Source organism: Castanea sativa, chromosome 6, assembly GCF_040712315.1.
Source record: "Castanea sativa cultivar Marrone di Chiusa Pesio chromosome 6, ASM4071231v1".
NCBI classification, from domain to species: domain Eukaryota; kingdom Viridiplantae; phylum Streptophyta; class Magnoliopsida; order Fagales; family Fagaceae; genus Castanea; species Castanea sativa.
Window position 1 is genome coordinate 4,430,399 of NC_134018.1, and position 143,673 is coordinate 4,574,071.

The window sequence follows — 143,673 nt, forward strand, 5'->3', positions numbered from 1 at the left end:
CATCAATTCTGGTGTTGGATGTAAAAGATTAACAAAACAGAAAAGCATTCAAGCGATTTGAAGAATTTTAATTTGTCCACTACGGAATTTTGGATGCCTGTTTTGCAGTATGCTGCCAAAAGAACAATTTGAATAAAAGACGTATTATGAGATCATAGGAATGAGAAGGTCTTGTGGGATGCAGCTTGAATTTAAGCAAGTTGAAATCATAAACATGTAGTGGCTTTGTTGATGAAATTCTTTTGCATTTCAATAGAGGGATGCTTTTCCAAATTATTTGCCAGTGGCCAATTTCTAGGAGTTAGGCTGCACATACAAGCCTTCTCAGCTCATAAGTGAATGCATCACATTTCCTGCTTTTGATTTCTACCAAAAATGGAGCTGCAATCTCTTCATGGATGACTTCTACGTTAAGATTGGTTATTTATATTGGCAGGCTGAAAGTGGAACTAATGAACAAGAGAAGAAGCAAGAAGACTCACTGTTCCAACGGTCACAAGAGCAACGGTAACATTGATTAAAAGTTGCTTAAAACGACGACGTTTCATTAAAAGATAAACGGCATCGTTTTACTCAAGCGTGTCTTACTCACTTACTCAAGATCGCAGACGACATCGTTTTGACGCATCTTTTCTTCTCTAAACAATTCTGGAATTGCTCTGTTCTTCATGACTTTAAGCTCCAGATATTTTCCATATCAGATTGTAGATATTTTGTTGATCATGTACAGCTGTATTTTCTGTTAGAGTTTGTTAGATAGGAATCTTCTAGAGGTAGTTACGAGCTATGTATTGTATAAATAGTGAGTGAGGGTTATGTGTTCATTTCAGTGAGCTTGAACAAAATTCAGTTCAATCTTCAGGGAATTCTTCATCTCTGGTTTTCTCTGTTTCCACCATTGATAAACCTTCAAGCTCTTCTTTTTCTTTCAAAGGCAAGGCATATGAACAGCTTGCCTAAGTAAAAACAAATAGCACTCTTATATATCTAAACGGAAAACTGTAATTTTTTTAAAAAAATATATTCTTCAGTTCATGCTTAGAGATCTGAGCCCTGTTTCAAACTTGGCTAATTTTACTTTTAATATCAATTTTTGGGAGTGGAAGCAGAGTAGAGAATTGAAAGTGGACTATGAAATTTATGAATCTTAATGCCAGGATTTAGAAGTTCTTATTGGTTGTTCCAAGGGTGTCAAGTACTAAGAAGATTTGTGAATTTATGAAATGCTTTGCAATTTTGTTGAATGTGCGAAAATTTTTAGTAGCTAATTTGGTTTTATTGGTTGAAAGGTCAGAAGAGAGATAGAACAATGTTACAAAATTAATTATATAAAAAAAAATGTTATGAACTCATACACAGACTTGGGCAAGGAGTCTTGAATTTGTGCTTTTCAAGGATGGGACCTGGTCATTCTCGTTACCTGCAAGCACTAGAGTTGAGTAGAGAAGTACATGACTTTATAGATTGCTTCCTGCCTCCTTTGCCTGGCTTACATGAATGTGAATTTCTGTATCTAAATCATGTTTTCACATGCTGAGATAATAATGCATAAAGAATGCTGAGACTTGGCAGCACAAAACCACAATTGCATCTTGGAAACATACTTTTCCTTTTGACTGTGGTTAGCTTTTTCTTATGGTCTTCAGATTGCGAAACCTTTGAATTGCACTTCAAGGAGTGGGGTTGGTCCTGGACTAATGCATGCTGCTACAAAAGGTGCCTTATAAGTGGCAAAACCAGTGGGTGGATTAAAGATAGGTAAAGAAGCTGGTGAAGGGACAGCCTCAAATTTTCATCTGTTTCTACCTTCAGAAACTTATCTTTCTTGCAGATAATCTATTGTTGTCACCTGATGCTTCTCAGTTGCATGAATTGCTTTTCAGTAGTGCCCGTTTTTTTTTTTTTTTTTTGAGGTAGCATGGGTTGGAGGATGCTGCAGTTAGGAGCAGTAGTTCTGATAGAATTGCTGGTGTTGCTCTTCCTGGGGGTATTGGTACTCTAGATGAGGTGTTTGAAATATTAGCATTAATTCAACTAGAATTGATAGGGTCAGAGCTTCCTTTTCCCTTCCTTTTTTTTTTTTTTATTTTTTATAATCACCTGTTCTGTTACTCTAATGAACTATGACTCATTCTATTCAAAGCAATAAGACTTTCTTGACGATTGTGAGGAATGGGGTACTTTTCTTAAAGGAGAGATTGTATCACTATGGATGGTATGCTACATTAACTCAGAGGCTTTGGCTTTTTTAGCAGAATTTAATAGTCCACCTCTTAGTGACAAATGTAGAAGTGAAACAGAACTGCAAGTATTCGTGGGGCAACAGTTTCTTTATATTTTTGCAGTTGACGATTGATTGGCCGTTATGAGATTCCTTTTCAATCTATTTGATTTATGTGCAATAGATGTAATGTCATGAATAATTTTGCATGCCAAAAAGCATTCCCAGATTTGGAAATGGATGCTTTGATGTCTCTTTGGAGTGGTGAAAATTATTGCAAAATCCTGGTTCATGATCTGTTTAGATGTAATGGCATGAAGAATTTTGCAAGCCAAAAAGCATTCCAAGATTTGGAAAAATGGATGTTTTGATGTCTATATGGAGTGGGGAAAATTATTGTGAAATCCTGGATCATGATCTGTATAGATGTAATGGCACGAAGAATTTTGCAAGCCAAAAAGCATTCCGAAATTTGGAAATGGTTGCTTTGATGTCTCTTTGGAGTGGGAAAAATTATAGTGAAATTCTGGTTCATGATCTGTAGTTTTTCATATTTCACCTTGGAATCAGTTGACTGAATCTAATTACAAGTGAAGAAATTGTCTTTTACTGTTAATTTTGTGATCCAGTAAAAATGAGTTCTCACCTATAGCTTTCTTTAATTAGTGAGCAGCCAGAAATTACCATGATTTGGTACCTTATGCTGCTTTTTGATTGGTTATGTTTTGCAGGTACTTTGGAACCAGGATATGGTTGACATTTTATTTTATTTATTTTTAAATGAACCATGAACAATATGGTTATTGGACAAAATAGAATGCGGCAAAAAGAATAACTGGTATACTAATCTTTAAGAATTTTGGTCTGAGGCCTTGGCTTCAAAATTCAAAGCACCACAATGGTGCCTGTGTGAATCACAGGCGCTATTGTCGCTGCTGCTGCTGTTTTTTCTATCACCATGGTGGTGCTCTCTTACTTGTGCAAAGTTCCCTCAGTTACAATGTGCTTGTGCAGTAACACGAGCAGGATTAAGTACTTCTCTGTTTGTTAAATATTAACTATTTGATTTCATTCTTTTTGGGACAACAATACTCTCATCCAAAGGAAATGAGTTAACTGCAATTATACCAGCTTGAAGATCAATTGTGGGGTAATAAGTTAATGGATTTTGACCCAAATTCAAATGAATTAAGACTATTTCGTAAAGAGAAAAAGGTTCGCCAACTACTTTGAGTAATTATTTCATAAGCTTTTTAACTAGTCTAAACTCCATCCATGGCCATTAGTTTGAAAATCAAATAAATTCTGTTTGTGAATTTATGCAATAATGTGAATCTGTTTATCTATAACAGATGATTGGATGAACACAGGGGCGGCTGTACATGTATTTCAGGCCTGATTCAAATTGAACCCCCTGCGGCTGCCTTGAAAAGAAAAGAAAATTTATATGTATAAAATATTTTTTATACTAAATTAATTTTAAATATCTTTATAATATTAATATCAATGACAAATAGATAATAACAATGATATAAAAATAAAAATGTTCAATAAACTTAACAAAATAGAATAATCAAGCCTACATTGACAATAAATAATAACAATTGATAATAAACTATCAGCCAAAGGCCTTGTAGCTGAATTGACATCTTCTCATGTACAAAGTACTTACGGTAAAAAGTTTTCAGTTTCAGCAAAATAAACGGATCCCAAGCAAACCCTAAATATACTAAAACTACTTTAAAACTATTTTATCACCTTTCACCGTTAAAATTAAAATCATATTACACCAGTGGGGCTATATTTTAAAATAAAAATAATTAATTAATTGATATTCAACTACTAGTAATTAATTTTCCTGTTGCGAAGTTCTGGGAGTTAGGCTGCACATACAAGCCTTCTCAGCTCATAAGTGAATGCATAACATTACCTGCTTTTGATTTCTACCAAAACAAATGGCAAATGAACAGTTTGGATAAGTAGAAACAAATAGCATTCTTATATATCTAAAAGGAACAACTTAATTTTTTTTTTTTTAATTATTCTTCAGTTCATGCCTAGGTATCTAGGTCCTATTACTTTCTTGTCAAACTTATCCAATTGTACTTTTAATATCAATTTTTGGGAGTGGGGGTCGGAGCAGAGAATTGAAAGTGAACTATGAAATTTATGGATTTTAATGCCAGGATTTAGAATTCTTATTGTAGTTCCAAGAATATCACGCACTAAGAAAATTTGTGAATTTATGAAATGCTTTGCGATTTGGTTGAATGTGCAATAAGGTTTAGTAGGGAGTTTGGTTTTATTGTTTGACAGGAAAGAAAAGAGAGAGAACAATGTTATGAACTCTTACACTAACTTGGGCGTGGACTCGTGTACTTGCATTCTTCAGGGATGTGACTTGGTCATTGTCATTATCTGCAAGCAGTAGAGTTGAGAAGAGAGGCATGTGACTTTATGTATGGCTTCCTGCCTGCTTTGCCTTTCATACATGCATGTAAATTTCTGTATGTTTTCACATGCATAAAGAATGCTGAGACTTGGAAACACAACCACAAATTGCATTTTGGAAACATACTTTTCCCATTGACTGTGCTTAGCCTTTTCTTATGATCTTCCACTGTCCATGGAGCAGATTGTGGATCTTGTCAATTGCACTTCAAGAAGTGGGGTTGGTCCTGGGCTAATGGGTGGAACTACTAAAGGTGCTTTACAAGCATGAAAACCAGTGGGTGGATTTAAGATTGGAAAAGAAGCTGGTGAATGGACAGCCTCAAATTTTCATTCGTATCTACCTTTAGAAACTTACCTTACTTGCAGGTGATACTATCGTTGCTACCATATCACCAAATTTTGATACTTCTCACTTGCATGAATTGCTTTTAATAGTGCAGGTCTTTTATTTTTATTTTTGAGGACAGGAGGAATTGTTCTGATAGTACTGCTTGTTGTTGCTCTTCCTGGTTGTATTGGTACTCTAGATGGGGTGTTTGATTCAACTGGAACGGATAGGGTCAGAGCTTCATGTTCCCTTCATTTGGTGAACTATGACTCAATCTATTTAAAGCTATTAGGCTTTCTTGATGATTGTAAGGATTGTGGTACATTGTCCAAAGGAGAGGTTGCATCTATGGACAGTTTGCAGCAGTAACTCAAGAGGCTTTGGCTTATTTAGCAGAATTTAATTTTTCTCCGTCTTAGTGTCGAAGGCAGACATGAAATTGAACTGCAAATTATTCTTGGGGCAGTTTCTTCAAAATTTTTATAGTTGACAATGGATTGATTGTTTTGAGATTCGTTTTCAATCCATTTGATTCATAAGCAATGGATGTAATTTCATAAAGATTGTTGCACACTAAAAACCATTCTGAAATTTGGAAATGGATTCTTTGATATATCTTTGGAGTGCGAAAAAAAATTGTAAATTCCTGGTTCATGATCTGTACTTTGTCACAATTCAGCATGGAATCAGTCATAGTTCAAGTGGTGCTTTGCTAAGTTTGTTTTTTTGCTCTCTAAAATAATTCAAGTGGTGCTTTGCTTTGTGAATAATGGAATAATGCTAAATATGAATTAAGGCTCTCTAAATTAACAAATAGCTAGTGAAACCAGTGCCTTGTTGTATAGTAAAGAAGGTGATGCTAAGTTTGGAAATTCATGTTTAGTATAGGATGTTGTGTTTGTTGATAATTAGGGTTGATTTTATTTTGCTTGCATTTCAATTTGTGGCTCTATGCTGTCTTTGGTATCAGGGAACCCAGCTCGAGTTGTTGTTGTTACTGAGGGGAGTGCTTGCTACAGTTGCCCATGCCCCTATTGATGCAAATGCCTTGTGATTATCTCTGATAATACTACTATTGGGAATGTGTATTTGGAATGTGTTTTCAATGAGCAGAGTTCCGCGACCAATGACTTTCTCTTATTCCTGCAATGATCTTCAACGTTTACGTTATTGACTAGTGAGGGAAAATATGCACCATGGACAATTTGATAGCAGCAGGAAATACTTGGGTATACTTGATTCTTGAAATATATAAAGTTCCTTGAAATTTTGAAAATGATAATTATATCTTGCTTCCAGTTCAACATGCTTAAACCATTTCTTTAGCTTAACCTCTTGCACAAGAATATCCACACCGACTACACCATATGCAATTTAGTTGTTAGATAAGGCTTGAAGCAAGATAAAGCAAGAATTGTCTTCTTATCATCTCTAGGATTATTATTGTAGCCAGTATTTCACATCTGTTTTTGAGAGGTAGGATCCAATTATTGTAGGTGTCTAAAGACTCTGAACTGTGAAGAACTTTTAGATTTCAAAATATGTTGGCTTGGTGAGGAAAGTTGTAGGAGATCAATGACTGCCTGTCTAACTACTCAAATATGACATAGCCTCTTTTTTTCCCTTTAGCTTTCTTTGCCCCTCTTTTTTGAACTACAACCTACTTAATTTTTTTTCTCATTGCAAATTTGTCCAAGTCTCAAATACTTGAATCCCTTGGAGCTATTGTTGAAAGGGTAAGACCTGTCTCAATTACAAACACAGACCACTTTGTGAATATTGCACGGAGAAGGGCTCTGGAAGCGAATGAAGCAGCATCAAAGCATAGAGAAGCTGACCAAATGAATGGAAACCTTGTGGAACAAACCATTGATTACACAACTGGTGAAGAGAAACAAAGTTTGGCTCTACCACATAATTGTAAAGTTCGCTTCTTTGCTGATCATTTTGAAAATCTATCGAACTTCTGAGCACACAATGAGGGTACAGGGCCTGAGATTTGGCAGACGTGGTAGTTTAGATGCATTTGTCGCAGCTGCAGGCACAAGTCAGACAGTGGCTGATCTTTCCATGATTCTCCAAGTCATTTATTTTCCCTCCTTTAATTTAAACATTCATATTAAATTAGTCAATGAATCCCTTAGCATGTGTTCAATAGGAAAAGGATCCAAACAATAAGTGCTTCTTGATAGATCCTCCCGGTTTTGGTTTATTCAAAAAGGTTACAAGGAGGGGCGATGCACACTAGAGAGGACGAAGAATGAAGAATCCATTTGACACAATAACAGAAGAACTTGGAATAAATAGGTTATCACAGAATTTCATGACAGCAAAACTTGACGGGGCTTTCAAAGGCACAGATTTGGAAGCTGTTGAAATATCTTGGTAAGTGCATGCCTTTGTTTTCTAAAGTGATATATTTTGTTGATACTTGATAGGATGAGAAATGAAACCAATGGGAAAAAGATTAGGCCAATTCTACCAGTTTGCTATTTTGTTGATTCTACTGTACTGTGGATTTTTTCCCTTTTTTGTCCACCATTAATATTTCTAGATGACAAAACAAAACCAAAAAAAACAAAAAATCCATTCTTTCACCCCTTTTCCTTTGCTGGAACACAAATACTTTCTGTGTGTTTTAATGCTATGCTTCTTGAACTTCTATCAGGTTTCTTTTGAAGAATGATGAGTTCTTTCTTGGAAGTTCATTGGCCATGAATTGTGCCCAAGCCATCAAATGTTCAGTGACACAATCCATTGGCCTTGGTCACTCTATTGTAACCATGATTTGTGATAGTGAGATAAGTCATCTGAATATGTTTTACAGTGCTCAATATCTGTCTCAGCATGGATTGACTCCCAAGGCTACAAGATTAGAGCTTCTGGGACATCAGATGAGTTAGTGTGATCCAGAGCTTTGACCTAGATGTTTATTGTTACCTCCATCCAAAGTTTGGGTAGGCCTATGCGATTATATTTCTCTAACAAAGTTTTGTACATCTCTGTTAAGATAATGTCAATTTTTTGTTTCATTCTATTCAGGACACCAATATGTACAATACATATTGTATTCAAAGCAGTGTACAAGGATAATTGAAATCATTTTGTCAAGTGATGTTGAATGAATTAATGCCAATACCAGTTATTATGGTCTACGGCAATGTCAGGAGGAAATAAGTTTGCCAGAAAAATTTGAGTAGTGTGTTCATTTTACTATGAATATGACTCTTAGAGCATCACTATAGGAGGATATTAAAAATGAATACTACTTATCTTGCTTGGCTTTTCCTTCTAATCTCTAACCTTTGAGCCATTATAAACAAGAAAGCATTTTGAAATCAACTCAGTTCTGCCTTTTAATCTCGTAACTTCTGAGCCATTGTGAAATTGGAAGACTTGAAATCAACCTATTGGCATGCCTAAAACATTTGGATATGCAACAATGTGAATATGTTATAACCCCACACATGTTATAATTCAAAAATAAAACTCATTATTGTGGCCTAGTGTCCACACCAACAAAACTCTTTTTGTCTGTGTGTGCGTGTGTGTGTTCATGCTATTGTTTGTTACTATCCTTTGTGATAGTGGGATGAGACATCTATGTATGTATTACAATGCCAAATATCTGTCTCAGCGTAGATTGATACCCAAGGTAATTGGATTAGAGTTTCTGGGCATCAAATGAGTTAGTGTGACCTTGATTCTTAACTTGGCTGTTTCTCTCCACTTCTACCAATGTTCAAGCAGCCCTATGCAGCTATATTTCTCCAGCAAAGTTCCCTTAGAAGGTGCCTTCTAAATTTAAGAGGATAACAATGAACTAGAGCAGTAATACTAGATAAGGACTATGTACATCTCTGTTTGTAAGGATAATGACATTTTTGTTTCATACTATTCAGGATAACAGTATTTTTCTCATTCAAAGGGAAGGTGTTAACTACAATTATTTCAGTTAGACGATCAATTGTGAGGCAATAAGTTATTTAACGAATTTTCGACCCAAATTCACATGAATGATTAAAATTTAAGACTATTTTATCAAGAGAATAAGGTTTTCCAAACTAAATTGAAAACACAACTTCAGTATAAACTCATTTTTCATTGAAATTGTATTTTTGGAAACTTGATTTCATTGTAAAATTTGAATTTTCAATGCTTACATAAGAGGCTATTCTAGTTGGCAAGGTACTTTGATGAACCAAATGAGAAATAATCAACCGTGGAACAAGCCTCTCAATCTGCCCCAAATCTTTGGTAACATCTATCATTGTTAGCATTTTCTCTATATCTTCCTCAGTACATGTCAAGGCAAGCACCAATACAACTTGACGCAGACTTGGCAGATGGTGTTTTAGTTGAGATCCTAATGTGGATTGATATGATCGACTGAGGAGGGGGGTAGTGTTTGAATGCTTTGATGAGGTTGTTTCAGAAGCTGCATACAGTTGTGGTCATTTTGGGTTGTGAATTTCGGTACATGGATCAACTTTTGCTCTGCTACCATATTTGATGCAGTACAAGGTTTGTAAACTTGTCTAGGGATTTATAAAGAAAGAAAATAACAAACCTGGAGCTTCACCACTTAAGGCTGCTTGAAATCACCACCAAGTTAGAGAAAAATTTCAACCTAAATCTATTATCAAATTCACCGTACCACAATATTTTGCCTTTTTTTTGGAGTTTGAAGTAGGACCTCCAAAGCTAGAATCAAGAAGGAAAGAAACAAACCAGTCAATTACATATAATTCAGAAATAAAATCAGAATTCAAACCAAATCAAATTCAAATCAAATAAAACCTATTATCAATCCTCCATCATCAAGGGGCCTAGTGTTTGCACCAACACTTGCTTATTTGGCAAACTGTATTGGTCCTATTGTGACTATCCTTTGTGATTGTGGGATAAGGCTTCTGGATATGTTTTACAATGCCAAATATCTGTCTTAGCATAGATTGATACCCAAGGCAATTGGATTAGAGTTTTTGCACATTGTATGAGTTAGTGTGAGTGTGTGACCTAGAGCTTTTTCTTTGATGTATCTCTCCACTACTGTACAAAGTTCAAGCAGCCCTATGCAACTATATTTCTCCAGCAGATTTCCATCAGAAGGTGCCTTTTGAATTTAAGAGTATAACAATGAACTGGAGCAGTAAAAGTAGAGAAGGATTAAGCACATCTCTGTTTGTTAGGATAAAGACATTTTTGTTTCATACTTTTTAGGACAACATTATTTATCTCATTCAAAGGGAAGGTGTTAAGTGCAATTATACCAATTAGAAGATCAATTGTGGAGCAATAAGTTATTTAATGAATTTTCAACCCAAATTCACATGAATGATTCAAATTTAAGACTATTTTGCAAAAAGAAAAAGGTTTGCCAAACTAAATTGAGAATTCATATATATTCTGGAAAAAGAAAATTTACAAACCAACTAAACAATACAAAAGTCTTTTTTTCCCTCAACAAACAACTATACATAGCCAGTTACTGAGACCATGAACTACTTATTTTGCATTCCTTTTATTCAAACAAAAGAACAATTATCAAACTCATTTGCCAATAACGACCTATACTCCAATTCTTATAGCATCAATACATACCTAAAGGGTCTGCCATAATGATATCTTAGTGCAATTTCATCTCTTTAGAGTCTAAATGCTCCAAAAACAATAGCCTGAACTACTACTGCTATTGGTGAAACCCACAGAATTTTCATGACCCAACAAACTTTTAATTTACCTTCCCAATCACATGTTAAAACTGCAATACAAGCTCTGTCATCATTCAGTTGCATCACAATTAAACTTCAAGAGGCCTTTCAGAGACTTCTTTCACTTTTTGGATTTCATCACTAGAAACATTCCTTTTCAATGATGCAGAAGCATGCTCTTCAACACTCTCAAGAAGCTTTAAATTCTCCAAATTTCCCCCAAGCTCTTCACCCGTTTTTGTGAACCTGCGTGATTGAGAAATACCATTAGCTGATCTCATAGAGAATTCTCCTTTATTACTTAAGATGCATACCAGTTTATTAGGCCCGCTTCTTAGTAGCAATGGGGATTTCATAATGTCATTAAATGGCTCTCCATCAAATTAGCTTTTTTTAACCATTCTAAATTCCATCCATGGCCATTTGTTTGAAAATCAAGTAAATTTTGTTTGTTGTTGTGCCTAAAACATTTGGATATGCAATAATGTGAATCTGTTTATCTATAACAGATGATTGGATGAACACAAGTAAATAATGAATCATGGAACAAACCTCTCAATCCGCCTGAGTTGTTTGGTGACATCAACCATAGTTGGCCTTGTTTGTGGATCTTCCTCTGTACATGTCAAGGCAAGGTCCAGCACAGCTTGTAATTGATGCTCTAAACTAGCACCTCCTTCCCCATCTTCAGCCAAGATTGCAGGATCCACAATCTCGTTTATGCAACTACCTTGAGCACGGTTATGTATGTATGCTACTAAGCTAGAATCTTCATCAATTGTCAATCGGGTTATATTACGAGCATCCTCTCCAATTAAAAGTTCTAGAAGAAACCTACCAAAATTAAATACATCAGTTTTCTCAGTTGCCTTGCCTTTTGCTTTAAGCTCGGGGGTGATGAACCTGATTGGTTTCCCTAAGCCGCGATAAACTTCCACGTCAGCTTCACCTTTGGGAATTGATACAGAAAAAAAAAAGTTGGACAACTTGGGAACATCATGTTCATCTAATAAGATACTGCACATATCTATATACATGTGGATGACAGGTCTTGGGAAGGCAGTATGGAGATAAGAAAGAGCATAAGCAATCTGTCTTGCTATCTTTAACCTTCTCTCCCACACCATCGGCTGATGCTGTCGTTTAGTAACAGGGAAGACAAAAATTCGATCTGCAAGGAAACCATTGGCGGCAAATTCATATACTAAAATGGGACATGGAGTGTGGAGACAACACCCTATGGGCTTTAATACATTGCTGTGACCACTCATCTGTGCTGAAAACACTAAATCATTGATGGCTAAACTGGGCAAAGCATAATCAAAACGCTTAATGAGAACAATTCGTCCTTCAAGAGAACCCTTGTACCAATGGACCCAACGCCCTCTCAGAAGTTCAGAAGAATAGTTGTTGGTTGCTAGGAGGAGCTGTTGAGCGGAGAAGGTACGGATGGGAATAGGCTTGCAATTGCAAGAGGCAATCAACTGCTCAAGTAACAGGCTTCCATTCTCATAAAACGCTCTTTCCTCTCTTTCCTTTCTTTCCTCTCTTTGCTTTCTTGTTTTATTAAAGAAATGATATGACGTGAACCAATTCCCCCGCATAATAGCTTGAATGTGGAACGTCCTTGCTCTCTTTCTTTTGTGCTCTTCTAATACTACTAATCTGCTAGCGGCAGAGGCTCAGCTCAATGAGGCCATTTTTATTGTAAACCCGCTTTTAATAAAAAATTTTGAAAAAGTACATAAACAGTGCATGCACTCTCCTTACAGTGCGCGCACTGCAGTTTTATCCCAGCAGCGCAGCCGAAAAAAAAGAAATACTGAAACACGTTTTGCGTTTGGCAAACCCTAAGGCGGCTACAAAAGTATATAGAACCTTAATTTGACTAAAAAAAACATTAAAATCGTCTAAAACAAAGAAATAAATCACCTATACCTAAAATAACAAAAATTATATAAAAATACTAAAATTAAATAATTATAAATATTAAATATTAAACCGTGTCCTCCCTAAAAAATGGGACTCTGAGTGTCAAGACAACACCTAATGGGCTTTAATACATTACCATGAGCATGGACAGAGTTAGAATTGGGCATTTGGGGGCAATTACCCCCCTATTTTTTTTTTTTATAAAAAATATAAGTATATATATAGCTACTAATTTTAATAATTTTGTTCTATAAAATTACACTTTGTCCCCTTAATAATATCATTGATTCATTTAAAAGTAATGTTATAGTCACAAAAGTTTTTACAATATTTTTACAAACGGTTGAAGTAGTAAATTCTTATTATTTTGTATTTAGACCTACCACTTACATCACTTTTTTACTTACTAATAACCACTCACCACATCAATAATTTGTAAAAAAAATTTGTAACTGTAGCATTTTCCTCTTTCTAAAGGCCATAAATAAATTTATAGGTACAAGCCCAAAAAAATTAGCCCAATAACAAAAATTCTCAATAGTAAAGCTAAAAACAATTAAGTTCAATCAACTAATTTTACCCAAAACAAACAATCGAACCCTTTAAAAAATTTTAAATAAAATAATTTTTTCCTTACTTAGCAACAATGCACACATTAAAAGCAAAAAATAATAAATAAAAAATAAAAAATCTCTTAGTAGTTAGTAAGCAGCAAAGTTGGAGGCTAGAATTGTCACACATAGCTAACAGCAAAGCCACCTCCTTAACTCTAAGTCCTAACTCCGTTCCTAACCATGAGCACTCATTTGTGCAAAAATCACTAAGGCCTTGTTTGGATTTTGCCAAACTCAGTTAACAAAACTGAGTTTTGTTAACTCATAACCCAAAAACCATAGGCCCCACATCACTAAAGTCTGTTTGGCTGAATTTTCTAGATGTTAACTCAGTTAACAAAACTGGGTTTTTTGGCTTTTGAGTTAACAAACTTGGAAACACGAAAAGCTTGTTTTCAAGTTATGAGTTTATTAACTCAGTGGCAAAAGTGTAATTATGGTGCACTGGTGGCCCCCAATGGTAGTGTATTGTCACATCTACTTATTACCGTTGGCTCTTCTGCGTCAGTTCTTCTTCTTTATTTCTTTGCTTTTTTATTTTCAAGCCTCCTCCTTTGCTTCAGTTCTCTTTTTTTTTTTTTTTTTCCCTTTACTCTTCCATAAACTTCTTTCTTCCTCCTCTCACTTCTCTTCCTCTCAAAAATTTGCTACATCCAAAGCATTTGGCTAGCTAAAGAGAGCCCATCTAGCTGAGGAAGTTGCTTACTGAAGAAAGGCTTGATCAAAGGGAGGCTTAATCAGCAAACCCATAGCACGCCAACAACTGAAGCAAAGCTCCATTCTCTATGCCGATCAGCACCTTCTTTCCGCTGATCAACACCTTCAGCCCAAGATTTACACAGCTTCGTTCACCGATTTTTGTTTCCAATGAGACCCAAGCTCCGTCGATCAACCTTGTCAGTTCTATCAAAAGAAAACCAAGATCTGGCTCTCCTTTTCACTCACCCCACCAATAGTTGTTTCCTTCACGCTAAAATGCAACCCACGAAAACTCTTCATTCCCAAATCCAAGCACTCCTCATACTTCTAAACCCTGTTTCCCGAGCTTAGCCATCACACAATCTGCTTGATGTCTTTCTTTCTTTCTTTCTTCTCCAGTTCACGCAGCTTCTTCACTTTGCCTATGTTATTCCTCACTTCTCTCTTCATTAATTTTTTTTGCTTAAATTGATTTTGGCCATCAACAGTAAGATCAATCGCTCTCTCTCTCTCTTGGATTTCTCTCTCACCATCTGTTTGTCCCTCTCTCTCTCTCTCTCATGCCTCATTCTCTGTTTGCGACTTTGGGTAACCGATCTAGTGGTGGACGTGGTTGTGGTGTGGTTGTGGGTATGGATGTGGGACGTGAGCAAAATCTAATCAAAGCCATTGTGGGTTTGGGTATTGTGAATTTTCTATGGGTTTTGGTTTTGTGAATTTTTTTTTGGGTTTGAGTATTGTGAATTTTTTGGGTTTTTTTTTGTTCATTGTGATGAAGGTGTGCTTTAGTTTTGATTTGCTATGTAGGTGTGGTGTAAAGTTTTGGTGAAAAAAACTTTCTAGGTTAAGCTATGGAAAATGAACCTAGGAAAAGAACTGTTTATAAAGAATCAGTTTATGTTTATCAAGGAGAAGCAGAGGAGTTTGGGAGGGGAAAAAAGAGAAGTGGGGGAGAAAGAAAGAGAGACGTGAGTAAGGAAAAAAAAAAAAGAGGTTGGAACTTTATAAAAAATCTGACCCAATTTGACATATGGGCTCCACTTGTGGAGTGAAAAACTCACTAAGATATTCCACCCAAACAGGCCACCAAACAGAGTTATAAGAAATTAGGGTATTTTTGAGTGATGAGTGATGAGAGATGAGTGATGAGTGACGAAAATTAAGTGAGGAGTGATAAGTGATGAATGATGAAAAAAAATTAACCAAACAGGGCTAGAGCTTGTTTGGATCACACTTATTTTGAGTGATATCACTCAGTTTTCATCGCTGAGTTTCTAAAAGGCGTAGGTTCCACAAAAAATTGTGTGTTTGGCTTGGTTTTGAGTACTTGTTTCCATCACTCAAAACTCAAAAATTTGAGTTTGAGTGATGGAATTTGGAAACAACTTTTAAGTATTTTCAAAAATTGAGAATTGATTTTTAGTGGGTGGGGTCCACAGTTTTGGTAAAAAGTTAAGTTATTAGAATGAGATATGTGATTGAGTTTTTAAACCAAACAAGTGTTTTGCAGTTTTTGAGTGAATGTGAGGTTTGAGTTAAGAATTATTAGTTTTGGGTTTGAGTTATGAGTTTTGAAAACTGAGTTATGAAAACTGAACTATTTTTACACCAAATGAGCCCTAAAACTTCAAAAAATTGTTCTCAAGTTCCATAACTCTAACTCAATTTTTTGAGTTATGACTAATGAGTTGTGGAAATTGGGAAGAAACACTGAACCAAACAAATTTTCTTGAGGTGGGGTCTATGGATTTTGAAAAGTGAGTGATAAAATTTTTTTTCCTAAACCAAACAACCTCCTCTAATTTCCCAACTAAAAAACAAAAAAGACAATGAATATGGAAATCTGTACTAACATATATAAGATGAAATATTGTCTCATGTAAAATTTTCCATAAATGTTTTTGATAACTATCCAAGTATATATAAAAAAAAAAATGACAATGATTAAAATATATTACATAAAATCTAATAATTTGTTCTATGATGAACACAATTAATTTCTTCCCCATAAACATTTTTAGTAGTCTGATAAATAAAAAAGACTAAAATGAAAATTGTACCTTCTAAGTTTAACTAAAATTCATTTCAATTTTCTAACTTTACTTTCTTTCAATTGAGCCTTCTAAATTTCAAATTTATTCAATTCAAATCTTCTGTCCAATTCCATTAAAAAAATGCCATTAAAAATAATATTATTCACTTATTTTCACATGGAAAAAAATCTATAAGTTTTTAAAATATATATATATATATATAGATTTTTTATGTGAGAATTTTTTTTATTAGTTAATTGCATATTTAACAACAATTTTGAACAAAATTGGACAAAAGACCAGAATTGAAATGAATTCAATCAAACTTAGGGGGTACAATTTGCATTTTTACCTTAAAAAAATGACACAAAGACATCAATATATATATATATATATATATATATATATATATATATATATATATATATATATAAAGATGGCTTTTTGGTAGTTTAAGTTATAAATTTAAGAAACCTAGGTCTACATAGAATAGAATTTGGGTAGCACCAAAAGTTAGACCATTCATACAAGTGAACTACAATATCTTACCATAGAAATAATTGTCAATTTATTCTATAATTTTGAATTTTCCCTTTCTTCTCTAGTATAGTGGAAAATTGTTTCATTAGTGATAGAGTATGTATATATTACACATTTATTTAAATTTTACTTGTGGGTTGCGCACGCATTAAAAAATTTATCTATATATATTCAAAAGCTAAAGCGTAGTATTTATTTTTATTACACTATTGTTGAGCTATATCATCCACCAATTTTCAACATTCTTTCTTATTTTTAACTTTTTTTTCTTATTAATTTACCAACTTATTATTATACATTCTCTAACTTTTCTCATTCTTTTTACCTTTTCATTTCCTTACTACTATCTACCTTAATATCACTTTTCTTCAATCCATTATCTTCATTTATTTTTGACTTTTTTATTCCCCTTCTCTTAGTATAAACTTACAATTTTTTCTCACATTCTATACTTAGTATATGAGAGGTGCTACGTCCACAACATTTTTACAACATTTTTACAACAAATCATAGGTGGTTAGTTGTTATTGGTTCAAATTTGAACCTAACACTAAGATTACTTTTTTGCCCCAACAATAACAACCAGTAACATCCTGCCACTTAGGATTTGTTGTAAAAATGTTGTAAAAATATTGTGGACATATCATTTCTCAAAATAGTGTGTCAATACAACCTAGTTTTACGCACTTATTTAAGGAACCAAGAGGCGTACACTGTTGGGAGTTCTATCATTGACAAAATTGGAATTAACGTACGGATCAGTCAAACAAGCCGGTGGAGGCTAGTGGTCAATGCTCACGTCACTTCGTTAATCCTTTTTTACTCTCAGGCCCACTTGAAACTGGTTTAGCTGGTTTTATATATATAATATGAAATTCAAGTTATGGTATATAATTTCTTTTATTATTTATTTATTTTTTTAGATAGAAATTTTATTCTAGTTTAATTTAAGTATACATGTATCATAAAATTTTATCTTGAGGACTTGAATCTGATTATTGCTTCTTGCACAAAAACTTTTACTTATGGAATTATCATCACATGTGTTTTAGTTATAATAATTGTTCTCATCATCACGTTAATATATCAATTAATTTTTGGTACAAACGGAGCATAAATTCAAAACTTCTTATGCGGCAAGATACTATGCTATAGCCTCTATTTGTTGCAGCCTTTGAAGAATATAGCATTAATCCCATTGTATCATACAAATTCTTCCAGTATGATTGTATGAATGCGTGAATGGCGGCTTAAGGAAAGTGCGGCTTTTGCTTTTCACATTAGCCCTTGAAAGCCAATCCGTACCGTGTGTTGACTTTGGAGGGCCCACCGGTTTCTATAGTATTTGCTTTTATTTATTTATTTTATGGTCCTCTATTTTGGTCATGTTTTTAATTTGGTCCACAATTTTTTATAACTTCATTTTTGTTCTTATATTTTTAAACTTACTGATATTTTGATCCCAACATCATCTCACTTAAAAAAAAAATAAATAAATAAAGTAATTTCAAACTAGTAGTGCATTCCATTTATTACTTAGGCATTTTTTGTAAACAAGTCCATTTATTACTTAGACATTCTTTATAAATGAGATGATAATGGGGACCAAAAGGACAACAAGTTTAAAAATACAGAGATCAAAATAAAGTTATAAAAACTTAAAGACCAAATTATAAATATGACCAAAATATAGAAAGCAAAAAGTATTGTCGTCAAACTTTTGTTTTGTTTTATTTTTTTTTTTGCCTAAACATTTTTTGAAAATAATCCATCTTTTAGTTTTTTGTAACAAATTTAACATAAAAATTACCAAACACCGTATCTTTTGATAAATACTAAAAAAAAAAAAAAAGGTATTACGTCCATAACAAACTCTAAATATAATGGATTTATGCAAAATTTAAAAAAAAATGGAAAACAAATACATGTGAGGCACAAAATTTATGTGGATGATCTATGTTCACAAGTGGTATCAAGGAAAAAGTTTAACTAAAAAATTAGAATGACAACCCTCATGACACTTAGAAAAACCAAATCCCAAATGCACTCAAAGAACTCTCTCTCTCTCTCACAAAGGCAAAAGCTAAAATAATTCTTGTTTCACTAAAAAAAACTCTTAAATTTTTAATTTTATATAAGTAAATGCTTAAAATCATAATTTTTTTTGTATACAAGATAGAATTTCTACTTTAGCCTAATCTAAGTGTATGTGTGTGAAGCTCTCCTAAAGACTTGAATCCCGGCCCTTACCCTCCACACCCCACAAGCATTTATACTTGTAAAGTGACCACCGCATCAAGGGTGTACGGTGGTAAAATCATAATTTTTTTTAAAGAGATGATTACTTTTTGAAAGTTGGCCTTGAACACTATTAGTCTCTAAAGCTTAGATAATGAGCATCTTTTGTTCATGACATTTCAATATATCAAATAAGTGTTATCAATCCCTATAATTTAAAAATGTTGACTACTTTAATTTTATTAGCTAATAATTGTAAATTTAGTACTCAATTTATCACATAATATATAAATTTTTATTTTTATTTATTTTTAGATTGGTGATGCATCAATTTGTAGGTGGTGGATATTACTCTTTCCAATACCTGTGAAGGTATAGTAAGAGAGAGATAAAGGTATGGGTTTAAATTGCATAAAAGAACCAAACTCATAAGAGTTTGTAAATGATACTTTGTAATCTATTAAAACACTAAGTTTTTATATCATTAAATAAATATCACCTTATTGTTCTGTTATATACATAAATAAGAAGACTGATAGAATAAACAGAGGAGGATCAATGATGCTCATTTTTTTAAAATTATAGGGATTGATAGCACTTATATGATATATTGAAACGTCATGAACTAAAAATGCTCAGTATGTAAGCTTTAGAGACCAATAGTGTTCAAGGCCAACTTCCATAGAGTAATCATCTCTTTAATAAAATTATGATTTTAAGCATTTACTTATATAAAATTAGAAATTTTAAAAAATAAAAAAACAGATAGAGAGAAGATAAAACAGTGACTTTAGTAAAAATTCATTAATATACACTCCATTTTCAATAGGACAACGAACCAAATTGAGGTTAACCCACTTTGCAATTCCCCTTCATTTTTGTTCTTTTGAGAGTTTTATCTGAGCTAGTACATTCTTGTTGCTCTTTGATAGATTTAGTTTGTTGAAAAATAACGGTTTTGAATGACTGCTTTTGCGGACTGAAAACTAAGATATTGGTGAAAATGATAATATTTGACCATGTACAACTGAGTTCATAACTGTCGTGTATATCAATCATCAAGTTAATGTTTTTACATATGGAGGTGGATTACACTCTTATACATATGGATGCAAGACTAAATTAGTGAGGTGTATTATCACTTAAGAGTGTGCATTGGGTGTATTACCAGAGTATTAGTCATGCTAGGAACTGAGAATTTTCTAAAAGAAAAAGATAAAAACGAAAAAGAAAAACAGAGGACATGGTTATTGTACAGTATCAGTGAATCTGGTGAACCATGTTGAATCTTTCATGTACCAGCAGAAAATTTTCTTCTTCTCAAACAAGATAACAAAGAATTTGAAGCATAATTAGTAGTTGCTCCCTGAAGTGAAGGGGATGTCTATGTTAGTGACAAGCAGGTATTTTAGCATCAATTCTGGTGTTGGATTTAAAAGATTAACAAAACAGAAAAGTATTCAAGCGATTTGAAGAATTTTAATTTGTCCACTATGGGATTTTGGATGCCTGTTTTGCAGTATGCTGCCAAAAAAACCATTTGAATAAAAGACGTATTATGAGATCATAGGAATGAGATGGTCTTGTGGGATGCAGCTTGAATTTAAGCAAGTTGAAATCATAAACATGCAGTGGCTTTGTTGATGAAATTCTTTTGCATTTCAATAGAGGGATGCTTTTCCAAATTATTTGCCAGTGGCCAATTTCTAGGAGTTAGGCTGCACATACAAGCTTTCTCAGCTCATAAGTGAATGCATCACATTTCCTGCTTCCGATTTTTACCAAAAATGCAGCTGCAATCTCTTCATGGATGACTTTTACGTTAAGATTGGTTTTTTATATTGGCAGGCAAGTAAGGATTACAATTCTAACAAGGCAAATGAACAGCTTGCCTAAGTAAAAACAAATAGCACTCTTATGTATCTATAAGGGAATTATAATTTAAAAATAATAATAATAATCTTCAGTTCATGCTTAGATATCTGAGCCCTATTTCAAACTTGGCCAATTTTACTTTTAATATAAATTTTTGGGAGTGGGAGTGGAGTAGAGAATTGAAAGTGGCCTATGAAATTTACGGATCTTAATGCCAGGATTTAGAAGTTCTTATTGGTCGTTCCAAGAGTGTCATGCACTAAGAAAATTTGTGAATTTATGAAATGCTTTGCAGTTTTATTGAATGTGAGAAAAGGTTTGGTAGCTAATTTGGTTTTATTGGTTGAAAGGTGAGGAGAGATAGAACAATGTTACAAACTCAATTATAAAAAAAGAAAATGTTATGAACTCATACATAGACTTGGGCAAGGAGTCTTGAATTTGTGTTTTTCAAGGATGGGATCTGGTCATTCTCATTACCTGCAAGCACTAGAGTTGAGTAGAGAGGTACGTGAATTTATAAATTGCTTCCTGCCTGCTTTGCCTGGCATACATATATGTAAATTTCTGTATCTAAATTATGTTTTCACATGCTGAGACCAAATGAAAAATAAACAACCATGGAACAAGCCTCTCAATCTGCCCCAAATCTTTGGTAACATCTATCATTATTAGCATTTTCTCTATATCTTCCTCAGTACATGTCAAGGCAAGGACCAATACAAGTTGATGCAGACTAGGCAATGGTGTTTTAGTTGAGATCCTAATGTGGATTGGTATGATTGACCGAGGAGGGGGGGTAGTGTTTGAATGCTTCGATGAGGTTGGTTTCAAAAGCTGCATACAGTTGTGGTCATTTTGGGTTGTCAATTTCGGTACATGGATCAAATTTTTGCTCTGCTACCATATTTGATGCAGTACAAGGTTTGTAAACTTGTCTAGGGATTTATAAAGAAAGAACATAACAAACCTAGGGTTTCACCACTTAAGGCTGCTTGAAATCACCACCAAGTTAGAAAAAAATTTCAATTCAATATTATCTATTATCAAATTCACCATACCACAATATTTTGCCTCTTTTTTTGAAGCCTTTTGAAGTAGGACCTCCAAAGCTAGAATCAAGAAGGAAAGAAACAAAACAGTCAATTACATATAATTCAGCAATAAAATCAGAATTCAAACCAAATCAAATTCAAATAAAATAAAACCTATTATCAATCCTCCATCATCAAGGGGCCTAGTGTTTGCACCAACAACACTTGCTTTTTTGGCAAACTATATTGGTCATATCGTGACTATCCTTTGTGATTGTGGGATAAGGCATCTGGATATGTATTTCAATGCCAAATATCTGTCTTAGCATAGATTGATACCCAAGGCAATTAGATTAGAGTTTTTGCACATTAAATGAATTAGTGTGAGTGTGTGACCTAGAGTTCTTTCTTTGATGTATCTGTCCACTACTGTACAAAGTTCAAGCAGCCCTATGCAGCTATATTTCTCCAGCAAAGTTCCCTCAGAAGATGCCTTCTAAATTTAAGAGGATAACAATGAACCGGAGTAGTAACACTAGAGAAGGACTAAGTACATCTCTGTTTGTAAGGATAATGACATTTTTGTTTCAAACTTTTCAGGACAACAATATTTATCTCATTCAAAGGTAGGTGTTAATTGCAATTATACCAAATAGAAGATCAATTGTGGAGCAATAAGTTTTTTAACGAATTTTTGACCCTAATTCACATGAATAATTAAATTTTAAGACTATTTTGCAAAAAGAAAAAGGTTTGCCACAAACTAAATTGAGAAATCATATATATTTTGGAAAAAGAAAATTTACAAACCAACTAAACAATACAAAAGTCTTTTTTTCCCTCAACAAACCACTATACATAGCCAGTTACTAAGACCATGAACTACTTAGTTTGCATTCCTTTTATTCAAACAAAAGAACAATTATCAAACTCCTTTGCGAATAACAACCTATCCTCCAGTTCTTATAGCATCAATACATATCTTTAGGGTCTGCCATAATGATAACTTCCCAATGACAGGTTAAAACTGCCATACAAGCTCTGTCATCATTCAGTTGCATCACAATTAAACTTCAAGAGGCCATTCAGAGGCTTCGTTCACTGCTTGGATTTCATCACTAGAAGCATTCCTTTTCAATGATGCAGAAGCATGCTCTTCAAAACTCTCATGAAGCTTTAAATTCTGCAAATTTCCCAAAAGCACTTCACCCGCTTGTGCGAACCTGTGTGATTGAGAAATACGATTAGCTGATCTCATAGAGAATTCTCCTTTATTACTTAAGATGCATACCAGTTCATTAGGCCAGCTCTTAGTAGCAATGGGGATTTCATAATGGCATTAAATGGCTCTTCATCAAATAAGCTTCTTATTTATATTATTTTTTTTAAAGTTTATAACTATTCCAAATTCCGTCCATGGCCCTTTGTTTGAAAATCAAGTAAATTTTGTTTGTTGTTGTGCCTAAAACATTTGGATATGCAATAATGTGAATCTGTTTATCTATAACAGATGATTGGATGAACACAAGTAAATAATGAATCATGGAACAAACCTCTCAATCCGCCTGAGTTGTTTGGTGACATCAACCATAGTTGGCCTTCTTTGAGGATCTTCCTCTGTACATGTCAAGGCAAGGTCCAGCACAGCTTGTAATTGATGCTCTAAACTAGCACCTCCTTCCCCATCTTCAGCCAAGATTGCAGGATCCACAATCTCGTTTATGCAACTACCTTGAGCACGGTTATGTATGTATGCTACTAAGCTAGAATCTTCATCAGTTGTCAATCGGGTTATATTACGAGCATCCTCTCCAATTAAAAGTTCTAGAAGAAACCTACCAAAATTAAATACATCAGTTTTCTCAGTTGCCTTGCCTTTTGCTTTAAGCTCGGGGGTGATGAACCTAATTGATTTCCCTAAGCCTTGATAAACTTCCACGTCAGCTTCACCTTTGGGAATTGATACAGAAAAATAAAAGTCGGACAATTTGGGAACATCATCTTCATCTAATAAGATACTGCGCATATCTATATGCATGTGGATGACAGGTCTTGGGAAGGCAGTATGGAGATAAGAAAGAGCATGAGCAATCTGCCTTGCAATCTTTAACCTTCTCTCCCACCTCATCGGCTGATGTTGTCGTTTAGTAACACGGGAGACAAAAATTCGATCTGCAAGGAAACCATTGGCGGCAAATTCAAACACTAAAATGGGAATTGGAGTGTGGAGACAACAGCCTATGGGCTTTAATACATTGCTGTGACCACTCATTTGTGCAGAAATCACTAAATCATTGATGGCTAAATCGGGCAAAGCATAATCAAAACGCTTAATGAGAACAATTCGTCCTTCAAGAGAACCCTTGTACCAACGGACCCAAGGCCCTCTCAGAAGTTCAGAAGAATAGTTGTTGGTTGCTAGGAGGAGCTGTTGAGGGGAGAATGTACGGATGGGAATAGGCTTGCCATTGCAAGACACAATCAGCTTCTCAAGTAACAGGCTTCCATTCTCATAAAACGCAGCTCTCTCTCTTTCCCCTCTTCTTTTATTAAAGAAATGATCGGTCAAACAACTCCACCGCATAATAGCTTCAATGTGGAACGTCCTTGCCCTCTTTCTTTTGTTCTCTTCTAATAATACTACAAGTCTGCTAGCGACGGAGGCTCAGTTCAATGATGCCATTTTTATTGTAAATTCATTTCAGGAGGTTTCATCGAAAGTACAGTGGAAGTTTAAAAATATAAAAACTTGACGACCAAATTGTAAATTTGACCAAAATATAAAAAGCAAAAATTATTGCCGTCAAAGATTTTGTTTTTTGTTTTTTGCCTCAACTTTTTTTAAAATAATCCAACTTGTAACTTTTTATAACAAATTTAACATAAAAATGACCAAATATCACATCTTTTTATAAACTCTATAAAAATAAACTATTGAACTTAGGCAAAATAAAAATGGAAAACAAATACACGTGAAGCACAAATACATATGAAGTACAAAAATTATGTAGATTGACCTTAGATCTAGGTTCACAAGTGGTGTTAAGGAAAAAGTTTAACTAAAAAAATTACAATGACAACCCTCATGACACTTAGAAAAATCAAATCCCAAATCCACTCAAAGAACTCTCTCTCACACACACAAAAGCACAAGCTAAAATAATTCTTGTTTTCTCTAAACAAAATTTTGGACGTATACTCTATTAGAAATATAAACATATGGCAGAATTCTCAAAATATTAATCCAATAATATATAAAGTTATAGATTAGTGTAACATTTCTAAGAACAACTACATTAGTTGATGCAAAATTTTACAAAATAGAAAAAGTTGCTCATTTTGCACATTTAGAGGAAAAAAACACTCAAATCAGTAGAAGTAAAATTGTGCATTTATGCACAATTATTACAGTAACCATGCATTACTGTATCTGTGCATATTATTATTTTATATTTTTTTCTCTCACCTCTCTTCTTTCTCCATCTGACTTCTCTCTCTCCCTCTTCCTCTGAACCGAACAATTCCCAAAACCCAGAAAACACAAAAAAAAAAAAAAAAAAAAAAAACTCTCTTCTTTCAATTCCATCCCCCAATTCCCAAATCAAAACCCAGAAAACAATTTTCTCAAAAAAAAAAAAAAAAACCTCTCTTCTTTTTTGCCTAATTCATGTACGGAGTGCTCTCATTGAAAATCCCCAAATGCAAAGGAAAATTTTCAAGGAATTTGAGTGTTTAGTCTTCTTAATAATTTCAATCTTCTTATGAAGGAATATATATGAGAATAAATTGAGGAGGTGGTTGGGTATTGTTGAAAAGAAAGGAGAGGATTTTGAGGAGTCTTTTGGCTAAAAATTGCAAAAAACAGAGTTTATTGTTGTTATAGGTACTGTTCAAAGTTATTTGGTAGAATGAGGAGAAAGACTAAATTTCGGCGACGGTGTTGCTGAAATTGCAAGAAAAAGTAGAATGTGTCAGGGGAGAGAAAAAAATGAATTTTGGTAATGAGATTACTAAAATTCTTGTCCTGCTCGTACTACCAAGCCTTGCCCGTGAAGTGCACAAAATGCTGAAATAGAAACCAAAATGAGAGGAAAAAAAAAAGAATTGTGGCAACCAAGTTGCCGAAAATGGAGGGAAAAAAAAAGATGCTACGTCCACAACATTTTTCACAACAAATTACAGGTGGTTAGTTGTTATTGGTTTAAATTTGAACCTAACACTAAGATTACTTTTTTGCTCCAATAATAACAATCACTAACAACTAGCCACTTAGGATTTGTTTTGAAAATATTGTGGACGTATCATTTCTAAAAAAAAATCGTGGTGCCGAAATAGAAGGAAAAAAAAAAAAAAAGTGGCAAATTGTTTTGTGGCAATTGCATTGCTGGAATAGAGGGGAAAAAAAACAATTTGCCACTTTTTTTTTCCTTCTATTTCGGCACCATAATTTTTTTTAGAAATGATACGTCTACAACATTTTCAAAACAAATAAACTCCGTTTTTTGCAATTTTAGCCAAAAGACTCGAATTTTGAGGGATTTTTCATTTTTCCATCTCTCCCTGTGATGTGAAGCCGTTGGTTGCCAGAGGCGAAATCCTAAAGGAGTAAAGCTGATTTTTTTTCCACTGAAGAAATAAGACTCGAGAATATGGGCTTGTGCCTCTTTCGATTTACAGTTATCAAGCTTGACATTTAAAACAAACCCAACAACTCTTTTGTACCCTTTATTTGTTTTGAATGTATGACTAGTCCTTTCTTTGTTTGATCTGTGGGGATAAATGATGATGGTGCTTGATGATCTGGGTTTTGATTAGTGATTGATGATGGTGCACGGTCCGTAGTGGCTGTGCTTGATGATGGTGGATTGATCGTTGATGGTGGCTTGGGTTGTGTGTGAGAGGATTTCAAGAGAAGAGAGAAGTGCGAAGGGTGAAGGAAATAATTAAAAAAATTGTAAAATAATGAATATTTTATTAAATAAATGTGTAGAATAAACAAATTGACGTGGGTATTTTGTAAAAGTGCGTGTGTAAAATAGAAAAATAGGTTTTTTTTGCAAAATTTACAAAAAATTTTGCATCAACTGATGCAGTTACTCTAAGAGTTACAAACTTACATTATATGCACATTAATCCTAACTAGTGGGGTGTTCACCAAATCGCATAAACCGCACCAACCATAAAAATTACACCAAAACCGCCTGCAAAATGGCATAACCGCACCGCATTGCAAGTAATGGTGCAATGCGGTTTGCGGTTTTATAATAAGAAAACCGCACAAACCGCACCGCACTCTCTTTATATATTAATATATTTAGTTATTTTTAATATTAAATATATTATTAATAGTTTAATATCCCTAGTTTTCAAAAAAAAAAAAATTGATAACTCTAGCCAGTGTTGATTAGGAAAGCCAACCCAAAATAAAGAAAAACTAGCTCAATAGTTTAAAATTTGGACCAAAACAAAGGGAAAAATTAGTTTTGAGCTAAGTAGAAAAGCCCAAAATTTGAAAAATATACTAACTTCAAATCATTCAAACCGCATCTTATATACCGCACCGCATATGTGAATGCAAAAATGAGGTGCGGTGCGGTTATGGTTTTGACTAAATTTTAATCTGCACTGCATTGTACATGTGGCCCAAAAAATAAGATGCGGTACAATTATGATTTTAGCTAAACCACACCACAAAATGCGGTGCTAAAAATTGCCCAAAACCAAATTGCACCGCGAACACCCCTAATCCTAACTTATAGTCTCTCTCTCATATATATATATATATATATATATATATATATATATATATATATATATAACTTTTGTGAATATTTAATCATTTAATATTGTTTTTATTGGATTAATGTTGAAAATCTCTTTGCTGAATTACACGTTCTCATTGTTTTTTGTTTTTAATATGAACGCCAAACTTTGAGTTAATTGGCTATCATTTATTATAGATTCATAACCCTATCGTGTGAATAATTTTTTTTTTTTTGATAAACAATAATACTTATTAAAATAATATACACGAAAATAATAAATTGTGTGAATAATTTAAAAGTGCAAAAATGTCTCAAAATATAAGCATATTATATAATAAATAATTATCCATCTATTATTAACTTTATATTTTACAAACATGATGAATATAACAATTAATTAGATTAAAAATGTATTAAATTAAAAATTATTCAATGCTATTAACTTCAACTCAACTCTATGTATATTCACACGTATAATATTCCAAGGACAGTGTATGCTTTTGGTTAAAGGATTAGAGTTTTTATTTTTTTGATAATTTGATAGTTTTTTTTTATTTTTTTATACAAGATAGAATTTCTATTCTAATCGAATCCAAGTGTATATTTGTGAAACTTCCTCCTGAAAACTTGAACCCCGGCCCTTGCCCCTCACACCCCACAAGATAATTTGATAGTTAAGAGGCGAGAGGATTACATGCCAATAAATTAAGCTTTTACTCCAGATTTAATTCAAAGCATAGCTGGCTTCAGCTTTGCTAACTGACTACATTTGGACATTACCACACATGGGCCACCTAATGTTGTGCACCTCATTCAAGGTTTTCAAGCCATAATCCTGGGGTTTTAAAGAACAAGCAAAATTCCGCTTGAGGTTATTATCATCATTTTTTTTATAACTTTTTTCAAGATCCAACAGTGACCCAAACTCAAAGTGGAAGGAGCACAAAATCAAGAAGAAAAGAGAAGGGCCAAACACTAACTGCAGCAAATACAACCCAAACATCGGAAATGCTAATGAAAGAATCTTTCGCAGCAAAAGCAAATCTCAAAGGCCTGGTTGAAAATTTTTATTGTCAAAATACATAACCTTCTATAAATTCAGTCTCCAAAGATAACCCTGTGTGCCAAGTTTAAAAAGCTCTCAAATATTCCACTCACTGGGGATTCCGCTTCTCAAACTGAGACTCATGACAATGTGGGTCTAGCCAATCCCTGGTAGAGCCCTTTGCCATGTTGCCGGTGGCTTTGCCACCACCCACAAGTTCTCTGAGACTCTCTAACTTATTCTCCCGACCTGTCCCACTGGTCCTTTCATCTGCTTCCTTCAATTTTTGCTTGAACCGCTGCTTACGACCAGCAGAATTTGGCTCTTGATGCTTTGACTGTGAAGGAGGTGCTCCGTGTGGACCTAGGTAAATATTCTCTTCTTTTTTGGCCTGAAAAAAAAAAAAAAAAAAGAAAAGAAAAAAGAACACAGATTTTAAAATACAGACTTAAATGCATAATCTACAGACAATATTTTTTTTTCCTTTTCTTTTGTAATGAGTAGTGTAGGATTCTCGCAACTGACCTTTGGAGAAGGAGGTTTTGAGGCTTCTACTTCTGAAACATCAGTTTTACTCTGATCTATGTCTCCTATTTCCAAGCTTGGAATCACGAATCCATCAGTGTCTGATGCATATAAAGGCCATAGATTAATGTCAGCACAATAAGAGACACCTTAAAAATTTAGAGATGTTAAAGCTGATGACACCCACACAAACCCCTTTTTTTTTTTTTAAATTGATCAGTCACAAAAACAGTTCACTGAAAAGTGAAAGAACATACTCATCATGATCACAATTACCATCACGTCTACTCACTGTTACACTACCATATATGGTTAAACTACCAAATCAATCTGTGAATACAAACTACAAGATGAAAACACACTCTCTCTCCAATATGATAATTACCAATGATGTAACAAGTAATGACACTACTAAAGACATTGTTCCTTGAGACAGTGATAGATGTTACACCTTCCACTCTTGCAGACCACAAACGGTCCACCTAATTAGTTACATGTCAATTCATCAGGTATGGCCTGTGAGAAGGCTGCATATTACTCCCATCTAAACGAACAATACTTACGCCAAATAAAGGAACTTAATATTTACTATACTTCAATTGGTAAACAGGATAAATGAGATTTTAACAATTAAGAAATATCAAACTCAACTTCAAATTAGAGCAATTCAAAGATTACAAAGACTCCAAATTTATCAAGTTCCACATGAAAGGCATTATGTTCTATGCTGAATCCTCTACTCATAGCATTCTCTACTGAATAATTACTCATATTCCTACTATGTCTTCTAAAAGATGGAAACACAGAGACTGCATAGCCATATCAACATAAAAAAAAATGGGACACAACATATACATATATGGTAAATAATGTATAATTCAATAAATTGCTTAGGAAAAAGTGACAGCCAAAAAGCACAGGAATAGATGAAACAAATTGTCCTTGTGAAAAGATTAGCCCGTCAATGATTAATCACATAATAACCATCATGTGTGACCCCAAGACACGACAAACAAATTCAGAAATATACATTAGAGTTACGAACATTAGGTAGTTATAAACTTCAAAGGACCAAGCTCATACACATGGAGTTCCAATCATCCTAATGTAAGATGTATGTGCAAACAAAGCTTACAAATCACCAAGTCTAATTTATGGTCAATCTACTAAACCCACTAAATGAACTACAGGACATGAGTTAGTAAAAATATGTGGAAATGGCCCATTGAAACAATAATAAACTCTTCCGGGGACATAACAGTCTCCACTTTGACAGGAAACTCAAGCATAATTGCATTGCAAAAAACCATATATTAACAGATGATCTGACATTTATGTGTAATATAGTGCCAACTATAGCTCAGCGCATGCATGTAAGCAAGAAACATTGCTTTTATGATGTTTCCCTCACACTGACAACTTAATCCTCAGCTAACTATATTCACCCATGTTCATTAGAATGGAAACTCATTTAACAGTATTATATTTATTCCCATCAAATAAACATAATAACATCAGGAATGAAAGATATCAAATCAGTAGCCCACATATTCTCAATTTCTTTTTCGTGACAACAAATAAACAACTTTTTAGGCATATACTCATTCCCTTCATAAATTTTAGGTAATATATAACTTCTTATTTCAGGTCCCTATTTTTTTCCCAGGTTCCATGATTTAGCTATATCAATAGACAAGAAATTATTTTATTGGCTAAGTAAAAGACATTTTTGACACATTTGAGATGGTCTTCTTTCTAATACAACAATTTAATCTCTTCAACTCTAATGTCTAAAGAAAACCCCTTAAAGTATTTCAACTTATCTACAATTCTTGTCAGAACAAAACTTTTCTGCAATTTGAAATGTGCACACAGCTCCTGAGACAAAGTCAAATACAAAATATATATATTTTTTAAACTTCTAATTCCCACACATACCCAATTTAACACTGATGGGTTAAAAAGAAAAACTTTAACACAATGCAGTCTAAAACTGAGAAATCACACAATACAATATATGCCCAATTCCAAATATTCATGCAACACCAAACTCATAACTCCACCAATAAAAATCAATAAAACCCACAAATCCAAATCCAAATCCAAATCACAAGCCCTGCGCATCAACAACTATACACTAACACATCCAATTGAATGCCATCACCAAAAACGATGCACAGTGAAACTAACTGTTGCATGAAGTTTTGGTTGTGGCGTGTTAGTGTAATAATAAAAATTAAAAAAAAAAAAAGCATAGTGAAACCAACAATTTTCGAATGAAATACTACACTCATAACACAATAGCATAATTAAACAATTACGTCAAGACATGTAGACATAAATCCAGAAAACCCAAAATACAAAAACTTTCCTCTTCTTTCCCACATTTTCTCGGCAACCAAATAATGGGTTAGTGACAAAATCTATTAAAAAAAATTGAAAAAAAAAAAAAAGTGATACCCCACTCATCTTCTTCTTCAACTGGAGGAGTGGTTGGCACTGTAGACGGATCCATGAGACGCTGATGATCATGGATTTCAACGGTACCTCAGGGCGCTAAAGCCCAGAGAGAGAATCAAGATCACACGCCCAATAAGAAACCAAAAAAAAACCTCAGAGCGAGCTTCTGAGCCCTCCGATTCACTACACAACGCAAAGTTCAGAGCTTTATAGTGAAAAATCCCAAAGAATCAATCACTCCCAACCCCAAATTTGGAAGCTTTGTACTAATTCGATTTTAAACCCTAACCCTAGATTGCTCCTACTAGTCCCAATTTGGATTTTAATTTCTTGTCACCGAATATGCCCCTATAGTTTTGGTTTACGTTGTTGGAAGGGACTGAGGGTGATTTCGTCATTTCTGGGATTGCTGGAATATGGTTGACTTGTTGTTTTATGCTTGATTAGTGGTGGTGATTTGGGGTTGAGAGAATATGAAGCACCTGGCATTGATAGATCTGCACTACGGAGATTAACAGATGCTTTAAGTATATTAGCTTAAGAAATATTTTTAAAAGCTGTTTATGAAAAAAGAAAAAAAAAATGTGGTTTTTATATTTTCAATAAAAATAATATTAAAACTTTTCTAAAATAGTTTATTAATTATTAATATAACCCATAAAGTAAATCAGCAACTCAAGATGTTTAAATTTTTTTTTCCAAAATTGTTTAGGTAATTTATTGTGATTGATGTATAGTGAAAAAAAAATAGTAAATAAAATAATCTATGAAAATGATATTGCATCAATCAAAACTAACAAGTTGTGCAAAATATTGTGTCCATAACATTCTTTTTTTATATAATATAATATTTTTTTCTACATTAAAATTTTTTTTTCTTTATCATAATTTATATTTTGTTTTTTATTTTTTATAATTCGATAGTTTGAGAGAAAATTTGAATATTGGATATCTCTATTAGAAACATCCGAAGATGCCAACTAGTTAACTTATAAAGCTCTTAACAATTAAATTTTAGATTTAAGTAAGAGTAGACATGTTAAGTGTAGTTTATGGTCTATATGATATGGTTTAATTTTTTTTCTTTCTATTTTTTTTTTTAAATACTCATCAAAAAACAAGATTCATTAAATGATGAATTTCATAAATATTTTTATTTTAAATTTATAAAAAAAATGATTTTAACACTTAGATTAATTATTTTTAACAATGTAAGAGACTAAATTGACAAAAATTAATTCTTAAGAACTATTTTGACAATTGAAGTACAAGTCAATGTGCTAAATTGAATTTTAGCCAAATTTCTATAATTTTTTTATAAAGTTGATGATGTGCCTTTGTTGTGATTGTTGCATAATATAATTAATTTCAATTGTGGAATCGTGTAAAAGTGGTGAACCATTCAATACTTGTATCCTTAACAAGGTACTATAAAAATCTAGTAAAATTTTTTGACTCTTGACAATATTCTTTATCAAAATTCTAAATTTTACTATGAGTAGACATATTAAGCATGTTATATCGTCTACGTGATAAAGTCAAGGTTTTTCAAACAAAATGAATGGTCATTTGAATTAGATTTTTTTTTTTTCAATTTTTACTTATTTGTTTACGTACAACCTTTTAAATTCTCATTATTTTTAGTTACAACTATCACTTTCATCAGATCAACAAAAAACTAATCCCAATGCATGCTAAAATCAAATTTTAAAATAATATTTATGTTGATTTTATATTTCAATATTTAATTACCTTAGTTGAATAATCTATTTGGATACTTCATTTTCCCTTGATGCGTACACACTATTATTTACTAAATAAAAATTTATATTTGATCTTTTTAACTGTGGTATTGGGTACTCATTTACTTATCAAAAAAGAAAAAGAAAAAGAAAAAGAAAAAGAAAGAGTACTCATTATTATTGGACTCGATTTTCCTCAAAACAAAAAAAAAAAAAAGGACTTGACTACCCAACATTTGTTATTGGCAAAATAATTGGTAAACCAGAAACAAATGTGTTTTATTTACGACTAATTGTTGAGATAGAAGGCTTTTAACAATCTAAACCTGCCTCAAATCTATGTCATGATGTTTAAACCCAATTTGGTACAGTTTTAAACTTTTAATGGGTAAACTCTAAACAAGTATGCATTTCTTTTCGGTTGCCCAGTCACGTGTGGTCCGTTGGAGGGATGACCTTACTAGGCTCGAGTTCTGTACGGGGAGTTGCGTCTAAAACTCAACATTGGGTCACGTGGTCTAATGGCTACCGGTGTATTTTTAAGCCTACAAAACCATTAAAGCCAAAGTTTAAAAATCACGATAATGGTCAAATAAATATATAATGTGCGTTTGATATGATAGCTTTGATTAGTAGTTGTAATAACAGTTGAAATAAAGTAATATTTATTTAAACGTAAAGTAATCATGTACTTAATGATGTAAATTTAAAAATATGGAAGCAAAATCACTTATCTTTGTATGGTTTATAGCTCTAGCTGTGTAGCATCAATGAGCTAATAAGATTCTAGCAAAATGCCACCAATAGAGGCTAGTTAAGCTTGCCCCTTTTATCATACATTAAATGAGTTTAAGCATTGATTAATAGTTGTAATAATAGTTGGAATAGAACAATATGTGTTTAAATGTGAAGTAATCATGTATTCAATGATGTAAATTTAAAGATATGGAAGCAGAGTCACTTATCTCTGATGGTTTGCAGCCCCAGTTGTACACCTTCTGTAAGTTGATACTATCCCAACAGAGTGACCCCAGCGGTAGAGAGACAGTTTGTCATGATAACTTCAAGATTGAAGGGGAACAATGGGTGCAACTGGAGGGAAAGAGAGTATGTCCAACTGTGCGTAGGAGCTGGTTAAGCTTGCCCCTCTTATCATGCATTTAAATGAGTTTTCCCCTTGACAATGCTCTTGTAGTTGTTGTGAAGTTACGAATAATATTGTCTTCCATGAGAAGGGTTTTTGTATGGAGTATTTGTGCCTTCTAAGAGAAGGTCTTTATGTAAAATGGATTTGTGCCTTCCATGAAAAGGGCTTTGATATGAGATCTTGGTGCCTTCTAGGAGAAGAGCTTTAGCATTAGAAGTTTGTGTCTTCCATGAGAAGGGCTTTTAATATGAGTATTTGATATCTCTTGAAAAGTGTAGAGATAGTAAAAGATATAGATGTTTTATGGGATGTAGTATTTGTAATATGCATGATATATGGAAGTATGAGTGATATTGAGGTTAAAGATAGTAAAAATATGAGATTATAACTGCTGGGAAAGTTGTAGAGATTGCTTTCCAAGAGGAAAGATTTTGTAAGAGAAGACTATGGAGATGTGTTTAGGAATTTGGAGATAGGAGCAGTAAGATATGTGTACTTTCTAAATATGGAGAGTGAGAGAATGAGTATAAGAGAGGCAATATCGTTGTAGTGTGTTTAGAAATGTTGCTGGAATTTATTGCTGGAATGGACAGGAGCTTATAGAGAGCTCATAAGTGGGGAGTAAGGGAGTATTTGAGAGCTAGGGTGTGCTCTTAGAGAGAGTATATGTAGTTTAAAGAGAGTATATGTAGTAAGTAGTGAGTCATTTGATAGTATTGGCAGTGAGAGAGAAAGTGTTTAGCAGGGCTGCTGGGTATTTTCTATTGGAGAATGGATAAGGGCTTACGAAGGGTATTTATAAGCTAAGGGCTAAAAAGTTTTGTTCCTAATTTGGAAACTAAAATCTCAGAAGTTCAGAACTTCATTGAGAGCTTAAGAAGATCATTAGAGGGAGAGGGAATAGAGAAGTTTTTGAGAGAGTTGTTCTTCTCTATTGGTGTCCTCCATTTGAGGTGTTGATGAAGGGTTCTATTTAGCTGAGTTTAAGGGGGTATTTTAGCAAATAATCTCAACTAAAAGCTGTCCCAAACAGTAATGAATTTTCAGAAATCTATCCTAAGATTTGGATAAAAATGGTATGTTTAGCTTTAAAGATGTTCTTGCTGTTTTGGGTAAGAGCTGCTGGGGAAAGAGCAGCAGAAAAGGAAGGTATTTTGGCAAGAAAAAAATTGTTACTTTAGTTGGTTTTAGTTTTAGCCAAATGTGAAAAATCAGTAATGCTAAGGCTGCTTGGTCAGTTGTTACATCTGTTCTGAAAAATCTGTCCCAGTTGTCAGGAAAAACTGTGATAGCTATTATGAGATAGCTGTCACAACTGTCATAAGACAGCCGTTGCTTTGGACAGAAGCAAATGAGGTCAGCTGGGTGATTTCAAACTGTTGGAGAGGACATTTAACATTCATTTTATGGATTTGACTGAAAATGGTAAGATATCTTTCAAGGGTATCTTGCTATTTTGGGTATAGCAGTTGGCAGCTGGAATTTCAGTATTAAATGATTGGTGATACTACTTCCAGCTAGGTGTCAAGTGCTGAATACATTACTGGGGTTCTGCTGGAAATGTTTCTTTTTTCGAGTATTTGTATTTTTGGTGCAAGGTTTCATTACAACATATTTTTAGCAAGTAATAAAAGAATTGGTTGAAAGTTAATGAAGCTTTAGAGATTTAGTCAAGGTCTCATTGTGTTGTGACTTAATCTTGGTGAGCAAGAAGAGTATTTAATGCTCTGCTCTTGGCAAAGAAATATATGGTCTGATTGTGGCAGACAACAATTGGGTATTAGAGATATCATGAATATTTTGTATATAATTGGAGATTAAAGATAATCAATCAGATTAGACCATGTGTTTGAGTTGGATTTTTGCTGAAAATAGTAATAAGATTTATGTAAAATAATATAACGAAGTTTCTAAATTTGTATAGGAATAGTTGGTGATTGAATAAACAGTTATTTTCTCAGCAGTTAAAGGGCTAGGGATATTGAGTATATGTCACATGATGAATATTAAGTTTTAAGAAAAAAGCAATGGGGAGTCTTATCATTTTAAGTGCTATATGATAAGAGATGCTTACCATATGTTACCCGCTACACACGGACTCGTCAGAGTTTAGGGATTGGAGAAGACATGCCAAACAACATGCTTCTTTTATCAACTTTAAACCGTTGGAGCTTTACTGAACATACCTCTTAGCCCTCCAAACCATGACTTCCAAAGTTTCCCCAAAGAAACTTATGAGCTTGGATCATAAGTTGAAGATGGGATGACGTACTTTGGGTTTTGTTATCATTTTGTGTAAATATGGGCTCTTGTTGAAGAAGCTGTTTGCCATGAGTGTAAGAAACGTAATATGGGCCGTGAGTTTTGATTTGTTGCTTAAGCCCGATCCATATGTTGATGTTGATGATGTCGTGAGGTTATGATTCCAATTGATGAAGAGGAAATGTGAACCATAAATCCGCCTCTTAAAGTAAGGATCTCGAGGGTCATGTGAGCTCAATCCATGTAATTGAATGAGATATGAGCTTATTTTGAGTTTTAAAGAGATTTACCCAAAAAATTAATAATATGTTAATGTAGTATGGGTTGCCAATGAAGTAATGTCATGTGAGCCAAAAAAAGAGTCTTCAACACTCTAATTATGACAGAGTAGAATTTTTTTATTTGGTTGAGAATTATAGATATATTAGAATGATAATAGAGTAGATTAAGAAAATGAAGTTGATAATGATACCTCGGTGGAGGTCAATATCCAAGTGGGGCCTAATAGTGATTCTCATTACTTTAATTCCTTCGGTGGAAAATAAGAATTGTGAGTTTCGAGTAAATTAATTGTGTGGCCACCGACACGTTAAAGATTCAATTGTTTTTTAAAGATATCTTAACCTGACTCGAACAGGAAAAAGCTTATCTTATATCTGTAGTATCAAAAAAGATTAAAAGATAAAAAAGAAGAAGCTAATCTTATATATAAAAAATTGTGTTAGATTTCTATAGTATTATTACTTGTTATGCATGGTAATAATTAAAGTCATTATCTTGTCCCTATTAGGATTTCTGTTTTGTATATTCTATAATCATAAACTTGAGAATGCAGCATGAGTCAAGCAAATTGTTCTGAGTGGTAAAAATTCATCGAATGGATCATTACTGCTTTTTTTGGCTTGAAATGACAAGAGTAAAACTTTAAGGAAACATACTATTATTACATTATGAACGACATATTAAAATGTCCACAAATGCTGCTGCCTCATCTAACTTTATATTGTCCTTAGTGATGTGAGGTGTTTTAGTTAACATCATGAAGAATTTTTTGGTAATTCAATAGTATTTTACACTATCCTCCAAATTAGGACAACATTTTATAGATTAAATTATAAATTACATCCTCTAATTATGAAATATTTTTAATTCAGTTTTTTTAATTTTTAATTTTAATTTTAGTTCTTTAATTTTAATCTTTTTTTAATTTATTTATTCTATCTATTTCTATTTGCCGTTAGTTTTATTAATTTTTACTTTAAAAACGTCATTTTAGTGGATGTAATAGAGCGAATTGAACCAAAAGACTATACTAGAAATGAATAGAAATTACGTAACCAAAAAGAAAAAGAAGTTAAAGGACTAGAATAAAAAATATATTCTTCTCAATTTCTCATAAATGAAGAGGAAACTTAATTAATTGGAACATAAACATTAGAGTGCATACCTTTTTACTTTATCCTTGAACTAGGGTAATGTCACCTTCCACTGGCTTTTGTCATTGAGTTAAGAGAGTCAACAGTTAAAATGCACCCAAGTCTCCATAAAAAAAAAAAAAAAGCACCCATGTTGTTAGTGATGCCTTGTTACCTTGACATGGATTAACAAGACTTTGACAGCATATATTTTGAATTTTTTTTTATAATCATAATTGCTTTTCTTGCACGAGAAAATGATTAGGCTCAGGAAATGTTTCAACAAAATAAAGTGGAAAAATCTAATAGGGACACTTTATTTTTGCTGTCAATTTTTCTTTTTGCTATGCGTTTTTGCCCATCTACTTTTTTTTTTTTTTTTACCTTTTCCTTTCGTCTTTTTCCATAATTTTGCCTACTCACTTCAAACAATTCAAACTTCTAAAGAATTTTTTCAATTTCAGATGCGATCCTTAACATAACATAAGCTTATGAGTGCTTTGTTATGGTCACATTTTGGAAAGCACCTTTTTTTATATATAAAAAATATATTTTTATGAAGAATTTTTTAGAAGCAAATTTGACATTTTATGTGATGACATTTATAGTGGAACTTTTTTGCTGTCAAAATTTGTTTCTCCTATGCATTTTTCCCATCTACTTTCCCTTTTTCTTTTGTCACTTTCCAAAATATTTTGGACCTTAGATGGAACCTTGACATGCAATATTTATTTTATGTATTCGATGTATGGATTCTTCCTCTTATAGTGTGTGAATTTTATAGTTGTGCATAACTCAGTCATTTTAAAAGGAAAGATGCATATGTCAAGTGCATGAAATATATACATTATCCTTAACATGACACAGAATTGCTTTGTTTATTATGTTTTGGTCACATTTTGGGAGAATCTTTACAATCTTCTCATTTGTGGATCTAAACTTTTCTTTTATAAGTGGATGCTCAACAAGTGATAATTTAATATTTTAAATAAGAGGTGGAGTAAAACAAGTGATGGAACTTAAGATCTTTTATTCTGATACCATGTTAAATTATCAAATTATCCTAAAAGTATAAATTATTAAAAAATAATAAATTTAATCACTTAACTATAAGTTTAAGATAATGTGAAGCCAATTTAGCAATATTTTGGAATAAAATTTAGTGGAATATTTGTATCACACTAACTAGATGACACCTCGTAAATAGATTATCGAATGCATGAAATTTGCAAATTAATGCACCTGACCGTTTTATCAGCTCTGTTTGCTTGTGAGGACAAAGGAGTAATGGAACCTGACCAAACTAGCCAAAAGGTCTCTTAAAAGGAAATGGGCTTCCACTAAAAACTTGGAGGATGAGTAGAAATAGAAAGTAAAAACTTTCTCCCCAAATTAATTAGGAGAGAAATTCTATAAATTTATCAAATATTTTTATATTGAATGTGAAATTTAAAAATCTAACTATTGGATTACATATTCTTCTTATATTATTCATGCTTGCAAAATTTTAAGAAAATCAAAAACAATTGCTATGTCATCAAACATATGTTAAAATTTTAAGTTTTTGTAATCTAAAATTGAGTATAAAAAATAAGTTCATTGATCAAATAGTAAATAAAATTCGATTTGAACGAAATTTGATATGCATGTTAAGAATATAAGGAATATAAAATTCACGGTTAAATTTTTAAAATTCATAAAAAAAATATACAATAAATTTAAAAGATTTCTCTTCAAATTAGTTTGAAGAGAACCTTTTTCTTCAAATAGAAATGTACCTATGGTTTTTTATTGCAGGCAGTAAAAAATGGGTCATAATCAGTGAGCACAGTTCTCTTTTATAATTGGATTTCTGAGTTCTGACAAAACTGCAGGGTGCCATTATTTCGAGTCAAGCACTACTTTTTCATTTCTACAGAGATTTGGCTGGCTTTAGAATGGTGTTATGAAACCCCAAAAAAATCAGAAAATAAAAACTGATTAATTGATGTTTGTTTACTGGGAAAATTTGTTGTACACAAAAGGTAATCTTTAAGGAAAATTGACTTTGAGCGACCCTTTTGAGTATATTGACTTTTTTTGTTTGGTTGTGAAAAAGATTAAAGTGACTAGTAAGGATTTTCCTTTTATTTTATTTTATTTATTTACCTTGAAGTACTGTATATGGATTTCTAGTTTCTGCTAATGGGTTTTGTTTTGAAGGGTCTCATCGTGCCATGTGGGGAGCAAAGATGTGTTGCACATGATTTGGTAATTCCTAGGCTTTGAGGTTGTAAAATGATAATGGAAAACAAGGGTTTTGCTTCTTCCAAGAGAATCAGTTGCAGATAAGACCAGACTGTTTGGTGTAAAAGAAAACAAAAAAAATACCATATTTGCTAGGTCTTTAAAGTAAAAGCTGTGCAAGGGAGGGAAACTAAAGGGGCTAGTAATTTCAGTGCCAAGTCTTACTAGAGCTCATTACCATAGGGTTACTTGCATTTTTCCTTGGAAGCTCAGTCAGGTAAATGGAAGCTGGTCTTGTTCTATATTCATATCATCTTTCTACTTGGGATTGATTGTTCAACTCACTCCCATTTCTGTTTGCTCATTTCTTGATATATGGGCAACAATATTAGTTTATAAGAAAAATTAAAGTTTGTTACTTTTTTGCTCCAGAAAATCTTTTAGCTCTGGAAAGTCTCTTTTGGTATCCCTAAAAGTTTCTACTTGGTTAGGTCCTTCTCTTTCGTCTTCTTTGATGAGTATATGAAAATGGAAAAATCAGCTGAGAATCAAATCTGTTCCTCAATGTGGTTTTCCAGAACCTCATTGCTATGTGTTGCAGTCCTTGTTCCAGTCTTTGCTTACATTCTCAGTTTTGGGTTCTATCCCTCCCTTGTTACTATTCCAATTTTGGTTCTATCAACTTTGTTTGTTGTCACATTCAGAAAGAAATATGTGATTTTGGAAGAGAATCCAGTCCCAGATGAGGGTCACATCTGTGACCAGAAACACCTACTTGGAAAGGAAGTTGGTCAGACTCAGACACCACAGCCACTTTTAGAAACAGCAATCCAACCTGAGGTTACCCAACAAAATGAAGTTGGTGTGATGCATGAGTACAAAGTTGAGTCACCCCCAGATACTCTTTTTCCTTCAGACAGTGAAAGCAGCAATGATTCCTTAATTGGTGAAAATTTTGAGGTCAATTTGATGTGTTCCAACCATATGGAGCAAGATCTAGCAATCTCAGATGGTTCAGTTTCTGATGAAGACGATGATAGCCTCATTGAAATCTCCCTCCCAGGCAGCAAGTCTGGTGGCCTAGACGAAGAGCCAAAGCAAAAGGCACAGTCAAATTTGCCTGATCTCTTGCCAGAGTCTATTTTCCAGCAGCAAGGCTTAATGGAACTCCTAGCAGAGATTAATGAGATGAATGAGGAAGAAAATTTGATAGAGATTGACCTTTCAATGGGCTCCATCAATCAAGTGTTCAAGGTTAGAGATTGAAGAATGAGTTGTCATTATCAAGACTCAAGAGGTCAACATGTTCTAAATTTTGATCTCCATGAATGATGTTTAGATTAATGGATAGGGTTGCTCTTTTTTTTTTTTTTAATAATAATTTTTATATATTTATTTAATGCTGAACCTTATGAAAATATTGCGTTTTCATTAACTTGGCTTTCTCTGAAGGCTTCAATTCTGATTAGTAAAGCATGCCTACAACAGCCTTTTTGTAACCCCTTTGAAGTTTATATATCAAAATTCCACTTCATTATGTACTTGTATATATTAGAGAGCATTTTGTTGAAAGCTTATTAATTAAAAGTAGCTGATTAAAGTATAATGGTACATAAACATGTGAAGCTTAAAAATAAAAAGTTGTATATAAATAAATAAGCTAAAATGTTAGAAGAAAACTCTGTTTTCAAACGGACACTAGACATAAACAAAGCAAAATAATCTTGTCTGTGGAGACTTTTGCTAGGCAAGGAGCCCCACTTGCATAGCATTTGCTTTTGAATGGTATCAATTTCTTTTGTTCTCTCATTTTCACTTTTTTCATATTCTTTCCCATTATGCATAGGCACCAAGGACCCAGGCTATATTCTTGGATGCAGTTGCTTATCATTAAGAATGTAATGTTGTGAGCCACATGGTCGAAGAAATTAACCATGAGTGTTTGAGACAAATGAGGTTGGTATGTTTGTCATGTTACCCAGCAAGTGACACTTTGGAAACAGAATGGGTCCTTGAATCATTTGAAAGAAGCTTGCAACTGTGTAACATTTATAATCTACTTTCACTAGTCACAAACATTTTCATTATCTGTGTTCTTTACTTGCTAGATGAAAGTGATCTAATCCTGGTCTCCTGGTAGGAATTGCCCTGATGAAATAAATAGTGTAATTGATTCAGTCACATGTAAGGTTGGCAATAACCTTCCCTTTTGTTTTTTGAGCTGTTCCAAAGCTGCCATATGAATGAATCAATTACACTATTTACATCATGGCAATTCCAACTAAATACCTAATTCTTTCCTTCATACCTCTTCATTGAACATGTTGTCTTTTTTTATACTCATGGTTATCACACCATTAGGAGCTGAATTGTAATATACACAACTAAGTTTTTCCAACTATCTAGCAATAAGCTCAACAAAAGTAATGCTTTTACCTCATCATCTACACAAGTTTAATAATAGACTACTCATGTAACCCCTCTTTGAAATCGCTTAAGTGCTCGGCAACCCTTTGCCTATTCATATACTCCATATTCAGAGTCCTTACCATCAAGGCTTTATTTTTCGATCTTGCTCTCATAAAGACTTTTTTTTTTCATCCAAAGATTATATAGGTATCAACTTCTTTGGCCAAATGGTGGAAAACACATTCATCACCGGTTTTAGTTGATGGTTTCACTTTCATTCCATTCAACTTAATAGGCTCAAACAACTCTTTATAATTTTTTTTTTTATAAAAAAAAAATCTCTCTTCTAGTCTTCGACACCGAATAATTCGAAACTGTAAATTTATCATTGTACTAGAATATTTCTCTATATAATTTACAAAAAAATATTCACACCAAACTGTAAATTGATTCCTTTTTTCTCAACAATATCACTTGTTGAGCAAAAAAAGGAATCAATTAATATAAACAAAAGGCCACAAAATATTTTCATCATCCCCCTTTGTGCAAGCAAATTGAATGGACGCTCCAAATAAATTAACCAAGCATAATAAACAATATAAACAAAACAAAATAAAAACCAATAAAATTCCACACTCGGGTTTTTCTTTGGTTTTTATTTTGTTTTGTATATATATTTTTCTTCTCATTTTCCTTCTCTATCACACTCGGGTTCGGCTACATATTATTTCTCTCACAATTCTTTTAGTTTTCCTTTGTCCCACTAAAAATAAGAAGTGGGTTTTTCTTTTTGAGAAGAAAAGTAAGAAATGGTTAGCAATGTTAACTTTGAGACATACACACGTACGTATCCACAACACTATTTTTTTGAAAGAGATAGTGACTCTCATATACAATAATTATTTTATGAGTTTGATAGATGAAAAAAAGTTAGTGAATATTCTGAGGATTGATCTAAGAAATATTTTTAAAAACTTTTTATAAAAAAAGAAAAGAAAAAAAAGTACTTATTTCTTTTTTTACAATTTTTTATATTTCCAATAAAAGCGATATAAATTTTTTTTTAAAAATAATCCATTAACAAATGCTTAAAGTGACTATTAATATTTGAAATGTGAATATTTGCATTAGCTTGTGCAAAAACTCATGTCTATTTTAGTATAAAAACTTACTTCTTTTTATGTTTTAGATACTCATTTTTTTAACACTTCATGTCAAATTATCAGTTTTACACTACATTTCATTAACAAATTGTAAAAGTGACTTTTGATATTTGAAATGTGAGTATTTGCATCAGTTTGTGCAAAAACTTATGTCTATTTTAACATAAAAACCTACTTCTTTTTATATTTTAGATACTCATTTTTTAAACATTCCATGTCAAATTATCTATTTTATACTATATTTCATTAAAATAATAATTTTATTAATTATTTCTTTTTCTTCGCATACAACCGCTGCCATTCCCTCTTTCTAAGATATGTAAAAAAATAATAAAAAATTAAATGCAAAATGAATAATGCCAATACAAATTTATACAATAACTATACTAACAATGTATTTTTACATAATTTTGTATAGTCTAATGTTGTTAAATTTTGGGCTTATAATTGGAGAAAATGTGATATTTTCCTATTAAATGTGAGTGCTCTAATTAATTCACGACATGGAGATTGGAGAGTAGGACATGCATGGATGACAAAGTCTTGATATTGGAAAGAATCTTGGTCAAAGCGTTGGTCCCATATGACTTTGAATTAGTCGAGTGTATAGTATACCACACGATACGTGTAAATTCCATGCAGTTGTCATCGGTGGGGCTCTCCATGGACTAAACAAGAGTACAGTCTACGATCAATACAGTAATATCTAGGAAGTCTGTTGAGAAAAGCTTCACTTGGTTTGGACGAAACCTTCTTGCACTTTATCCCAATCCCCAAAAACTGGCCATTGAGCCTCCCTCAATAGTTATGCGGAGTTGGTTGAGAAATCATTTCTTTACGAGAATTAAGGAAAGAGAGGAAAGAGAAAGATTAGCGTTTTTTGAGTGTTAATATATATAGTGTTGTGGGGCTTTAAAGTGCAGCTAATTCTTTGTATAGCCATTCTTCATCTTCTGTTCACTCATATTTACTTATCTTGGCTCATGCCTCTATCACTATATAAAGGCAAATGTATATTCTGATAAAATAGCAATTATTGAATTGATATTTAACTGTGGTATCGAGGCCAGCTGCTCGGCCTTTTTGATGTCTTGTCTTTATTGGTGTAACTCCATTCTTAATATTGCTTCGTATCCCTTGACAAGCTCATGCCCTGACCTTTCGCCGTTGAACCTTCGAGTCTTCCAGACATCGTCCTCAGGTTCCGGACCTGTAGCAGCCGCCGTTGGAGAGTTCGAACACTGCAAAGACCACTGCCTTTTCCGGCACCACCGTGAATATTGCTTTGAAAAATTTTCCGAAGGTACCAAGAAGATCGTCTTGCTCAGATCTACCTGTTCGTGAAAACCTCACAGTCATCGGAGTCTCCACGCGCCCTCACGCGCCGCCACGCGCCAGATTGATCCTGCCCACGTCAGCTTGCCACGTCAGCTGCCACGTCAGCCTACCACGTCATCTTGCCACGTCATCACTGACGTCACCTTCCAGCGCGCTGCTGACGTCACCTTTGACCGTTGACTTTTTTTCCTGGAGTTGACTTTTTGCGGCCCAGGTTCTCCTTACTCAGTTTTTCACGTAGATTTCATTTTTGCAATCCATTTTTGCATATTTTGCTTCTAAATGAAGAATAAGGACATGTCTTCTTCCTTTTGCAACAATTGTCGCAGACAATCTAGTAAACGCTTTTGCAATTTTTGCAAACGTTTTGGCCATAATATTGAGACTTGCTTTGTTATGATAAATCAGCCGTTTCAGGTTCTTTTGCCACTATTGCTAACATTGAGAGTGTCCAACCAATGGCTCCCGTCTTTGCACAGTCTAAGTCTTCAGGTCGCACTTTCACCATGACCACAGATGACCTTAAAAACATCATCGTCAATGTCATTCGTATGGTTGGTAATGCATCTTATTCCTCTTCTCTCTCAGCTTTGTCCGGTATGTCTCCTTCCTCTTGGCTTATGGATTACGCATTGCAATCACATGACACCTCACTCGTCCTTATTTTACGAACTTAAACACCCGCACCACACCTTTACACTATTCACATAGCAAATGGTTCCACAATGTCTGGTCATAATATAGGTTCGTTTCAACCTCGACTTCTCCGTTTAGGGGTCTTTAATGTTCCCGACCTTTCTTACAATTTGTTTTACGTTGGACAATTAATTGAGTTGGGTTATCGAATCATATTTGATTATTACGGTGTATTGTGCGGGATCCAAGGACGGGACGGGAGCTAGGGACCGGTCCCGAGTTAGGCGTATGTTTCCGTGGACAACCTTCGTCTTCCTTGTTGCTCACTGTTTCTATTGCCGCAGGCTTCTGCAGTTTCCTCTATTCCTTCTCATGCTCTTTGGCATGCACGACTTGTACAAGCAACATCTTCACGTGTACAACAATTGGCTTCTAGAGGTTTGCTAGGTTCGGTGTCTACGAGAAAATTTTGATTGTGTTTCATGTCAATTAGGAAAACAACCGGCTTTGCCTTTCAATTCTAGTGAATCTATATCCAGCGATATCTTTGACCTTATTCATTCGATGTTTGGGGACCTTCCTCTTGTCTCTAGTATTGGTGGATCTCGATATTTTGTTGTCTTTGTTGATGATTACTCTCGTTATATTTGGATCTTTAATATGAAACATCGTTCGAATTATTGCAAGTGTATTCTAATTTTGCAAAAATGGTTGAAACTCAATTTTCTAAACGTATCAAAATTTTTCGATCGATAATGCTCTTGAGTACACTTAATATGCTTTCCAAGATGTTTTGCATTCCTATGGCACATTCATCAACTAACTTGTCCGAGGGTACCTCTCGGCAAAATGGTAGAGCCGAACGAAAACTTCGTCATATTCTTGACACTTGTTCGTGCTCTTCTTCTCTCTGCCAAAGTTTACGTTGCTCCTTTTTGGGGTGAAAGCTACTCTTCATCTTTGTTCATACTATTAATCGCATTCCCGATCTGTCATCCAAAATCAAACTCCATATGAGCGCCTTTTTGGGTCACCTCCAGGACTATCACCACCTACGCTCATTTCTGCTTGTTTCGTTCTTCTTCAGCCACCATGAGCATAACAAACTTGAGCCTAGGTCAAGACTTTGTTGTTTTCTTGGTTATGGTGAAACTCAAAAGGGGTATCGGTGTTATGATCCTATTTCTCATCGTCTTCGTGTCTCTCGCAATGTTGTCTTTTGGGAACATCGCCTCTTTGTCGAGCTCTCTCACTTTCGTGCTTCTTTATCTTCCTCTTCTGTCTTAGATCTATTTCCAAATGAGACGCAAATTCATACCTTCGTGCTCACGACCCTCCTATAGGGCGATCATGATCCTCCTGTAGTTGCTCCTGATTCTCCTATTAACTTCTCTGTCCAACCACCAGAAATCCTTGACCCCTTTCCTAGTTCCCTTTTTAATGAACAGGTGGAAGATGAACAGGTCGAAGACGAGCTACCCAACCTTGATCTTGGTTCCCCTGCTCTGCTCACTTTGAAGATCATGTACAAAACATTCCACCTCGTCACTCGACTCGGGTAAGGTCCATTCTGCACATTTACTTGACTATCATTGTTACACTGCCCTTGCTACACTGCACGAGCCTCACACCTATCGTGAGGCTTCCACTGACCCTTTATGGCAGATTACAATGAAAGAGGAACTTGATGCATTATCTAAAATCCATACTTGGGACTTGGTCACTCTCCCCCTTAAGAAATCTGTGGTTGGTTGTAAGTGGATCTACAAGATTAAGACTCACTCTAATGGGTCCATTGAGCACTACAAAGCTCGTCTTGTTGCAAAAGATTTTACACAGTAGTATGGGATTGATTATGAAGAGACTTTTGCTCTGATTGCTCGTATCTCATCTGTTCGTGCCCTCTTAGTTGTTGTTGCTGCTGCTAGTAAATGGGACATTTTCTAGATGGATGTCAAAAATGCATTCTTTAATGGGGATTTAAGTGAAGAAGTTTATATGCAACCTCCTCCTGGTCTCTTTGTTGAATCAAACAAGATTTGTCACTTTCGACGTGCACTTTATGGCCTTAAACAAGCTCCACGTGCTTGGTTTGCCAAGTTCAGCTCTACCATCTCTCGTTTGGGTTACATGGCCAGTCATTATGATTCTGCCTTATTTCTTCGTCGCACTGACAAAGAAAATATTTTACTTCTCCTGTATGTGGATGATATGATCATAACTGGTAATGACCTCAGTGGCATTCAAGAACTCAAAGATTTTCTCAGTCAGCAGTTTGAGATGAAAGATCTTGGACATCTCAGCTACTTCTTGGGTCTTGAAATCACTCATTCTACAGATGGATTTTACATTACTCAAGCCAAGTATGCCTCTGAACTCTTGTCTAGAAATTTTGGACTCAGCGATAGCAGGCCGGTGACACTCCGGTCGAGCTTAATGCGCATCCGACTCCCTCGGGGGGAAACCATTGTACCTAATCCCTCTCTTTACGGACGCTTAGTTGGCGGCCCTAGTTTATCTCCTTTGTTACTCATCCGGACATTTCCTATCTTGTTCACCGGAAGGAGCCAATATCGTTTGCTCACGATCGACTCACTTATCTTCTTTGCTACGCTCGTTCTTCGGTACCTAAAGGGCACTTTCTCTTCCATGGTCTTTTCTACTGCTCGGTCTCCTCTTGTTCTCGAGTGCATTTTCGATGCGGATTGGGCGGGAGATCAACGATCGCAGATCCACCACTGGTTATTGCTTTCTTCTTGGTTCTTCTCTGATTTCTTGGCGAAGCAAGAAACAAACTCATGTGGCCCGTTCTAGTACTGAAGCAGAATATCGTGCCCTTGCTGATACCACATCTGAGCTTCTTTGGCTACGATAGCTTCTCGAAGACTTAGGTGTGTCGACATCCTCTGCTACTCCTCTTTATTGTGACAACAAAAGTGTCATTCATATTGCTCACAATGATGTCTTCCATGAACGGACTAAACACATCGAGATCGATTGTCATTTTATTCGTTATCATCTTGTCCATGGTGCTCTCAAGCTAATCTCAGTCTCCTCTACAGATCTACTTGCAGATATCTTCACCAAGTCACATCCTAAGGGACGCCTTCGTACTTTGGTTGACAACCTTAAGTTGGTCTCACATCCACCTTGAGTTTGAGGGGGGCTGTTAACATATATAATGTTGTTGGCTTTAGGCCCAACTAGTTTACTTGTTTAGCACTCTTACTTGTATAGCACTCTTACTTGTACTACACTCATATTTACTTGTACTGCACTCATATGCCTCCTATATAAAGGCACTCATGTATATTCTTTCAGCAAGAAATACAATACTATTGAATTCAGTATTTCTAACATTGAGAATGGAAGGAAGCTATTGGAGAAGCTGATTGTCTCTTGCAATGGCAAGCCTATTCCCATCCGTAGCTTCACCGCTCAACAGCTCTGCCTAGCTACCAACAACTACAATAATCATTGTGGAATACGTTGGTGCAAGGGCTCTCTTGAAGGAAGAGTTGTTTTCGTTAGGCAATTTCTAACTCGAAAATTTTTGACCGATTTTGTCATCAATGATTTGGTAATCTCTGCAAAGATGTGTGCTCATAATGTATTAAAGCCTATAGGGTGTTGTCTCAACACTCCATGTCCCATTTTAGTGTATGAATTTGCTGCCAATGGTATCCTTTCAGATCGAATTTATGCCTCTCGTGTTACATAACGACACCATGATCAGTCCATGGCGTGGGCAAGCAGGTTAAAGATTGGAAGGCAGATTGCTCATGCAATTTCCTATCTCCGTACTGCCTTCTCTAGACCTGTCATTCACATGGGTATACATATGGATAATATCTTATTAGATGAACATGATGTTCCCAAACTGTCCAACTTTTTGGCTTCTACATTAATCCCTGAGGGTGAAACTGATGTGGAAACTAATGGCAATGTTTGGTATTCGAGGTTCAAAACCCCTGAGATTAAAGCAACAGGTAAGGCAACAGAAAAAACTGATGTATATTACTTCGGTAATCTTCTTCTAGAACTTCTAACAGGAGAGGATTCTTATGATATAACCCGATTGACAATTGACAAGAAATCTAGTTTAATAGCCTACATGCATAACCGTGCTGAAGGTTATTGCATAAACAAGATCGTGGATCCTACAATCTTGGTAGCAGAAGGAGGTGCTAGTTTGGAGCTGCAACTACAAGCTGTGTTGCAGCTTGCCTTAACATGTACATGTACAGAGGAAGACCCACTGAAAAGGCCAACAATGGTAGATGTCACCAAAGCACTCAGGCGGATTGAGAGGTTAGTTCCATGATAAGTTATTTTCTCACTTGATTGATCCAAGTTCCTTTCCAACTACCAAATGCTAGACATGTCGTATTTACCATGTTAGAAATACTGAATTGAATAGTATTGTATTTCTCAGATAAAATAATATACATGAGTGCCTTTATATAGGAGGCATATGAGTGCTGTACAAGTAAATATGAGTGCAGTACAAGTAGTACAGTGTGCAGTACAAGTAAGTGATCTAAATGGGCCAAGCCCACATATGAGTGTACGTTAACATACCAAAAGGATTTGGTCTTGTATGATAGCTCTGTTATGCTTGGAAAATAATGTAGGCTGTTGGCGTGAGGTCTTTTAACGGGGCATAAGATATTTGAAGGTGAGAAGTTTCAAGGTATCGTTATCAACGATATGTAAATTAGTTTATCACATCTGGAATAGAGAAGTGCAAGAGTTCACAATGGCAATGTTAACATCTGAAGAGGCAATATTGCAGTGTTTGAAACTAGACTTCTCGTATTGATTTTTGTGGGTTGTTATTGAGTACATGAGAGGGAAGGAGTATACTCCCGAACTACCTAATAATTTCCTAAGTTTTGTAAGTGAGTTAGAAATTTAATTTTAATCAAAATGTTGCATTGGAATTGGGTAATAGCTGGTTCTGTTTAAGTTTTGTTGGAAAAATTAGATCTGGTTGTTACTTATGACTAGTCGCAAACTCATGCGATGCGTAGAAATAAATAATTATTTTGTAATTGTAATAGAATGTATTATTTGTTCTGTAAATGTTTTGAAGATAATTTGTTCAACTTAAAAAGTAAACAATTTGTTTTCAGTCTGATTAAGTCTACTTGGGTCCACATGATCAATGTTGGTCTCCTTTGGTTCATTTTGGACTAATTGAGCATTTAATTGATTCTTTTTGTAGGTTGCCTATTCAAGTTTAACTCAAAATTTTATTTTATTTTTCCTTAATTTCTGGGTTGAAAAGTATAAAATTTTATTATATTTAGACTAAATTCTTTAGTTTCTAGTTAAAAAAAAAAAAATTAGAAATTAAAAATATGAGTACTAAAAATGCAATAAAATGATAAATATTCAAAAGTCCTATTCGGTCTATATTGGTTTTATTCAGTCCACTTCGGTCTCATTTAGTCTATTCTGTCTTTTTGGTCCACTTTGGTTCCCTTCGGTCCACTGTCATCCTATTTAGTTCATTCGGTTTACATTGGTCCTATTCTGTCTACTTCAATCTAATTTGGTCCAAATTGGTCCTATTTGTTCCATACTTTAATACACTTCAATCCTATTCGGGCTATTTAGTTCAATTTGGTCCTATTCAGTCCATTATATCCGCTTTGGTTCTATTCGGTCCACATTATGGTCCTATTTAGTCATTTTGCCCACTTTGGTTCTATTCAGTTGACATTTGTTCTATTTGGCCCACTTCAGTCTTATTTGGTTTGATTTTGTCCTATTTAGTCCATTATGTCTACTTTGGTCCTAATTTATTCACTCTTTCTTATTTGGTCCTATACGGTCCACTTCAGTACTATACGGTTCACATTAGTCCACTCTATCCTATACGGCCCACCTTAGTCCTATATGGTCCACTTTATTCTATTCAGTCCACTTTGGTCCAATTTGGTTCACCTTGTTCCCATTCGGTCCTATGCTATCCATTCAGTCCACTTTATTCCCTTTGGTCCAATTCGATCCATTTGTGTTCACTTCGGTACATTTTTGGAAAATTTGAAAAGATGTTTGGGTTGAGAGCACCTATTCTAAATCCAAATTTATTAAAAAAATATATAGCTCTCAAAATTGTAATATCTAAAATCATGGATATTGAATTATTTTTATGTGCTTTAGAGGAAACAAAATCCTCTAAAATAAGAGGTCATATGAAAAATGTAACTAAGACCAAGTAGAAAATTGATAAGGTAACTCTTCTCCAAAAGAATTGAAAACATAACTAAAAAAATGTTAACAGTTTATATCTAAAAAAATGTTGCAATTCGATGCAATAACTTGGAGCAATCATAGCTTCTAACCCAACTTTTATTAAGGAAGGAGAGGGAGATTAAGGGTCCGTTTGGATAGAACTTATTGCTGAAAACTGAAAACTGAAAACTGAAAACACTGTAGCAAAATAATTTTAAAATGTGTAAATAGTACCGCGGGACCCATTTTTAATGAAAAAGTGGCTGAAAAGTGAAATTTGTGGGTCCATGAACAGTGCACGGATGCACTGTTCACGGAAGACTGGTCAACATCTGCGGCTTGTAAAAAAAAAAAAAAAAAAAAAAAACTTGAAACGCAAAACGCAAAACGCAGCCTTGAATCCAAACACATTCTAAGAAGGCTCGCTAGCAAGGGCAATAATCTCCTTAGAAAGCAGCTACTATGTGCTGTGCATTATGTTATTAGTTTTCTCTAATATGTCAATACTTTTTCCGGTAAAAATTTATTTTTCTTTTGTTGGACTTGGTTTCAATTGTTGCAAAAATAACAAAATTTGACCGAGAATACCATATTTCAAATCAATTGTTTATAGTATAAATCTTTAAAAAAAAAAGCATCAAAATTTTATTATAATTAATTAATTAATGCACCACTTAAAATAATTAATATAAAAAATGTATTTATCCTATTACTAATATTTATAATAATGTAAGATAATCTTTTTAATATATAATACAAGGAAGAATGTCATCCTATTAACATGAAAAATAATTACATATAATAATTTTTTTAATATATAACGCCAAGTAGAATTTCATATTTCAAATAAACTATTATTAATATTATTATTGTAAGGACCTAAAATCATGCACAAGTCCAACAATAATAACGTTTAATAATTCAAGGCCCAAAACAATGAATTTGTAGAGAGGGTTTCAACAACAAAGTTCATGGCGTTCTCCTTTTTCTCCCCTATAAATACCTTGTCCAGCTCTTCAGCGGAATCTCCATCCACATCGATACCCATCCCCCGAGCATATTTCTTTAATTGCTATAAAGCTTTCTGAGTTGCCTCCGTTGCTAAATTTTCATTTGTTCTAACACTTGCAGACATCAGACACTGCCTGGCTACCGACTGACTACCGTGTAATACTCCCACCCTTCCTTGGATAGGATACTTCACCTTTACATGCAAAGTTGAAGAAACTGCCCCTATCGCATGGAGCCAGGGCCTAGCCAATATGGCCGTGTAAGGTGAATACGCCCTAACTACTATGAAGTTAACTTGGACTTCGGCGTCCTCAACCTGTACAGGCAGCCTAATCATCTCCTGCGGAATCACCGGTTTCCCATCAAAGCCTACTAACGGAGAATCATACTTCTCCAAATCATCATCTTTCAATTTTAAACCATTACACAGGTCTGGATACATAATTTTCGCTCCACTTCCATCATCCACTAAGACTTGTTTCACGTCATATTACCCGATCCGAATAGTTACTACCAATGTATCATCATGGGGTTGACATGTTCCTTCCTTATCTTCCTCAGAAAAACCCAACACTAGTGTTGCCGAAAACTTCACCCATTTAGCCAATTGACTGCTTCCCTCCATGACTTCCTTCCCAAAACTACTATGCACGGACATGATCCGAGAGGGGTCCTCGGCTCCTCTTCTCGGTTGCGCCAAAATGACGTTAATGGCGCCTAATGCTGGCCGAGGAGTATTTCCACGATACATTCTTGTACCTTGATGTCCAACTTGCCCGTCCGACCTAGACAAGAAATGATTGAGCTTTCCTGCCTTGGCCAATTGGTTCAAATGGTCACGCAACGTCTGACACTCTTCTGTGGTATGTCCATTGTCTTGATGATAATGACAATGAAGACTTTGATTCCTTAAGGATGCATCTCCACTCATTTTGTTAGGTTGTCTAAAGTATGGTTCGTCTCGTATTTTCTCTAATATTTGATGTATGGGTTCCTTGAACAATGAATTAACCAAAGGAGCTCCAGCTGGCAATGGACGACTTGGAAAATCTAGCCTAGGACGACTGCCTTGATACCCCATTCCCTGAAGATCCTTCTTTTCTAGAAATAGCTTTGCTTTTCCTTTGCTTTGAATCTGGTCCTCCTCAACCCGCTTATACTTGTCTATACGATCCATAAGCTGGCGCATGTTTACAGCTGATTTCATTGTCAAAGACTTCCTCAATCCGTGCTCTGTAGGGAGCCCCACCTTAAAAGTTGTTACAGCCACATTTTCAACATCTCCATCAATTTCATTATACATTTCCCAATACCGATCGGAATAAGTTTTGAGCGTTTCTCCTTCCCTCATTGCCATAGATAGTAATGCATCCAAGGGCTTTGGGACCATACTACATATTATGAATCGAGCCCCAAATGCCCTCGTCAACTCTTCAAAGGACTTTAGGAAACCTTCCTCCAAAGCATCAAACCATTGCATGGCCACTAGCCCCAAACTGGAAGGAAAAACTTTACACATCAACGCTTCATTATTCAAGTAAACTGCCATCTTTTGATTAAATTGACTGACGTGTTCTACAGGATCAGTCCTGCCATTATAAATGGTAAATACAGGTTGAGAAAATCTATGGGGGAGCTTTGCCTTATTTATTCGAGCCATGAAAGGGGATTTAGAGATTTGCCTCAAGGCTTTGCCCATTGCATCATTCCCCTCACCTTGATATGACCCATCCCTACCTCGCGTCTCCTCCCCCCTCTTTGCCCTGCCACCAAAAGAAGTAACCAAACGGGACTTATTAGGAAGAGAATTGGATGCTTGATGATCATCTCCTCCTCGCTTTTCCTCGGAGCTATCATTGGATGAATAAGACGGGCTTCTCCTACCACGCTTCCTACAATCTAAGCGTTTGCGCAGATAATATATCTCTGATTGCATTTGCTGCAACACATCATCATGGGACATTTGTCTCTCAGTCTGTGATGGTCGTCCAGCCACTCGATCACTATGATACGATTCTACCACCACACTTGGGGTGTGTTGCTTTCCATCTCTGCGTTGCATATTTATAGCTTGGTTCCCCCTTTGTGAACCTACTGATTCTTCCATTTCCTAATTCACCTCCGCCATTCACCTTCAAACCAGAACGTCACACTTTATTGTTCCCACAGACGGTGCCAATTGTAAGGACCTAAAATCATGCACAAGCCCAACAATAATGACGTTTAATAATTTAAGGTCCAAAACAATGAATTTGTAGAGAGTTCATGGCGTTCTCCTTTTCTCCCCTCTCTACAAATTCATTATTTTGGGCCTTGAATTATTAAACGTTATTATTGTTGGGCTTGTGCATGATTTTAGGTCCTTACAATTATTATTATTATTATTATTATTATTATTATTATTATTATTATTAAAAATAGTTTCTTATATAAAATTTATAAAAGTAATCATATAAATCTCTCTAATAAAAATAATCAACACATAACTATGAATAATTAACATATGCATTTACTTTAATTGCTAATTCAATGACATTGATATAAATGCAAACTTTATTGAGGTAGAGGTTAAAACAATAGAATATTTACACCAACGAAAATATTGTTATAATTCCTCTTGTTGAGGGAAAAAAAAAAAAGAATCAATTAATACAATCAAAAGGCCTCAAAACTCTTTTCAATTTCCCTCTTTGTACCAATTGAATGGACACTCCAAATAAATTAGCCAATCATAATAACTAATTTAAACTGTACAGGTCATTATATTTTTTTTATAAAACTTTAGTGTCTCTCATTGTATGCTTTTGATATATATGTAGTATTTACATCATTCTTGTCATAGTGTATGGGCCCTACCCCTATAGATGGTAAAGTTATGATATAGATATAGGAAATGGATTATATTCCTTCTCTTGGAGACCACCTAACAAATTAATAGAGCAGAGAGGGACACCATCGAAAGCATGAGTCTTCATATCGGAAAGAGTCAATCCTGGCCAAATCATTAGCCACGTATGACTTAGAATTAGTCAAAGTATATATATACCACACATCATAAGCAACGAAAATTCAAAGCATTCATTTGAGTTGGGCTCTCCTTGTTTTGAGTTTATCATTACGCTAAGGCTCTTGATTCCTCTTTGTAATTTTCTTGTTCGATCTTTTGTGAATAAAATTTCCTGATCATCAACTCTGATCCTCAGTAGGAAACCTTCTGGCACTTAATCCCAATCCTCAAAAACTGGCCATTGAGCCTCCCTCAATACTTATGCGGATGAAAAATTATTATTAGATACTCCTGGGATATAGTAAGATGATGCTTCCTCTTTTTATAAAAAAGATTAAAGATAAAAAAGAAAGAGATAAGAGTGTTCTTGGTGTAATGTAAATAGGAACACAAAAAGTGGTATAAAATATTTGTGTTCATAGATCTTTATACAAACAAAATCATAATAAATGTTTATTAATTATTATTATAATTAGCAAAATCCATATTTTGAAAAAAAAATCAAAATATATTATACTTTTCAATGCATTGCATGAGTTACCCACCCCATTGACCACATCATTATTCTTTCTCTTTTTTTATTTTTTATCTTTAATTTTTTTAACAATATTTATATATCTTGTTTTTATAAATTCATCTTAGACAATTTTAACTTTATATATTTATCTACTTTAATTTTAATGCTATAACTAAATAATAAATCAATAAAAAAAAATTGTTTATACATATTCATCTTGGGAGGTTTTAACTTTACATATAATTTTTCTTTTACATGTTCAACTACTTTAATTTATATATTTATAACTAAAAAAGTGAAATCAATGAATAATAAAAAATAAAAAAAATCTATAAAAAGATATTCACAAACCTTTCTTAATCTTTGATGGTAGAAAAAATAATCTTGTACATTACACATCATTATTTTTTTTAAATCTTTTTTATAATAGAGTTCCCTTGTATATATAATGATTATTTTGGGTTTAGATTTCTGCACATCCATTATATATATAATTTTTTTTTTCACATTAATTTTAATATGTTAAAATGTAGACATTTTCGTAATAATTATGGATATGTGTTAATAGAATGTAAAAGAATATTTTTCCTATCAAATGCTTAATGAATGAGATGCCTTTTAACTAGGGTTTGTTTAGAATCCGCTTATTTTACTAAAATTAAATTTTTTTTGCTGAAAGTACTATAGATAAAAGTAAAAGTTAGCTGAAATAGTGTAGTGAGACCTATAAATAGTACCAAAAATTGCAATGAGATCTATAAATAATAACACTTTTTAATTTGGAACCAAACAAACACCTAACAAGTATTAATAAGGGAGGAAGATAACAAAGTCTTGGAGGAAAAAATACATTATGCACCATATGCATGTTTTTTTTCTTCTCTCACATAAAGTAAATCCCACGTCTGTGTGAGATCCACCTCCATATAAAAGAGAGGAAACATCCATCAAAATGTATGGTATACCATCTCGTCAACAGAGTGTAAAAAAAAAAAAAAAAAGCAATCTTGGTCAACATGGTGCACACTGGTTTCGAAGAAACTTCCCTGTACTTTACCCGTAAGAGTATGACTCCGTTTGGATAGAGCTTATTGCTGAAAACTGAAAACTGAAAACACTGTAGCAAAATAATTTTTAAATGTATGAATAGTGTTGTGGGATCCATTTTTAATATTTTTTTCTGAATAAAGTGTTTGTGGGTCCCATAAACAGTGTGTAAACAGTGCAGCTATAGTGCGTAAACAGTGAAATTGGTCTCTCACACAGTAAAATAACGTGCATGAACAGTACCGGTTACTGTTCATGCACGTTGAAAAAAAAAAAAAAAAAAAAAAACGTAGAATCTCAAAACGTGGCCACAAAACGCACTATCCAAACTAAGCTTATAACCCCAATATATTATATATATGGCCATTGAGTCTCCCTATACAGCAGTATTCTAAAAGGCTAGCGAGATGGCAAGGTTCTACGTTCAAGCTGTGCGGAGTTGGTTGAGAGATCATTTCTTTAAAAGAAAAAAGGAAAGAAAAGAAAGAGAGAGTGCATTTGTTGAAAATGGAAGCAAGTTATTAGAGAAGCTGATTGCCTCTTGCAATGGCAGGCCTATTCCCATCCGTACCTTCTCTGCTCAACAACTCCACCTAGCAACCAACAACTACTGTGAACCTCAGCTAGAATATTGGTACAAGGGTTCTCTTGAAGGACGAATTGTTCTTGTCAATCGACTTTCTGACGCGAAAATATTGGCCTATTTAACTATCAATGATATAGTGATTTCTGCACAGATGAGTGGTCACAGTAATGTATTGAAGCCCATAGGGTGTTGTCTTGACACTCAATGTCCCATTTTAGTGTATGAATTCGCTGCCAATGGTATCCTTGCAGATCTAATATACGTCTCCCGTGTTACTGAACTACGACATCAGCCTATGGTGTGGGAGAGAAGGTTAAAGATTGCAAGGCAGATTGCTCATGCTATTTCCTATCTCCATACAGCCTTCGAAAGACCTGTCATCCACATGTATATACATATGCGTAGTATCTTATTAGATGAACATGATGTTCCCAAATTGTCCAACTTTCTTTTTTCTGTATCAATCCCTGAGGGTGAAACTGACGTGAAAGGTTATCAAGGCTTTCGTAAAACAAGGTTTTGCGCCCCTGAGTTTAGAGGATCGGGCAAGGTAACGGAGAAAACTGATGTATGTTACTTTGGTGAGCTTCTTCTAGAACTTTTAACTGGAGAGGATTCTTCAAATATAACCCGATTGAAAATTGATGATGGTTCTATCTTAGTACAATACATGCATAACCGTGCTCAAGGTTTTTGCATAAACGAGATTGTGGATCCTACAATCTTGGAAGATGGGGAAGGAGGTGCTAGTTTACAGCGACAGTTACAAGCTGTGTTGGACCTTGCCTTGATATGTACAGAGAAAGACCCACATAGAAGGCCAACTATGGTAGATGTCACCAAACAACTCAGACGGATTGAGAGGTTCATTCCTTGACTAATTATTTTCTCACTTGGGTTCATCCAATCATTTATTATTTTTGTTGTTATTAGCTTATATTAACTAATATCAAATGCTAGGATGACTGAATGAACTCAATTTAATTTTCAACTGTTATGGTAATCTCTAATTTGCCCTTGCAAAATATCTTGTGGTCATATAATATTCTTATATGTTGAACCTGATTTTTCCAATAGCTTTAATATGTAGAAAATTAGATTTGCATTATTGCATATTCAAATGTTTTAGGCATGAAAGCAAACAGAGTTTATTTGATTTTCAAACAAATGGCCATGGATGAAATTTAGACTAGTTAAAAGGCTTATTTGGTGAAGAGCCATTTAATGCCATTATCAAATCGCCAATGCTACTGAGAAGCAGGCCTAATAAACCAGGACGCATGCATCTTAAATAATTAAGGAGGGTTCTATATGAGATCAGTTAACTAATGGTATTTCTCAATCACACAGGTTCACAGAGGTGGGTGAAGAGCTTTTGGGGAGTTTGAAGAATTTAAAGCTTCATCAGCGTTTTGAAATGTTACTATGGAAGATTGCAAATGATATCTTACTAACAGAAGCTCAAAAGAAGCAAAAATGTGAGATTGAAACTACTTGCTGTCCTTTGTGTGACATTGAAAACGAAACATGCCTGCACTTATTCAAAAACTGTTCTGTAGTAAAAGCAGCTTGGTTTAGTTCAAACTGGGGATTTTGTATTGAATCTTTAAATGTTAATAACAGCTTTGATCTCATTAAGAATATAGTTGTTCCTCCAGCTCATGTGTTACAGGAGCAGGTCACCAAGGAGCAGTTTGTTCTTATGGCAGCAATAATTATGGATTACATTTGGAGGCTACGGAATCGAGTGATGTTCCAGAATGAAAAAGTAAATTTCCAAGCAATTCCTTTTGAAATTTCACGGAAGCTTGAGGAGCATGCCTCTGAATCATTGAAGAGGAATGCTTCTAATGATGGAAGCCAAGCGGTGAAAGAAGCCTGTGAAAGGCCTCTGGAAGCTTAATTGTGATGCAATAGAGGGATGACAGGGCTTGTATAGCAGTTTCAATCTCTGATTAGGAAGGAAATATAAAAGTTTGCAGGCAGATTGAGAGGTTGCTTCCATGATTAGTTATCTTCTCACTTATTGATCCAAGTTCCTTTCCAACTATCGAATGTTACTCCTATCAAAAAATAAAAATAAAAATGATCAAATGTTAGACATGTATTTACCAAAAGGATTTGGTCTCATGTTGTGCTGTTATGATTGGAAAATAATATAGAGTTGGTGAAGAGGCAAATATATATATATATATATATATATATATGGTAAAATTATAATTTTCCAAAGACAATTGTCATGTGACTTAACTTGCAAGCTAACAATTGTCATGTGAAACATAGTCACATAGAGTCGGTGACCCTGCCTGCGCAGCTAACTTAACTTGCAAGCGTTTTTACCCCAATAAATGATCATTAGACCTCTGTGGCAATTGGGTAACGAGGAAGGCTCTACTTTTGTATGGGAGGTAGCAGAAAGAGGGTAATAAAAGGTTAGCACACTTTAATGATACAACCAAATTTGTAACTAAATTTTATCTAATATTTTTTTGATATAAACCCTCCATTAGATTTTTGGTATACTATATTTTCTTTAAATAGTGGAATATATAATTCTATGCACAAATGCAATCATAATAAATTGCTAATGCTAGAATATATAATTCTATATACAACACAATCATAATAAATGCTTATCAATAATTATCATAATTATCGAATTTCATATTTAAAAAAAATAAACAAGGGAAAGGAAAAAAAAAAAAATATATATATATATATATATATATATATTATATGTTAAACTTTTTCATGCTTTAGCCTGGTTACCGACTAGCTTATATAAAAAGTTAAAAATCACATACATTCCATGATTAACATACTAATACTTATTGGTAAAACATATGCATCATTTTTTTTCTTTAAAATTATTTCTTATAATATAATTCTCTTTTATATAATATATAATGATTTTGGATTTTGATTCTCAGACATCGGCCATCTCTGTTTTTCACATCATGTTAAAATATAGACAATTTTTGCACTAATTATAGATATGTGATATAAACAAATGAGAATGAATGAGACACCTGCTTCTACCTAACATATAAAAAGGAGGGAAGTCAGAAGAACCAGAGATGCATGATGATGGAAAAGAAGCAATCTTGGTCAAAGCATGAGCACACATATGACTTAGAGTCAGACCAGTCAAAAGGAGCAATCTTGGTCAAAACATATGGCACTCCATGGAGTAATAGGTGCACACGTTTGACCAATATATGGCTCTCCATATATGAATGGACATTGATAATAGCCTTCTAGAATGGCTGTTGAGAAAAGCTGCTCTTGGTTGGTGTGTAACCTCAATATATGGCCATTGAGCGTCCCTATGGCTATACAGTAGTATTCTAAAAACTCCTTGTGAGCAGAGCAGAGCAGGCAAAAAGGCTAGCGAGATAGCAAGGTTCCACATTCAAGCTATGCTGAGTTGGTTTAGAGATAGTGTCTTTAGAATGAGTAAGAAAGATGAGGAAAGAGAGAAAAGAGAGAGAGCGTTTTTTGAGAACGGAAGCAAATTACTGGAGAAGCTAATTGTCTCTTGCAATGGCAAGTCTATTCCCATCCGTAGCTTCTCTGCTCAAGAGCTCCAACAAGCCACCAACAACTATAACAAACGTTATGGAATGCGTTGGTACGAGGGTTCTCTTGAAGGGCGAATGGTTTTCGTTAAGAGATTTCCTGAAAATGAATCATTCGCCGAATTTGTCATCAATGATTTAGTGATTTCTGCACAGATGAGTGCTCACAGTAATGTATTAAAGCCCATAGGGTGTTGTCTTGAGACTACGTCTCCCATTTTAGTGTATGAATTTGCTGCCAATGGTTTCCTTGCAGATCAAATTTTTGTCTACCATATTACTCAACAACAAAATCAGCCCATGGTTTGGGAGAGAAGGTTAAAGATTGCAAGGCAGATTGCTCATGCAATTTCCTATCTCCATGCTGCTTTCTCTAGACCTGTCATCCACATGTACATAGATATAAAAAATATCTTATTAGATGAACATGATGTTCCCAAATTGTCCAACTTTTATTTTTCCGTGTCAATCCCCGAGGGCGAAACTCATGTGGAAGGCTTTCAGAATCGGCATCCAATGTTCAGAACTCCCGAGCTTGAAGCAACGGGCAAGCTAAATGAGAAAACTGATGTATATAAATTTGGTGTTGTTCTTTTAGAGCTTTTAACAGGAGAGGATTCTGATAATATAACACGATTGGCAAATGATGAAGGTTCTAGCTTGGTAGCATACATGCATAACCGTGCTCAAGTTTGTTGCTTAAACGAGATTGTGGATCCTGCAATCTTGGTTGGGGAAGGAGATGCTAGTTTAGAGCAGCAGTTACAATCTGTTGTGGACCTTGCCTTGACATGTACAGAGGATGATCCAGAGAGAAGGCCAACAATGGCTATGAAGCACAGGTGCGGGTACGGGTGCGGGACTCGGCAATTTTTGAAAAAAGTGGGTGCAGGTGCGGCGGGACTCGGCAATTAAAAAATTATTAAAAATATTTTTATTTATATTTTCTATATATTTTTACTATTAAAATATTCTTAAAAAACATATTACTAATTTACTATGCCTTGATTCACAAAACAAAGAAAGAAAAAAGCAAGAAACACAAAACACAACACAAAACCAAAAAGAAAACACAAAAGAAGCAACAAATATTCAAAATAAAATTAAGGAATGATAGATTTAGGGTTTTTGGGTCTCATTTAGAGCCAATTTCGGCTGTTGCAGCCTGTTTCGGCCTGTTTCGGCCGTTTCGGGCATGTTTCGGCCGTTTCGGTCGCCGGCCGATACGGACCGATACGGCCGAAACAGCCCGATTCTGGCCGATTCTGGCCGAATCGGCCCGAATCTGCTCGAATCGGCGCCGCGTCGGCGCGATTCAAGCCGCGTCGGCGCGAGTCGGCGGGAAAAAGAAGATGCCACGTGGCCGACTCGGCCGGACGCCGCACCGACGCGCGAGCAGCGGCGTCCCTCGCGTGTCGGCGAGTCCCGCTGCGTCGGACGCGGGTGCGGCACCTCCGGTGCCGCGTCCGTGCATCCCAGAACAATGGTTGATGTCACCAAAGAACTCAGGCGGATTGAGAGCTTGGTTCCTTGACTAGTTATTTTCTTACTTGAATATTGATCCAAGTACCTTGTCAACTAATATAGAATAATATAGGCTGTTGTCTTGAGGTATTGCAATGGAGCATAAGAGATTTTAAGGGGAGAAGTTTATGTAAAATTTCCTTGTTTGCCATGGCTTATCACAGGCAACGTTAAATATTGAAGAAGCAATATGGCAGTATTTGAATCTAAACTCTAGGTCTCATATTGAGTCTTGGAAGAAAGTTAGGAACTCAGTTTCAAATAGCTGGTTCTGTTTTAGTTTGTCTGGCTCTTATGTGTCTTCAGCTTAGCTGCTGGCGTGCAGATAGTCTACAGTCTACTGTGTATACTGCATGTAGGGAAATTACCACGAAATTTCCAGAGAACAAAATATAGAGAAAAATACATGCCAAAGAAAAAAAGTAATCACATGTATAAGACAGTATTTACGTGGTTCGGTAATTTGCCTACGTCCACGGAGTCACAGGAATTTCACTATTATTAGGGAAAAAATACAAAATGTGGCTACAGTCTTTCTCACACTCAAAAACGACAACAACAAACTCTAATCACAAAAACAGTGTTTTCTACATCTTGTGCATAGGATTCACAATGGGCTACAAAATGGGTCAAAAAAAATATCTCGGAGGCGTTGCCCCCGGACCCCCAGAGGCTTGTCCATGAGTGCTCTGGCTTGGGCCGATAACTCCATAGACTAAGTCTCAGAAAATCTTCCATTAAAAACCACGCAACATTATTCGGGCTAGATCGAATTGTTAATCGGATTAAACACAACTAGACTCTACAAAGCTCAACAATGCGTACTAATTCTTGATATGTTTCTTTAATAAATTTCTCCCATTTTAGACATGTGGTTACAATTTGACATGAATTAACAAATGTCAAATGAACTTGTTTTTGCCATCATTACTTTTTTTCTTTTTAAATTACAATCATTCGGGGAGAGAAGAATAGAGTAATATTTCTAAAATACGGAACGTAAAGAAGAGGGAAAAATAAGAAAACCTTACTATAAACATACTCTTTAGAATTATAAAAAAAAAATGTTCCTCACGTTCATACTGAGACATCGATTCAAATCCTAATCCTTCCACCCAACTAACAAATTATTAAAAAAAATTATTAAAAAAAAAAAAGAAAAGAAAAGAGGGAAAACGTCTAAAGGTGAGATGTGAATGGAAACACGCAATCTTGGTCAAAGTACAATTTACCACGCATTATAAAGAGAAGTTAGCTAAATACAAATGTCAAACATAGAGTTGGTGGCACTGCCTGCACGGCTAACTTAATTACTTTTGTAAGTTTGTTTACTTCCAATATATGATCATTGAGCGCCTGTGGCAACTGGGTAATAAGGAAGGCTCTATTGGGGTGAGTTTGTTTCAGCTTTTTGAAGTTGAATTTTTTGTAAAAGCTGAGTGTTTGGTAAAAACTGCTAAAAAATAATTTTTGAAAAAGATGAGTGTTTAGCTATCATTTATAAAAGTGACAGTTTGAGAGGTAAATTACTAAAAAGGATGGTGTATATATAAAGAGAATTCTTTGTTTTAATTACCTCTCTTAATGCAAGTTATGGACATAATATTTTCACAAAAATTTCAGAACAAAGTCTATATGACAAATTGTTAATGGTAGGAAAAAAAAATGTCACTAGTAGGTTTAGATGAGAACTAATAACAACTTACTATGTAAATTTTATTATAAATTGTTATAAAAATATTCAATCAATAGTACTATTTTTTTAAAAAAGAAAAAGAGTTCTAGTTTAAAAAATTTAGAAATATAATAAAATGTCACAATATTTTCACAAGACTAATTTAAAATTAATCTTTGTAAAATAAAATTTTATTAACACTTATATTTTAAATGAGTTGTTCTAGGATTATACATGTACCCACAATTTTTCTCCATCACATACTCTATAACATCACAATTGTAAAAAAAAAAAGTTGTGAAATAATTTGTGTTTCTACTCTCTATACTTTCTTCCACGTTGCTTTACCCAAACCCAAAAACTCTTCTTATTTTTTTTCTTTCACTTTTTTCTCATTCACTCATTGACTTCTTCCTTATCTTCTTAGGGTCTATTTGGCTACAGTTGAAAATTAAAAATACTGTAGCAAAATAATTTTTAAATGTGTGAATAGTGCCATGTGACCCATTTTTAATATTTTTTTTCTAAATAAAGCTGTTGTTGGTCCCATGAACAGTGTGTAAACAGTGCTAAATAGTACGTGAACAGTGAATATTGTCCCCTTTTTGCGTTTCAGCTAAGATTTTTTGTGCGTTTACTTCCTACCACTGTAGTCGTGGGTCCCACACCGATCAAAACGCAAATGTGAAACGCTGAAGGAAACGCCGGATCCAAACAATCACTTATTTTCATTTTCTTTTACTTTCCTCCGCACAAAGCCCCACACACTCCACCACATACTCTCTTCCACGTTCCTACTCTCGTCTTCTTCTCTCGCTCCCTCTCTCTACTCCATATTTTCCATTTATCAAAAACTCTACCGAATTCAAAAGGTTTTTTGAGATTAGATATGTAAGATGTAAATAAATTTAAAAAAAAAAAAAAAGAAAGAGAAGAGAAGAAGAAGCAGCAGCACAGAAGAAGAAGAAGAAGAAGAAGAAGACAAGATACCGCAACATAGCAACATAGAGGAGCAAAAAATACCATGGACAATTTAGGAAAAAGAGAAACCCACCAACGGTAATATTTTTGTTTTGAGAAAAAGCATTTGTGTCTTTTGCAACTATAGTTCAAAGCTGCCGTGCCAAAATGTAGAAATCCTTTGAGCTCGAAAACACACTCTTGAAAAATTTTGCCAAACACGCGTTTTGAGTTTTGGGTTAGAAAACGCGCATTTTGGCCCCTTAAAGTCGAAACAAATGGGCACTTTGTATGAGATCTTTTGAATTTTTATCTTGGTGGGTGGTAGGAGAAAGAGGATAATAAGAGATTAGCATACTTTCATGCTATGTGGAGTTGGAGGAGAGATTGTCTCTTTAGAATGAGTAAGAAAAGTGAGGAAAGAAAGGAAAAAGAAAGAAGAGAAAGAGCTTTTATTGAGAATGGAAGCAAGCTATTGGAGAAGCTGCTTGTCACTTGCAATGACAAGTCTATTCCCATTCGGAGCTTCTCTGCTCAAGAGCTCCAACTAGCAACCAACAACTATAAAAATCATCTGAGAAAGCAGTGGTACAAGGGTTATCTTGAAGGAAGAAGTTTTTTTGTTAAGGCAATTCCTGACAATAAAATATGGGCTGATTTTGCCATTAATGATCTAGTAATGTCTGCACAGATGAGCTCTCATAAAAATGTATTAAAGCCTATAGGGTGTTGTCTCGAGACTCAATCTCCCATTTTAGTGTATGAATCTGCTATGAATGGTTTCCTTACGGATAGAATTTACATGTCCCATGATACACGACAACAACATCAGCCCATGGAGTGGTCCAGCAGGTTAAAGGTTGCAAGGCAGATTGCTCATGCTATTTCGTATCTTCATACCGCTTTCTCTAGACCTGTCATCCACATGGCTATACATATGCGAAATATCTTATTAGATGAACATGATGTTCCGAAATTGGACCACTTTTTTTATTCAGTATCAATCCCTGAGGGTGAAATAGACGTGGAAGTTTATGATGGCCTTTGGAATGTCTACTTCAACCCCCCTGAATTGGAAGCAACGGGCAAGGTAACTGAAAAATCAGATGTATATTACTTTGGCGAGCTTCTTCTAGAGCTTTTAACTGGAGAGAAGTCATATGATATAACTCGATTAGCAATTGATAAATATTCAAGCTTAATAGCACACATTCATACGTGTGCTCAAGCTTGTTGCATAAGTGAGATTGTGGATCCTGCTATCTTTTCAGGGAAAGGAGACGTTAGTTTAGAGCAGCAATTACAAGCTGTGCTGGACCTTGCCTTGACATGTACAGAGGAAGATCCACAGAGAAGGCCGACTATGGTGCATGTGACCAAAGAACTCAGGCGGATTGAGAGGTTTGTTCTATGATTAATTATTTAATCAGTTGGTTCATCCAAGTTCCTTTCGAACTATCACTTGTTACTGTTAGACGTGTTTACCAAAATGATTTCGTCTGATGCAATGTTGTTTTTCTTGGAAGATAATATGGGTTGCTGTTAGCATGAGGTCTTGCAAGTCGTGCAATGCAAATTACTCTTGGCTACAGAGTCTCCACATCCAAATACAGAGATTTGCAAGAGTTCACGATGTCAATGTTAAGTCTAGGCAATAATCTTGTATTGAGTTTTGTAAAGGTGTTAGCAATTCAGTTTCAAAGAAATGTTGTGATGCAGTTGGGGAATAGACGGTTCTGTTTTAGTTTGTCTGGATTCCTATGTCTTAGCTTAGTTTTCTGTTATGTGGCTAGTCTATTGTTTTCTGTGCACTAATTTTTGATTTGTTTGTCTTTTTAATAAATCTCGCAATCATAAAAAAACTGGTTTGTTTCTTCTTCTTCTTTTTTTTTTTAAATCTCTCTCAATCATTTGAAAAATAAAATGGAGTTGCTTAATAATCATGCAGCAGATTCACATTATTTCATATCCAACTATTTTAGGCACAACAACAGGCATAACTCAGTTGATTTTCAAAAGGCTTCCTGATACATAATGGGTCAAAGGTAGGAGATCAAAATGTAAACCCAAGCAAAATAGTTAGCATTCATTGTTACTTAGTGATTTCTGCACAGATGAGCGCTCACAGTAATGTATTAAAGCCCCCAGGGTGTTGTCTTGAGACTACATGTCCCATTTTAGTGTATGAATTTGCTGCCAATGGTTTCTTTGCAGATCAAATTTTTGTCTACCATATTACTCAACAACAAAATCAGCCCATGGTGTGGGAGAGAAGGTTAAAGATTGCAAGGCAGATTGCTCATGCAGTTTCCTGTCTCCATACTGCCTTCTCTAGACCTGTCATCCACATGTACATAGATATAAAAAATATCTTATTAGATGAACATGATGTTCCCATATTGTCCAACTTTTATTTTTCCGTGTCAATCCCCGAGGGCGAAACTGATATGGAAGGCTTTCAGAATCGGCATCCAATCCAATGTTCAGAACTCCCGAGCTTGAAGCAACAGACAAGGTAAATGAGAAAACTGATGTATATAAATTTGGTGTGGTTCTTCTAGAACTTTTAACTGGAGAGAATTCTGATAATATAACACGATTGGCAAATGATGAAGTTTCTAGCTTAGTAGCATACATGAATAACCGTGCTCAATTTTGTTGCATAAACGAGATTGTGGATCCTGCAATCTTGGTTGGGGAAGGAGATGCTAGTTTAGAGCAGCAGTTACAATCTGTTGTGGACCTTGCCTTGACATGTACAGAGGAAGATCCAGAAAGAAGGCAACTATGGTTGATGTCACCAAAGAACTCAGGCGGATTGAGAGCTTCGTTCCATGACTAGTTATTTTCTTAATTGAATATTGATCCGAGTTCCAATCCATTAATCAAATGTTAGCCATGTATTTACCAAAAGGATTTGATCTCCCTTGATGGCTATGCTATGCTTGGAATAGAAAGGGGAGAAGTTTATGTAAAATAGCCTTGTCTGCCATGGCTTATCACATCTGGATACATAGATGTGCCAGAGTTCACAGGCAACGCTAAATATTGAAGAAGCAATATGGCAGTATTTGAAGCTAAACACTAGGTCTCATATTTAGTCTTGGAAGAAAATTAGGAACTCAGTTTCAAATAGCTGGTTCTGTTTTAGTTTATCTGGTTTTTATGTGTCTTCAGCTTAGCTGCTGGTATGAAGATAGTCTGCTGTTTATTCTGCGTACTGACTCTTGATATGTTTCTTTCTTTAATAAATTTCTCAGAGACAAAAATGTTAGACATGTAGTTAAAATTTGTCATGAATTAACAAATGTCAAATGAACTTGTTTTTGCCATCATTTTAAATAAAAAGTAAAATGGAAACCTCAACAATCTGAGTTGAATTTTTCTTGCTCAATAGAACCTCATACTCGACTTTTTTTTTTTTGGTATTGATTTTTTTAATTAAAATCATTGGGGGAGAGAAGAATCAGGTAATATTTCTAAACTACAGAATTAAGAAGAGGGAAAAATAATGAAAACCATACTATTAACATACTTTCTAGAATTATCAAAAAAAGTGTTCCTTACGTTCATTCTGAGACATCGATCCAAATCCTTCCATTCTACTATCAAATTATAAAAATTAAAAAATAAAAAATAAAAGGGAAAACGTATGAAGGTAGAGATGAGAATGGAAACACGCAATTGTCATGCGAAACATATAGAATCGGTGGGCTCTCTATGGAATAACAGGTGCACACGTTGCCCAATGGAATGGACATTGACCCTCAGTACGAACCTTCTAGGAAGGCCTATCAAGAAAAGCTCCACTTGGGAACATCTTCAAGAAAGCCCAGCGAGGAAGGTTCCACAATCGATGGCATCTCCTTGAACTTTGTTTGTAGAATTATTATCAAAATACGAAAAGAGGTACAATGTCTAAAGGTGGAGATGCATTGATGACAAAGCATTAGTAGTGTAGCACATAGACTACTCATATTATCCAAGTAAAATATACCACACACACCACAAGATGAGCAAGTTCCTTGCAATTGTCATGGGAATCATAAAACCGGTCCTCGAGCTCTCCTGCTGACTTCACAGGTACATGTTGCCCAATGAATGGCCATTGACCCTATTATTAGTTTTAGGCAGAATAAGATTGAGGAAAACTCCACTTATACAATAGTGTTAAAGAAACCTCCCTGAACTTACTTGTAGCAATCTCCTAAAAGCTACAAAAGGCCAGCGAGGAAGGCTAAATTTCAACTTTCAAGCTATGCGGAGTTGGTGGATAGATAATTTCTTTAGAATGAGTGACAAAAGTGAGAAAAGAAGAAAGAAAAGAAATAGAGAGAGCGTTTCTTGAGAATGGAAGCATGCTATTGGAGAAGCTGATTGCCACTTGCAATGGCAGGTGCATTCCCATTCGTAACTTCTCAATTGAAGAGCTCATGAGGGCAAACAACAACTATGATAATTGCCAGAGCCTGGGTTGGTACAAGGGTTCTCTTGAAGGGAGAATTGTTTTCATTAGGGTGTTTCCAGGTCGTGAAGTATGGACCGGTTTTGTCATTCATGATCTAGTTATTTCTGCAAGGATGAGTGCTCACAATAATGTACTTAGATCCATAGGATGCTGCCTTGACACTAGACCTCCTACTTTAGTTTATAAATTTGTTGCAAATGGTACCCTTGCCGATTGAATTCATGGCACTGGTGACCTTCAAGGACAAAAACCCTTGACTTGGGTGAGCAGATTGAAGATTGCAAGGGAGATTGTTCATGTAACTTCATATCTCCATACTGCCTTTTCTAGACCCATCATCCACATGGGTATAAACATACAAAATATCTTCTTAGATGAACAAGATGTTCCCAAACTATCCACTTTTGGATTTTCATTAACAATCCCTGAGGGTGAAACTCATGTGGAAACTGATGCGGTGGTAACATATCCTAGGTATGCACCCCCTGAGTATAAAGCTACGCACAAGTTAACAGAGAAAGCTGATGTGTATAGCTTCAGTATGCTTCTGCTAGAACTTTTAACCGGACAACATTCTTATCACAAAATAAGATTGAGAAATGATAGATATGTTTGTTTAGTAGCGTACATGCATAATCAAGCTCAAGGTCATTGCATAAATGAGATTGTGGATCTTGCAATGTTGGTAGGGGAAGAAGGTACTAGTTTAGAGTGGCAATTACAAGGTGTACTGGACCTTGCCTTGAGATGTACAGATGAAGATCCAAAGAGAAGACCAACTATGGTAGATGTCACTAAAGAACTCAAGCGAATAGAGAGGTTTGTTCCATGATTAATTTTTTTCTAACTTGGTTTATACAAGTTCCTTACCAACCCGAGTTTGTTAAATATGTAGTTGCTATCATAAATTAAGTAATGCCAATACTATGAAGAATGATGATTGAATGAACTCGTTTCAATCACAATGTAAAACAAAGTTTTATTGTTGAAATATGAGATGGGTGTGGTTATAAACATTGAAATTTGGGCTAGTATGTGCATTTAACCATGAAAAGCATCAGGTCCCTTGTCCTTATTTTTAAAGAGGATATGCTTTTTATTGAGAGAGAGAGAGAGAGAGAGAGAGGAACCAGTCAGTAATCCAGTAACAGATTCAGATTGTTGAAAATCCGAATGTTTTAGGCACATCAACCGGAAGAACAAACTTAGTTGATTTTCAAAAGGCTTCCAATTTCAGTGGCTCAAAGGTAGTATTCAAAGTTAATATTTTTCTTGAAAGATGCTCTAAGAATCATATTTACAGTAAAATGAAATAATTACTGGAATTAGCTTCCCAGATTTCAAAGCCTGCATAGAGCCACGAATGCAAAGAAAATAAAAACCAACACTAACACCAATCTCTGCTTCGTTGTGTTGCTTGAACACTGCCCCATTAATGTTTATCTTATAGAAGTCATCAACTGGGAGGATCCATCTGACCTCATCACTAACAACCGGGGTAGGGGACAGAAGGTTGTGGACAATCTAAAACTCCACCACCAAGCCATCCTAACATCTGCACCTGATTTCTTCAAGCCACCATTTCTGACATCATCATGACAGTACTCATCATCCTAGACTAAATGTGAATTTCCACAACAGTACTCATTACCTTCTTTACTATACATCAAGGTATAATATCACAATCTGTTTATAAATTTAGAGATCTTTCATTCATATTAAGCATTACCCAACTTAACAAAGCAAAGCACTTATGAATCAATTAAGATTCTCTTCAAAAGAGTTGTTATAATTTGTGCCTGATGGTTTCACACACACAGATATACTGATAAATAATACATGGCTTGGTAAAAATTCAGTTTCCGGAAAATTCTAAGTATGCTAGACCCAAATAAAGAATAATTAAACCCCAACATTCAAACTTCACTTCTTTCCCCCTAAATTATTCCAACAACACCCAGAATTATTGGTAATATTAATTTAAAGTCTATCATTCACACTCACTCCAAGATTCAATAACTCGCACTTCCCAAGAATCTCAATAGCCCCACAAACAGAACAAAACAAAAACATCAACTAAGAGAAAAAAAAAACTAATCTTTTACCTTCCTTTTAATCTTTGGCACATGAAACTTATCTCAAAAAATGAAAATGAAACGAAACCCAGAAAACAAATTGAACAAAAAACTTAGCAACAACAAAAACCAAAGAAAACCCAGATGATAAAATCAAAAGAAAATTGAAAGAGCAGATTGCTTATTGTGTACCTCGCAACCAGTGATTTCAGAGAGGCTGTTGATGCGAATCAAGGGTGCGTTTCCAATGGCATCAGTAAGCCCAGTTCTGAACTTCTAATTCTTCCTCTTCGGAAGGGGCAAGTTGGTCTCTGACCAAAAGTAAGAGAGCACCGCCATGGAGATTGAGATAGCAACAGCAGTAGCCACAATAGTGCCTGTGGTTCTCACAGGCGCCATTGTAGCACTTTGAATCCAAAGCCTCGGACCAAAAGCTTATTAAGATTACTACACTGATTGATGTGCCTAGACAACAGAGAGATACTGGACGATAGAGTTCGGTGATTAAACGGGTGTGGAAGATGAGTGGGCCGAATCCATGGACTGGCCCACTTTGGTGTAATCGGGCCTACTAAAAAGAAAATCGTTTTATTGTTTTCTTAAGGGCTTCTCTGTTCATACTTTTTTTTTTTTTTTTTTGGGTTAGAAATAGATGTAATCATATATTAGAATTAATAAGTGTATTACAAAACATATTAGCCTTATCAAAGGCTAGCAGGGTACCAACCATAGGCGGTGGTTCAGCAAATACAATAAAAGAAAAGTTACTACTAGTTCCCATTTTTGCTAGTGCATCTGCACATTGATTGGCTTCACGGTATGCGTACTCTATCTATTTGTTAGGGATAGCTTTAAACAGGTTCCTACAATCAGACAAAAGAGGTTCCATTAACATATTTACAGTATTATTGCTCATCAACTGAACAACACTCAAAACATCCATCACTACAATTAGACTATTTAAACAAAGTTCCTTGGCAAGAGTTAGCCCATCTCTTAGGGCCCATAGCTCCTCAATGATACTATTAGATTAGTGGAGCTGAGAGCTCTAGAGAATCCTGCTATCTAGTCACCATTATGGTCACGTATGAGGCCACCTCCACCTGCTACACCAGGACTCCCCATACTTCATTTTTTTTTTTTTTTTAAGCTTCACATGGCTCAAAGGTTTATTATTATTATTATTATTATTATTTAGAAACAGATCAGCAAGTTTTATTCAAAATCTGGTAAATAAGCTATAAAAAAATTAAAGATGTGCAGAGAAACATACTCTATCTAGACTAAAAGCAGAAAAGAAAACCTTGTTCTCCTAACTAAAATATGTGCTACAATATTGCTTTACCTATAAGCATGAGAAAAGGACCATCACTGAAGAAAATTTACAAAGGACAAATGTCTAACTAACCCTTTTTTATGTAACTTATATCATACATTGCCTAAGCATGGGGAACTCCTAAGCCTTTTATGGAGGGATTGGACTCTAATTGACGATGGGCCTTAAACTCTAGCAGAAGCAGAAGCATTGAAATGGGCAGTTACTCTGGCGACCCAGCTCAATTATGACTTAAATAATTTTTTAAAGCGATTCCTTGAGCTGCATCCAGGTAGTAAATTCTCAAACCCAAGAGATACCATGAAGGATCCGAACACCATCCTAGATGTCAATTCTTAGGCGACGGGAGTTCGTAATCCCATATTCTGTTGGGTAAGCCAATATGTCAGCCCATGTAATTAAAAATTGGTCTCTTAAAAGTAGGATGATAGGATCTTTTGATATTAGCAACTGTCCTCCCTATTTGAGTGAGGCAAGTTGTTTGCTGTGCTGTAATCTTCTTTTCTTAGAATAAAGTTTTTTGGTTCATAAAAATAAAAAAAGAAATTACACTTTACTACCCTAAATTATACTTATTATTATACTCTGCCCTGAATGTATGTTTCGCCCCTCAACTATAACCATTATTTCCTCTAAAAAAAAAAAAATTATGACCATTGTTACAGTTTACATTCCGACGTTAAGTTTTCTATTAACTTCGATGGAAGTTCAAAGTTTAGGGTGCAAAGTATAATCACGAGTATAACTTAAAGCAATAAAGAGTAATTTCTCTTTTATTTTTTAAGGATTGAGAAAATGAGCAATTAGGTATTTTTACGTGGTGTCATATATTTCCATCAAAGTTAATAGTAAACTTAACGTTGGGGTGCAAAGTGTAACAATGATCATAGTTTAGGGTGCAAAATGTGCTTTCAAAAGGTTTATGGTGCAAAGTGTAATCAAATGTATAATTTAGGGTTGTAAAGTGTAATTTCTCCACAAAAAAAAATCAATATATATAAATAGAGACCTCATGTGGGAGAGCAGGAGGTTTTTTCATATGACGCACTCTATGAAGATAATTAAAATTCTCTTAAGCTACATCAGAGATAAAAAAATAAATTTAAAAATATGGACTCTCTATTTCTTTTGGTTCAATGTTTTAAAACTACTTTTTGTTACCTTTTTTTATTCAATGTTTTAAGCCCACTATTTGTTTCACTTGGTTTAATGTTTCAAGACTTTTCCTCTCTCATACACACAAAAAACTCTTTGCATTTCCTTTCACCATATTTACTTCTACTCCTTTATATACACATGCCTATAGCCCTTCATATCATCCATGAAAAAATTCTCAATAACAAGACTAATTTAACAAATCAAGAAAACAATACTAGCAATGAAGGCAGGACTGTATCTGAGAAACTTAAAGATAGAAAGTGTGAGAAAGTGAGAGAAAAGAGAGAAACGAAGAGAGAAAGATTGAGAGAAAACTTGTACTAACAATATGAAATTCTTTCATAATTACAACTGAGCTTAATGCTCTGTATTTATAGTATACAATGATCAAAACTACTTAATTAATCTTCCACATTATACGAATCTAAACCCATAAATCTAGGGAATTCTGTTTAGTGGCTCTAACTGAATTTTGCGCCAACCAACTGCTCTTTGAACAGAGTAAAATGACCCGTTTCACTACTAATGCTCCTTTTAATGAAACGATGTGTTTTGCACAATACATTTTAATGAAACGATGTGTTTAGTGCAATACTAAACTCTGTCGTTTTGACCCTAAAAAATCTTCAACCTTTGCTTTATCTTCAACCTCTGCCATGGCCTTTGTACAGGTCTGTCTTCAACATCCCCCCTCAAACTGATGGGAGAGGAATCAACCAGAAGTTTGGCACGATGAAATTGAAGAAGAGGAGCAGGGAGAGACTTGGCGAAAATGTCAGCAAAATTATCCTTGCCAAAGATAAACCCAATTTGCAATTGCTTGTGCAAGACCTTTTCACGAGTAAAATGGTAATCTACCTCAAGATGTTTGGTGCGAGAGTGGAAAACAGATTAGCAGACAAAGCAATTGCAAAAACATTATCACACCAAATGACAGGGACATGAGAAAGGAAGAGGTGAAGCTCTTTGAATTAAATGCAAAGCCAGGACAACTCAGTAGTAGTGGTGGCCAAAGCATGGTATTCAGCCTTAGTGGAAGAACCAAACATTGTACTTTGCTTCTTGGCAGACCAAGAAATAGGATTAGGACCAAGGAAGACAAGCAAACCAGTGGTAGAGTGTTTGTCAATGGGGCCTTCAGCCCAATCCGCGTCTGAGAACGCAGTGAAAGTCAAAGGGCCAAGAGTGAAAGAAATCCCAAAATGTAAGGTACCTTTGATATAACGAAAAACATGCTTAGCAGCTTCGAGATGAGTAGTAGGAGTGTGACTCATGAATTGACACAATTGATGAATACTAAAGGCAATATCAGGACAAGTGAAGGTCAAGTATTGAAGAGCACCAACCATGCTTTGATACTATATAGGGTCTATGGGAGTAACACCATCAAAGGGAACCAATCTTGTGGAAGGACAGCAAGGAGTTTTAGTGGGCTTGGACTTCTCAATGTGAAATCTATGAAGGATATCAAATGCGTATTTGGATTGAGTAAGAGTAAGACCATGGGCAGTGGGAGAAATTTGTATTCCCAAGAAGTAATTAAGAGGGCCCAAGTCCTTAAGCTAAAAAACTTGACCAAGAGCAGCAATAAGATGTGCAATTTGAGTGGAGTCATTCCCAGTAACAATAATATCAACATATAACAAAAGGTAGATAATTGTATTGGCTGAGCAAAATATGAATAAAGAGATATCTGCCACAGATGTAGTGAAGCCCAGATGAAGTAAGTGAAAGGCAAATCTCTCAAACCAAGCCCTTGGGGCTTGTATGAGATCATAAAGGGATTTGTGCAACTTACAAACATAATCAAGATGGGCAGGATCCACATAACCTGGAGGCTGATGCATATAGACCTCCTCTTTGAGATAACCATGGAGGAATGCATTAGAGACATCAAGCTGCCTCAACTGCCACCTGCAACTCACAGCAATAGCTAACACAAGCCTCACAATAGCAGGTTTGACCACAGGGCTAAAAGTCTCATGAAAATCCACACTTGCTTGTTGATGGATGCCCTTTGCAACCAATCTGGCCTTGTACCTTGATATTGAAACATCACTATTTAGCTTCAATTTAAAAACCCATTTGCAACCACTATATTCACATTAGGAGGTGCAGGAACAAGAGACTAGGTTTGCTACCTTTGAAGAGCAAGAAACTCAACATTAATAGCCTTACACTACTTAGGATATTGAGATGCAATTTTGTAGGAAGGAGGTTCTGTGAAGGTATAGTCCATAGCTACCTTGTAACAAAGTTTGGACTTAGGTTTGGAAATGACACTTTTGGATCTAGTTTGCGTAAGATGTGAATTGGTTGGGTGAGAAGGCTGTAAGGTGGAAAATACTAGTACCACTATAATGGGAAGGGAAGATGAGGATGAGTGAGAGGCTGAGTTGAGCAAAGAAGATGCTTCTGCAGTATCATTAGGGGAAGAAGAGTCCAATTCGGGAGAGTATTGATGAGAGGAAGCATTTGAGGAAGAAGGATAGGCACCAAGCAAGGAAGGTTGATTTGTGGAATGTAAGTAGAGTTGTTTGGAGAACCAGGTTGGAACACAGGTACTAGTGGAGTTGGATGAAATTACAGTGTTGAAAGTAGATGAGAAATGAAATTTTGACTCATTGAAAGGAACATGTCTAGATGTATACACACGATTAATGTGCTGATCAAGACAAAGATAACCCTTTGAATTAGGAGGATAGCCAATGAAAATGCATTCTCTTGTTCTAGGTTCAAGCTTGTGTGTATTATAGGGTTTGAGATTGGGATAGCATGTACAACCAAAAACTTTAAGCTGAGTTAGATCAGGGGTAGTAGAATAAAGTTTAGACCAAGCTGAGTTAGATAAATGATGTTACTTATCTTCAACCTTTCAATGACACCTACATAATACCAACATTGCAATACCATTTGATCCTAACACGTATGAGTAGGCTATGACCAAGGAAGGAGACTTGCGTTTTTAATATTAGACATGTCAACTGTATAAATCGTTTATCAAATAGGCATTTTCTGTTAGAGAGTTAACGGTAGTGACTAAATTGAGTGCAAGTTGAAAATAGTAGGGACCAAATTGATTGCTACCAAAATGTAGGGACTAAATTGATTGTGACCCCAAAATGTAGGGACCAAAATGTTGTTTTCAACTTCTTTTTTTTTTTTGGTTATTTTTGGCACTTTTCATTTGGCTAGTGCTTTTATTTTCTATTCATCAATATTTTTTTTTATTTGTAATTTTTTTTTATCTATTAGGTCATGAAAATAAATTTATACAAACTATATTTTCTATTCCTTCACCTTTTTTGTTCTCAAACCAAACACTATGAAGAAAAACTAAAACTATGAAGCACAGATGTATTTCCAGATTCAGGTGCAAGTACGGGACTCGGCAATTTTTGAAAAAATAGGGTGCGGGTGCAGCGATAAAAAAATTATTAAAAAAAATTATTTTTTATATATTTTATATATTGCTAAGCAAGCTTTTTTATATAATAATAATAGAAAACTCATATAATAATAATAATAATAATAATAATAATAATAATAATAATAATAATAATAATAATAATAATAATAATAATTAAAAAAAAATAGAAGGTAATAAGTACACAAAAGTTTTTGACACTTGAATAATTAATAGAGGTATTATAATAGATGAGACTTCCCCTAAATAAATAAATAAAATATGACTTAGTGGCTTACGTATTTGGTCAACTCAAAAACAAAATAAAGAATATACGTGGCAAGTGTTAAAATAGGTGTAGCTTTTCATTAAAAAAGAGAAAGAAAAAAAGGCGCTCAGTGTGGCTCACGTGTTTGGTCAGAGAGGCACAACAAAACAAAATAAAGCCTCTCTGACCAAAGGCATTTAACAATCCTTTCCTTTAAAAAAAAAAAAAAAAGAAACAAAACTTATATATATATATATAAAGAGAAACAGAACAAACGTACAGAGCCGGAACGCTGGGCTAGCGAAAAAAAAAGGAAGAAAAAGACGAAGAAGCAAAGAAAAAGAAGAAGAAGAAGAAGGGGGTTAAGGTCGGTGAAGACAGCGACAAGGCGTATACTGGTATTTTCGGTTTAAGTTTTTTTTTTTTTTTTGATTGCGTTTTTTTGACTAAAACACACCGATATTTGGCAAATACGATCTGAATCAGCCCGGTTCGGCGCGAATCGGCACGCTTCGGAGCCGAATCGGCGCGAATCTAGAAATGAAAAAAAAAGATTCCGACGTGGCCTTGTAGCCGCTTCGATGCTTCATAGAACTAAAAACTTTTTTATTCTCTCAATTTTCTATCCTAGCTCTATTTTATATTATGAGGGCGTTTGGATTGAAATTATCCGGGCTGCGTTTCAGCGTTTCTGCGTTTTCAGATTTTTTTTTTTTTTTTTTTTTTTTTTCAGCCGTAGTTGTTGACTAATTCCTCATGAACAGTGCATCTGTGCACTGTTCATGGACCTACAAATTTTACTTTTCAACAACTTTTTCATTAAAAATGGGTCCCACGGCACTATTCACACATTTAAAAATTATTTTGCTACAATATTTTCAATTTTTAATAATAAGTTCTATTCAAACGGACCCTATACGTGGCTCCCAAATAATATCTTGCAAATGAAAATTTGCTGCACGACACAATCGTATAGACCCCTACGTGACAAGATGGTGGGTAGGTCCCATTCACGACTTGTGGACTTTTGAGGAGTGTAGATTGTGCTAATTGCTAAGTAATATAATTGCGTGTGGGAGTGGGTGTAAAGTAATTGGCGAAAGAAGTGAAGTTAATTGACCAAAAGACCAAACGAGTCGACTGGACAATACAATTGAAGGCCGTAACGAAAATTTAGGCCAAAATTGAAGATCCATGTTGGGTAAGAGGTTAATTAGCACACCTTCAAGCTATGCGGAGTTGGTGGAGAGATCGTTTCTTGAGAATGAGTGAGAAAAGTGAGGAAAAAGAGAAAAGAGAGAGACAATTCATTGAGAATGGAAGCAAGCTACTAGAGAAGCTTATTGTGTCTTGCAATGGCAAGCCAATTCCCCTCCGTAGCTTCTTTGCTAAAGAGCTCCGACAAGCAACCAACAACTATGACAATCATTATGGAATGTTTTGGTTTAAGGGCTCTCTTGATGGACAAATCGTTATCGTTAGGCGATTTCCTGGCTCTAAATTCTGGGCCGATTCAACCATCAATGATTTAGTGATTTCTGCACAAATGAGTGCTCACAGTAATGTATTAAAACCCATAGGGTATTGTCTCGAGACTGCAAATCCCATTTTAGTGTATGCATGTGATACCAGTGGTTTCCTTTCTGATCGAGTTTATGTCTCACATGTTACTAAACGACAACATCAGCCCATGGTTTGGGAGAGCAGATTAAAGATTGCAAGGCAAATTGCTCATGCAATTTCCTATCTCCATACAGCCTTCCAAAGACCTGTCATCCATATGGCTATACATATGACAAATGTCATGTTAGATGAACATGATGTTCCTAAATTGTCTCAATTTTGTAATTCAGTATCAATCCCTGATGGTGAAACTGACGTGGAAGCTGATGGCAATTATTTGTATTCGAGGTTCCAAACCCCAGAGATTAAAGCAACAGGTAAGGCAACTGAAAAAACTGATGCGTATTACTTTGGTAAGCTTCTTCTAGAACTTTTAACTGGAGAGGATTCTTATAATATAACCCGATTGACAATTGACAAAAAATCTAGCTTAATAGCCTACATGCATAACCATGCTCAAGTTTATTGCATAAACGAGGTTGTGGATCCGACAATTTTGGCAGCAGAAGGAGGTGCTAGTTTAGAGCCACAGTTACAAGCTTTTTTGCAGCTTGCATTGACATGTGCAGAGGAAGATCCACATAGAAGGCCAACAATGGTAGATGTTACCAAAGAACTCAGGCGGATTGAAAGCTTTGTACCATGATTAATTATTTTCTATTAAATGTTAGACATGTGTTTACCACTAGGATTTGGTCTTGTTTGTCATTGTTATGCTTCGAACATATAATATAGGCCGTTGTTTGGCTGCCATGGTTTATCACATCTTGATACAGAGATGTGTAAGAGTTCACAATGGCTAATTACTGGTTCTATTTTAGTTTGTTTGGTTCTTAGGAATTAGGAACTCAATCTTAAACAAAACGTTGTGTCGGAGTTGTCTAATTAATGGTTCTATTTTATTTTGTTTGGTTCTTACGTGACTTCAGCTTAGTTGCTAATGTGCAGATATTCTGCTGTGTTTCCGTGTACTGATTCTTGATATGTTTCTTTCTTTAATAAATTTCTCTTATTTGTAACAACAAAAATGTTAAGACATGTAGTTATTGGCATGTATTAACAAATGTCAAATGAACTCGTTTCAATTACTGCAATGTAGATGAAGGTTTATTGTTGAGTTATAAAAATGTGTGATTTATAACCATGGAAATTTGGATTGGTATGTTCATTTGGCCATGCAAAGCATCATGTACTTTGTAATTTACCTTTAAAGATGATTTGCATCTGATTAAAAAATTAAATAGAAAAGGGACATTGGAACTGGTTAACAACCAAATCATGCAGCAGTTTCACATAGATTCATATCCAAATGTTTTAACATTAACAGGCAGAATTTCATTGATTTTCAAAAGGCTTCCTAGTTCATAATGGCTCAATCCTAGAGATTAGAACTTAAAACTTAGAAGGCTATACCAAACAAGATAGGTAGTATTCAAAGTTAATATCCCTTTTAAAAGATGTTCATAAATTTTTTGTTTTTTGGTCACAAGAATGTATAAGATTTTTTGAAGTTTCTTCTGAAATTTTTTTTTTCTACTACCCCTTCTTTTTCAAAATTTTGAGCCCCCTTCTACTTGGGGTTCTTAGAGCATCCACAGCAGTGGAGCTAAAAATTTAATTTTTTAGCTTCACAAAATGTTACTTTATCTATTTTACCTATACATTTTACAAAACATGCTGCAGCAGTGGATCTATTTTAACTTTCAACACAATAAAATAATATAAACCTCACAATAAAATAATATATCTACTACAATAAAATAATATATTCATTACAATAAATAACAATCACAACCAACCGCAACCGCTATCACTACCACTACCACCACCGCCACCGACTCTTCCACCGCCACCGCAATCGCTACCGCCGCCCACCGTCACCGCCGCCACCGCTGCCACGTAATAGAATAATATATTCTCTACAATAAAGAACAATCACAGCCACTGTCATCACCACTGTCACTACCACCAGCGCCATTGCAACTGCCACCACCACTGCAACCGCCACCATCAAAAAAATTATTTTTTTCTCACCAATATTAAATAGTAATAATCTACCGCTTAGAATTTATTACAAAAATATTATAAAACATTAATTAATTTTAATTTCTTATTATTCTTTATTTTATTTTTCTTATTTATCTTATTTGTTGGTTTCATCCAAATACACGTATTTTTTTTTTTCCTCTTTGTTTGCTTCATTTCTTCAATCCTCTGAACTTTTCTTTCTAAAAGTGAATGAGAGACAGAGAGAGGCACGGTGATAAAAGAAAGGAAAAAAAATGGAGCAAAACCCAGAAGGATCGGCGGTGAGCTCAGAAGGATCGGTGGTCAAACTCAACCAAAAACCCAGATCAAACTCATAAGGATTGGCGGCGTGGGTCTGAGCTAATCGGCGGCTTGGAGGGTCGGTGACGGTGTGGGTTTGAGAGCTTGGGACGGAGTGGGTCTGAGGTTGAGAGGGTTGATCGGCGGTGGGTCTTAGCTGGTGGGTCGGTGACGGTGGGTCTCAGCTGGTGGGTCTCGGCGACGGTGAGCTTGAGAGAGTTGAGAGCTTCGGACGGCGTGGGTCTCGGCGACGGTGAGCTTGAGAGAGCTGAGAGCTTCGAACGGCGTGGGTCTCGGCAACGGTGAGCTTGAGAGAGTTGAGAGCTTCGGACGGCGTGAGTCAGTGACGGGCCGGCGGCGGTGAGCTTGAGTGAGTTGAGAGAGTTGAAAGAGAAGAGATGAGAGTTGAGAGAGTTGAAAGCTTCAGTGCACACAGAGATGAGAGAGAGAGAGAGAGAGAGAGAGGCTTTGAATTATTTTAATTGGGGCCCGAATAAAATATTATTTTTTTTATAACTTTCAGCTACAGTGCTCATGTATTGATACATGAGCACTGTAGCGCAAAGCTAAAATTTTTTAGCTTTGCCTCCACTGCTGCAGGTGGGTTTTTGTGGTTTGAGTGGAGCTAAAATAGCAATATAGCTATTTAGCTCTACTGCTGTGAATGCTCTTAGGCAATGGCCTAATTAGCCTAATGGAAGGGCCAGCCCTGATGATAGGATAGGACACAAGTGACTCTCTCTCTCTCTCTCTCTCTCTCTCTCTCTCTCTCTCTCTCTCTCTCTCTCTCTCTCTCTCTCTCTCTCTCTCTCTCAACTGCTTTGTCCACCTTCTTTTCTTTCTGTTCTTTTTTATTTTTTTTTTCTTTCCTCTAGGCTCTGGTTTTTGTCATTTACAATGTAACAAAGCTTTTGTGTAAATAATAGCTGCAGACAGCAGACTAGATAAACATGTGTATCAGTGTACTTAAAATTTTCTCTAGAATCTCTACCAAAACAAGTGGGTAGGTTGTAGCCATGCCCTGTGTTACTCTATAGTATTCCCATAATCCCACTTTCCTAGGTACTTTTTCTTTCATCTTTTTATAATTTGACTTTTCTTTACCATATATTTAATTTTTATTAAAATAATCCATATATCATATAACATTATTTGTACCTATTAAAAAATACTACTATTTATCATTTATTTAAATTAAATTGTATGTCCATTACTGTTCCAAATTTTATACATAGTATGAATGTAATTAATTTGAAAATGCCTAATGTTTCCCTTTGTTTCTTGTACTTCTTTTTTAGTTGTCGCCTCTCCCTCTAACTTCACAGGTACAGGCTGCCCAATGAATGGCCATTGACCCTATTATTAGTTTGAGGCAGAATAAGATTGAGAAAACTCCACTTATTCAATAGTGTTAAAGAAACCTCCCTGAACTTACTTGTAGCGATCTCCTAAAAGCTACAAAAGGCTAGCGACGAAGGCTTCACTTTCAACTTTCAAGTTATGCGGAGTGGGTGGATATATAATTTCTTTAGAATGAGTAAGGAAAGTGAGAAAAGAAAGGAAAGAAAAGAAAAAGAGAGAGCGTTTCTTGAGAGTGGAAGCATGCTATTGGAGAAGTTGATTGCCACTTGCAATGGCAGATGCATTCCCATTCGTAACTTCTCAATTGAAGAGCTCATGAGGGCAAACAACAACTATGATAATTGCCAGAGCTTGGGTTGGTACAAGGGTTCTCTTGAATGGAGAATTATTTTCATTAGGTTTTTTTCAGGTCGTGAAGTATGGACCGGATTTGTCATTCATGATCTAGTGATTTCTACAAGGATGAGTGCTCACAATAATGTACTTTAGACACATAGGATGCTGCCTTGACACTAGACCTCCTACTTTAGTTTATGAATTTGCTACAAATGGTACCCTTGCCGATCGAATTCATGGCACTGGTGACCTTCAAGGACAACAACCCTTGACTTGAGTGAGCAGATTGAAGAGGGAGATTGCTCATGTAACTTCATATATCCATACTGCCTTTTCTAGACACATCTTCCACATGGGTATAAATATACAAAATATCTTCTTAGATGAACAAGGTGTTCCCAAACTGTCCACTTTTGGATTGTCATTAACAATCCCTGAGGGTGAAACTCATGTGGAAACTGATGCGGTGGTAGCATATCCTGGGTTTGCACCCACTGAGTATAAAGCTACGCGCAAGTTAACAGAGAAAGCTGACGTGTATAGCTTCGGTATGCTTCTACTAGAACTTTTAACAGGAGAACATTCTTATGACAAAATAAGATTGAGAAATGATAGATACGTTTGTTTAGTAGTGTACATGCATAACCATGCTCAAGGTCATTGCATAAATGAGATTGTGGATCTTGCAATGTTGGTAGGGGAAGAAGGTACTAGTTTAGAGTGGCAATTACAAGGTGTACTGGACCTTGCCTTGAGATGTACAGATGAAGATCCAGAGAGAAGACCAACTATGGTAGATGTCACTAAAGAACTCAGGCGAATAGAGAGGATTGTTCCATGATTAATTTTTTTTTTTCTAACTTGGTTTATACAAGTTCCTTTCCAACCAGAATTTGCAAAATATGTAGTTACTATCATAAATTAAGTAATGTCAATACTATGATGAATGATGATTGAATGAACTCGTTTCAATCACAATGTAAAACAAAGTTTTATTATTGAATTATGAGATGGGCGTGGTTATAAACATGGAAATTTGGACTGGTATGTGCATTTCACCATGAAAAGCATCTGGTCATTTGTCCTTATTTTTAAAGAGGATTTGCATTTTATTGAGAGAGAGAGAAAGAGAGGAACCAGTTAATAACCCTGCTACAGATTCAGATTGTTGAAAATCCAAATGTTTTAGGCACATCAACCAGAAGAACAACCTTAGTTGATTTTCAAAAGGCTTCCAAGTTCAGTGGCTCAAAGGTAGTATTCAAAATTAAAAAATTAATCCTCATCACTCTATTTTTACAAATATATAATTTTTGATGTTTTTGACTGATTTTTTTTTTTAAATTGTCCATATTCTTCTAACTGTTGTTATTATGTATTATATTTTCCAAATTTCTTTTAGTACAACTAAAATTTTTAAGTTTCAAAATTATTATTCAAATACTCATTCTCTTAAGAAGATTATTATGATAACCAAAACTTATAATATAATTACAATTGATATTACTCAAATAATTGATGGTACTCTCAACCCAAATTTGTCATTTCTCATTCTTAAGTAAGTACACCAAATGGACCAAAGTAAACTAAAATGGATTATACAAAATGGACCAAAGTGGATAGAATAGACCAAATTGAATCAAATAGGATTGATATGGACCGAATGGAACTGAATGGAATGAATAGACTGAAATGGGGATAGAATAGACCAATTGGACGAAAGTGGACTGAATTGGACCATACTAACCGAAGTAGACTGAATTGGACCATACTAAACGAAATAGACCGAATGGACCGAATTAGACCAAAGTGGAGGATGTACCAAATTGGATGGAATAGACCAAAGTGGACCTACTAGGATTGAACAAAGCCTAATTGACCACATTTTACTGAAATGCTCCGAAATAAACCAAAGTCAAACGAATGGACCAAACTGGACTAAATAGTCCTAAGTACACCGACTAAATTGACTGAACTGGGCCGAATGGACCTAATTAGATCGTAGTAAACTGAATTGGACCAAAATGAACTGAAGCAAATTGAATGGATCAAAATGAACCGAAGTAGACCAACTAGACTAAAATGGGCCGAATGCCAATATGTAATTGGCATAGTCAAGATTCAAATTCTTACTTCCAAAATAACTAAGTATTAACTCCAACAATAATCAAACCAAAGCTATGAGAGAGAGAATCACCTTTTTCGGGAGAGAATGTGAGAGGGGATAACAAATTTATAAAAAATAATATGAAAAGAAGAAAGGTCAAAATAAACAATATAGTCATGAATCATAAATACCAAATTATCAAAGCCATACTATGTAATATAATAACATTATATTTTTATACACAATTTTTACAATGCAATAGGATTACATTTAACAATCAAAGTAGAGTTGTAAATGACACAAAAATTCATCAACCTAAAGTAGAGATACAAAAATAAAATATCCACAAGAAAAAAACCATGAGAGAGAGAAAGAGTAATAACATTTTTGTATGAGAAAATATGTATAGAATGAGAGATAAAATAATAATTTATAATAATAGGATGAGGAAAAAAAAAGAAAAAGAAAAGGAAAGAATAGAGGAAGAGTGACATTAGGGTTGAGAATAGTGGGAAGATAAAAATGTAAAAATGATGATAAATTGTTGAAGGAAATGATTGGAAATAGGTGGATAATATAGCCACTGATATGACTCAACAAAAACATAACAACAATAATGCTAAGTTTCAGCTTTTATATATATATATATATATATATATATATATAAATATATATATATATATATATATATATATATATATATATATTGTTGTTTTCCCTCTACTGTCGTAGATTTATTTTCTTCCTCGTGGTTTCCTTTTCTTTTTTGGCTAGGTAGATTGAGCCATTCACATTCCTCACATTATATATATTAGGAAATTATTTTTTGTGAAAAATAAAAATAAAAACAAAAACCAAACCAGGCACTTGACATAACAAACTAGACTTGGAATGATTCTATTCATAACAGAGACATAGATGCGTGTGTAACTCATCCCCGTAAATTTTTACAGGTTGGAGAGAGGGACTAATTCCATGTCCTCTACTCCCTCTTCAATTCGCTGCAATGTCGAGGAAGATGGCGAAGGTTCTTCCTCCTCTCTTTGTTTATGAGTAAGTAAAATATATTTTCATGTGAAACATATTCGGTGGCTTCTCCATGCACTATTCTAGACTTCTATTCGTTGTCCAAAGGAATGGATATTAACCTCCTGAGGTGTGAGGAGTTTTCTAAAAAGGCTATTGAGAAAAGCTCCACTTGGTTTTGACCAAAGCTTTCACTGTTATATGTGTTGCCCCAACAAATGACCAGTGATCCTTTGTGTCTAATGATAAAAGCTCTTCTCGCTAATAAACTAATAAAGTTCCAATAAGGAAGTGCAAAAATTTTAATGATGAAAGCTCCACTTACAACTGAAATTCCTTAAAAGAACCGAAAGAAAAATGATGAAACCTACCAGAACTTGCTTCAATTGTAAGCATGTCACCCCCAATAAATAAATGACCCTTGAGCTTCTATAGCAGTATTCTAAAAAGTCCTGTTTAGAGGGTAGCGCAAGTTCGAGAGATCATTTCTTTAGAGAGATTAAGGAAAGAAAGGAAAGAGAGAAAGCATTTCTTGAGAATGGGAGCAAGTTACTGGAGTAGCTGATTGCCTCTTGCAATGGCATTATGGCAAGCCTATTCCCATCCGTAGCTTCTCCACACAAGAGCTCCGCCAAGCAACCCACAACTATCATGATTATACTTATCTGGGAATGCGTCGGTACAAGGGTTCTCTTGAAGGACGAATTGTTCTCATTAAGCTATTTCCTGACTCTAAATCATTAGCTGATTTTGCCATCAATGATCTGGTGATTTCTGCACAGATGTGCGCTCACAATAATGTGTTAAAGCCCATAGGGTGTTGCCTTGAAAATCAACCTCCCATTTTAGTGTATGAATTTCCCAAGAATGGTTTCCTTGCAGATCGAATTTACATATGCAGTGATACTCGACAACATCAGCCCATGGCACGGGAAAGTAGGTTAAAGATTGCCAGTTAGAGTGCTCATGCAATTTCTTATCTCCATACTGCGTTCTCCAGACCTGTAATCCACATGGCTATACATATGCACTGTATCTTATTAGATGAACATGATGTTCCCAAATTGTCCAACTTCTTTTTTTTTTTTTGGTGACAATCCCTGAAGGTAAAACTGACGTGGAAGCTTATAATGGCCTTTGGCATCCGAAGTTCAAAGGCCCCGAGTTTGAAGCAATAGGCAAGGTAACAGAGAAGTTTGATGTGTATCATTTTGGTGTTCTTCTTATGGAACTTTTAACTGGAGAGGATTCTTATAATACAATCCAATTGATAATTGATGAAGATTCTAGCTTAGTAGAATATGCATAACTGTGCTCAAGGTTATAGCATAAATGAGATTGTGGATCCTGCAATCTTGGCAGGGGAAGGAGGTGCTAGTTTAGAGCAACAATTACAAGCTGTATTGGACCTTGCCTAGACATGTACAGAGGAAGATCCACAGAGAAGGCCAACAATGGTAGATGTCACTAAAGAACTTAAACTGATTGAGAGGTATGTTACATGATTAATTATTTTCTTGGTTCATCCAAGTTCTTTTCCAACCACCAAATGTTAGACGTTTTTTTACCAAAAGGATATGGACTGATGCGATGCTATTTTGCGCGGAAGATAATATAGGCTATTGGCAGGAGATTTGAAAGGGAGAAGTTTCTATATTTCAGAGTTTAGAAGGGTTGTACCATGCAAATTAGTCTTATCTACCACAGTTTATCACGTCTGGATACAGAGATGTGCAAGAGTGTACGATGGCAATGTTAAATCTAAAGAGGCAAGATTGTAGTGTTTGAAACTAGACATTGGGTCTCCTATTGAGTTTTGTGGGGACTTAGGAGCTTGGTTGTAAATTAAATGTTATTATGGAATTGGGGGAATAACTTCTTCTGTTCTTAGGTTGTCTGGTTCTCCTATGTCTTGAACTTAGTTGCTGTTATGCAGCTAGTCTGCTGTGTGCTATGTGTACTAATTCTTGATTTGTTTCTTTCTTCAATAAATTTTTTTTTAAAATAATGTTAGACTAGTTATCAGCATAAATTAAATAATTTCAAATGCTACCGTGATAAAATGCACTGGATGATGGGGGACTTCTTCTAGTGTGGCAAGGAAGAAAACAAGAGAGCTTTGTAATTTAAAGCTTAAGATTTAATGTGCAAACCTAAAGCATCAGGAGGTCTAGATTTTTAGGAAGATGGAAGATTTTGTTAAGGCACTAATAGCATAACTAGGATGGAGGATTTGGACCAAGGAAGATAAAAATGTGGTTGAAGGTGTTAAAAACTAAAAAGCAAAATACTCAAAGAGGAAGATCCATCAGCACAAAGAGTGTTAATTCTAATAGCTCGTGAGTGTGGAGGTCCATTTAGGAAAGTAGTGAGCTAATAAGGACAAGAGGATGCTTGAAGGTGGGAGACAAAATAGCATGTGGAACAGTCCCTAGGTCCCTCATACCCAAGAATTTTGAATATTGGTGACTGGATCAATTTAAGCTCTTAGTAATACTTACAGAATATGAAAGAAAGGTAACCCTCTTTGCAACAATACCTTGTGATATGATTTAGCTCACTACATATAAAGCCCTTGGCTTCTATTTAATAAAGAATTTTCATTAGAGAAAAAAAAAATTAGTGTACTTCACAATCCTTATCACCTTATTCAACAAACCAAAACCGATCTGGATCTAACTGGAAGCACTTTTTACTTGGATCTTTTTTCCCCTGTTGAATACATGCAAGAAGGGATTCATTGACTTATTTAACACAATATGTCTAACAAGATTAACTGAGGGAATAGAAAATGGTATTTTTTTCAAAAGTTGAGTGGAACAAAATTGACATGGACAACTCTGGAAATACCAACACTTGAAAATGCATCTAAATGACCACCAGTAGTTTCTTTATTGATCCATCAACGGAAGTATGATTAGAATTTAAAAGTCAAAAAACTTTTCAAGATATTGTAAAACCAAATTGGACCGCATTCAAAAACAACAGAAAGTTCAACTTCTACATTCATTTCATGGCTTTATGGTCAACAAAAATGTCACTTCAAGTTAAGGGTATTCTTAGTTGGAAAGCAATCTAATTTGGTCCCTTATACCTTTCAGGAAGTTATCCTTGCCAAGTGCAAATTCAAAAAGTGAACTAAATTTTGGCATTAAGCACCATAATAGATTCAAACATCATAATAAAGGGCAGAAAAGAACTCGTGCATTTCTTAAATTTTGAATCGATCTCTTACAAGATTTGTCTTAGGTGCAGTATCCAATGGATTTATTGGGATGATAATAAGTGGCAAAAATGAACACGCTATTGTGATAGATATTTTGAATCAATGTTTTAGAAAATTTGACTTTTTTTTAGGGAAGGTTTCAACCTATAACGTTCGCTCCTGATAATAACTCTTTATTATCATATTAAAATACCAATTAATTTTTGATGTAGGCAGAGATTGAACCCCTAATCTCTTATTCAACTAGAGACTTTACCAATTGACTTGAATCTAGTATATCTAGTGTATTGGATCCATTGAGACAATGATATGTGGCAAAAATGAACACTGTCATCATTGTGACCGACCAGTGCAGCTGACCCTGAGTTTTACCCCAAATTTAAACTAGGTTCAAGCCCACGTGCACCCACTAAACACCAATTTTAAAAAGGTTTTGGACTAGAATCATTCTCATTCTCATTCTCATTTTCATTTGGGTTCACTTTCGGCCTCGAATTACCGCAATCATGTGTTAGATCTTATCTTTCCCACTAACTTCCAAAAACTTTGATTAAAGCCAGATGAGGTTCATTTGAAAAAAACTAGTAGCCGACAATCCACCCAAGTCTGAACTCTGAAGCAAATGACCAAACATAAAATATATATATAAATTTGCATATGAATTTATTTCTTTTTATAAAATGACCATAACACCCTTATTTCTAAAAGAAGTTTGAAATGATGCCATTTTTATTTTTTCATTTTTTTGTCTAAATAGGAGATTCGATATTATAGTTATTAATGAGAATTTATTGTTATTGTATTTATATATAAAATTACATATTTTATCATTTAAAGAAAATATTTTGTCAAGATTTAAATTTAAAGTTTAAATATATAATAAAATTTAAATTTAATATATATATATATATATTTAAAAAATAATGACATGTGAAATTATAAGACTTCAAAAACTTATGTTTCACAATATTATGGATCAACTGAAAGTCAAATAAATTTTGAAACAATTATATAATATATATATATATATATATATATATATATATATATATATATGTATATGTATATGTTGTACTTCAATAGTATATAAAATACAATTTATTGATAAATATGGAAAAGATAAGCAAAAAAAATTTTAACTGTCAAAATAATGTCTTAATTGATACTCATAACCGCGCATATAATACAATCATCTAATTAAAGAAAGAATCAAGATTTTTCTCCCTTTAGCTCTACCAACCATCAGAATTTTTGTTTTTTCCTTATAGTAATTTGCTTGTCTTTTAAGAAAATTTGCAAACGATTTAAGTCTCACCACCATTTGACTAATAATAGTTGCACTTCTGATTCCTTAACCACTACAAGTTTACAACGCAAGGAGATACAACGATCATATTATATTTTCCAAAAGATATCGAACTATTCATAAGGATTTTTTATTTATTTTTTTCTCACAATAAAGGGTCTAGAATCTAGATCTGCTTTTTATTTATAATTTATAACATCTTATAATAAAATGATTCCATTTTGAGGGGGTAAAAGGTGAAGTAATAATTTTGGACCTTTAACATTTTTTATGGTTTCAAATTTTCAATTTCATTTCTATACATTTAATAGGCCAATTTCTTCCTTCATTTTTCAATATTAATATCCATCAACTATTGATTGATTCAATTTCATCCCTTAACTAGGTGTGTGCATGAGTTTTGGGTTAGAGTATTTTAAACTTAACCAAGCCAACTTCCTAATATTGAGATATTACTAACCCATATTAACCCAACTATGATACCTCAAAACCAACCAAACTAAATTTGTAGGGATCAAGTTGGGCGTTTTTACAGAACTAACTACAAAACTCAAACTATATCATTAGTAAGCAAAGGTTTGAAACAAATTTGGTTTCTAACAATTCGAGTCTATTGGACTCGATTTTCGGTTTATATTTCTCCATCGCGCCACTGGCTGAGCTGGACAGGGAGTCCACATAGGCACAAAAATCGAGTTCATTGAACTCGTTTTTTGGTCAAGAAAATCGAGTTCAATGAACTCGATTTCTATTTTCCACACTCTACGACGCACGTGATCACTTTAAAGTAAATCGAGTCCAGTAGACTCGATTTTTGGTCACGTGATCACTTAAAGTAAATCGAGTCTACTGCACTCGATTTTTGGTCACCATGGTTTTCGGGCACGTGGACGTAACTCGAGTAAAGGAGGCTTGATTTGTTTGCTTCTAAAAATCGAGTTTCCTGAACTCGATTTCTGTGAATGGTCCCCAACCCATCCACGTGTCATGTGGGTCCCAACTGGGACCTTTTTCCCCTTTACCCGGCTCACACCCTCTCTTATGCTCTCATTTCTCTTCTGCTCTCACAGCAGCCCACTCACACAACCCTCATCACTCACACAACTTACTTCATCACTCACACAACAATCACACTCAACTTTCATCAACTCTCAGGTAATGTTTTTTACAATATTGATAATATTTTTTGTTAGTTAAATATAGTGGTTATTTGCTAGGTTATTTTTTTTAAGAAACAATTAGAACATATTAGGAAAATTTTTGTTTTTTTGTTTGTTAGTGTAAATATTGTGATTAGTTTGTTTGTTTGTGGGTAGTTTGTAGTATATTGTGATTATTTGTTAGTTTTTTTTAATTATTATTATGATTAATTATTGGAAATACTTAGTACTAAATATTGTGATTAATGTTATTACAACATATTTGGAAATTTTTTTTTTGTTAGTGTAAATATTGTGATTAAATTATTTGCTAAGTTTTTTTAGGAAATTAATATTGTGATTGTAAATTGGGAATTTTTAGTACCAAATATTGTGATTAATTATGTTATTACAACATATTGGGAATATTTGCTTATTTTTTGTTAGTGTAAATATTGTGATTAAATTATTTTGTAGGTTTTTAAAAAAAATTAATATTGTGATTAATTATTGGGAATATTTAGTATTGGGGAAATATTTAGTACCAAATATTGTGATTATGCTAGGTTTTTATTCAAAATTAATATTGGGAATATTTAGTACTAAATATTGTGATCAATTGTTAAGAATATTTAGTACTTTTAGGTTTTTGTCATTGGTATGAAATGGATTATGAGTTTGATACCTAAGACATCCATTACAGTCTTTTTAGTATAAATTATTTCAAGATATAGTTGTTTCAGATTTGTAACAAAAATTTCAATGGGTAACTAGTTGCTATAATATTTTTGTTCATCATATCTTATTTGAATGGGTTTTGAAAGTCATGCCTCTAGACGGTGTGGGTGTTTTTGAGAGACGTTGGTGTGACTAACAGAAACGGTGGAGACTGAGAGAGATTTGATAGTGAGAGACGGTGGAGAGACGGTGGAGACTGAGAGATTTGACAGTGAGAGACGGTGGAGACTGAGAGAGATTTGAGAGTCAGACTGAGAGAGACGGTGAGAGTGTTTGAAATTGAGGGATTAATTGAAATTGAGCTTCAAAGAAATCGAGTTCAATGGACTCGATTTACTACTTTCCTAATTCGAGTCCAATGGACTCGATTTCTAGGTCGACGTGGACTCCCTGTCCACGTCAGCTGCTGCCAAATGAACAAATCGAGTCCATTGAACTCGATTTCTTTGCCCAAAATCGAGTTCTCTGGACTCGATTTGTTAGAAACCAAATTTGTTTCAAACCTTCGTTTACTAATGATATAGTTTTGATTTGATAGTTATTTAAAAAAAAAAATCATCAAGTTGGGTTGTCAAGTTGGGCCCATTTTTTCAAGATGGTAAAATTTTTGGGTTTCATTCAAATATTTAAATATATTATTATTATTATTATACAACAAATGATTACCATTTATACAATTGGGTTTACTTTTTCTATTTCATCCACGCTAAATAAGTCTCAAAAGTAAAAATACCAAAATAAATCAAATTAACAAATTTAAATACACATATTCTTTTAAATATTATTAATGATGATACAGTTCATTAATGGTGAAACCTTATTCATGTACAATTGCAAAAGTAAGTTTTGAAAACTAAAGAATTGTCAAGGATGTGCAGATGAAGGGTCCATTTGGATAGAACTTATTGCTGAAAATTGAAAATTAAAAATACTGTAACAAAATAATTTTAAATGTGTGAATAGTACTGCGAGACCTATTTTTTTAAAAAAATTGTTGAAAAAGTGCGCGCACAGTACGTGCACAGTGCGCACTGCGCGTTTTGTCGCCCGCAGCAGAAACGAAAAAAAAGAGGAGAAAACGCAGGATTGCAAAACGCAGCAATTATAATTTGTATCTAAATGGATACGAAGGATTCTACGATAATTAAGTTAGCAAATATGGCTTATTTGGAAAATCTATTAAGGATGTGATTTGTAGAGTAAAGTGTTTATATATCATCCTTAGAAGCCCTACTTTCCTTTTTATACTTCTCTTGGGAGTAGACGTATCAAACTATCAAGTCGAGTTCAGATTAGGTTAATCTGGTTATGGGTAAAAAATGAGTCATTTTAAGTAGGTTAGAAACGAGTCAGGTCAATTAGGAGTGGATTCTTTTGTCATTGTAGCTTGAACATCCCATGTTGTTTTGGAGGCTATTGCCATGATGAGAGAGAGAGAATTCAGAAAGGATGGTAGTGGTAAATCAAATTAATTAGATTTCCATATGGGAAATTTGGTGGACTTAGTTGTTTTTACGCTTAGGAGAGCTAAGGTGTGCTGAGTTCCTAGCATCTTGTGCAAGTCACCATGTCTCTATTTCGGGTTGCCACACAATCACAACTGAGTTTATTATTCCTAAGGTGGCATATCATAATTTTACCAATCAAAAAATCATTGGTTGGGTTGAGTTACTCGAGTTGAACATTTTGTCAAATTGAACCCATTCCATAACCAAACTTTAAAAATAAATGATAATAAAAAAAAAAATTCCAGCACAAAACCCATCTCAAATTTTTAAGGTATGTTAGATTGATTGGGTTGTGTTAAGTTAGATTTATTAAGTTGGTGGATTGAATGCACGTCTTTATCCTCAAATTTTGAAATCAAGTCATTCAAAATTATTTAGATGTGGATTTTTTTTTAATGAAATTTTAGAGTAGTTAAGATGTTGATTTGATCAATAAATAAAATTGACTTATATTTTTTGCTTTTGAGAAGAAAATTGATTTTTAAGGGTCTATCTGAATACTACTTATTTTACTGAAACTGAAAATTTATTATTGAAAATATTATAAATAAAGGTAAAAATGAGTTGAAATAGTATAGTGAGACTCATAAATAGTACCAAAAAATACAGTGAGTCTATGAATAGTAGCAAAAATAAGCTGAATAGTGAAATAATTTATAATTTTAATTGCAATCCAAACTCACGCTAAGCGTACGTTTGGATAAAATGAAAAATAAAAATTATTTTACTATTCAGCTTATTTTTGCTATTATTTATGGACCACATTATACTTTTTGGTACTATTTATAACTTCATTGCTGTATTATTTCAACTAAATTTTACTTTTATCTACCATACTTTTAATAATAAATTTTTAATTTTAATTAAATAAACGGTATCCAATCAAACCTAAAAATTCGTAATAAAAGTTACAGGAGGAAATTACTTAATCATCAAAAGATTAAAAATGTAGCCAGGGAGAAAAAACAGACGGTAAAAGGTAATAAGGGTGGGCATTTTAGTAAACAAACAGCCCGTCACCACCACAAAGCAAGCAAAAGTGATTAAACTCTGTAAAAAATTCACTCTCACTCTCTCTCCCTCTCTCTCTCCCAAAGCCCAAAAAACACAAACTTTCCCTTCAGAGAATCTCTACACACAAAACACAGATAAAACTCCAAAAATCCCTCCTTTCCATCTTCTCTCTCTCTCTTTCTACCAAATCTAACACCAACCCAACCCACAATCTCTCAAACCCATCTAAACCCAACTCATGGAGATCCCAGCAAAGCTCCTCCAGTACAAGTTCCAGTTCCTCTTTGCTCTCATTCTATCAGTCACACTCATCTCCCTCTTCTTCTTAGCACCAAGGTTCCTCACCATCTTGGCTTACTTTTGGCCTCTCTTCCTCTCCACAGCTCTCTTTCTCTTCGCTGTGCTTGTGTTTGGCAAGACATCGCCACCGGCTACCGACAATCCCGGTGGCAAGGCCGGTGAAGGGCTCCTTGATTACGTCGCTGGGCAACCGGAACATCCACTAGTAGAGAGTTTCAAGTCCGAGGAGTAGTGCCCACAAGCCCAAAATAAACCATGTACTATTTAGTTAATCTCAAAACTCTTATGTAATTTCTAACCTTTTGTTTTTGTTTTTGTTTTTGTTTCACTTTGTTTTTGTTAATGACATTTGGTGACCCTCTTTTTTTTTTTATTGGCTATATTTTTTTTTTAATTTGAATTTTTTTTTCAAGCTAGAAAATATTTGTATTGCTACAGAAAATAGTAAATAGTGTGTGAACGGTGAGGGTACCATTAAAAAGTAAAACATATAGGCATGTTTGGCTTATCATTTCAAACTCACATTTTATTTTTACATTTTAAACAACTTTTCAGACACTTTTTAACTCATTCAAATTTCAAAAAATTACAAAAATTTCATCACAATCTATTCTATCAAACGGTTTTACAGTTTTCCCTAAAAAAAAAAATAAATAAATAAATAAAGTAAAACTTTAGTTTATGTTTTTGGGTATTAAGACTAGAATGTGATTGAATAGTGATTGATTGAGTTTACCAATTGTTGAAATCTAGTTTAGTCACCAAATCAGTGTACTACGTGTCAGGGCAGTCTATTTTTGCTTTTTTTCTTTTTCTTTCCTTCTTTTGTACACTAACTTTTGTTTCATTTTCTCAAAATTTTAAGAGAGTAGAAGATAAAACCAAGTATTTTGTTTCATTTATCTTTTCGCATTTAGTTTTTCATTGAGAGTTATAATTCCTATATGGATTTATTTATTCATTTTGGATTATAGAGTTTAAACACTAAAAATATGTATAATGTTATTTTTAAAAAATATATAGATAAAAAATATATAAAAATAAATATAATATTATTTAAATACTAAAAATTATTATATTTTTTTTAAAATATATGAAAAAAATAAAATAATACTGAAAATCGTTAAAACTGTTATTTAAACCTAGATAGTATTTTATTTATTTTTCATTGATTTATGATTATTAGTTATTACTAATAAAAGTTTGTTTTAGTTTTCTAAATTTTCTTATTCAGCCACGTCAGCCCTAAAATTCTGTACTGTGCGTAGATTCCTGAAACCTTTTTGAAGCATTTAACACCGACCACTCATTTTTTTTGGTTTTGAGCAAGTTTGTCCCACTAAAAATTATTTGGTGTTAAATTCTAGACCGCTAGTACCATTTATTTTTGTCGGGGTTACTAGTACTAGTACCTATTGTGAGCTGCAATTGCAAACTGTGATTTAACAGTTTGTCTGCTTAGACTTATTCTAGAACTTGATCCAATTCCACCCTATTTTTACCGTTATGATTTTTTATTTTATTTTATTTTATTAAAGATAGAAATTTATACTCTAATTTAATTTAAGTTTATACATGTATGAAATTTTTTTTGAGACTAAAATCTGAAAACATGTTTGGAAAATAATTTTAAAATTTGTGTTTTCTTGTTTTTAATGAAAAAGTTGCTGAAAAATGAAATTTATGGGTCCGTGAACAGTGCACGAATGCACTGTTCATGAGGAGAATTGGTCAACAACAGTGGCTGAAAAAAAAAAAAAAAAAAAAAAGAAGCTGAAAACACGCAATGAAGAGAAACGCAGACGTGAACGTGGATCCAAACCCTCTCATAGATGAAATTTTTTTTAGACTAAAATCTTAGCTCTTGCTCTTTATACTTCTCATCTTATAAGTATTTATACTTATAAAATAATCATTATATTAAAATTATGTAGTGATAAATTATTATTAGTTACGCAGATTATTATTAGCTGTTGGTCAGTTTTACATGAATTTACAATTTTTTTACTAATTGACCAAATCAGATAGTTGTGAAAGTGAAGGTGGAATCGGTTTTTCTTTTCTAATACACTCTATTTGTGAACTTGATGAAATAATTCGAGTGAAGTGGACTATAAGTTTCATATGAATTTATCATTTTATCATTCATAATTGATAAACATTTTTTTTTAGATACTTGATTAACCATTTATAATTGATCATACCAAAAATAAAATAAATAAAAAGGTCTGATTCCTCATTTTTACAAGTTAAACAAATAGTGTTTATAGTTGAGCCACTGGATTTTATGACTTTTATCCAACCAATTGAGGTTTTATTCTTTATTAAACCGGTTGAATCGGCTGGTTCGATCCGATTTTAAAACCATATTCATCGAATCTATGTACTATACCCAATCCTTTATCCTGTATAATTATTTATTTATAGGCTTTGAAAGTTGTACACTCGTGCTGTGCCACGCAGGTGTTGCAAGTAAAATGCTTATTACATATACTTGTGGGCCTGTGGCGTACCGTATATTCTCCGAAGTGTGATGTGGGACGTTTGATAAAGTATATGTGGGTGGGCCCATGATCACGGCCTTTTGAAATTGATTTGATGGGAAATCAACCCAGTGGGTTGTGGGTCCCCGAAACTTGTGGCTGCGCGAAACTTCAAGAGGTTGTATGATGGTTATTTAATTTTATGTTTGGTGTGGGGTCCACCTTCATGGGCCCCGCAACCATTCACTTTGAAATTAATTTACTTAGGTGCAACTAATTATTTTATTTTTTTGGGTAAGTGCAACCACTTATTGTACCATAACTTCGTAAGTTTAATCACATAAGAAAATTAATGATTTTTTTTTTATATATATAATTGTTGAAATGAAATAAAAATTATGCCCCAATATAAGAGTATGCTTGATAACTATTTTTTCTCCTTATTTTCTATTTTTAAAAATAATTTTTTATTTTTGAAACTAAAAAACTTGATTGGTAACTCAAAATAGACAAAAAACTAAACTTGTTTTCAAAATTCAATTTGTGAAGTAAACTAAAAATATGCAAAATACTGTTTTCAATTTTTAGTTTACAAAATTCAAAGAAAACATGAATTTGATTTTGTTAAATATTAGCATTGATACACCATGTTGAATATGTTATTATGGATGCGGAAGCGAAAACATAAAGTATAGAACACAATAACACAAGAGGATTACGTGGTTCAGCCTAACGGCCTACATCCACTGAGGAAACCCTAAAAGGCTACATCAATAATATATTAGAGTGTAGTATAAATCCTGTGTTACAATGAACCATAACATGTGTATATATAGTAGACTAAACCCTAAACTAATAGACTTCTAGTACAAGTAGGAAACTTAGCTTGCACACAAAGTAGAATTAGGCTTGGGCTTATGTTAATGGGCTAATATATCTCTAACACTCCCTCTCAAACTCAAGATGGAAACTTGATGAAATCTTGAGATTTGATTAGGTTGAAAAGATCCCTTGAATGAAGTTTGGCTCTGTGACGGTGGCTTGAGAAAGGCAATGGTCTTGCAGTGTTGATGCGACTTCTAACGGTGATATGACGATACCGGAGAATTTTGACGGCAGCAGTAGAAAACCAAAGAAGATGAACGCAGCGAAGAAACACCAAGGAAGACAAAGATTGCTCTTTATACACCGTAAGGACAGAAAACCATGGCCATAGGAAGGCAGCTCTGATACCATGTTAAATATTAGCATTGATACACCATGTTGAATATGTTATTATGGATGCGGAAGCGAAAACATAAAGTATAGAACACAATAACACAAGAGGATTACGTGGTTCAGCCTAACGGCCTACATCCACTGAGGAAACCCTAAAGGGCTACATCAATAATATATTAGAGTGTAGTATAAATCCTGTGTTACAATGAACCATAACATGTGTATATATAGTAGACTAAACCCTAAACTAATAGACTTCTAGTACAAGTAGGAAACTTGGCTTGCACACAAAGTAGAATTAGGCTTGGGCTTATGTTAATGGGCTAATATATCTCTAACAGATTTAATGAATTTGTCTCATTTAATGAGTTAGCATTAAAATTTAAATCCTAATAACAACATATTTTAGTATTTTTTTTCAAAAACTTATTTTTTTAATTTCAACTAACCAAACATGATTTTGATTTCAAAAATACAAGAAAAAAAAATCTTTATATTCACAAAAACAAGTTTTTAAAAATAGGAAACAAAAATCGTTACCAAACATAACCTAAATATTTTATTCTATATTCCTTTGATCAAATTTTTTACACGTCCTTTATTCTAAAATGATTAAAATTGAAGTGTTTAAAAATTATACCTAGTCATAATTAATAGAATATAAAATGAGATTTGTAATGAAACAAAAAAATTTATTAATATTTTTTTTATAAGAAAATTTTTATTAGTTAAAATGGTACGTTATGATTTACATACAATTAAAAATAATGTTTATAATGGGACAACTAAAAAATGATATTACATTAGGTGGTAGAGTTAGAAAATGTTTCTCTACATTTGCTTTAAAAAAAATTGTCTTTACATAATTCAAAATGCATTTTTCATGCAGTTAGTTTGTAAATTGTGAACTTTCTTTTTGAAAGTTCACTTGGTGTGTAAAACGTTAGTAAATGTTTAGACTCCTAATTTCAAAAATACCAACACAAACTTATATTCAAATAATATATGTGCCGAATGATAAATATAAGCTATACCTAAATAAACAAACTACTCTAAACCATAATTTAATCACAACACAGCAGTAATTAAAAGCAAAAAGTAAGGGTTAGAGAAATGCAAACACAAGATAACACCGACACATGTTATCGTAGAGAAAATTGAAAAACTTGATGAAAAACCTCTTTATCGCCCTCCAAGCGGTAAACTAATCTACTAGAAAATTAGTTGGGATACATGAATAGCAATAGACCCTCCAAGCCTAATTTACCCGATGCACCTAATCCCTCCAAGCTTCTTGCTCTAACAAGGTTAAGACTAACCGTATCTTCTCTAACTTTCTAGATCCCGCAATAAACTCATTGCATCAACCAAATGAATTGGTCATCTCTAAACTGCTTCCCAAGCACCAAATAACCTTCTCACTGATATGGGTATGGTGAGGTTATGGTTTAACTAAAAATCCTCTCATGGGTATGTCAATGGAGAGGGTGAGAGTAGAGAAATTTGAAAATCAAGGGTATAAGATTGTGGATGAATCAATATTGTTGTTCTCTAAGGTTTATCTTTCAAAATTCTCTCTAGAGCTCTCTACATTTTGTGGGTTTAAGTGTATTTATAGTAGAGTATGTGACGGAATGTGAAAAGTCATTTTTCTACAAAATAGGGGGTTCTGGCGACTCATCCGACTGGGACAAGTCGCGAGTTCTAGTCACCAAATAACAGAATGGTTAGATTATATTTTTTGTCCTGTAGTGCACCAGTTGTTGTGGCCCTTCAACTTCCTGCATGCTTCACACGTGTGGCACTACTTGCGAGTCATTAGTCACAAGTCACTTGCCAGTTCCAATCACAAGAATGCTTTTGAATGCACACACACTTGAATTCTTCACACTCTCTTACACACAACCCTTACATGATTCCCACCTAGATACAGAGTATCTAATTGTTGAATTATAAACAAATTTGACACAGAATAAAGCCAATACATAATTAAATAAATTCAACCTTACACTTTTAAATAACATTAATCACAATGATTTAAATATTTTAGATTAAGACTTTTTTATTATCCAATTTAGAGATTCCATAACTAGAGTATAGTAGTATACTAATAGTTTTAAAAATTGTTAAACATATAAACATTTAATCAATTTAAAATAATTTAGATAACATCCATTTCTTTACATTTCAAATATATACAACTCAATAATACAAACCGAAGAAATCTCATTTTTCATTGATGATAAATGCAATATGCCTTTAATTTATATCCATGAAGTTTACAATTTTCTTTTCTTCTAAAATAATATATATATATATATATATATATATATATATATATAATGATAAAATACAACACTGGCCTTCTAAGTTTTAACTTTTGTCATTTCAGTCCTCTAAGTTTCAAATTTTGTCAATTCAATCATCTGTTGCCCTTCAATTAAATGTTGCCATTAACTAAACCAAAATGACATCGTTTTGGTGTTTTTTTTTTATCTTCTTAATTTTACTAAAATACTTTAATTACCAAAAAAAAAAATTAATGGGAATGACCCTTACTCTATCCCAACCCAAAAGAAAAAGCTAAAAAAGCCGAGAAGCTTCACTGTTTTCATGTAGTAGCTTTATTTAATTGGCTCACACCGGTCCTCATTGGGTATAAATAGATAGGGCTCATAAATTGAAGGAAATGATCGATCAGAACCTCTCAGGACTCAGACCTCATAGATTTGCTGGAGAGTTCAGATACGGCGGATTTTTTGCTAGAGAACAAAATCTCAAGGAAAGCTACGGCGATGATGATGACTATCGTTTGCTGGAAAAGCACAAGGAGTCTGAACCAAGCTGGCTCGGAAACTCAACAAGAGATGAAGAAGACAAAGTAGGAGAAGAAGAGGCAGAGAATCGAGCAGCAATTGGGGAAGTACGAGGAGTTTCCAGAATATCTGAGAGACAATGAGTACATATTGGACTATTACCAGTGCGAGTGGCCGCTCAAAGACGCGTTCCTCAGCGTCTTCTCCTGGCACAAAGAAACCCTCAATGTATGGACGTACGTGAGACCAATTCTCAACCTTCTCTTCTTATCCGTACATGCATCGGTGATGTTTTTGATTTTCAGAGGTAGGGGAACGTCGTCGTTCTCGTTAGATTTTTTTTTTTTGTTGTAATTAAAGTATTTTAGTAAAATTAAGAAATTGAAAAAAAAAAAAAACCAAAACGATGTTGTTTTGGTTTAATTAACAAAAGCACTTAATTGAAGGGTAACAGATGATTGAATTAACAAATTTTGAAATATAAAGGTCTGAAATGATAAAATTGAAACTTGAAGGACCGAAATGACAAAAGCTGAAACTTAAGAGGGTCAGTTTTGCATTTTAACCAAAAAAAACTATGAATATAATGTCTATATCTTTACTTTTCTAAATGATAAATATAAAATTTTTGCTTTTAGCGAATAAAGAAGACTTCTATTAATAAGATTAGTTCTTTTACGGACAAAACAAAATTTCACAATATATTCTCAACAAGTGAAGTGTTAGCCCATCAAAAGTCAAAACAAAATAAAATAAAAAAAGATTGAGACCCATCATAATTTAAAATAATTTTTTTAAAGTTTCAATTAATTCAATTGATAAAAATTTTTATTGTTAAATATGATATTCAATCCCTCCCTACATATAAAATCAAATGTTACCTTGGTTTGATCATAAAACATTTGGTGTGTTATTACTTTTTAGCATTGCTCTCTTTGGATGAGCTCAATCCATGAAATGTCGTTGACACGTCTTTCTATTTTGTTGATTGCCCCCCAAAGGACATGACAACAACAAAGAAAAAGATGCCCATAATATTAATTCAATTATTTTGTCTTAGGTCCCGTTCTCCTCATCTAACATCGCTAAGGGTAATTTTAAACATTTTGACTTTAACTTGTAGAAATTATGCTGGCTTTGAAATTCAAAATCTTATCTTTCTAGTGAGTGGCATAGTGTTTGTAAACTTGTAGCAGGAAAATGATTTTGTTAGATTTCAATGTTACAATTTTTTGAAATCCTTTTTTTAAAGGGTTATTACATTCGTTTTTTTTAATCTAATTTATTATTAAGCAAAATAAACAAATAAAAGTAGACTGTTTCATACAAAACCTTAATTAATAGCTGTGTATAACCCTATTTTTTAGTTTTCTATTTTTAGTTAATTCATTATCAACTAAAATTAGTCAATGAAAATAAACTATCACAAAGATCCCTAGTCGGTAGTTGTCAAAGACCCATGGGAATATTTTGATCCATAATGATGCAATGCCGGCAGATGAATGTTTTTGTTTGTTTTATGGTGTAAAGAAGCAGCAAGGCCTTGGTACAGCATTGACCTGCAAAGTCTACAAAGTTTTCAAGGTGAGATTATCATATGCTTCTGGTTGTTGCTAAATATGGATCTACTAAACTGTCTTCTTTTTCTTTTGTACGATTAGTTTAGGTCCCAAAAGGAAAGCTACAGCTAACTTACTGGAAAATTTATGCTACAAGTGGTTGAACATATCTACCACAAGTTGTTTAATTTAGACCCAAAAAAAAAAAAAAAAATCTTTGGACTACCCTCAATGAATTTCTCCCCGTAACTGCCTGTGGTGTGAGAGACGGGAGGATTACACTTACTTGGACAATTAGTCAGGCCCCCTAAGAGCCATGGACCCCCATGTCAACAAAACAATGAGGACACATATGAGTGATCCTTTAAAACAACATTAAAATGGAAATAGAGGCAATAACATAAAGGCTTAGGAGCCTCTTTTCTGGAACTCAGACCAACAGGAAAGGTTAATTACCTCAACATGAAGTAATATAACTTAACCTTTTCCATTTTCACTCAGATGAGAATCTATGAGCGAACATCCTTTGTTTCCTTGTTTCTTCTCCAAGACCCTAAAAGGGTAAGAAGCTAATTATTTGACAGTAAGCCAATAACTCATAAGTCTGGTGGCTGGAAAAGGCTTAATCGTCTGTGACATTATGAGTAAAAGATACTGAAAAAAGATGGCTCTCACAACTGATAACAAACAAAAACTCCTTATGAACATTAGGAGTTTAGGACTGATCCTTAATTTCCTTAAATCCCAAGTGACTTGATGATTCTGACCCAGCTTTGGCCCATTACTTGTATAGTCACCCATTCAAGACCATGACTTATACGAAAACATAATTGCAGCTGAGCTAGCATATAATTACCAGCACTATATTGCTGTTCTGAATGTGAATCATGATTGCCTGAAGTATTGTGCAACAAGTCTATTGATTGTGAAAAGAGCCATGAACGTGATATATTGATGAACAAAATTTGATGTACAAACTTACAAGGTTATTAACTCTTACATTACTTCACGTCTTTTTTCAAATGTATGTAGACAGTACACAATCTGTTACCAGTTTGTGATGGATGGCCACGGCCACCTCTCTGGCTAAGACTGAGCAAGCGTTATGTCAGACACTGACAGAGTTCCTGACTGATCAACATCCAGATCTTCAAACTCTTCTAGAAATAGTGAAATATCTTCTTGACTTATCTTCCCCATCTCTTTCAGTTTATATATGATGAAGTCCGAAGCACTATAAAAAATAAATTAGGAAAAAGAGCATAAGTTGTACATTAAGACTTAAAAAAACCAGTATGTATGTTAGAGACAGCTTGTGGAGAAACCATAAAAAGTAGTAACAAAGATGACCATTTCAAGAAAAATGTGCTTCAAATAGAAAACACACAACTTACTCAACAACCCCATCATCGTCAATATCAGCTGCTTCAAGATCTACACTTGTCATCTTCCGAGTGCGAACCCAATTGGCCAGTGCCCTTTGTCTCATTTCAGTGCTAAGCTCAGCAATGTAGAGAAAAAACTGAGCTAAGGTAATAGTACTAGTCAATATCCAAATTACTGCAAAAGCACGCCCCACTTCTGTTGAGAAACTCTTATCTCCATAGCCCAGGGTTGTGATGGTAGCACATACACAATAAAATGCATCAACAAGGTCTAATTTTTCAACAGTAGCTAGGAAGATTGTCCCAATAATTATAAGCACCAAAAGAAGGATAAAGACTGTTAAACATTTATATCTCGCTTTGTTGGTCTCTACCTCTTTTAGAATTTCAGTGGTACCAACATTATGAGTCATATGTAAGGCCTTAACAAGTAATATTTCTTGCTTCTCTACTAAATAGTCTGCTGCTTTGCTCAGGGTTAGTCCAATCAGAGCCATTCCAGTGAAAACAAAGGCACAAGCAAGTAGTTTTGTAAGGGTACTATCAGGAACCAGGTCTCCATACCCAACAGTTGTCATTGTCACAACACAAAAATACACAGCATCAAGAAATCCATTTGTTTTCTTCCCCTCAATCTGGTTCCTAACAAGAAGGAAGGTTACAGCTCCTACACCTAAGTAAACAGCCAAGAATACGGCTACTTGCTTAAAACTTGGATGTAGCTTCCCAGAAATGGATTCAGTGCGTGGAATCCGGCCAATCCCTTTTGTTTCTGGAGGAACAAATTCTGCAAGAGGAGCACTTTTACAACGGCGATATCTTCTTCTCTTCAGAGAATTTTTCTTTTTGGTTTGAACTGAAGGATCTACCATTCCTGACAGCAAGGGCTCTTCCACACCATTAGAGGCCATTAATATTTAACAAAAGAGGGCCTGTCTTAAAAACCCATATAGTCACACTGGAATTCAAATTAGCTATGTTAGCCAAGGTTTACAAACCAATTCAATTGAAAACAGTAATCAGCAGCCAATTTAGCAATTGAAATGTAAGAGCAGCTACCACAAAAGTGCGCATATCAGTTCATATACCATTTTAAGTGCTTGTTTATAATAAAATGAAAGTATTATTCAGACAAGTTTTTCAGCTTCCAACAGCAACAAAAACAACAACCAAGCCTTAGTCCCAAAAATTTGGGCCGGTTATGTATCCTCAACAATAATCAGAATTAGTTACATTTATTCTTTCCTGCCATGCTCTGCTTCCATTTGTCTATCTTATGCATAAGTACATGACACTTTTCAAATTGAACATCAAACCAAATACAGAGATAAATAAAATACAATAGTGAGAAACAAGGGGCAAATCTACCGGATATTCCCTTTTAGAAAGATGGGTTTGATTAAACAATTCTTTTTGATCTCTACAGAAAAACTTGATATCATAGCTGAAACTCATCAGAATTCTCCATTTAGTTCATTGACCAAATTAAGATTCATAAATTAACTGAAATAACTAACTGGGTATGAGCCCAACTACTTTACATGATTGAATCAGCCAAATTCTAACACAGCACATGATCAGCATCTCAAAGTTTCCACAGTGACAGTGTTATACTGTTATTCCAGATACATAGCAACATTGAACTATAGCAAATATCAGATATTGAAGTCACAAACTTTACAAAGAAAAAATGAAGGGACACACACAAGAACTCACATTGATGTAAACTGTGGTGTCAAAATATGTCTCTACCAAAATAACCCAAGTGGGTTTCCTTCAAATGGGTGTTAAAACTTAGAAACTACACTATTTACATCAACACAGAGATCTAACAAAAAGAGAGAAAACAGACTCAGAGAGGCTTACCAGTGAAAACTTGGATTAGCCTTAGACTTTCAAGGTTCAAGCGGTTTTCAGTTGGAGAAATTTGATCACCAAATTGGCAAATTCTCGCGAAACTCCCGGAAGATCTGTAGCACACCTTTACAAAATCTACTCTATAAATTTAGATATTTACCATAAATTATTGTTTTATCTTTAAAATGATTTAAGGAATTTTAGATCCCTCTTTTTTTTTTAAGTTAAAAAATACTCATGGACAAAAAAAATAAAGGAGAACTCAGTAAAAATACAACTATTTAACTCTCGCATAAACATTACTTAAATATAGGACCATTTTTTTATTAATTTTTAAAAATTAATTTGTTCACTTATAAATTAAATGTGAGTTCTAGTTAGTTTAACTTGTAAAATTTTTTATGGTTATATAATAAGAGATTTAGGGTTTAATCCTTACCTACACTAAAAAACTGAAAGAGCTATTATCAGAAGAAGACGTTACAAGTTGAAATTTTATAAAATTAAAAAAAAAATTAAAAAAAAATATCTATATATAAAATAAAATAAAAACACAATTTGTTGAAACTCTCTCAACAAAATTAGAAAAAATAAAAATTATAAATATATAATAAAAAAACACAATTCTTTTCTGATTTCTAAATTCTAAAGGAAAGAATCAGTGTCTTGTTAACTGTTAAGTCCAAATTATGGGCTTGATTGGGCTGGGCTTTTACCTATGCTATTATGTAATATGAGGCCCATAAATTCTGGCTTCCTTTTATGCTTGAGCCTGGTCATGTAAACAAGGCTTGGCCGAAACAACTTGTAGACTTGTAGTAATCTCTCTGCCTCTTTTTTATTTTTATTTTTTTTATTTTGTGATGATCCAAAAGATGAATGAATTACTAATAGAATTTTAATAAATTCCCTAACTCTTGGCTCTTGCCTTGAATTTTTTATGTGTATCTTGCGCGTTACAACTTTCATTTTGTGATGACTTAGAAAATGAATTAATTATCGTAAAACATATTTAATTTAAATCAAAGATGGTCGTTAGAATTCCTAAATGAGTTTAATTAGACCTAAAGCAATTTGTAGCATAGACTTAGAATATAAGAAGGGTAGTTCAACAATCATCAAATGACCCTAGTATTCTTTTTGGATTGAGCTTATGGATCTCATCCTCCCTTCCTTTTCTTGGTTATTTGCTAAAGAAAAAAAAAGCAGCAGCAAATGGCCCTTGTATGACACAAATCAGACAGAATATTGATAACATTGTCTTTGTTTCATCTTTTATTTTTACACAAAATACTTTACATCCATATTATTTGTGGGGAGTAAAAAGACCCTAATGGAGATGTGGGCCTTTGGGCCATGCTAAGGAAGGCCGACCTGCTCTTGGGTTTAGAACTTGTTAGTACTACGGGTCGGCCCATACGCCGAGGATCCGAGGATCCAGCCGAGGGTGAATTTCTCTTCGGACGGACACCGGAGAACCCGGGACTTCATGGTAAAGGTTAGAGAATGACACGGTCAAGACCAATGGTTAAAGGGGGTAAACCCTTGAATGTCCTAGAAGCACCGATGTTAGAGAAATACCAAAGATAAAGGCTGCCACCTCCACATTAAAGACCCTGCACCTACCACCCTGGCCGTATTAATGGGGAAGTAACACCTGAACAGTGGAAGGGAAACTTCTGGTTACTATTCAAAGGCACTGAGAAAAGAAATATCTAGGCTAAGGGGGAGTTGGGGCAACACGTGTACAAAGTATCAAAAAGAGGAGTATTTAAGGAGCAACTTAGAACAGAAATGGGGGGCTCCCTTCTTTGTAATCTAAAAAGAAAAAGAAAAAAGAGAAAGAGAGAATATAAGAACATCTCTCGGCTTACGTCCGAGCAGGTTGATTTACAATATTCCTTGTTGTTTTCAAGTGTTTGCAATCTTTGACTTGTCATTTAATCCTCAAACACTTCTAACCTGGGTTTCAAGCCCACACTCTACAAATTCATATTGTTTAAGGCTCATTGGGCCTGAGCCCGTAACTGTTCTTGGGGCCAGGTGCAATTGAGCCCTTACAATTGGCACCGTCTGTGGGAAATCTAGTCTAGAAGAGGTAGGGATACTATGGCAGGCTTAGGTGCTCACCATGCAGAGTCACAGGGATCACAGCCGGAAGATCATTTCGAACGTCTTGAACATCTAAGGGATCGTGAGGGGAGTGTCCATACAGAATACCCAGGCGCTAGCCATACTCATGGTGGGGGTAGCGCCCCCTAGGAGGACGGTTCTAAAGTCATGCAGAAGGAGATCAACCGTTTAAAGAGAAAGCTACGCCGCACCAAGCGTAGGTTTTCACCGTCCTCATCCAATTCTTCCTCAGAGGAGGATAGGGGAGGTGGCTACAGCTCAAGGTCGCGCTCTCCCACCAGTGCAACATCCTCTGGTGAGGAGGATGACCAGCCAACTCGCAGACGTAAGAAGCCTCATTCTAGGGGCTTAGGCAACGATGCTATGAGTAGGGCGTTGCACCAGCTCTCCAAATCTCCATTTGCACGGAGGATTGAGAAAGGAAGGCTTCCCAGAAGGTTTACCCAGCCCACTTTCACCATCTATAATGGCCGGACTGATCCGGTGGAGCATGTGAGTCACTTTAGCCAGAGGATGGCGGTGCACTCTCACAACGAGACCCTGATGTGTATAGTTTTCCCCTCTAGCCTGGGACCTATTGCTATGAGGTGGTTCAACGGCCTTAAGTCGGGGTCTATAAGTTCGTTTGGGGAGCTTACTAGAGCATTCGCTTCACGGTTAATTACGTGTAGCAAAGTACCTCGGCCATTGGACTCGCTGTTATCCATGACCATGAGGGAAGGGGAGACGTTGAAAGCATACTCCGACCGTTACTGGGAGATGTTTAATGAAATAGATGGCGACTTTGATGAGGTGGCGCTTAATACCTTTAAGGTAGGCCTTCCTACTGATCACGACCTGAGAAAGTCTTTGACTAAAAAGCCTGTTCGCAGTGTACGTCGCCTCATGGACCGTATTGACGAGTATAAGAGAGTGGAGGAAGACCAACAGCAAGGAAAGGGAAAGGAGAAGGTTATCCCGCAGGAGAGAAGAGATTTCAGGTCGGACAGATACCACAATAACAGGCCGAGGAGAGATTATGTCGGACAGTCCGCCTCGGCAGCACCTCAGGCCGTGAACACTGTATTCCGGGAACCAGTACATCAGCTGCTGGAGAAAGTTCGTAAGGAACCCTTATTTAAATGGCCTGATAAGATGGCAGGAGACCCTGCGAAAAGAAATCAAAACCTTTTTTGTCAGTACCATCAGGATGTGGGCCACGCTACCGAGAACTGTCGGACCCTGTGGAATCATCTGGAGCAGCTTGTCAGTGAGGGAAAGTTGAAGCAGCACTTGTGTCAGCCCACTGGGCATGTCAGTCAAATTGGCTTAAACAACCAGAGGAACAATACATCTCGGCCAGCATTGGGAACAATTAATGTTATATTCGCTGCACCTGGTAGGACCGGCTCAGGTCCCACTAGGGTGATGGCGGTTTCCCATCCTCAGGCCGAGGATGTGGGTCGCAGGCCGAAGAGGTTGAAGGGCACTTTGCCCGTCTTAGGTTTCTCCGAGGAGGATAAGGTAGGGACTATCCAGCCCCATGACGATGCTCTTGTGGTCACCCTCAGGATAGGGAACTATGATGTGAGAAGGGTGATGATAGATCAGGGCAGCGGTACAGATATCATGTACCTTGATCTATTTAAGGGGTTAAGGTTGAAGTTGGAAGATCTTACTCCTTATGATTCGCCGCTTATAAGCTTTGAGGGGAGAGCCGTTGTGCCGAAGGGACAGATCCGTTTGCCCGTTCAATCCGGCTCAGAAACGGTTGAGGTGGATTTCATTGTGGTTGACGCGTACTCTCCATATACAGCCATCCTCGCCAGGCCTTGGCTGCACGCGCTTGGAGCCGTCTCCTCTACCTTACATGTTAAAGTTAAATTCCCCTCGGGGGAATGTGTTGAGGAAATCCTCGGCAGCCAATCGGTAGCCGTGCGGTATATCGGCCGTGTGCATTGCAGAGACGAAGCCGAGACTTCGGCTTTAATCACCAAAGACTTATAACAGTTAACGGCTCCTGATTCATCTGGAATGGTGACAGGAGATGAGACACATTGCGAGGGGTTAGAGAAGTTTCCAGTAGCCGATGACCCAGAGAGATTCTTCCAAGTCGGTGTACTTTTGCCACACCAAGAGAAGATGGAATTGTTAGAATTCTTGAAGGACAATGTTGATGTTTTTGAGTGGGATCCTTATGAAGCTCCAGGCGTGGATCCGGGTTTCATTTGTCATCACTTAAATGTCAACCCAGCTATTGTTCCGAGGAGGCAGCCACCTCGGCGATCTTCTAGAGAACATTCTGAGGCTGTGAAGGAAGATGTTCTTAAACTCAAAGGGGCGGGGGCTATCAAAGAAGTTTTCTACCCCGAATGGTTGGCTCATACTGTTGTTGTTAAAAAGAAAAATGGAACGTGGAGGGTATGTGTGGACTTTACTGATCTGAACAAGGCCTGTCCTAAAGATTCGTTCCTAATGCCACGTATTGATCAACTGGTGGATGCCACTGTCGGACATCCTCGGATGAGTTTTTTGGACGCCTTCCAGGGTTATCACCAGATTCCCTTGGCATTAGAGGATCAGGAGAAGACTGCCTTCATTACACCGACGGGGAATTATCATTATAAGGTCATGCCGTTTGGCTTGAAGAATGCTGGGGCTACCTATCAAAGGATGATGACCAGAATGTTCGAACAGCAAATGGGGAAAACCATTGAAGTATATGTTGACGATATGGTGGTGAAAAGCAAAACAATACCCTCACACGTGAAAGATTTGGCCGACACTTTTCGATAATGCGAGAAAGTACAAGTTGCGCCTCAACGCCCTCAAAGTTTTCTTTCGGCGTGGGGTCCGGAAAGTTCTTGGGATACATGATTACTCATAGAGGCATAGAGGTAAACCCGGTGCGTGTGTTAAGGCTATTCGGGACTTGCGAGCCTCCTCGGAACCCAAAAGAAATTCAAAAGTTAACGGGAATGATTGCCGCCTTGAATAGGTTCATATCTCGGTCGGTCACCGGGTGTCGTCCTTTCTTCCAACTGTTGAATAAGTGGAAAGGGTTTCAATGGACCGAGGGCGGGAGTTAGCTTTTCAACGGCTCAAGCAATATCTTTCTCGGCCACCGATTCCCGTCTCGTCCGGAGGCACATGAGATTTTGTTTGCTTATCTGGCAGTGGCCGTCCACGCGGTCAGCCTGGTCCTGATAAGAGATGATAACGGGGTGCAAAGATCGGTATATTATGTTAGTAAGTCTTTGGGTGATGCCGAGGTGCGTTATCAACCCTTAGAGAAAGCGCTCCCAGCCGTGGTTCATGCCACGCGAAAGCTTCCCCATTATTTTCGATCCCCACACGGTGGTTGTTCGCGACCCACTGATTGCCCCTCAAGGCAGTGCTGCGTAGCGCCGACTACTCAGGAAGGATACAAAGTGGGGGACCATCCTGGGGGCTTTTGATGTTAAATACAAGCCTCGCACCTCGGTGAAGGGTCAGGTCCTCGCTGACTTGGTGGCGGAATTTGCCGAGCCATTGCTGGAAGAAACTCAAAAAGAGGCCCACATGGGTGAAAAATCAGTTGGTGTGATCACAGCTGCGGTGTCTCCGATTTGGGAAGTGTATGTGGATGGGGCATCCAATCAGAGAAGGTCAGGTGTTGGACTTGTCCTGACGTCCCCCGAGGGATTTGTCTTCGAAAAGTCTTTGAGATTGGCATTCTCGGCCACTAATAATGAGGCCGAATACGAAGCGGTCTTGGTAGGCATGAAAATGGTGCATAGAATGGGTGGAAAGGAAATCCATGTCTTCTCGGACTCTCAATTGGTGGTCGGCCAGGTCACGGGGACCATGGAGGCTAGAGATCCAAGAATGCAGGAATATTTGGCCCAGATCAAGCGCCAGCAAACTGAATTTGACTCCTTCGCCTTAACTCATATCTCTCGGAGCGGAAACACCCATGCAGACTCCTTAGCCACGCTGGCAACGTCCTCGGCTCAAGGTTTACCTAGGGTTATCCTCGTTGAGGATTTACTAGAACCCTCTCTTGTCTTTACCAACGCGCCTCGCATCCATCTAATAAGGCCTGGACCTAGTTGGATCGACCCGGTCATATCTTTTCTTAGGAATAATGTCCTTCCTGAGGACAAATCTGAAGCAGATAAGATACGCCGAAAGGCGCCACGTTTCTGGTTGTCCGAGGACCAGAAACTGTACAAACGATCCTTTTCAGGACCGTACTTGTTGTGTGTACGCCCTGAATCAACGGAAGGGCTTCTAGAAGAATTGCATGAAGGGATTTGTGGCAGCCACACTGGGGGAAGGTCCTTAGCCCATAGAGCTCTGACTCAGGGTTATTGGTGGCCCAATATGCAAAGGGAGGCTCGAGACTATGCCAGAAAATGTGATCAGTGCCAGAGGTTCGCCCCTAATATTCATCAACCTGGTGGGGTTCTTAACCCTATCTCCAGTTCTTGGCCTTTTGCGCAATGGGGATTGGACATAGTGGGGCCATTTCTGAGAGCAGCAGGAAATAAAAGATGGCTTCTTGTGGGAACAGACTATTTCACCAAACGGGTTGAGGCCGAGCCCTTAGTAAAAAATATCAGAGATATTGATTCCAAGAAGTTTGTCTGGAAAAATATTGTCACTAGATTCAGTATACCACGCACACTTATCTCCGACAATGGCGTTCAATTTGACAGCAAGGCCTTCAGGCAATATTGTGGTGACATGGGTATCATAAACAGATACTACACCCCAGCGTATCCTCAGGGAAATGGGCAAGCCGAGGCCGTTAACAAGGTCATAGTCAGTGGGCTTAAGAAAAGGTTGGACGATGCGAAGGGCAGATGGGTAGAAGAGCTCCCTCATGTTCTATGGACGTATCGGACCACACCGCGCAGGTCCACGGGAGAAACGCCATTCTCTATGACTTATGGAGCCGAGGCGGTGATACCTCTGGAATCTGGTTTTCCCACCCTAAAGACGAGCTCCTTTAGCCCGGAGAATAACAATGGACTCCTGGAGAAAGATCTTGATTTGCTCGAGGAACGACGTGAGGCAGCTATGGTCCAAATGGCTTATTATTAACAGAAGCTAAAACGGGGATATGATGCCCACGTGAAGCTAAGACCACTTGCACCTGGTAATCTTGTACTAAGGAAAGTTGTAGGCACTTCTAAGAACCCAGCATGGGGTAAGCTAGGACCCAACTGGGAAGGCCCCTATCGCATTGTTTCAGTAGCAGGCATAGGGTCATATCGGCTAGCTGACCTAGATGAAAGAATTGTACCACGCCCGTGGAATATAAATAATCTTAGAAGGTATTATTATTAATAAAAGGGGTTTTTGTCAGTTAATATTTCAAAGTTATGAGTACCTCTGACACCTGCAGTTACTGTTCTTAAGAATCAAACAGAAACTTGGTTAAGTGCAGTCCTCGGACCACAAACCTTGTGGAAATTGATGTCTTGTCATTTGTTAAATAGAACCTTAGTTATGCCGGGTCTTCGGACCTCCTACTTTGAGAAAATTAACATTTGAAGTTACTGTTCTTAAGAATCAAACAGAAACTTGGTTAAGTGCAGTCCTCGGACCACAAACCTTGTGGAAATTGATGTCTTGTCATTTGTTAAACAGAACCTTAGTTATGCTGGGTCTTCGGACCTCCTACTTTGGGGAAATTAACATTTGAAGTTACTGTTCTTAAGAATCAAACAGAAACTTGGTTAAGTGTAGTCCTCGGACCACAAACCTTGTGGAAATTGATGTCTTGTCATTTGTTAAACAGAACCTTAGTTATGCCGGGTCTTCGGACCTTCTACTTTGGGGAAATTAACATTTGAAGTTACTGTTCTTAAGAATCAAACAGAAACTTGGTTAAGTGTAGTCCTCAGACCACAAACCTTGTGAAAATTGATGTCTTGACATTTGTTAAACAGAACCTTAGTTATGCCGGGTCTTCGGACCTCCTACTTTGGGAAAATTAACATTTGAAGTTACTGTTCTTAAGAATCAAACAGAAACTTGGTTAAGTGTAGTCCTCGGACCACAAACCTTGTGGAAATTGATGTCTTGACATTTGTTAAACAGAACCTTAGTTATGCCGGGTCTTCGGACCTCCTACTTTGGGGAAATTAACATTTGAAGTTCTTGTTCTTAAGAATCAAACAGAAACTTGGTTAAATGTAGTCCTCGGACCACAAACCTTATGGAAATTGATGTCTTGTCATTTGTTAAACAGAACCTTAGTTATGCCGGGTCTTCGGACCTCCTACTTTGGGAAAATTAACATTTGAAGTTACTGTTCTTAAGAATCAAACAGAAACTTGGTTAAGTGTAGTCCTCGGACCACAAACCTTGTGGAAATTGATGTCTTGTCATTTGTTAAACAGAACCTTAGTTATGCCGGGTCTTCGGACCTCCTACTTTGGGGAAATTAACATTTGAAGTTACTGTTCTTAAGAATCAAACAGAAACTTGGTTAAGTGTAGTCCTCAGACCACAAACCTTGTGGAAATTGATGTCTTGTCATTTGTTAAACAGAACCTTAGTTATGCCGGGTCTTCGGACCTCCTACTTTGGGAAAATTAACATTTGAAGTTACTATTCTTAAGAATCAAACAGAAACTTGGTTAAGTGTAGTCCTCGGACCACAAACCTTGTGGAAATTGATGTCTTGACATTTGTTAAACAGAACCTTAGTTATGCCGGGTCTTCGGACCTCCTACTTTGGGGAAATTAACATTTGAAGTTACTGTTCTTAAGAATCAAACAGAAACTTGGTTAAATGTAGTCCTCGGACCACAAACCTTATGGAAATTGATGTCTTGTCATTTGTTAAACAGAACCTTAGTTATGCCGGGTCTTCGGACCTCCTACTTTGGGGAAATTAACATTTGAAGTTACTGTTCTTAAGAATCAAACAGAAACTTGGTTAAGTGTAGTCCTCGGACCACAAACCTTGTGGAAATTGATGTCTTGTCATTTGTTAAACAGAACCTTAGTTATGCCGGGTCTTCGGACCTCCTACTTTGGGGAAATTAACATTTGAAGTTACTGTTCTTAAGAATCAAACAGAAACTTGGTTAAGTGCAGTCCTCGGACCACAAACCTTGTGAAAATTGATGTCTTGTCATTTGTTAAATAGAACCTTAGTTATGCCGGGTCTTCGGACCTCCTACTTTGGGGAAATTAACATTTGAAATTACTGTTCTTAAGAATCAAACAGAAACTTGGTTAAGTGCAGTTCTCGGACCACAAACCTTGTGGAAATTGATGTCTTGTCATTTGTTAAACAGAACCTTAGTTATGCTGGGTCTTCGGACCTCCTACTTTGGGGAAATTAACATTTGAAGTTACTGTTCTTAAGAATCAAACAGAAACTTGGTTAAGTGTAGTCCTCGGACCACAAACCTTGTGGAAATTGATGTCTTGTCATTTGTTAAACAGAACCTTAGTTATGCCGGGTCTTCGGACCTCCTACTTTGGGGAAATTAACATTTGAAGTTACTGTTCTTAAGAATCAAACAGAAAGTTGGTTAAATGTAGTCCTCGGACCACAAACCTTGTGGAAATTGATGTCTTGTCATTTGTTAAACAGAACCTTAATTATGCCGGGTCTTCGGACCTCCTACTTTGGGTAAATTAACATTTGAAGTTACTGTTCTTAAGAATCAAACAGAAACTTGGTTAAGTGTAGTCCTCGGACCACAAACCTTGTGGAAATTGATGTCTTGTCATTTGTTAAACAGAACCTTAATTATGCCGGGTCTTCGGACCTCCTACTTTGGGGAAATTAACATTAGAAGTTACTGATCTAAATAATCAAAACAGCAACTTGGTTAAGTCTTGTTCTCGGACTGCAAACTTGATTAAAGTTAATTTCTTATTGCGTCTGGAAATTAGCGCCTTACTGTTTGTTAGATCGGATCTTAAGTTCTATATCTTTAAACGTTAAGCAAATTTATATAAGGAATGGTCCTCGGATCTTACATCCTACTAAAAAACAATGCTACACATTATAAGGTTTTAATTGTTATATGAGGTCTCTCTTTTTTAACCAAGGCATTGTTTAAACATATTAGCCACATCACTTTTTATTAAGTTTTTAATAACACGCGAATGACTGCTCGGGGGTTATGATTGTGCAAAACTTGAAGTTAGATTTGTTTGCTCTGCCCCTTTTTGACCATGTACTAATGGTAATCTTTATGACCCATATAACAAGAAGAAAGTAAAATGGATGCTACATGAATGAGGATCAAACGAAATAGTTCTTCATTAATCACTTAAATGTACATTACATATTTAATCCAGATGTAGAAAAAGAAAAGTCCTAAAGCTATGTCCTAAGCTTTTGGAGGGGGGTCTTGCTGAGAGGTACTGGTGGCCTCGGTCTTTCTCAACTCCAGCTCAAAGGGAATCAGGACTTGCTTTCCTTTGTCTACTGTCTTCGTTGGAAGGACGTTGGGTTTCACTTTTTGGCTCAAGTCCTTCTCTGCATCCCCGCCTCCTTCCTTCTCTTTGTTGGAACCTAAAGGTTCTGTAGGATCTGGAATTAGCTGTGGGACCATTGGAGGCAGAGCAGGGAGAGTTGACTCAGGGGTAGGAGTAGCAGCAGGAGCCTCTTCAATCTCCTGTATCTCTAGGGGAAGCCAAACGTTCTCGGACTTCCTCAGATCCGAGGATAGAGGAACTCCAGCTACGTTGTGGCTTCCCCCCAGACTTTCTGACAGTACTCCCGGCACAAAGCCGCGAAGGCCTCTGTCAGCTGCTCCTCGGTGTTGGCTACCCCTTCCTCGTAGCTCGTCTGCTTGGCAGCCTGTAAAGAGCGATAGAATGAGCTGGCTTCTTCCTTCATCAGCGCAAGTTCCTTTTCCAAATCCGAGCGTTCCCTTTGGGCTCGGGAGAGCTCATCATCTTTTCGTGAAGGAGCTTGCGCTGCCACTTCTATTTGGGTCTTCATGGTCTTCAGATTAGCCTCGGCCCCATTCTTCTCTCTCTTTAGATCAGACATCTCCGAGGTAAGCTTCTCGTTCTGAGCAAGTGCTGTGCCCAAGGACTTCTCAGTCTCAATCCTAATCTCCAGCTCAGTTCTGGCCTTCTTCCGAGTGTCTTCTATGAACTTCGGCTACACAAAGACCTCCCGAATGGCCTGTAACAAAGTATGATGGAATCAGGAATAGTAAAAAACTTATGAATATTGTTAAAAGTGGAATCTTCCTAAAAAGGGGTAAACTTACCAGCGCTAAGTCTCTTTTTAAAGAGAGGAATAGTTGTGGCTGGCTCATTTTTTCCAAGGTCTCCATATCCTTGGGCAGCAGAAGAGGGCGCTCTAACACTTCGGCCAAGTGGTGGGCATGGCCTTGTTGAACCGCCCTTATACTGGATTGACAAGAGATGGGTGCACCATCCAATCTTAAGTCAGGGGACCAGGTGACCGGTGCTCGGCGCACTTCGGCCTCGTCCCTGATCTCCCCGCTTTCAACTGAGCGGGCCCTACCCTTGCCTTTATCTAGCTTCTGCTGCTGAACCGGTTGAGGTTGTTGTCGTGGTTTCTTGGGGTCCTTGCTGATCGTGCCCTCTGTCTCCCCCTTTCTCTTCTTTTTAGGATCCTCGGTTGGAAGTTTTGGCTCAGCTGGAGGAGGGGGAGGTGGCAAAGATTGAAGAGCTTGGGACCCCCCCGTCTTTCTCTCCACAACCTTCGCAGCTCTATTGGTTAGGAGACCCTTCATCCTGTCCATATCCTCCTCGGATTCGTCCTCTGGTTGGGTAACGACTAACCCTGCAATTCCAGAGGCCTCGGTGGCTTCTTCCTCCTCGTCAGAAAGTACGACGAACTGATTCCCTCGAGGTCTTTCGGTGTCTTCAAGTTGGAATTGATCTATCTCTTCGTCTAGTGTATGTGAAGAAGACACCTGCTCTTCTGGAACAACAGTTGCCTGAGAGTGCACGGCGAGGGGAATTGCCGCTATGGGCTGGTTGTACAAAACGGTGTGAGGGGCGTCGGGGAGATTGTGGTCGTCCAAAAAGTGGGGCCGGGCTACGTTTATTCTCCTTCGTCTTCGGTCACCCGCGATTATGGCGTTTTCTATCTCCTGGAAGTCCGAAGAAATGGGATTGTACCCCAGAATCAGATGAGCAGCTCTAAGTTGTAAGTCCTCGCTGACAAACACCTCGGAGCGAAGCACTCGGTTTAGATCGGCAACGCTGCAGTGGCTCAAGCGCGGACGCATGTGTTGCTTATCTGCAAAGAAAGACGTGAAAGTGAACAACATGGTCAGATTCACACAGCCAGTGATAAAGTTAAACAAATGTAAACACATGTTAGTGTGCATGTTTGTGAGTATTAAAGGAAGTTGTGAGATGGGGAGGTTAATCCTAAGGTGTTGCACCTGGATTTCCCCACTCAACTGGGCAGTGGAGGCCGTCGTGCCAATTCCCAGAGACGATCAGGTAGTCATCCTTCATGCCTTTGTTGGATTTGGGCAGACAGGAGATTAGCCTAACGACGCTGGAGCGGGATTTAATATAGTAACCTACGTTGGAGAGTTTATGGGACTCGTACAAAAAGACAACATCGTGCCAGGTGAGGTTTAGACCCATCTGCTCGTTTAAAGCATCGACGCTACCTAAAACTCTAAAAACGTTTGGAAGGCACTGATCGGGACACAACCGGTGGTTGCGAAGGTACTCCCTAGTTACAGGCCTCATTGGGAGGGTCATCCCACCCTCTATAAAGGCTATCATTGGGATGATAACCTCTCCCTCCTTTCTAGAGCCGGCCACGGCTTCCGCCGGGCAATATTTTAAACCTACATCGCCGGGAATGTTATACTTGGCTCTGAAGCCTTTCATTCCAGCGGCGGTATCAACTAGACACTTAAACCTACCCATCAGAAAAGAATGAAAGGCTAAACTCTAAAGGGGAGAATATCTACGAGGACAGCCGAGGACTATATCCGAGGAGAAAAGGTTAAAGATAGAGAGAGCAAGAACTTACAAAGTTAAAGGTGTGCAAATTTCCACGGTTTTCTGCAGGTAAAGTATGATTGCTGATGTTTTGATGGGATTAGCCCCTGGGGAATTAAATGAAGGCGCAGGTTCCCGAAGCGTCACGATGTGCGGAAAAGCGGCCTCGAAATTATATTTGTCCCGCCCAAATTTTCGTGGAGTAATGAGGACTGTTGGATACCCATCTCGCCGTTGAACGTGGAAGACAAAGTGTGGCTTACAGCAATAAATGCGCGCGTTTTTGAAAATAAAACCGCCAAGTGGCATCTTCTGGGACGCGAAACGATTTCCACACGTGTAATCACTCACAAAGTGTGTGGAGTAGGTTCTCGTCAGATCAAAACCCTATTTTTCTCCTCGGACGTTGAAAATTAGAGTTTTTAGGGGCTATTGTGGGGAGTAAAAAGACCCTGATGGAGATGTGGGCCTTTGGGCCATGCTAAGGAAGGCCGACCTGCTCTTGGGTTTAGAACTTGTTAGTACTACGGGTCGGCTCATACGCCGAGGATCCGAGGATCCAGCCGAGGGTGAATTTCTCTTCGGACGGACACCGGAGAACCCGAGACTTCATGGTAAAGGTTAGGGAATGACACGGTCAAGACCAATGGTTAAAGGGGGTAAACCCTTGAATGTCCTAGAAGCACCGATGTTAGAGAAACACCAAAGATAAAGGCTGCCACCTCCACATTAAAGACCCTGCACCTACCACCCTGACCGTATTAATGGGGAAGTGACACCTGAACAGTGGAAGGGAAACTTCTGGTTACTATTCAAAGGCACTGAGAAAAGAAATATCTAGGCTAAGGAGAAGTTGGGGCAACACGTGTACAAAGTATCAAAAAGAGGAGTATTTAAGGAGCAACTTAGAACAGAAATAGGGGGGCTCCCTTCTTTGTAATCTAAAAAGAAAAAGAAAAAGAAAAAAGAGAAAGAGAGAATATAAGAACATCTTTCGGCTTACGTCCGAGCAGGTTGATTTACAATATTCCTTGTTGTTTTCAAGTGTTTGCAATCTTTGACTTGTCATTTAATCCTCAAACACTTCTAACCCTGGGGTTTCACACTCTACAAATTCATTCATCATGTGTTTAAGGCTCGTTTCACGGCCCGTAATCGTTATTAAAGGGCCAGGTGCAATTGTGCGCTTAAATTATTTACAAAGGATATATATCCACATGTTCTGAAAGGACCTAGTTTAGCAAATTTATATATAAATTACATGTTGAGCAACTTGTTACAGCCGTATAGAAAAACATGACATAGATTATTGATCTTACATACTTACGTAGCTCTCATGGGATGCTTCACAAGTTTTATTTTATTCACAAGTGCAGAAGTCATTCGCCACTTTCACCTGGGTAAAGTCAATTCTCTGCTTGAGTTGATTGAGGAAGATCAGATTCAGTTAAGGTGTTTGACTTATTAACATCACGTTTTCGAAACTCCTCCTTTATATCTGCAATATCATCTTCACTAATCTTCTCCATCTTTTTAAGCCTATCTAAGATGAACTCAGCAGGCCTATGGACAAAAATAAGGAACAAGAAGTTAAACCAAGCAAAGCAATCAATACAATGAGATAATAAGTTGCACACATAAATAAGAGAGCTTAGGTTCAACAAAAAAAATAAAAGCACCCAACTTACTCTACTGATTTATCTTTATCAAGATCTGCTGCCTCCAGATCTTTACTTGTTATCTTCTGGCTTAGTACCTGCTTGACCAATTCCCTTTGTCCTCTTTGAACATGTAGCTCAGTAATGTAGCATAAAAACTGAGCCACAAAAATGGTACTTGTCAATATCCAAAACACTGCAAAAATGCGCCCTCGTTCAGTTTTGAAGCTCTTATCTCCATATCCCAATGTTGTTACGGTCACACTAACACAATAAAACGCATCAATAAGGTCCAATTTCTCCACAGTAGCTAGGACGGCTGTCCCAGCAATCATGAGCATCAAAATAATGATAATGACCACTAAGCACTTGTATTTCACTCCTTTATAATTCTTTTCATACTTGGCTTCACTGGCATTTTGATCCATATGTAAAGCATTTATTAGCAAGTCTGCCTGCTTCTTCAAAAAATAGTCTACTGCTTTGGTCAGGCCTAGTGCAACCAGAGCCATTCCTGCAAAGGCGAAAACACAGACGAATAGCTTACTAAGGACACTATTAGGCACAATGTCTCCATATCCAACAGTGGCCATTGTTACAATGCAGAAGTAGACTGCATCAATAATTTCATTTGTTTTGTGTCCCGTCATCTGGGGCTCGAGTAGGTAGAAGCATACGGTTCCTAGTCCTAGGTAGACAGCCAAGACTAAGGCTACTAACTTTAAATTTTGGTGTGATTTCCTTGAATTAGATGTAGAACAAGGATTTGGATCATTGTTACTTGTCCCCCTAGAAACAGAACCAGTTAGGGGATCACTTCTATGTGTTGGCACATCTGTCATACTTGTTTGAGGTGTAGGATTTACTAAACTTGCCTGTAATGGACCTTTCCCTTTTGCATCATTGCTAGCCATGAAGATGTTTAAGGACCTGTGCAGTTGTAGCCATGTTAGCCAGGGTGCTTATGTACTAGTTCTTTCAAAATCTACATTAAACAACATTTACAAGCATAAAATTTGTGTGTTTAACTTTAAACACTGCACACTTATCAGTCCATGATAGATAACATTTTTCTTACAGTAAAACTACAACATTTTTTTTTTTTTTTGGTGATAGATTAAAAATTCAGCTTTTAACTAATAACAAAATTGCTATTAAACTGTTCATGTTCTTTTCCCAGTATTGAAGGGCTTTAATTAATTAATTGTTAATAATCCTCCACAAACTCAGGGCCCAGATTCTATTTCCAGAAACCTCTTAAAATAATGACATCTAAATACAATATAATTTCTCTTTTAAAGGGGGGAAAAAGTGGCAGCTTCTGGAAAAAAATATAGCAATATTCATAAATAATAACAAATCCAATTTGGGAAGTCAAAAGTGCCCAAATTTCTCCCATATCACATGATTGGTCCTGTAAAATGGTCACATTTCGCATTCCAAAAATATGCAACAACATGATATGAAACATTTTTCTGTAACCACATTGTTTCTAGGGATGGATGCAGGCCAGCCCAAAAAAAAGGAAAAAAAAAAAAGAGAGGAGGGAATGAAAGCAAATTATATCAGCAAGAATTTGCATTCAACAAAATATAAATTAATGAAACTTTATATTCAATAAATTAAAAAATTAAAAAAAAAAAAAAAACTTTGTACTTGTATTGAGGTCTAACAATTGGAAGCTCAACAGTCTAGAGGCCTACCAGTGAAGAAAGAGAGCAAGGGAGAGAGTTCAAAGATGTTTGTGCTGGAAGACTGTTTATGTAATATTTCTTGGTGCTTTAAAAACAGAATAACAGAGAGAAAAAGGCTTGGAGATTCTTTAATTAACATAGAAGTAGTGCAATTTCCTTTAGAATAAAGAAAAGTAAAAAGTTAAAACCGTACGTGTTCCTCATATGTTCCATAGGACCACAGATTAGCAGCTCACTAGAAAAGGAAACGCTAAGAATTATTATTCACGGAATTCTAAGGTCATCTCTAAAATTTTCATTAAAATGTTGATTGATGTGTTTGATTTAAATTTTCATGAAAATCCATTTAAGACATTGGATGCCATAGGAACCACATTCCCACATATTTTGAGAATATGATGCCCATATGACTATGTCTATGAGGTTGTTTCTTCTATCTTCTTCATTTAAAAAAAAAAAAAATTGGTATGGGATTCTAGTTAAAACCTAGCTACACAAAAATTTCCCAATCGCCAAAGTTGTTTACCCATCCCTCTCCCTCCCAACCCCTAAGTATAATTGGGAGAATGGATTAGATTTGTTGTTGATTTGGGTGAGTTTGAATAACTTTTAAAAGAGTTCTGGATGGAGAGTTTTTAAGGTAAATTCATTTTATAATTCTTATTTTTTTTTGAGAGGTCATTGTACAATTCTTAAAATCTTAATTATTCATTAATAAATGTTCCTCTTAGGTAAATTCAAGTAATAGTTCAGTGGTAATGATATCTTTTGTAGTGCCCTATGTTTGTGATATCCTATTACTGTAAATTGGTTAAAATTCTCATACGAATTTTTGAGGATTCTAATTTTTTTTTAAGGCCATTTACAAATCACTCTTGGACTTTAGCATGAGTGTCAATTTAGTCCTTATATAATTGTATTTTTTATTTCAGTAATCAACCCCTGAACTTTAATTTTGTGACAAATTAAACCTTTCTGCTAATATTTTTCAATTATAAATTTACACAATGCGGACTCTAAAAAAAAAAGTACACAGTTTGTAAATGGTTCTACCACATATCTTAACCTCACTTAATAGCTGTGCATAACCCAATTTTTTAGGTATGTATTTTTATTTATTTTATTTTCAATTAAATTAGTCACTGAAAATAAACTATCAACCTTAGTAGCTTTCAGCCTGTCAATGATCCAAGGGAATATTTGATCCATATTGATGCAATGCCGGCAGATGAAGGTTTTTTTTTTTTTTTTTTTTGAGTAAACAAGTCCTAATCATGGGCTGGGCTGGGCCAGGCTTTAACTAAGCTATTATGTTATAACATATAGGCCCATGGATTCTGGCTTTGTTTTTATGCTCGAGCCCAGTCCTGTAAACAAAGCTTGGCCTACAGAATTAGATAATACTACTTGTTATTTATTTATTTTTTTCTTTTTTTGATGTGAACTTGTAGTTTTCTTCATTGTACTTTTAAGCAACTTGTAGTACTTCTCTGCCTCTTTTTGTTAATTTATCTCACTTTGTGATGACCCAAATGATGAATCTATTATGGTAAAATATGCTCTTCCTAGAAAAGTAAATTGATAGAATTTTATTAACATATTTAATTCTTACCTTAAAATTGTGATATATATTTGCGCATGTTACAACTTCCATTTTGTAATGCCCAAAAAATGAGTCAATAATCATAAAATATATTTAAGTTAGACTACAGGGGATAGTTTGAAATTTTATGAGAGTACACTTTAATTTAAAATATAACCTATTAAATAATATTCACTTAAAAAATTGAACTATTTAAACATGATCCACAAAAAGAGACATGAATTCGTGTCTGTTTGGGAACAACTTATCTAACTAAAACTGAAAATTTTTTATTGAAAGTACTGTAGATAAAACTAAAAGGTAGCTAAAATAGTATAATGGGACCCATAAATAGTATTCAAAAAGGCAATTGGACTCATAATAGTAGCAAAAATAAGTTAAATAATAAAAAATGCTAGCTTTTTAAACCAACGCCAAACGCACACAAAGAGTACATTTCTGGATTTTTTTTCCCTAGGTTCTCATTGGAAACATGAACAAGAAGCACATGTTATACATATTTAGATCCGAAATGAGTTTAATTAGACCTAAAACAATAAGATTTGCAGTTCGTCAAAAAAAAAAAAAAAAAAAACCTAAAACAATCTGTAGCATAGACTTAGAATTTAAGAGCAAAGAAAGAAAAGCAGATGACCCTTGTATGACACAAATCAGACAGCATATTGATAACATTGTCTTTATCTAATCTTTTTTACATAAAATACTTTACAATCATATTCTTTCCAAAGGAATATATATATATCCACACGTTCTGAAAGGACCTAGTTTATCAAATCTATATATAAATTACACGTTGAGCAACTTGTTACAGCCGTATATTAGAAACATGATGACATTGATGATTGATCTTACATACTTTTAAGTAGCTATCTTTGGGATGCTTCACAATTTTTATCTGATTCACAATTGCAGAAGAAGGTAGCCACTTGCACATGGGTAAAGTCACTTCTATGCTTGAGTTGATTGCAGAAGATCAGATGTAGTTATGGTGTTTGACTTATCAAGAGCATAATTTCGAAACTCCTCCTTTATAGGAGCAATATCATCTTCACTAATCTTCTCCATCTCTTTGAGCTTAAGTATGATGAACTCAGCAAGACTATGGACAAAAAAAAGGGAAAAACAAGAAAGTTAAACTAAGCAAAAGAAATCCATACAATGAGAAAATAAGTTGCACGCATAAATAAGAGAGCTTAGAGGGAAAAAACTTACTCTATAGAATTATTTTTATCAAGATCTGCTTCCTCCAGATCTACACGTGTCAATCTCCGGCCAAGAACCTGCTTGACCAATTTCCTTTGTGCTTTTTGAGCAAATAGCTCAGTAATGTAGGCTAAAAACTGAGCCAAAGAAATAGTACTAGCCAAAATCCAAAACACTGCAAAAATACGCCCTCCTTTAGTTTTGAAGCTCTTATCTCCATATCCCAATGTTGTGATGGTTACACAAGCACAATAAAATGCATCAATAAGGTCCAATTTCTCCACGGTAGCTAGGACGGTTGTCCCAGAAATCATGAGCATCAAAATAAAGATAAAGACCAATAAACACTTGCATTCCACTCCTTTATAAAGCTTTTCATACTTTTTAATACCAGGTGCTCTGGCATTTTGATCCGTATGTAAAGCATTTACTAGCATGTCTCCCTGCTTCTTCATAAAAGAGTCTGATGCTTTGGACAGGCCTAGTGCAACCAAAGCCATTCCCGTGAAGGCAAAAAAACAGACGAATATCTTACTAAGGACAGTATTAGGCAGAATGTCTCCATATCCAACAGTGGCCATTGTTACAATGCAGAAGTAGAGTGCATCAACAAGTGCATTTGTTTTGTGTCCCTTCATCTGGGGCTCGAGCAGGTAGAAGCACACGGTTCCTAGTACTAAGTAGATAGCGAAGACTACGGTTACTAGCATTAAAGTATGGTGTGATTTCCGAAAATGAAATGTAGAAGGACTTGGATCAGTGTTACTTGTCCCCCTAGAAACAGAATCGGTGACGGGATCACTTCTATGTGTTGGCGCATCTGTCATACTTGTTTGAGGTGTAGGATTTACCAAGCTTGCCTGTAATGGACCTTTCCCTTTTGCATCATCGCTAGCCATTTAAGGACCTGTGTATAAGAGTTGAAAAACTAGCCATGTTAACCTAGGTGTTTATGTACTAGTTCTTTCAAAATCTACATTAAACAACATTTGCAAGCAATAAAATTTGCGTGTTTAACTTTAAACACTGCACACTTATCGGTCCATGCAGTGGCACTTCCAAGAATATTTTTTAATGAGTCATTAAAAAACTTAAATTAAATAAAATTTAATAAAAATAAAATTTAAATATATCGAATTTAGTTATTGACAAAAAAAAAAAAAAATAGCAAAGATATGAAATTTTACAATTTTCTTTTACAAGTTTTCATATTTTGAAATCATTACACAATAGTTTATTATCATTTATCATTATCTATTGTCAATGTGGATAAGAGTGACCATTTTATTTTATTAAGTTTATATATATATATATATATATATATATATATATATATTTTTTTTTAATGCAAATTCCATTTTCTACTTCTCATTGTTTTTTTTAAAATATTTTAAACTAAATGACAAAATTGAACCCACTTGCATTGTATTAATTATTAACCCACAGAACCACACTCGTCTATACATAAATAATACACTAAGTATCTATTTAACTAATTAAATTCTTGAACAATCACTAACTTTATAATAAAAATTATTATAACATGTTAACAATATACACAAATGTAAGAAACCCTCTATATTTTCTAATTATTAAATTATATAAAATTATATTATATTTATACTATACATGAACATATATATTCACATACATCACAATTCACACAAATAACATAATAATAATAATAATAATAACAACAACAACAACAACACACATATTAGACACACACTCACTCACACACATTATGATATAATTTTACAATAAAAGAAGAGACACTCACAAATATTCACTATTTACTCTTAAAGTCAGGAGATATGGGGATAGTCAAATAGATAAAAAAGATGAGATGAGATTCATTAAAAAGAGATATGTGATTTGTGTTGTTATTTGGTTTTAGATTAAGCTGATATATGATTAGAGTGTGTAAGATTTAAGTCAGGGTATGTAATAATATTTTTAATGGTAAATTAAGCATATATAAAAAAAAAGGTAGAAATACCTTTTTCGTCCATACATTTTGACCCTAATCTTGTTTTGGTCCCTAGATTTTTATTTTACATCTTTTAGTCCCTAAATGGAAAAAAACGTTCCATTTTGATCCTTACCTTTACTAATTTAATGAAAATATCCTACGTAATAAATAGAGTGCACTATTGGCTAGGGGTGACCTCCGAAATGACCAACTTAACACAACCCGTTTAACTTGTATAACAAATAAATATTCATTTTATTTTAGATTTGTCAAATACCTTTTATATCTAACATATATTTTAAATTTAAAAAGAAAAGTGAGTAATTACAAAAATTTACAAAGGATATAATTGGAAATTGAAATTTTACAAACTCTAGATCTCTAAACCCTACAAACCCTAAATCTCTAAACCTTCTTATAAATATCTTTTTTTATTTTTTATTTCAGCTGTACTACTCTTCTCAAACCCAATTCTCAAACTCAAATTGTCAACTCTCAAACCGGTTATTACTCTCTCTCTCTCTCTCTCTGAAGTGTATGCACTTCTTTTGGAGTGTAAAAAACTCATTTCTAGATGAATGTTATATTTTTGTTGAACTATATTATTTTGAATGTGGGTTGAAGACATAAAGTGTATGCACTACTTTTGGGATGTAAAAATTTTTTTTTCTAGATGGATGTTATATTTAATGTTATGTAGGTTAAAATGGGTTGTGCTACATTCGTGTCAACCCAATACGACTCGTTTATTAAACGTGTCAAATAGGTTGGGTCAGGTCAACCCGTCTTATTAATAGGTTGGATTAAAGTTGAAGAACCATGACACGATTATTAATTGGGTCGGGTTAGGGTTGAGTAATTTAGTCGAATACTCCTACCTTGACACGATACGAACTTGACACGCTAACCCGAATTGACATCCCTACTGTTGGCACTCTAAATGCTGACGTGACCATTAAAATAATAATAATAAATTTATTTGGCATTTTAAAAATGACATGTCAACAATTTAATTTTAAAAAAAAAACAGCCACGTTAGATAAAACAATTAAAATAAAATTCAAAATTTGAATTCTTTTTAAAAGTAAAATAAATAAATTAAATTATAATTAATTTTTTTTAATTCCTTTTATTATTTTTTGGAAGAACATGTTCATCTTCTTTGTGTTCTTCCCCGAAACATAATTGATCATGTTTATGTTCTTCATATTCTTAGTAAATTAATCATTTTTTTCTTTGTCTTTCTTGTACTTTCTTTATAACGAAACACATCAAAACTCATTGACAGTTAAAAGAAAATAACATTTTACTATCCATTTTCTTGGCAACCAAATTTTTTTTTCAATTTCACAAAAAAATAAAGATTAGCAACCAACCAAATTTTTGATGTCAGATCTAAACATTTTTCACAAATCCAACAAATCCCATTATACAAATACAACAAACCCAAGATTGGCTTTAGATTTAACCCCAAGATAGAGAGAAAGTGAGATGAGATAGTGGGGAGGGAGAGGATTTGCATTCAATCCCAAATGGGCTTTAGATCTACTTGGAAACCCACACCACACCCCACACAGCCAAAAAACTGACCCACCACCTGCAAACACCGCCGATCCCACATTGCTCCATCGCTAGCTAAGGACCCATGTCACACCGACAATTTGGAAGAACGAAAGAAAGAAACCATGGGGTTCTACCAAGATAGAAAGAGAGAACAACTGAAAAGAAAGAAGAAAAAAAAGAAGAAGCAAAGAAAAGAAAAACTTAGAGGAGGATGGAGAAATAGTGGTTGGGAAGAGAAAGAAGAAGGAAAAGGAAGAAAAAGAAACAAGAAGAAAGATAGAAAAAAAGAAGAAAATGAAAGAAGAAAGAAAGAAGAAAGAAAGAAAGAAAAAAAAAAAAGAAGAAGAAGAAGAAGAAGAAGAAAGAATGGGAGGCGGAGAAATTGAGAGAAAGAGATCTAGAGAAGAAAGAAGAAAAAGAAACAAGTACAAACAAAAACACACCCAGATCTAAATTCCACAATTTTTTTGTGTTTAATTATGATTTTTTTCTTTTTTTTTTAATTGATAAATTTATTTTTTTAAGTTAGAGGTTGATGTGGATGTTGATATGATATTTATTATTATTATTTTAATAGATACAGTAGCATTTAATGTGCCAACAGTGCACTCCGTTCGTCAAATAAAATATTTTCATTAAGTGAGTAACGATAGGGACCAAAATGAAATACTTTTTTTTTTCATTTAGGGATTAAAAACGGTAAAATAAAAAAGGAAAGAACAAAACGAAATATGCTCAAAATATAGAAACAAAAAAAGTATTTCCGCCAAAAAAATATTATATATATAATTTTTTTTTCTCAAGTCAAGGGGTTGATTTGAACCTCTAGAATAGCTTTAGCGTGGCCCATGAGTCCATAATGGATAACATTTTTCTGACAGTAAAACTACAACATTATTATTATTATTATTATTATTATTATTATTATTATTTTGGTGATAGATTTAAAGTTGAGTTATTGTTATTAAACTGTTCATGTTCTTTTCCCAGTATTGAAGTACTTTAATTGATTTATTATTAATAATCCTTAACAAACTCAGGGCCCAGATTCTATTTCTAGAAATCTCTTAAAATAATGATGTCTAAATACAATATAATTTCTCCTTTAAAGGGGAAAAAAGTGGCAGCTTCAGTTAAAAAAAAAAAAAGCAATATTCATATATAATAACAAATCCAACTTGGGAAGTCAAAAGTGCCCTAATTCCTCCCTATATCACATGATTGGTCCTGTAGAATGGTCATACTTCACATTTCATAAAAATACATGATATGAAACATTTTTATGTAACCACATTGTTTCTAGGAATGGATGCAGGCCAGCCAAAAACAAAAATGAGGAGGGAATGAAAGCAAATTATATCAACAAGAATTAAGTTTGACTTACCTTCAGTACTTTTTTAACTGGAATCTCTTTTTGTTTTAATGAGAAACTGCCACATTACTAACTAAATAAAATGTGGAGATTAAAACCCACTACCACTTGCTATTGTGTATTTAAAACAAAATGAAATCTCCAGTTAGAAAAGTACAAGAGGTAAACTAAACCCGCAAATTATTATTATTATTATTATTATAGATTAAAAGTTGAGCTATTGTTATTAACTGTTCATGTTCTTTTCCCAGTATTGAAGTACTTTAATTAATTTATTATTAATAATCCTTAACAAACTCAGGGCCCAGATTCTATTTCCAGAAATCTCTTAAAATAATGATGTCTAAATACAATATAATTTCTCCTTTATAGGGGAAAAAAGTGGCAGCTTCAGTTAAAAAAAGAAGAAGAAGCAATACTCATATATAATAACAAATTCAACTTGGGAAGTCAAAAGTGCCCTAATTGCTCCCTATATCACATGATTGGTCCTGTAGAATGGTCATACTTCACATTTCATAAAAATACAACATGATATGAAACATTATTCTGTAACCACATTGTTTCTAGGAATGGATGCAGGCCAGCCAAAAACAAAAAATGAGGAGGGAATGAAAGCAAATTATATCAATAAGAATTGAGTTTGGCTTACCTCCAGTACTTTTTTAACTGAAATCTCCTTTTGTTTTAATGAGAAACTGTCACATCACCTACTAACTAAATAAAATGTGGAGATTAAAATCCACTACCACTTACTATTGTGTATTTAAAACAAAATGAAATCTCCAGTTAAAAAAGTACTGGAGGTAAACTAAACCCGCAAGAATTTAACATTCAACAAAATATAAATTAATGAAAATTTATATTCAATAAATTGAAAAGAAAAGAAAAGAAAAACTGTGTACTTGTATTGAGGTCTAACAATTGGAAGCTCAACACACAAGAGGCCTACCAATGGAGAAAGAAAGCAAGGGAGAGAGTTCAAAGATGTTTGTGTTGGAACTCGGAAGACAGTTTATATAGTATTTCTTGGTGCTATACAAACAGAAAAAAGGGGGGAAAAGCCTGGAGATTCTTTAATTAACATAGAAGTAGTGTAATTTCCTTTAGAATAAAGAAACGTAAAAACAGTACGTGTTCCTTGTATGTCCCATAGATTAGCAGCTCACTAGAAAAGGAAACACCAAGGAATAATTAGTTCATGGAATCCTAAGATCATTTCTAAAAATTTCATTGATAAATTTCAATTGGTGTGTTTAGGTTTGGCTTACTTCCGATACTTTTTTTAAAGGAATTTCCTTTTGTTTTAATCAGAGATAGCCACATCACCTACTAACTAAATAAAAATGTGGAGATTAAAACCCACTACTACTTGTTATTGTATATTTAAAACAAAAGGACATGTCCAGTTTAAAAAATATTGAAAGTAAGCCAAACTTGATGTGTTTGATTCAAATTTTCATGAAAATCCATTTAAGACATTGGATGCCCACGGGAACCACATTTCCACATATTTTGAGAATATGATGCCTATATGACTACGTGTATGAGGTTGTTTCTTCTATATTCTTCATTTAAAAAAAAAATCTTTTGATGTGTGTAGAGAGATTTCCCGGCTATGGAATTCTAGTTAAAACCTAGCTACACAAAAATTTCCCAATCCCCAAAAGTGGTTTACCCATCCCTCAGCCTTCCAAACCCTAAGTATAATTGGGAGAATGGGTTAGATTTGTTGTTGCTTTGGGTGGGTTTGAATAACTTTAAAAAAGAATGTTCTGTATGGAGAGTTTTTAAGGTAAATTTACTGTATAATTCTTATTTGTTTTTGGAGGTCATTGTACAATTCTTAAAATCTTAATTATTCATCACTAAATATTTTACTTAGATGAATTCAAGTAATAGTTCAGTGGTAATAGTATCCTTTATAGTGCCCTATGTTTGTGGTGTCATATTACTTATGTATGATAAATTGTTAATTACGCTACCATAGGAATTTTGGAGGATTCTGATTTTTTTTTTAAGGACATTTACAAATCACTCTTGGACTTTAGCATGAGTGTCAATTCAGTCCTTGTATAATTGTATTTTTATTATTTGAATAATCAACCCTTGAACTTTAATTTTGACATAAATAAACCTTCTGTTAATGTTTTTCAATTATAAATTTACACAATGTGGAATCTTAAAAAAATAAAATACAAAATTTGTAAATGTTCTACCACATATCTTAACCTCACTTAATAGCTGTGCATAACCCAATTTTTTAGGTATGTATTTTTATTTATTTTATTTTCAATTACAATTACTCAATGAAAATAAACTATCACAAAAAGAACCCTTAGTTAGTAGCTCTCAGCCTGTCAATGACCCATGAGAATATTTGATCCCTATTGATGCAATGCAGCCTGTTTAGTAAAAAATTTCTAGTAACATTGTTTAAATGTTATGAAAATACGTGTAGGTGAAAAAATGTTGTGAAAATACGTATTATGCTATTTAAACAACAATTTTTGTTGTTTAAACGTCAGTACCAAACATGCCCGAAGTTTTTGTTTTGTTTATTTGAGTAACCAAGTCCTAATCATGGGCTGGACTAGGCCAGGCTTTAACTAAGCTATTATGTTATAACATATAGGCCCATGGATTCTGGCTTTGTTTTCAATGCTCGAGCCCAGTCTTGTAAACAAGTCTTCGCCTACAGAATTAGATAAAACTACTTATAGATTTTTTTTTTTTTTTTTTTAATGTGAGCTTGTAGTTTTTTTCATTGTACTTTTAAGCAACTTGTAGTACTTCTCTGCCTCTTTTTGTTAATTTATTTCACTTTGTGATGACCCAAATGATGAATCTATTATGGTAAAATATGCTCTTCCAAGAAAAGTAAATTGATAGAATTTTAGTAACTTATCTAATTCTTACCTTGAAACTGTGATATATATCTTGCGCGTGTTACAACCTCCATTTTGTGATGCCCAAAAAATTAGTCAATTATTATAAAATATACTTAAGTACTATAGAGGGTAGTTTGAAAATTTATGAGAGTACACTTTAATTTCAAATACAACCTATTAAATGATGTCCACTTAAAAAATTGAACTATTTAAACACAACCAACAAAAAGACACATGAAGAGTACATTTTTGGAATTTTTTCCATAGGTTCTCATTGGAAACATGAACAAGAAGCACATGTTATACATATTTAGATCCGAAATGAGTTTAATTAGACCTAAAACAATAAGATTTGCAGTTCATAAAAAAAAAAAAAAAAAAAAAAAGACCTAAAACAATCTGTAGCATAGACTTAGAATTTAAGAGCAGAGAAAGAGAAGCAGATGACCCTTGTATGACACAAATCAGACAGCATATTGATAACATTGTCTCTATTTAATCTTTTTTACATAAAATACTTTACAACCATATCCTCTCCAAAGGAAGAGATATATATCCACATGTGCTGAAAGGACCTAGTTTATCAAATCTATATATAACTTAACATGTTGAGGAACTTGTTACAGCCGTATATTAAAAACATGATGACATTGATGATTGATCTTACACACTTTTAAGTAGCTATCTCTCGAATGCTTCACAATTTTTATCTAATTCACAAGTGCAGAAGAAGGTAGCCACTTTCACATGGGTACGGTCACTTCCCTGCTCGAGTTGATTGCAGAATATCAGATGTGGTTAAGGAGTTTGACTTATCAAGATCATAAGTTCCAAACTTCTCCATTATAGGTGCAATATCATCTTCACTAATCTTCTCCATCTCTTTGAGCTTATGTAGGATGAACTCAGCAATACTATGGACGAAAAAAAGGGAAAAACAAGAAAGTTAAACTAAGCAAAAGAAATCCATACAATGAGATAATAAGTTGCGCATATAAATGAGAGCTTAGGGGGGAAAAAAACTTACTCTACAGATTTATTTTTATCAAGATCTGCTTCCTTCAGATCTGACTGTGTCAATTTCCGGCTAAGAACCCGTTTGACCAATTTACTTTGTGCTTTTTGAGCAAATAGCTCAGTAATATAGGCTAAAAACTGAGCCAGAGAAATAGTACTTGCCAATATCCAAAACACTGCAAAAATACGCCCTCCTTTTGTTTTGAAGCTCTTATCTCCATATCCCAATGTTGTGATGGTTACACAAGCACAATAAAATGCATCAATAAGGTCCAATTTCTCCACGGTAGCTAGGACAGTTGTCCCAGCAATCATGAGCATCAAAATAAAGATAAAGACCAATAAACACTTGCATTTCACTCGTTTATAATTTTCATACTTGTTAGTATCAGCTACTCTGGAATTTTGATCCGTATGTAAAGCATTTACTAGCATGTCTTCCTGCTTCTTCACAAAAGAGTCTGCAGCTTTGGACAGGCCTAGCACAACCAAGGCCATTCCCGTGAAGGCAAAAAAACAGACGAATATCTTGCTAAGGACAGTATTAGGCACAATGTCTCCATATCCAACAGTGGCCATTGTTACAATGCAGAAGTGAGTGCATCAACAAGTCCATTTGTTTTGTGTCCCATCATCTGGGGCTCAAGGAGGTAGAAGCATACGGTTCCTAGTACTAAGTAGATAACCAAGACAATGGCTACTAGCATTAAAGTCTATGATGCACGGACACGGACACGGACACGGACACGGACACGGACACGGACACGACACGGACACGGATACGGCGATACGGCAATTTTTGAAAAATAAGGACACGACACGGCGTGGACACGGCAATTAAATAATTAATTAAATTTTATATTTGGCATATTTTTAAATATTTTTAGACATAAAATACGTTTATATCTAGAATTTAAATTATGTACTAATTACAGATAAGTAAACTAACATCCAAAATAGTACAATAATACACATAAAATGTTTAGAGTACAAACCAAAAGTTTAAATAGACTACATTTAATATCAAACTAAAAACATAAAATGAAATAAGCAAGACACACAAAAATAAAAATCACTAAATTCATAATAAACATTATAATTTATAAGACAAAGTTGAGTAGAGAAGGAAAAAAAAAAAACATATATATATATATATATATATATATGTATAACAGTGAGTGGGATTTTAAAAAAAAAAAAAAAAGTTTTGATGTTATAACTAAAAACATAGCACGCCAGTACACCAAGTGAAGGGTCAGTAGATGAAAGAAAAACAAAATCGCGAAACAGAGAGAAGAAGAAGAGATCAGATCTGTCCACGCCGAGAGAGAGAGAGATCGGAAGGAACAAAGGGAGCTCGCCGACTCGCCGATCGGTCTGATGTAGCTCCGGCGAGGGACAGAGGGCAGCGGGCAGAGGGAACTTGGACACCGGTGGGTTTCTGGGCTGTGGGTTTCTGTTTTTTTTTTTTTTTTTTCTCCCACTGCTGGCGTGTCTACCGCGTCGGGGCCGTGTCGGCGCCGTGTCGGAGAAGCGAAAAAAAAAAAAAAAAAACGACACCGCTCGGACACCGGAGTTCGGCGAGTCGTACCGGCACCGGTGTCCGACACGTGTCGGACACCGGTACGTTGGCAAAAATGCCGTGTTGGTGCAACCTAGATTAAAGTATGATGTGATTCCCAAAAATCAGATGTAGAAGAAGGACTTGGTTCAACGTTGCTTGTCCCCCTAAAAACAGAATCAGTAAGGGGATCATTTATGCAAAGCCGATAACTTCTCTTTGGAGCATCGGTCATACTTGCTTGTGGTGTACGATTTACTAAGCCTTCCTGAAATGGCCCTTTCCCTTTTGCATCATTGCTGGCCATGAAAATGTTTCTCCAAAAGAGGACCTGTGCAGCTGTATCATAGTTCAAAAAACTAGCCATGTTAGCTGGGTTTTTTATGTAATAGTACTTTCAAATGATCATCTAAACAACATTTACAAGCAATACAATTATAGTGTTTAAACAATTTACAATTATTAGTGCATGAGAAATAACATTATTCTGACAGTAAAACTCAGTATTAGTTTTTTTTTTTGATAGATTAAAAGTTCTGCTTTTAAACATAACTAGTAAGTTGCCCGTGCGATGCACGGATAATATTATAATATTTTATGTAAGATAAGTTTAGAGAATGTTGTACATATATTATACCATAATTGTTATAGAACTTTGTTAGTAATAAGTTCGTTATAAAAAAAAAAAAACAAAAGCTAAACAAAATAATGAAATAAAGATGAAATTTAGAATTTTAAAAAAAAAAAAAAAAACTTAATGAACCAAATGCTAAAATCCTCAATTGATACATTATTGGAATTCATAGAAAAGAAAGCACACGCAACATATAGAATTATACAATCATCATTAAACCAAAACTCCAAAAAAAAAAAAAAAAACCATAAACCCAAAACTCAATTCATTGTAGGAAAAAAGTCAATTTGTATTGCTTTATTGAAATATCAAGAAACTTACTTGAGAAAGAAACTTTGGAGTCTAATGCGGATTGAATAGTCGTGTTGTTTTTCCTCCGCAAATTCAGTTGTCATTGACTAAATCCCCTTCACCCTACCACCGCACACCCTCGGTATGAGGGTCACTCCACAAGAATAAGTGCTTGTGGGGTATGGGGTATGGGAGGGCAAGGATTGGGGTTCAAGTCTTTAAAAGAGAGCTTCACACACATATACATTTAGATTTGACTAGAGTAGAATTTTTATTTTGTATATAAAAAAAATATAAAAAAAAAATAAAAACCCTCCACCCTAGATGATAACTGCTTGATCCCTATAATCCAATTTATGATTTACAACATGTTTAGCTTTTGTTTATTTTGAAAAGACAATGACAATGAAACTTTTACACTAAATAAACAATTATCGACTTCTCAGTTCTAGATTTCAAGCATCTTTTTGAAATCGATATACACAATAACACAACCTATAAAAGAAAATAGCAAAACACAGAATCTCATGATCTTAACCCTATCGATTGTAAGTGAAGAAATGAATTTATGAAAGTAACAAAAGATAGCTTGAACTCATACATGTCAAGGCCACTTAATGTGCGATGGATAGCCACTGGCTACAACAAAAGATCACAAGAGCAATAGATTTCTTCCATTGGCCTGGTGTTTTAAAAAATTATGAATATGGAAAAAAAAATTTGAGAGTGGTAGTAGTTTAGGAAATTTAACTATTAAAGGTTTTTTTTTTTTTTTGAAGAGAAAGAAAGTTTTTTTTAAGAGAGAAAGAAAGAGAATGGAGGTATATGGTCAAAGTTGAGAGGCGAAGGCAAAGCGTGAGAGAGGTTGGGGAGTCAAAGGTTTAGAAAATCCTACATTAACCATTATAGCAGAGTTTTGATAATATACATAATGTGAAAACAAAAAGGCAAAAACCAAAACGTCATTTTGGAGGCAAGTTGTGATTAATGCATCTACACAATCATAAAGGCTAAAACTTTTTATATGACTAACATAAAAACTTGTCATACAAAAAAAAAAAAAAAAGACTAACAGAGGAGGGAGACTTTGTTTATGAGATGTTTATATGTAAATTCATCATCATAAAATAATAAGGATTCCCATAGAATAAAATAAATAATAATGGTTATAATAAATAAAAGATATGGATTTGTGTAATTTAGGCAACAAAAATGCTAGAAGATTATCTATCTCGATCTCATTAGTTATTAGTATCCCTTTTTATTAAAAAAAAAAAAAAAAACTAAAACATTTGGCATACTAAAAGACATGAAGAAGAGAGAGAGTTATGGTGTAAACTTAGTCAATTAATGAGAGAGTTGGATGACTGTAGAGAAATTTCATAGGATGTGTCACTTGGCAAAAGCTTAGACCCTTACACAATGAGGTCTCTGCTTTTATATATATATATTGATTTCCATTGAACTGTTCATGTTCTTTTCCCAGTTAATTGAAGTACTTTTATTAATTTATTGTTAATATTCCTTCCCAAATTCAGAGCCCAGATTCTATTTCCAGAAATCTCTTAAAATAATAGTTTCTAAATACAATATAATTTCTCCTTTTAAGGTAAAAACAGCTTCAGATAAAATAGCAATATTCATAAATAATAACAAATCCAATTTGGGAAGTCAAAATAGCCAAAATTCACTCAGATATATCACATGATTGGTCCTGTATGATGGTCACACTTCACAAGTCAAATAATAGTACATTATATGAAACATCATTCAGTAACTTCATTGTTTCTACGAATGGATGCAGGCCAGCCAAAAATAAAAAGGAGGGAATGGAAGAAAATCACATCAGTAAGAATTTAGCATTCCAAAAAATATAAATTAATGAAACTTTATATTCAAGGCAGTAAAAGAAAAAAAAAATGAAGCCCATAATGGATTTCCATGAACCAGAAAAACAAAAACCTTTGTACTTGTTGAGCTCTAACAATTGGAACTTCAAACACACCAGAGGGCTACCAGTGAAGAGAGAGAGCAAGTGAGAGAGAGTTCAGAGATGGTTCTTCTGTAAGACAATTTATGTAATTCTTCGTGCTAATTATAGAAACAGGAAAAAAATTGTTTGGAGATTTTGAAATGTCCTTTGGAATAAAGAAAAAACATTATTCGTTGCTTGTGTTCCATAGGTTAGCAGCTCACAAGAAATATTCCTAAGGTCATTTCCAAAATCCAAATACTTCATTGGTAAAATTTGATTGATGTATTTTATTTAAATTTACCACAAAAAAAAAAAAAAACCATCTAAGAAATTGTATGACCATGGGAACCACATTCCCAGATAATTTGAGAATATGATGCTCAATTTGTTGTATCTCTTTTTTGTTTTTGCTTTTTTTGTGTGTATGTGAACTGTGAAGCCTAGCTACAAAAAGACTTCCCAATCCCCAAAATTGTTTACACATCCCTCACCTTCCCAATAAAGCGTTGTTAGATTTGCAGTTGATTTGGGTGGGTTTGAATAACTTTTGTGAGTGTTCTTCAATATAGGAGGTCTCTAAGGTAATTATACTTTACAATTCTTAAAATCTTAATTTTTAAAACATAAATGAGTGGTTTTGATTTATTTTTTTCTTATATCATTGTAGAGAGGAAAAATTCCCGACCTATCACAAGCTGACACATCATACTACCAAGTTTACAAAATACAACTAATTACAAAGCGTCACGTACTGCTGCTAGGTTTTGCCATCACTATTCAAAAACCAATAGAAATTTGCCAAGTGTCATTGAAATAAAGGCATGAAACTGCATCAGCAGGTATAAGCGATGACACAAGCAGCCCTGCATGTGCAAGCGATGACACAAATAGCCCTACACGTGTAAGCGATGACACAAGCAATCCAGCACGTGTAAGCGATGACATAAGCGAACCAATCAGGTTGTGACATGTGTCACCAATCAGACTCCGCCACGTGTCGCTCACCCACCCCTAAACTCCTATAAATAGAAGCCTTCCCAAGACATTTAGAGGATAGACAGAGGACAGGGGACAGATGTAGAAGAAGATATCTTGAGTTCAGAAATCCAAAAGCTCTGTCGGAATCAAACTCCAAAGCCTCCAGGAACTTCAAGAACTTCAACCTCGAATACAGACAACATTCGAAGCAAAGTCATCCAAACTACTTTTCTAGATCTCAAAGGTCATTGGAATCAAGCTCAAAAGCCTCCAGAAACCTCAACAAACCACAAATTGGTGAAACTCTACGGATTCAAGCCTCCAAAGCCCCGAAGAACTTCCACCACAAACCTTCAAATACGAAGAACAATTGAAGAGAAATCATCCAAATCATATTCCTAAATCTCAAAGTTCATTGGAATCAAAGCTCAAAAGCCTCTAGGAACCTCAACACACCATAAATCTACGAAGCTCTACGAAATCAAGCCTCTAAAGCACCGAAGAACTTCCACCACAAACCTTCAAAGACGAAGAACATACCAAGAACACGAAGAACACGAAGAACAAAGAATTTCTAACAAGCTCATAGCCAGAGATTCATTGTAATTTTGTTTCAAAAATCTTCGATCTATTCTTCAACTAAATTGAAGTACATTCGGTGTTCGAATCAAAATCACATTACCACAATTCCAATCAACAAAACTTTCAAGGAGATTGAATCAGAGGATCACTCTTTTGTAATTAAAGAGAATTGTACCACATATTCATCAATACAAATTTGCATTTGTGAAATTATTTTACTTGTTTGATTTATTTCGAATTAAGAATTTAGTCGTCTACAAATTCTGGCACGCCCGGTGGGACCTCTCTACCTCTCATCTCATTCTCCTTCAAAGAAAGAAATTTTCATCACCTTGCTACCAACCTCAATGGCCTCTAGCAAGAACATTCAAGCTTCAACAATAGCTACTTCAATTAAACTTGGTACGACTACCACCAACAGTTGCATTGAAGCAATCAATTGTAGCCAACCTAAAGCTCACAATCAACTTCAATCTCAATCAACCAAGGAAGCCAAAGTCCAGACAATCATCTCCTTAGACCCTCTTAAAAGAAACAAGGTCATCAACAAGAACATCTCCACCTTGGAACACCTCAAGTATGGGGGCAAATCCCCTTCTTCCTTCACAAAAAGTTGGTCGCACGATTTCTCTCTCATCAAAAAGAACCCAAAAGATGAGAATTCACGTGCTCACTTCAATTCACTTCCTTCTCCATCACCTGTGGAAGTTGTGTCAGTCATGATGACTAACACCTCTACCATGGAAGAAAAGATTGCTGAAATGGAACAAAGGGTCGTCCTTCTCACAAAAACACTTGAAGGTAAGGACCTCTAAATTGCAACTTTAATGAACAAACTCGAAGTACAAGATCTTGGTGAATCAAGCCATGGTCATAAATTCACATCTACGAAGGATGATGAAGGGAAAGAAATTGAAAACACTCCCCGACAAGAACAATCCACCTCAATGGCCTCAATATCTATCCAACAACTGCAGGACGTGATAACGAATACCATACGAGCACAATATGGAGGTTCTTCTACATATTCTCTCATATATTCAAAACCCTATACGAAGCGCATTGACAATATGAGAATGCCAAATGGGTATCAACCCCCTAAATTCTTGCAATTTGATGGAAAGGGAAACCCTAAGCAACACGTTACTCACTTTGTAGAAACTTGCGAGAATGCAGGGACTCAAGGAGGCCTCTTTGTAAAGCAGTTCGTTTGTTCACTACAAGGGAATGCCTTTGATTGGTATACAAACTTAGAACCCGAGTCGATCGATAGTTGGGAACAACTTGAAAGGGAGTTCCTCAACCGGTTCTACAGCACATGTCGTACGGTAAGCATGATGGAGCTTACCAATACTAAGCAATGGAAAGACGAGCCCGTTATTGAATATATCAATCGATGGCGTTCTTTGAGTCTAGATTGTAAGGATAGACTTTCTGAAATATCTGCTGTAGAAATGTGCATCCAAGGCATGCACTGGGGACTTCTGTACATCCTGCAAGGGATAAAGCCCCGAACATTCGAAGAATTGGCAACTTCTGCGCACGACATGGAATTGAGTATCTCTAGCCACGGAAGTACAAAACCTCCCAT

The 143,673-nt window shown here is 35.1% G+C and overlaps 13 protein-coding genes and 9 pseudogenes across 13 annotated transcripts; 14 read left to right on the forward strand and 8 right to left on the reverse strand.

Annotated features, from left to right (window-relative positions):
• The first annotated feature begins 394 nt into the window (after positions 1-394).
• On the forward strand, positions 395-2,356 carry LOC142639308 (uncharacterized; annotated as a pseudogene).
• Positions 2,357-2,579: 223 nt separating this feature from the next.
• Positions 2,580-5,422, forward strand: LOC142639309 (uncharacterized; annotated as a pseudogene).
• Positions 5,423-6,199: 777 nt separating this feature from the next.
• On the forward strand, positions 6,200-7,906 carry LOC142639310 (cysteine synthase 2-like; annotated as a pseudogene).
• Positions 7,907-10,300: 2,394 nt separating this feature from the next.
• On the reverse strand, positions 10,301-12,382 carry LOC142638379 (serine/threonine-protein kinase ZRK1-like). The gene is made up of 2 exons (XM_075812412.1): positions 11,270-12,382; positions 10,301-10,963 (listed from the first exon to the last, which is right to left on the reverse strand). Exons 1-2 carry the CDS (start codon positions 12,319-12,321, stop codon positions 10,807-10,809), a joined length of 1,209 nt encoding a protein of 402 aa, XP_075668527.1. The 5' UTR covers positions 12,322-12,382; the 3' UTR covers positions 10,301-10,806.
• A 10,083-nt stretch (positions 12,383-22,465) lies between these two features.
• Positions 22,466-24,322, reverse strand: LOC142638381 (serine/threonine-protein kinase ZRK1-like). Its single transcript, XM_075812414.1, has 2 exons — positions 23,236-24,322; positions 22,466-22,905 (listed from the first exon to the last, which is right to left on the reverse strand). Exons 1-2 carry the CDS (start codon positions 24,264-24,266, stop codon positions 22,749-22,751), a joined length of 1,188 nt encoding a protein of 395 aa, XP_075668529.1. The 5' UTR covers positions 24,267-24,322; the 3' UTR covers positions 22,466-22,748.
• Positions 24,323-28,472: 4,150 nt separating this feature from the next.
• LOC142640993 (uncharacterized) lies at positions 28,473-31,976 on the reverse strand. Its single transcript, XM_075815336.1, has 3 exons — positions 31,478-31,976; positions 29,018-29,118; positions 28,473-28,883 (listed from the first exon to the last, which is right to left on the reverse strand). The coding sequence occupies exons 1-3, from the start codon at positions 31,530-31,532 to the stop codon at positions 28,602-28,604; spliced, it is 438 nt and encodes a 145-aa protein (XP_075671451.1). The 5' UTR covers positions 31,533-31,976; the 3' UTR covers positions 28,473-28,601.
• Positions 31,977-40,337: 8,361 nt separating this feature from the next.
• On the forward strand, positions 40,338-41,669 carry LOC142641134 (uncharacterized). The gene is made up of 2 exons (XM_075815526.1): positions 40,338-40,546; positions 40,702-41,669. The coding sequence occupies exon 2, from the start codon at positions 40,792-40,794 to the stop codon at positions 41,533-41,535; it is 744 nt and encodes a 247-aa protein (XP_075671641.1). The 5' UTR covers positions 40,338-40,546; positions 40,702-40,791; the 3' UTR covers positions 41,536-41,669.
• Positions 41,670-44,648: 2,979 nt separating this feature from the next.
• Positions 44,649-50,139, forward strand: LOC142639311 (serine/threonine-protein kinase ZRK1-like; annotated as a pseudogene).
• A 3,420-nt stretch (positions 50,140-53,559) lies between these two features.
• LOC142639312 (uncharacterized) lies at positions 53,560-55,176 on the reverse strand. Its single transcript, XM_075813514.1, has one exon. The coding sequence runs from the start codon at positions 55,174-55,176 to the stop codon at positions 53,560-53,562; it is 1,617 nt and encodes a 538-aa protein (XP_075669629.1).
• A 2,871-nt stretch (positions 55,177-58,047) lies between these two features.
• Positions 58,048-60,129, forward strand: LOC142641277 (serine/threonine-protein kinase ZRK1-like). Its single transcript, XM_075815685.1, has 2 exons — positions 58,048-59,090; positions 59,577-60,129. Exons 1-2 carry the CDS (start codon positions 58,048-58,050, stop codon positions 60,127-60,129), a joined length of 1,596 nt encoding a protein of 531 aa, XP_075671800.1.
• A 1,378-nt stretch (positions 60,130-61,507) lies between these two features.
• LOC142638271 (serine/threonine-protein kinase ZRK1-like) lies at positions 61,508-63,639 on the forward strand. Its single transcript, XM_075812290.1, has 2 exons — positions 61,508-62,686; positions 63,493-63,639. Exons 1-2 carry the CDS (start codon positions 61,646-61,648, stop codon positions 63,637-63,639), a joined length of 1,188 nt encoding a protein of 395 aa, XP_075668405.1. The 5' UTR covers positions 61,508-61,645.
• A 2,200-nt stretch (positions 63,640-65,839) lies between these two features.
• Positions 65,840-67,986, forward strand: LOC142641278 (serine/threonine-protein kinase ZRK1-like). The gene is made up of 2 exons (XM_075815686.1): positions 65,840-67,364; positions 67,490-67,986. Exons 1-2 carry the CDS (start codon positions 66,331-66,333, stop codon positions 67,491-67,493), a joined length of 1,038 nt encoding a protein of 345 aa, XP_075671801.1. The 5' UTR covers positions 65,840-66,330; the 3' UTR covers positions 67,494-67,986.
• Positions 67,533-69,180, forward strand: LOC142638275 (serine/threonine-protein kinase ZRK1-like; annotated as a pseudogene).
• Positions 69,181-70,084: 904 nt separating this feature from the next.
• Positions 70,085-71,539, forward strand: LOC142641279 (serine/threonine-protein kinase ZRK3-like; annotated as a pseudogene).
• Positions 71,540-79,770: 8,231 nt separating this feature from the next.
• Positions 79,771-81,238, forward strand: LOC142638779 (serine/threonine-protein kinase ZRK1-like). Its single transcript, XM_075812843.1, has one exon. It carries the CDS (start codon positions 79,906-79,908, stop codon positions 80,941-80,943), a length of 1,038 nt encoding a protein of 345 aa, XP_075668958.1. The 5' UTR covers positions 79,771-79,905; the 3' UTR covers positions 80,944-81,238.
• Positions 81,239-83,569: 2,331 nt separating this feature from the next.
• On the forward strand, positions 83,570-85,314 carry LOC142638002 (non-functional pseudokinase ZRK2-like; annotated as a pseudogene).
• Positions 85,315-87,748: 2,434 nt separating this feature from the next.
• Positions 87,749-89,400, forward strand: LOC142638780 (serine/threonine-protein kinase ZRK3-like; annotated as a pseudogene).
• A 7,085-nt stretch (positions 89,401-96,485) lies between these two features.
• Positions 96,486-99,290, forward strand: LOC142641610 (uncharacterized). Its single transcript, XM_075816075.1, has 2 exons — positions 96,486-96,944; positions 99,151-99,290. The coding sequence occupies exon 1, from the start codon at positions 96,626-96,628 to the stop codon at positions 96,917-96,919; it is 294 nt and encodes a 97-aa protein (XP_075672190.1). The 5' UTR covers positions 96,486-96,625; the 3' UTR covers positions 96,920-96,944; positions 99,151-99,290.
• Positions 99,291-105,684: 6,394 nt separating this feature from the next.
• On the reverse strand, positions 105,685-108,181 carry LOC142638286 (two-pore potassium channel 1-like). The gene is made up of 3 exons (XM_075812313.1): positions 108,015-108,181; positions 106,158-107,106; positions 105,685-105,997 (listed from the first exon to the last, which is right to left on the reverse strand). The coding sequence occupies exons 2-3, from the start codon at positions 107,057-107,059 to the stop codon at positions 105,850-105,852; spliced, it is 1,050 nt and encodes a 349-aa protein (XP_075668428.1). The 5' UTR covers positions 107,060-107,106; positions 108,015-108,181; the 3' UTR covers positions 105,685-105,849.
• A 14,124-nt stretch (positions 108,182-122,305) lies between these two features.
• On the reverse strand, positions 122,306-123,669 carry LOC142641713 (two-pore potassium channel 1-like). The gene is made up of 2 exons (XM_075816189.1): positions 122,777-123,669; positions 122,306-122,651 (listed from the first exon to the last, which is right to left on the reverse strand). The coding sequence occupies exons 1-2, from the start codon at positions 123,658-123,660 to the stop codon at positions 122,495-122,497; spliced, it is 1,041 nt and encodes a 346-aa protein (XP_075672304.1). The 5' UTR covers positions 123,661-123,669; the 3' UTR covers positions 122,306-122,494.
• A 3,322-nt stretch (positions 123,670-126,991) lies between these two features.
• On the reverse strand, positions 126,992-128,145 carry LOC142639029 (two-pore potassium channel 1-like). Its single transcript, XM_075813118.1, has 2 exons — positions 127,256-128,145; positions 126,992-127,142 (listed from the first exon to the last, which is right to left on the reverse strand). Exons 1-2 carry the CDS (start codon positions 128,143-128,145, stop codon positions 126,992-126,994), a joined length of 1,041 nt encoding a protein of 346 aa, XP_075669233.1.
• Positions 128,146-135,520: 7,375 nt separating this feature from the next.
• Positions 135,521-137,955, reverse strand: LOC142637933 (two-pore potassium channel 1-like; annotated as a pseudogene).
• Between the last annotated feature and the right edge of the window lie 5,718 nt (positions 137,956-143,673).

Excerpts from the sequence above, each read along its gene's own strand:
- LOC142638379 (XM_075812412.1), bottom strand. The coding sequence starts at position 12,321 with ATGCGGGGGAATTGGTTCACGTCATATCATTTCTTTAATAAAACAAGA. Across the intron at positions 10,964-11,269 it reads CAACTCAGGCGGATTGAGAG|GTTCACAAAAACGGGTGAAG; the intron begins GTTTGTTCCATG and ends TCAATCACGCAG.
- LOC142638381 (XM_075812414.1), bottom strand. The coding sequence starts at position 24,266 with ATGCGGTGGAGTTGTTTGACCGATCATTTCTTTAATAAAAGAAGAGGG. Across the intron at positions 22,906-23,235 it reads CAACTCAGGCGGATTGAGAG|GTTCGCACAAGCGGGTGAAG; the intron begins GTTTGTTCCATG and ends TCAATCACACAG.
- LOC142640993 (XM_075815336.1), bottom strand. The coding sequence starts at position 31,532 with ATGGATCCGTCTACAGTGCCAACCACTCCTCCAGTTGAAGAAGAAGAT. Across the intron at positions 29,119-31,477 it reads TGAAGAAGAAGATGAGTGGG|ACACTGATGGATTCGTGATT; the intron begins GTATCACTTTTT and ends TATATGCATCAG. Across the intron at positions 28,884-29,017 it reads CAAAACCTCCTTCTCCAAAG|GCCAAAAAAGAAGAGAATAT; the intron begins GTCAGTTGCGAG and ends TTTTTTTTTCAG.
- LOC142641134 (XM_075815526.1), top strand. The coding sequence starts at position 40,792 with ATGAAAATGGAAAAATCAGCTGAGAATCAAATCTGTTCCTCAATGTGG.
- LOC142639312 (XM_075813514.1), bottom strand. The coding sequence starts at position 55,176 with ATGGAAGAATCAGTAGGTTCACAAAGGGGGAACCAAGCTATAAATATG.
- LOC142641277 (XM_075815685.1), top strand. The coding sequence starts at position 58,048 with ATGGCAAGGTTCTACGTTCAAGCTGTGCGGAGTTGGTTGAGAGATCAT. Across the intron at positions 59,091-59,576 it reads CAACTCAGACGGATTGAGAG|GTTCACAGAGGTGGGTGAAG; the intron begins GTTCATTCCTTG and ends TCAATCACACAG.
- LOC142638271 (XM_075812290.1), top strand. The coding sequence starts at position 61,646 with ATGCTGAGTTGGTTTAGAGATAGTGTCTTTAGAATGAGTAAGAAAGAT. Across the intron at positions 62,687-63,492 it reads CTCGGCAATTTTTGAAAAAA|GCAACGTTAAATATTGAAGA; the intron begins GTGGGTGCAGGT and ends GGCTTATCACAG.
- LOC142641278 (XM_075815686.1), top strand. The coding sequence starts at position 66,331 with ATGTGGAGTTGGAGGAGAGATTGTCTCTTTAGAATGAGTAAGAAAAGT.
- LOC142638779 (XM_075812843.1), top strand. The coding sequence starts at position 79,906 with ATGCGGAGTTGGTGGAGAGATCGTTTCTTGAGAATGAGTGAGAAAAGT.
- LOC142641610 (XM_075816075.1), top strand. The coding sequence starts at position 96,626 with ATGGAGATCCCAGCAAAGCTCCTCCAGTACAAGTTCCAGTTCCTCTTT.
- LOC142638286 (XM_075812313.1), bottom strand. The coding sequence starts at position 107,059 with ATGGCCTCTAATGGTGTGGAAGAGCCCTTGCTGTCAGGAATGGTAGAT. Across the intron at positions 105,998-106,157 it reads GACGATGATGGGGTTGTTGA|TGCTTCGGACTTCATCATAT; the intron begins GTAAGTTGTGTG and ends TATTTTTTATAG.
- LOC142641713 (XM_075816189.1), bottom strand. The coding sequence starts at position 123,660 with ATGGCTAGCAATGATGCAAAAGGGAAAGGTCCATTACAGGCAAGTTTA. Across the intron at positions 122,652-122,776 it reads GATAAAGATAAATCAGTAGA|GCCTGCTGAGTTCATCTTAG; the intron begins GTAAGTTGGGTG and ends TTTTGTCCATAG.
- LOC142639029 (XM_075813118.1), bottom strand. The coding sequence starts at position 128,145 with ATGGCTAGCGATGATGCAAAAGGGAAAGGTCCATTACAGGCAAGCTTG. Across the intron at positions 127,143-127,255 it reads GATAAAAATAATTCTATAGA|TCTTGCTGAGTTCATCATAC; the intron begins GTAAGTTTTTTC and ends TTTTGTCCATAG.